Source organism: Daucus carota, chromosome 7, assembly GCF_001625215.2.
Source record: "Daucus carota subsp. sativus chromosome 7, DH1 v3.0, whole genome shotgun sequence".
In the NCBI taxonomy this organism is placed as follows: Eukaryota; Viridiplantae; Streptophyta; class Magnoliopsida; order Apiales; family Apiaceae; genus Daucus; species Daucus carota.
Genome location: NC_030387.2, coordinates 35290847 through 35409812, shown reverse-complemented (window position 1 = coordinate 35409812; position 118966 = coordinate 35290847). Strand labels below are relative to the sequence as shown.

Sequence of the window (118966 nt, the reverse complement as noted above, 5' to 3'; positions counted from 1 at the left end):
TAAGCCTCCTTTTATATTTCAGTAACAAACCTATGTGTTGATAAGCCTCTTTTTATATTTCAGGTAACAAACCTATATTTCACGGTGTAAGATCTGGACCGTCAATTATTAAAACTCAATATATATGCAGTAATATAATATCTTACTCTAAAACCCTGTTAACTGATTTAAGTAAAATTATGTTAATATCTGCCATGCATGTATACCTAAACAAAAACTTTAAAGAATTAAGGTGGGAAGACTATCAATTCAATAATGCATGTGTGTGCTTAACTTTGTAATATTTATCATTTTTCTTTGAAACAAATAACATACCCCTATTTCATTTTTGTAGGTGGTAGAGTTGACCATGATTTAGCACAATTAAATTATGTTAGGAACCAGCCATCTAAAATTTTAAGGGTGTTCATATCATATTGTGAAAATATTAGAGTGGCGGGGAATCGAACTTGAGACCTCCGTCAAACCTGAGCTCTAGTACTGTATTGAGAACTATTCTTTTTAAAATCTTAAGGTGTTGGAGGAAACTACCAAATGAACCTTATGCTATATTTCGACAAATTATTTCAGGAGTCATGTATCTGGAATTGATAGCTCATTTCATAATGCCTTTTATGTCACCTAATATACATACTTCTCGACCTACATGCTTTACCTTCCCAACCTGTAGTACAAATTTCTCTTGTAAATCCGTTTTAAATAATTCACTTCGATACCGAGTTATTGAAGTATAAGCCTTCTCATATGAATCATCTAAAAAGGATTTACAAAGGAAATGTGTGCTACGGGTTGAGAAGGTAAAGCATGTAGGTCGAGAAGTAAATATACTGGGTGACACAAAAGGCATTCTGAAATGAGCTACCAATTCCAGATACATGACACTTGAAATAATTTGTTAAAATATAACATAAGATTCATTTAGTACCTTCCTCCAATATCTTAAGATTTTAAAAAGACTAGTTCTCAGTACAGTATCAAAGCCCAGGTTTGGCGGCGGAGATCTCAAGTTCGACTCTTCGTCACCGTAATATTCTCACAATATAATATGAAGACCCTTAAAATTTTAGATGGATCAGTTCTCAACATGATTTAATTATACTCAATCATAATCAACTCTACCACCTACAAAAATAAAATAGAGGTTTGTTATTTGTTCCAAAGAAAAATGATAAATACATTACAAAGTTAAGCACACACCTGCATTCTTGAATCGATAGTCTTCCCACCTCAATTCTTCAAAGTTTTTGTATAGGTATACATGCATGACGGATATTGAAATAATTTTACTTAAATCAGTTACCAGGATTTTAGAGTAAGGCATTACATTGCTGCATATATATATTGGATTTTAATAATTGACGGTCCAGATCTAATTTTGTGAAATAGGGGTTTGTTACCTAAAATGTTTACAGGTTTTTTTTATTAACATTTCTCGTCAATAAAAAAACTGAACTTGACTTGTAAAACGCAAGCATATCATTATCTCCTAACTGTTTGTCATCCTATTTTAGCCCTTCATGACATTTATCTGCAAAAATAAGCATGACAGATATGAAAATAATTTTTATATAATGTTGTGAATCAGACTCCAGCTCAACAGTTTTAGTGTAAGGTGCCACTATACTCCCTCGAACACTGAAAATTATAATACATTATAATATTGGGAAACTATTAATGATGTTATAATTTAGTCTCTGACTTCTAAAACATTACACAACCATTCAACGTATCCCCATGAAAGTTCATCACAAGATTGTTTAATCATATCATCAAACATAAATAGCGTTGGATTGCAAATAACATACGATCTACAAAAAATGTTAAATAACCAAATACATATATATATATATATATATATATATATATATATATATATATATATATATATATATATATACACAATTAATCACACACCTGGAAATCTACAAGCAATCTCTTTGACGCTAAAAATAAATTCCTTGCCTCTTTCTTCTTCTGAATCCAAATTGCAGCATGGAAGCTACAAATTCTGATGTTCTAGCTTGCCATTTCTCTTATGAATCAATTGGCCTTCGCGTATGTCTGTGTCCATCTTTCACACGACGATTTTATATTAAAGGGGGTGTATTCGATTGAGATTTTAATAGATTTTTTAATTCATGAAATCTGAGGGTATTCATTTGGGATTGTTTAAAATCTATTAAAATCTTGGGGTATTCAATTGGAATATTAAATTATGCTACAAAATCCGGTTGTATTCAATCAGGATTTTAAATTATCCCTTAAAATCCGATGTCATTAAATTGGGATTGTTTAAATCCATTAAAAACTGATGTTATTCAAATGCTGATGGATTTTTTTGGAATTCATAAAATACTGGATTTTGGCGGAATTCTCAGTGTATTTTAAAGTTTTTCGAAACCCCGCCAAATTCATGAGATTTTGAAACATTGTGCTTAAATCCAAAAGAATCCATCAACTATGTGACATTTTATCAAGAATCCGTACAAAATCAAAATCACACCATCCATTAATAACCATAGATTAAAAACAATCCATTAAAATCTGAATCGAATACACCCCTTAATGCCATTTTTGTTATTTCAACAAATATAGGAACATTCTTGTATTTTACGGACATTTTTTTATATCATATTTTACTCCTAATTGGGCTTTCATATAATAGAAGCAGAAAACCAAACCAAACCAAACCAAACATACTCAGTACATCCCGCTTAGAGCAGGGTCTGAGGAGGGTAAGATGTACGCAGCCTTGCCCCTACCCTTAAAGTAGAGAGGCTGTTTCCGTGAAGACCCCCGGCTTAGTGCACAACAAATAAAATAGTGTGTGCTATAATAAGAATATAATACCTTAGCCCATGGCCTTCTTCACATGGGACTTACCCAAACATTTTTGATTGGCGCTAATGCATCTGGTAATGACTGAGCTGAACCCTCCCTTAAAACATACACCATAACCTTCATAATCTCTGTAAGCCACGAGACCTAGTCTCAACTACTCTAATACGCCGTCTCCAATCATTCTTATCTACTGTCATATCACCTGTGAGATTTAAGGCTCCCATGTCCAAACTTAATTGATCAGCCCATGTCCGCCGAGGCCGACCCCTCTTTCTCTTACCCCGAACTGATATGTGTTCTACTCTCCTAACCGGTGCTGAGTTACATTTACGCCGAACATGTCCATACCAACGTAAACGTCCCTCCCTTATCTTCTTAGAGATAGACTCAACACCTAAAAGACGTCGAAAAGTATCATTCGGTATATGATCTGTCATGGTGTTACCACAGGTCCAACGCAACATACGCATTTCCGCTGTCTCTAGCCTACGTTCCTGAGCCTTTCTCAATGGCTAGCACTCGGAACCATATAATAATGATGGTCTGATTGCTACACGATAGAATTTACCCTTCAACTTCAAAGGTACATTCTTATCACACAACACCCCTGTAGCAGCCCGCCAACGAAGCCATCCTGTAGAAATACGATGTGTAATATCACCATTACTCTGAATAATAGAACCCAAGTATTTAAAGGTATTAGTTTGTGGTACACGAGCCTCCGCAATACATACAGCAACATCCGCCTCATGAATCTCCTCACTGAAATTGGCCCAGAGATACTCGATTTTAGAACGGCTCAGACGCAATCCATAACCCTCCAACGATATACGCCACTGTTCCAATTTCACATTAACCTCACTTCGAGACTCGGCGATTAACACAATATCATCAGCAAAAAGCATACACCAAGGCACCGGAGCTTGAATGTCACGGGTAATCACATCCAAAACAATTATAAAAAGCAAAGGGCTTAATACCGAACCTTGATGAAGACCCACCACAACTGGAAAATAATAGAAGCAGAGGATAAGGTAAATAACGTAATCAAGGCCAGCCCGCTTGAATCTTAGTTCTGGAAAAAGCCCATATCCAATAACCCATTACCCATCGCACGAAAACCAAGTCCAACACAGATTCACATATCTAATGCACAGTCGACCGTTGGAGAAGTAGAAGTCCTAGGACCCCAAAAACTCTGCAAGATAAACACCAGTAGGGCATCGCATCTCACCATCTGTATCTTCTTGAACCAAGTAGAAACAAACAATGGTGACAATAAACAATGCGAGCACAGAATCCCCAGCAGCAGCACCTGAACAGAACGTTCTTCAGCAGAGCAATGAGAGGAAGATGAGTGAGTATGAAAGATGCAGAGAAGAGAGAATCAAAGAGAACTTGGAGAGGATGAAAAAGCTGGGAATTCTCGATCTCTCTCTCAAACTCAAAGCTTCTGCCAAGCCCAAGAGGAGATGCAACAATGGGTCGGGTCAGAAGACCCCTCAGCGTGAGTCTCCTGTCAGCCGCCATGTGGGTCCTGTTCGGCGCTCTTCAAGGTACGATTTTGAGTTTGACCCATTTTGATTTAAGTGATTTCTTTCATTGTTGCATGCGTTGACCGGGTTTTTGTCTTCTTTTTGTTGGGGGGTTTTGAGGTAAATTAGGGTTTTAGGTTTTTTTTTTTAATATATGAGTAGTTGATTGATGCTAAATGTGGATTCTTTTATATGGTAGATTTGGGTTTGGTATGGCTACTGTGTGTTTTGTGGAATCCTTTCTAATCTCTTTTAGTGTGTGTGTGTGTGTGTGTGTGTGTGTGTGTTCATACAAGCCAATTGAGCCTACCAAAGTACAATCCGCTGATTTTTATTACTGAGATGGCCAGATGGATGATTTTGATATGCAGTGTACCGGTGTGAGTTTGTGACTGATGATCTGTAGCAGCTTTGTAGAGTTTGTAGACTAAAATGCTTTGTATTCGAACATGACCCTTTGTGTGTCTGTGTGTGCCCAACAGTAATATATATTTTTTCTTCTTTCTATAGCTGTGTTTTTTGTTTAGTAAACAAATGGGTGGTTTTGGATTGTTTTATGATCAGTTGGTAGTGGTTTACCCAAAATGTTTTTTTCAGTTTGATGTGTTGGAAGATGCTTTAGACCCTTGAATCTTCCGTTTTTCATTTCTGTTGGGATTTCAGGTTGGGTAGTGTGACGCCAATTAGCTACTCAGAACTTCCACTGTCGAAGAAAGACTCATTTGAAACTGACGAGGGGCTACTAAGAAAGGGCCCTAGACCAGAGATTTACACAGAAGATCAGCTGAAGCTGTTAGGTTGCTCAAACACTAGTTGGACTCTCTTTGTGGATGGCTATGGCAAGGATGGAAAGCGGATTTATGATCAGATTCATGGAAAGACTTGTCATCAATGCAGGTTAGTTAGGGGTACTGTTATGCGTGGAACTGCTTTAAGTCTCACTTTGCTTTTATAATTCTAGAATTTGTGATGCCTGAGAAGTCGAATGCATAACTTTAAACCCTCTTTCTTTAAGTTAAATGTTATCTGTCAAGCATACCCACCTAATTTACTGGCAATTTGTCCGAGGGTTTTTAATTTAGTAGTTGGTATACAGCGGGTTGTCTTTTATTTGACCTCTATATAAGTATTTTCCTTATCATCATCTTTATCGGTACCTACTGATATGTTAATGTCCTCTTTGTTCTACAGGCAGAAAACACTTGGTTACCGCACACGATGTAGCCAATGTTGCAAGGTTCAAGGCCAATTTTGTGGAGATTGTTTATATATGAGGTATGTAACTGCTCGCTGACAAAATTAACATCCCTGCCACAAATTTTACAGTTTTTTTAAGTTGCTACGCAGACATATTTGTTTTCTTGTGCTATATAGTTATCAGGGTTCTCATACAATTTTTGGGGTTCTCATATACATGTTTATAATGTATTAATACATGTTTTGCACAAATCTTTTAATGGATACTCATATTCTCCCGTTAAGCTTCTGGATTCCCATCTAGTCCTTGTCAATACTCTTGAAAACCTAAAATCATTTTCAGAATATTGCCTGAAGTAGTATTCTGGTAGTTGCTACTTCTTGATTCTCTAAAACTAAAATGAATATAACCTGAGTTGAAGAAGAGCTTACATCAGTACTGTATTTGTGATTGACTTGGCATATTTGATAAACTATGCTTTTATTGTTACTGTCATGTCGTATAGACTTTATATATGATCAGACTTGGGAAAAATATAAACTTGTATACTTGCTTTAATTAGTTAACTAATTAAGATAATGATCTTATTAGAGGACCAATTAGTTTGAATTAAAAGCTGTCATGCATCTTGTGGAGTTACCTGTTTTCTTTTTCTGAATATTATAAACAATCATCACAATGAATAATAATGTCTTTAGCAGTATATTTCCTGCCAAAATTTAATATTATATATATATATATATATATATATATATATATCTTTGCGTATTAGGTACTTTATATATGAATGTATATATTTAATTAATATTGGGGACTTCTATTGTGTAAACGCTGTGTGTAAACGTCTCCTGGCTCATTTGTAGATTTTATTAGAAATTAGCAATTAATTGTTACATATTTGAAAAGTTTGTTTTAATTGATAAGTTCATAAGGTGAATTGTTGACGCCAATACTACCAGTGTCTTCTGTCTTTAATGTAATGTAACCCATTTCTAGATACGGAGAGAACGTATTTGAAGCATTGCAGAACCCAGACTGGATTTGCCCCGTTTGTCGTGGAATTTGCAACTGCAGTTTATGTAGAAACGCAAAGGGGTGGGCTCCCACTGGTATGATGTACAAGAAGGTAACTTATACTAATAATTTATGTGCTCACATTTTATTTTATTTCGAAACTCTAAACTCAGTTTCTCTATATTAGGTCACAAGACTGGGCTTCAAATCAGTTGCACATTATCTTCTTCACACGGCAACCGATTCAGAAAAGGAGGGTACTAAAGTTCCAGGTTCTGCAAAGAGATCACTGGCCTTTTCAAGTACAGAAGCAACTTCCATTAACATGGAATCAGTTGTTTCTAAGGATAACCTCAAAGAATCAGCGGAAAAGGAGTTTGAAAAGGATATGATTAATGAGAATCACAAAGGTGATACTAACGATCAAGGATCATTAATGCCTAAACCTAAAGACAATTGCCAACATGATGAAACCAATATGGATGGACATGTTGACACTGAAACTAGAGAAGGCACTGTGAAAATGAGTGCTAATGTAGAAAAAAACAAGGAAGACGGTGCTGATAAGATGAATGAGAATCACAAGGGTGATGCTATTGATCAAGGATCATCAACGCCTAAGCCTAAAGACAATTGCCAGCATGATGAAACCAATATGGATGGACATGTCGACACTGAAACTAGAGAAGGCACTGTGGAAATGAGTGCTGATGTAGAAAAAAACAAGGAAGACGGTGCTGATAAGATGAATGAGAATCACAAGGGTGATACTATTGATCAAGGATCATCAACGCCTAGGCCTAAAGACAATTGCCAGCATGATGAAACCAATATTGATGGACATGTTGACACTGAAACTAGAGAAGACTCTGTGAAAATGAGTGCTGACATAGAAAAAAACAAGGAGATCGAACATTGCCATAGCATCATTGCCAAGAAGAATGTTACTGCGTCTAAGAGAAAAACGCCAGTACGCTCTGAACCAATGCCTGACAGTATTGGTGCAAGATTAAGAGCTGCCAAAATAAGTGCTAATGCGGCTACAAACAAGGAAGAAAGTGTTCAGAACTTGGAGAACAAACACTGTGAGAGCAGTGTTGCCAAGAACACCACAGCTTCTAAGAGAAAGACGGCAAATAGCTCTGAACCGATGCCTGACAGTATCGGTGCAAGGTTAAGGGCAAGACGTCGACTCTGTTCGCCATAGTGGGAGGACTATTCACCTTTAGATGAAACATTTCTGGTATAACTTTCAAGGATTTTAAGCTTTTCTTGTTTGCTTTGTCCTACGGGGGCCGGGGCTGTAGTGAAGGCCAGTAGTAGCATGACTGATGTTAAAACATGATATTTTTTGGTACAAGGACGTGATTTGTCCATGCTATTTATATTCGGACTTAAATCTATCTGCAATTTTTTGTGTTGGTTTGGTTGGGGTGAATGGATGGAATCGACTGAAATGAGTGAAAATCAAAAGGAAATGACAGGAGGTAGAAGGGAACACGGAATGAGTGAATGCAATATTTTTATGATAAGAATTTACTAGAAAATGGGATAGGAAATGTAGTATTATTTCATAAAATTGGGATGGGGGAGGCATGTGTTCTAAACTAAGGGTTATAGAAATGGAAAGACAGAAGAACTGAAAATTAAAATAATCAGTAAAAACATTAAGAGCCTTTTTTTTCTTTTCTTTATTTTCATTTTATTTTAAGAGTCATGTCTCTTTAACTTATTTTTTTATAATAAAATATTTATTTTCTCCACTTCCGGTTTGAAGCTTGAACAAAAATAAAGTATAATGTAGATAGAGTATAAAGAGTATTGTTAGATTTTACGCTTCTCAATATTTGTCAAGAATTTAATATTTTATATTATATTTTAGGAGTCAACTAAAAGAATGTCAAAGATGTTTTAATAATTTAGTAAAAAAGAAAAAGAAAAGGGAAGATGAAATTAGCAGGGGTATCAAAAGCCCATAAGCAATGGCCCATGGCCCAAAAAACAACTTTTAAGTGCATGAGTCATGACTACTTGAAATCAAAATTTAAAAATTTGACCGTTAACACTCCATTGTAATGGCGCAAACCAATATATGCAATTAGGCGTCACTGTGTTGTATCAATCTCTCCCAGACAATGGTAACAATGAGAAACGTCAGCAAAGAAACACCAGCAGCAGATCAAAACCTAGATCATCAGAAGAATCAGAAGATGAGCGAGTACGAAAAATGCAGGGAAGCAAGAATTAAAGAGAATTTAGAAAGAATGAAACAGCTTGGAATTCTTGATCTCTCTCTTAAGCTCAAAACTGCTAGCAAGCCCGCCAGGAATGCTTCATTATTTGCTCAAAAAACCCCTCGCCGTGTATCCCCAATGCGCAGTGTGGGTCCTGTCCGTCGCTCTTCTAGGTACTCATTCTTTTGAGTTTTGACCATTTGAATTCTCCTAATTTTTATAAAGTTGTATGGGATTATTTGAATATTCTTGAGGTTTTGATTGGGTTTTTACCTACAAGATTTTAACTTTTGATTGGGGTTTTGTTATCAATGTGGATTGAGGTTTTACGGGTTTTTTTTTATGTTACTTGTATGAATGCTTGATTAATGTTGTAAGTTACATGTCTCTTTTAAAAATTTTAGGCATCTTAAGAAAATGTTAGTTGAGTATTTAATTTTCCAAAAGGGATATGTAAAATGGGAGGGGGGAGTACATTCTTTTTGTGCCTTTTGATTTCTCCGTAACACAAACTTTATGTTTTCATAATATCAAGATACTTCAATTCACCATTAAACTGCAATTCATAGTAGTGCAAATTAGTGATATGATACTACAAGTCACCGATCACCAATTAGTTACTTTGCACGCTGAATTAGTTTCCATCTGATCAAACACCTATGAATATATGAAATAACTGAATTATCGTTTTCCCCCCTAATTTCTAAAGTTGTGTCTACTATCAAAGAAAATCTGAAGTTTGCTGTTTGTATGATTTTTTTAGTTATAGTTTAGTGGTAGTAGTCATCAAGATGGGCTTCTGTAACTTGCTTTCTACTAGAGATGCTTTGCAACCTTAAATCATCCTTTTTCTTGTTTGGTGTAATGGTGGGATTTCAGGTTACGTAATGTGACCCCAGGCAGCTACTCTGAATTTGCTTTATCGAAGAAAGGTTCATTTGAGACAGAGGAGGAGCTACTGGGAGAGGGCCTTGCACCAGAGGCATACACAGAAGAACAGAAAAAACTGTTAGGTTGCACAAACATGAGTTGGACCCGTTGCGTGGATGGCTATGGCAAGGATGGAAAAAGGGTTTATGATCCAATTGAGGGAAGGAGTTGTCACCAATGCAGGTTAGTAAGGCTACATTGTAATGCGCAGAACTGGCATATATTAGCGTCTTTTTTTCTAAATTTGTTTGGTGGCAAGTTGGTTTACTGCACATCATCTTTCATTTGGCAAGTCCATATGTTGTTATAATGACATAACGAATGTGTCCACATTGTTCTGCAGGCAGAAAACTCTTGGGTACCGCACTGAATGTAGCCAGTGCTGTAGAGTTCAAGGACAGTTTTGTGGAGATTGTTTATACATGAGGTATTTTCTCTCGTTGAGCTCCTGGATTCTCTCTTATTGTCAATACTCTTGGAACCTAAGATAATTTTCAAATTGTTGCCTGAAGTAGTACTGAGTTACTTTGTTACGGTTTGAACTTAACAAACAACGATTAATAACTGGCAAAAAAAAAAAAAACAACGATTAATATAACCACATTTGAGAGATTTGGATCAGCCACTGTATTCTGATTGACCCGACATATCTGGTACAATGTTCTTTATTGTTTCTCATGACGTAAAGCCTTGAAATATGATCAGACTTTTGAAGATATAACTTCGAAAAATTTTCGTCTTAGTTCAAATCCTGATTTATACTGAGGACCAAATACTTTTAATTATGAGTTGCCACATATCATATTGGTTTGCCTCCCCCCCCCCCCCCCCCCCCCCTCTCTTCCCCCTTCTCTGAATCTATTTAAAATGTCGTCATGATAAAAAAAAAAAGGAAAAAAACATTGAGGGCCAAGTAGTTTGAATTGTTTGGTCTAGGAAAGATGGGATATTTAGCAGAGTAGATTGTTTATTGTGCAGCCTCATTTTGAGCCGGCTATGTTACAGTCCAGCTTTACTTTAATGTAGAGCAGAGGAACAAGGAAGAATTTGATTTACACATTAATAAAATTCGAAGGCCACGTGCATTATTATACTTTACTATCGAAACATAAAAGTTTTGTCTTTGCATTGTATGTATTTAGATAAGACAGTTAAAGCTTTACACATTTTATTGTGACTGCTTTAATGATTGTTATCTTGGTGTTAAGAACTTCAATATATTTATTTTCGACAATGGAAACTTTTCTAGTGAAAACTCTGTCCGTATCTGGTTGTTAAATGTCTGGAAAGTGTGGTTTGGTAAAGGATAAATTGTTCAACAATGATATTATCAATATTGAATATGCGTGAAGGTTCCAGACCTTACAATATCATGTACAGTACATATCTTCTGATTTATTGTGATTGGGTTTTAGATACGGAGAGAACGTACTTGAGGCATTGGAGAATCCAGAATGGGTTTGTCCCGTTTGTCGTGGAATTTGCAACTGCAGTTTATGCAGGAATGCAAAAGGGTTGCCTCCCACTGGGTTTTTGTACAGGAAGGTAGTTGCTGCATTATAATTTATGTGCTTGCACTTTTTCTTTTAAAACTCTAAATGCGTTCTCTTTCTTTTTAGATCTCAAAAATGGGCTTCAAGTCAGTTGCACATTATCTTCTTCAGACAGAAGGCCAAACAACCAATTTAGAGGAGGGTACCAAAGTTCCCCTTTCTGCAAAAAGATCACTGGCCTTTTTGAAACCGGAAGCATCATCCATGCTGATGGAATCGGTTGATTCCAATGATGGCCTCAAAGAATCTGTAGAAGTGAAGTGTGAAAAGGATAAGACTGATGAGGATCACAAAGATGAGGGACTTGATGGCAGAGTAAATATATTGAGGAAAAGAGGATTAAGGCTAAGTTGCCCTATCCTGTAATATTTATACTACGACTTTTAAAGACTTACAGGCCCATGGGCTATTCTTTTATTTAACACTCCTCCTCAAGATGGGCGATATATATCAATCATTCCCATCTTGTTACATATATTATTCCACTCTTTAGATCCTAATCCTTTTGTCAGAAAATCAGCTAGTTGTTCACCTGACTTTATGTAACTCAGCTCGAGACTCTTCATATCAATATGTTCTTTTATAAAGAATCGATCAATCTCTATGTGTTTGGTCCTATCATGTTGGACTGGATTGTTGGCAATATTGATCGCTGCCTTGCTGTCACACCAAAGCTTCATTGGTGCTCTTTTGAACAGATGTAGTTCAACCAGCAATCTCTTAATCCATATCATCTCACATAAACTTAGAGCCATTGCTCTATACTCGGCCTCCGCAGTAGAGCGAGCAACCACAGCTTGTTTTTTACTCCGCCAAGACACGAGGTTGCCTCCAACAAATACACAATAACCAGAGGTAGATCTCCTATCATCTAAACTGCTCGCCCAATCAGCATCACAATAGCCCTCTACTCCAGTACTACCATGAGCCTTAAACCATAAACCTTTCCCTGGACTTCCTTTCAGGTACCTCAATATTCTTAAAGTTGCTTCCCAATGCTCTGTTCTGGGGTCATGCATGTATCTACTAACAATGCTAACAGCATATGTGATATCTGGACGTGTATGACACAGGTATATAAGCCGTCCAACCAGTCTCTGGTAACGCCTTTTATCTACAGGTTTTCCAGACTCACTACACAACTTATGATTCTGCTCAATTGGCGTCGGTGCTACTCGACAACCCAACATTCCTGCTTCAGTAAGCAAGTCAAGTACGTACTTCCTTTGAGAAAGTACTATCCCTTTATCAGATCGAGCAACCTCAATACCAAGGAAATACTTCAAGAGACCTAAATCTTTTATCTCAAATTCCTTGCTGAGTCGTTCTTTTAATAGAGCTATTTCTTCAGTATCATCCCCGGTGATAATAATATCATCAACATAGACGGCTAAAATAGTGACTCGATCCTGTAAATGCCTGTAAAAGATAGTGTGATCACCATTACACTGCTTATATCCCATTCTAATGACAACATGCCGAAATTTATCGAACCATTCCCTCGGTGATTGTTTAAGCCCATATAAAGTTTTCTTCAACCTGCACACCATTCCATCTGATTTTACAGTACTAAAGCCAGGCGGAATCTCCAAATAGACTTCTTCTTGCAAATCCCCATGTAGAAAAGCATTCTTAACATCTAGTTGGTACAAGGGCCACCCAAAATTTGCAGCACATGAAATTAACAATCTCACAGAGCTCATCTTAGCCACCGGTGCAAATGTTTCGTCATAATCTATTCCATGCGTTTGACTATAACCTTTCGCCACCAACCTTGCCTTATACCTTTCTACTTTACCTTCGGGTGTTTGTTTCACAGAAAAAACCCACTTGCATCCGACTACCTTCTTGTCTTTTGGACGAGGAACAAGCTCCCATGTTTTATTCTTTTCTAATGCACTAAGCTCTTCGTGCATTGCTCCAAGCCACTTTGGATCCTGCTTAGCTTCCTGCCAGTTTCTTGGTGTAGACACCAATTGTAATGATGAAATAAATGTTTTATATGCAGGTGTAATGGATGCATATGAAACATAGTTAGATATATCATGCTCGAAACCATATCTAACTGGAGGTTTTCCAGCATTAGTTCTAGTCTCTCTACGAACAGCAATAGGAAGATCATTAGTAGAATGAGATTCATTACCATTTGTACGAGGAGAGGATGCAGTTGAAGAGGGACTATCAGTGACAATTGGGACAGGTTGTTGTATGGACTGTGATATTTCATTTGCTCTCGTCTCACCTTCGACATGTGGCGTGTCCTGCAATACATCTCTTGTTCCTATCTCCTCCTGTACAGCTATCTTTTGTCTTCTCCTGTACACTTTAAAATTAGTATCATCAGCCTTCTTTTTTCCTCCCTCTAGCACATCTCCTTCTTTCATAGGACATGGTATTATTCCCACAATAACTTCATTTAAACCTTGCATCATTCCATCACGAACAATTTCATCAGAATTCTCCTCCTTTCTACTGGTATTACTTATAACAGGAGAATCTTTTAGCCACATAAGAGGTTGTGTCTTCTCCCCATAAAATGGTTCATGCTCTCTAAAGCTGACATCCATACTTACAAACAATCGCTTCTCAGATGGGCACCAACAACGATAACCTTTCTGGGTACTAGCATAACCCACAAATATACACTTTAGAGCTCGAGGGTCAAGCTTGCTCACTAATGGCCTATAATCTCGCACAAAGCAAACACATCCGAATATCTTGGGGGGAACCACATACATATTTTTGCCCATTAACAACTCACAAGGAGATTTGAAGCCTAAAACTTGAGAAGGCATCCTGTTTATAAGATAAGCTGCGGTCAATACAGCCTCGCTCCAGTAATATTTTGGAACGTTTGTTGTGAACATGAGTGACCTGGCCACTTCCAGTAAATGACGATTTTTCCGCTCAGATACACCATTTTGTGCCGGTGTATCAGGACATGTAGTTTGATGCATAATCCCTTGAGTAGATAGGTATGATGCAAACTCCTTATTCATGTATTCAGTGCCATTGTCCGTCCTGAGAACACAAACTTCAGCCTTGAACTGTTTACGTGCATAAGCCAAAAAATCTTGGAAGCAAGCAAAAACTTCAGATTTGTTCTTCATTAAATACACCCATGTCATTCTAGTAAAACAATCAATAAAAGTAACAAACCACTTAAAACCACTAATTGAAGTAACTGGACAAGGTCCCCAAACATCAGAATGTATTAAATAAAAAGGTTTTATACTTCTCAATCCTGAACGACTATAAGTCGTTCGTGTATGCTTCCCAAACTCACAAGCATCACACATAACTTTATTGCTACCTATTTTATTCGATAATTCAGGTTTCAACTTTTTAAGAATTTCAAAAGACACGTGACCGAGACGACAATGTTCTAACATAACTTTAGCTTCAACTCCTTCATCAACTACACTGGTAAGAGCAACACCGCCACTTTCCTTAGTTAGATACCACAGTCCATCACGCCTGATGCCAGTCCCAAGCGTCCTCTTCGTGTCCCTCTCCTGGAAAGAACAAGAATTTCGATCAAATATTACTTGACAGTTTAACTGATCAATAATGGAACTCACTGAAAGTAAATTAACTGAGAATGAGGGAACATGTAAAACAGATTTAAGTGCAAGGGATGGTGTGCATTTGACAGAACCAGTCCCTTCAATAGGTTGAAAAGTCCCATCTGCTGTTTGTATGGTCTCTTTACGTGATGGTGGACACTTGAAATATGTATCAAAATCAGTAGATGATCTTGTAACATGTTTAGATGCACCTGAATCTATTATCCAGTCCTGAGAAGATGGATTAAATGAGGCGAATGCTTGTGATGAAGTACCTGAATCAGCATGAGCATAACCTGCTACATTACCGAGATGGTTATAAGTTGAACCTTGATTCTTGGAGCTTTCCATCTTTTGCTTATATGCTCGAAGTTCTTCTAATTCAGACATTTTTGTTGATTCTCCATTATCATTCTTTTCTGTAACAGCTAAATTGGCTCGACCACCAGAACGCCCCCGTCCACGACCACGTCCTCTGAAGTTCCCTCGGGTACCACGATTACTTTCACTTCTTCCATTATTCCGTGATAAAGTGCAATTCCAACTAATATGTCCTTTTCTCCCGCAATTATAGCATTCTCTGTCATCAATTACGGGTGCCACCATTGCAGAGCGGACCGTAGCCGATGAGTTTCCACCTGTGGTCATAACTTTCATCCTGGACTCCTCCTGACTTAAAGCCGCTATGACATCCTCCAAACGAGGAAGAGGGGACTGATGACAAATCATAGCTCTTCTAGTTTCAAACTCCGGATTCAAACCTTTCATGAGATGAATTACACGTCTCCTTTCAACCCACGTATTAGCTATAGTAGCACTCTCACTATGAGTGATTGTTAATGGGTCATAATAGTCTAGTTCAGACCAAAGTCTCTTTAGCTCAGTACTATATTCTGCAATATTCTTTTCTCCCTGCTTCATTGCATCAATTTTATCCTGAATATCCATCACAATCATCATATTCCCACTTCCTGAAAATTGTTTGGCTGATATATTCCATATCTCAGCAGCACTTCGTATACCTTCAACCATACCAGCAATTGGCGGACTAAGAGAACCAGTCATCCAAGCAACTACTAAAGAGTTACTGGTCTTCCACACTTTCCACGCAGCACTAGTTTTGTCTGTTGGTTCTTGACAAGATTCTTCAATGTAGTGTTCCAAATCTTTGGCCTCTAAAATCAGCTTAACCCTTCGAGACCAACTCAAATAATTCTTTACACCTTCAAGCTTTTGCTCTATAGGAAATAGTTCCAACCTCTGTGATTGCATACTTTCAGTTCTTGAAATCACCTCATGTGAAGATGTTTCCCTCTCCTTTAGAGGCAAACATCTTGGCCATGCCCTCCAAAATCTCCTTCAACTCCGCTGTAGTGATTGTTGTGCCCATCTTAATCACCACTTAATTACACTTAACAAAATTCCAGAGGTCAAAGACTACTTCCAATTATCTTTCACAATTGTATCACTGCTCAACAACTATTAACCTATTCATAATTCATGTACACAGCCCAACATCTTTCCCCAGAATTATTAAACTACAACTTTGGTTTAGTATATATAAAAAGGTAATAATAAGTATACGTAATAGGGGTTTTTATTAATATGTAATTATGAAAATAAGAGCAACACCGCTGGCCACCCAAAACAGCCACCCGAATCACCACTGAAACTCTGGCCGTCAGGAATACATGTTAGGGCTCTGATACCAAGTAAATATATTGAGGAAAAGAGGATTAAGGCTAAGTTGCCCTATCCTGTAATATTTATACTACGACTTTTAAAGACTTACAGGCCCATGGGCTATTCTTTTATTTAACAGGCAGCAATGCCACACCTGAAACTAATGATCAAGGACCATCAATGCCTAAGCCTGAGGACAATAGCCAACATGGAGAAAACAATGTAGATGGAAAGGATGACAACAGCAACAATGCCACACCTGAAACTAATGATCAAGGATCATTAATGCCTAAGCCTGAGGCCACTGGCCAACATGGCGTAAACAATGTAGATGGAAAGGATGATGCTGAAAGAACAGGCTCAGGGATAGTCAGTGCTGATGTGATTATAATCAAGGAAGACTGTGATACCGATGATTTCAAGAAGAACACTAAAGCTTCTAAAAGAAAAACACCAAACCGCTGTGAGCCAATGCCTGACAGTATCGGTGCAAGATTAAGAGCAAGACGTAGAATCTGCTCACAGTAGTGGAGGACATGCTGCATGTCAATGTAACATAGGCCTAGTATAACTTTCAAGGATCATAAACCTTTTTCTATGTGTTTGTTCTAGAGGGCGTCTGTTAAGGCTGGTAGTATGGCTGTTAAAACAAGATTCTGTTAGCTTTCAATTCTGACTTGTATGTTTTCTATTCTGGCTTCTTTTGTAATGCAAGTCTGCAGAATATCTAGCTTGCAGTATCTCCTGTGGCCCCTTCTGGGCCTTTTTGTGCTTTCCAGTGGACTACCCAAATCTCAATTCCCACCAAGCAGCCCATCTATCAAATATATAAGCAACTGCTGCCTAACTTCCATTGCTATTAAAAAACAAGAGTAAAAAAATATGAAATCTTGTAAGATTGTTGGTATTAATATTTAATACAAGCCTTATAAGGCCATATATTTGGGAATACGTGTAGCTACAAAACAAGTAGTGGTTGAAAAACAAGTGAAGATAGTAGTTGAATACTGATTCCTGCAGAAATAAGAAATAAGTAGGGTGAGATGTAAACATGTGATATATTGCACAATTAGTTTTTGCCAAACTGTAGATTCTTTTGAGCCTTGGACTTAGACTAGCCCTCTTCTCAGATTCGTTTACATACTTCTTTCTTTATTACTGCCTCAGAATGGTAAGCCAGCCTTTAATTTTGTCCATGCATGGTTAAAAAACATTGTCGTGCCTGGAGACCAGGGACCAAGCTACATAGGGCCAGATGGCCCCCCTAGGGTTTTCATAGTATTGTAATTTTTATTATATAATTTTGAAAAAAATTATATTTTATCTATATATTTATATAAATATAAAAATTTGGCCCCCCTCAAAAAATATTTTTTTGCTTCTAAGAAATATTTAACATTGTAAAGTAAAGTTTTAATTCTTAGATTTTTCTAATTTATTGTATTAGACCAAAGTTAAAAATAAAAATAAACAAAAATATGGATATATATACAATTATACTATTTAAAAAAAAGATCGTAAAATGTGATATGTGATAAATATAAATGTCAATATGGTTCTTTAAAAATAAGAATCTTTGGTGGAGGTCTTATCCAAGAAACTTATCCCTCACTTCACTTCTTCATTTTCATAGAATAGTTAGTCCTCGTGCATTATCAATTTATTATTTAATATTAATATTGATCTACTCATCTTCAATTCAAATTTCATCATCCAGGTAATATTTTTACCTATTTAAATTATAACTTGTCATCTTCTAAATAAGCATAATATTTTTTTTGTAAATATAAATAAACATTTTTTTTTTTGAAAAGGAGTAAGTATAATAAACATAATATTTAGTTTTTGAGATATCGTCAAAATACAATTTTATTTAACGTGTGTTACTTGCTAATTAAAGATTGTTGTATAAGTTAGAGTTATTATGATGAGTTTCCTGATCATTTTATACTTAAATATATTTAAAGAGAAATAGCTAAATATTTTTGTTGACACAATTATAAATTTGATTTTCTGATTTAAAAGAACGCAAAGCTCTATTATAATTTTTTTACTAGTATTTTTGTATTTATTTTATAATGAATATATTACAGTGCTGATGCAAAATTTTACTGCATCGAAGAAATTTTTTTTGGCCCCCCTTACAACTGTTTGCTGGCTTCGTCCTGCTGGAGACCATAGTGAAGAGATCGACATGATTAATTTAATTTCGTGTTCAGAGAAAACTAAATAAATACATTCAAGCGCGATGAAACAGTGTAGCAACAAGAGCAAAGTTTATCCTCCGTCGTCACAGAGTTACTCGGTGCCAAGCTGATTAACTTATGCTATAGTAGACAGGTGTATGTAAAATGTGTAGTGTCAATAATCTATACTAGATATTTTTGATTGTTGAACCATTAAAATTGACTTGACTTGGTCAAGACCATAGTATACTATAGTGGAAAAGGCCAATGTGTGGAAAGTAATCTCACTGGGCAATTTCAGTGGGGTTTCTACTTCTAGAACAGCTAAATTTTATTGTCTTTGTTTACACTTGCCAACACAATAGGATAAGGACAATATGGGCTAGAAAATTGAAGTCAACAATTATGATTAAAAATTAATTTATATGTCTGGTTTTGGGTATTGCGTCTAAGATTAAGATGAACACTGGTTTCTAGTATACACGCATCTCTAAGCCTGCCTGTACCTATTACTTGTGGGTGTGGCATTGACCAAAACCAGGTAAACTGCAGTTTTGTATGTTGAATTTTTGTTCAGTCGGAAATATTTGACTTATTGCGAGTTTTGGTATAACGGTTTTCATCTCGCAAAATTTGTTGATGATTGTCACCGAAGTTTTGTATACTCCCTCCATCCTAAATTAGATGATGTCATTGACTTTGAGCACACAATTTAAGATTCATTGACCGCATAGCTACATGACTTATTTTTAAAATTTTACTTTTTCAAATAAAAATTAAAATATGAAATTTTCATTTACAAAAGAAAAAATAAAAAAAATTCGGAAGTAGACGGTCAATGCACCTAAAGTTACGTGCCCAAAATCAACTAGCTCATCTAATTTAGGATGGAGGTAATAATTCGCAAACATTAATTTCTGTTGCTTCTTGCCTCAACAAGGTAGTAACGTCCACCCCATTTTGTCACTCATATAGACGACGATGTTTGATTTATGGTTAGTGATTAATGAGTTTGGTTAATAATAATCGAAATCTCAAATTTATGTGTTTGAAAAAAATCTCAAATTTTGTCACTATGCAAGGATGTTTGATAATTGGACATAAATTTATGTGTTTGAAAGAAATCTCAAATTTTGAAACTCATATATACAAGGATGTTTGATAATTGAACATAAACTTGGAAAAAAATACCATCATAACTCTTCTTTCATTCTTCTTCTCGATAAAAAAAATTTAGGATCATGTTGAGGAGAACTATTTCATATTCACTCTTATCATTTTATTCAAAAAAACTATTGAAAATACTTGGTGAATCAGGAATTCATTATAAGGATTACGTTCAAAAGAGAACCATCATTAAAATAGAATTACGAAATCACTAAGATTTTGCTGCAAAATTCTAAATTTTAAATAGATTTTTAGGATCTAAATCTAAATACATGTTTTTTGCATCGTTGTATATGTCAAAACTAATTTTGAAATATAATACACAAACACGACACTTTTTACAGTTCTACTGCTGAACTTTTATTAATACTAGGAGGTTTCAAGAATTCTCAGATTAAGAATTCTAAGAAGAACATGACTTTTATTACAATTTACAAATGCCTATGACCATTACAAATATTAAATTATACTATAAATTTAAAAGGACTTGACGGTCCTAAGTCACGTATAGATAATTATCTAAAATCAAAATGTATTTGAGGACTAAAAATTGTGATTTTAGACAACTTAACTGAGTTAACAGGAATTTACTATTATTCCCGACTCTCCGCCACCATCTTCCTTCTCTTCTTGGCCGCTTTTGCTTACTCTAGCCTCCTTCATTCTCTTCTCATTATCTTAGATGCTCTGTTCTAAAAGTCGGTGATTAATCATGATTAGTCACCGATTAATCTTTGTTCCGTAGCTCGCCGAACTGATTAAATCTCCGACTAATCACTGATTAATCCAATTAATCTCCGATCAATTCAATTAATCTCCGATCAATTCCTGTTCCGTGACTTCACCGATTAAGTCCTATTCCCGCTTTTTACAACATTGCTTGGATGTCTCGTTTTCAAAATGCCATGGCGTGCACTTTTCTTCAAGAATCTTGATTCTTGAAGTCAAATCACAAACACCAACACGACCAAAACAAGGAAAGAGGTTGTTGTGGTCAGAGGATCGATGACGCCGGCCAGGATTGTCGGGGTCGGGGTTGTAAGAGGGAGGGGAAACGACTGGGTCAAGACGGCGGTTGGGGTTTACGCACTCGAGGCTGCGCCTGCGTCGATCGTAACAAGGGAAGATTCTGTCTTTTTCTTCTTGTTTGTTTACATGCTCTACTTGTATTTTGTGGCTTATCAAAAGCACTAATATGATAAATTGAAGGTAATAGCCTAATGTACGTGTACAGACTACATAACCTTGTTACCTTGTGCGTGTATGAATCAGTGACATCGCGATCTCTTTCTCTCTCATATCATCATATGTTTGGCTGGAATCTCTATCCGATTCATAAATTTCATGAAAATTATATTTGTTTCGTAATTCCGGATAAAAGCGAGATCGGATGATAGGATCGTTGGCATGCTATACATTTTACTCAGTTTTGATTGAAGCGGTCGTGTGTGGGAGAGATAGCAGGGGTGGTGGCCGAGGGTAGCGGCGACGACGACGGTTCCGGGATCGGTAGGGGATCCGGTTTCAAAAAGGAAGGCGTTTATTGTGCCTCGTAATTGAGGGCGTTAATTGTGCCTCTTAATTGAGGGCTTAATTTGTGCCTCTTAATTGAGGGCGTTAATTGTGCCCTAATTGAGTGCCTTAATTGTGTCTTAATTAAGGATGTTAATATTTTATTAATTGTGCCTTAATTGAGAGCTTAATTGTCTCAATTATGAGTTATCATGATTGAGAATATTTTGATATAATCTGTTATATATATATCGACTTATATTCTTCTTGGTTTTTTTGTTTTATTTTCAGGATTCTTGGAAGAAGACCGGTTTTTTTTTCGGACATTAGAGCAACTCCAGCAGCTTCCCTATGTGGAGTCTTAAACCAAAATATGAGGAATATGGGAAAATAATTCACTCCAACAGTATCTTAGTGATTCCTTAAATCACTAAGATCCACTAGCCATGCCTTATCTTTAGATAACCTCTCCTCTCCTAAATCTTATTTTATAATAAATTTTGAATACAAACATGTTCACTCTCTTCACCTATTGCAATAATGGTAATTTTTAATAATAAAATAGTATATAAGGAATGAATATAAGGAATATTATTGGAGGTGAGAATAGCTATTATTATCTTAAGTCACTAGGATCCAATATTTTATATTATATTTAAGGAATGGGCTAAGATGCTGCTGGAGATGCTCTTAAAGTTTTATTATGTAAATTTCCCCGGTCATCTTGCATGTCCGACGGTTAGATGATAAGCTTTCTTGAATGAAAAAATTATCACGGTGAATTGCCGATTCATATTCGTTGTCATTCTCATTTTCAAAAAAAAAAACTTTTAGGGGCTGGTATTGTATCATGACTTTTAATAACAAATTTTGGGAGGATGACTTTAATGGATTTTATAGACTTTTAATGACTCTCGTTGACTTCTTAAGATTTCAAAAACAATTCATGACTCCCGAGACAATGACTTTTAAAAACTCTAACAGACTTTTTTTTTTACAAATTCATGACTTTGAAATACTTTAATAGACTTTTATTAAAATCATTAATAGCCTATCTGAAACCGTCTAGACCTTTTGTTATACCCTCTCGATCTTCTGCTATACCCAAGTTGGGTGTATGTTCACAAATCTGGCGACTACAAAATCGAGTACAAGGTATTATTGATGTATTATATATACTATAATACTGTTTACTGAATCATATTTATAAACATAATGTTAATTGTGACCTTGTATCAGATTTTTGTATTCATTTTTGATACTATTAATTGTGAACACAAATTTTTGTGTTCTGGACTTGGACGCGCAGTGGTCACGGGTAGTTTTATTAGTTCCTGCATGTTTGGTCGTTTTATTAGTTCCTGCATGTTTGGTCGAGTTCCTGTTTTTGTGATCACAAAAGCTTTAGTGGAGTTAAACTAGGCAATTTTGAACTCAAGTGAATGTGTGGAGATATCAATTTAATTATTAGCAACAGCAAGAAGTATAAATTATTAGCTATTCGTGTAAAATTATTGTGCACTTGTCTATGAAAAATTCTAAGATTGCGAAGACTAGAAAAATAAACTGAAATAGAATACTAGTTTGTGATGATTATATTTAAGCCAGAAGTGATTGTTACATAAAGTGATAATGTAGCTAAGTAGCTGATATCAGTCCTCATTCATTCTGTAACTGATAAAAGTTCTGATGAAAAAATGGTAAACTTTGCGTGCAATGCCATATCATTCTCCAACCTCTTCCTTGGCCACATTACACCAAAAAATACATGGTATCTCGTACTTGTATCTATCTGAACTTGAAGCTGCTGTCGATAAGCCATCAGCATTTCACAAACAGTTTCTGTGTCAAGGCATCAGGAGTTTTCGTAGCATGTTATTTATTTGGAATATTTTCACAAATCTATGTGGTCAAGGAAGAGGTTGAACCCTACGTTGGAGCGACTAGTTAATTGAGGGAAGATAAAGTCATGTCAAATCTTTTCAAGAATGGCCTGACAATTTTCTGAAAAAATATATGCAATTTTCCATAGAAAGTCATTAAAAGTCTATCAATTTTATTTTTCCACCGAAGTCATTGATATATTGAATAACAACTGACTTTTAATAACTCTTTAAAAGTTGTAATTCAATACCTCAAACTTTGAAAGACTTTTTAAAAATCCTGATACAATACCTCTTTACTTTTAAAGAGTATTTAAAAGTCTTAATTGAATACACCAAGATTTTAAAAGTCAATAAAAGTCATTAAAAATCATGATACAATACCAGCCCCTTAAATAACTCTCTATTCTCAATTTAGGAATCCATACAATTAAACCAAAGAGGGCCATCACATTTTTTGTTTTTTTCTTTTGAAATAAGCGTACTTGCAACACTTTTATTATTATTGTTAAATATATTTTTCTTAAAATTTTATTTCGATTACATATAATTTGAATTCAAAAATAGCCCGCATGCAACGGGGCACAATCAATGCTGTTAATTTATAAAGGAAACAGTATAATCTAATTTGTTTCGAATATTCATGGACCCAAGTCGATCTATATTATGTTGAACGGGATTTGAATTAAGTAGAATGAGCAACCAAAAGTAGGTAAATTACAAAAATTCTAGATACGTCATTTATGTTGCATAATAATTTCACTAGTTAAAAGTGGGCAATATTTGTCTAAAGTCCGAGTCCGATATCAATCAATTATTACACATTTCTTGATCAGAAAATAATTAGTAAAAGCAAGTAGTGGACCACTTTACTTTAATTAAAACTATCTTATAAATAACTTGTCGTAAAAAATAAAAATTCAATTTTTATGGACTAAAAAATAAAAACAATGGGGTCAATGGCAGAGAGGGTGAGTAAAAGAGAGTAAGTTCAGAATATATTCATAATATAATGATATATATCGAGAGAGAGAGAGAGAGAGAGGGGTGGTAATTGAAGGAGTTAATGCGCATTGGGTCTGGTCGGTTAGCCTTTAATGGTGTTGCAGCCAAGCTACAGTGACACACAACTACAGAGAAGAATCAAAACAAGCAAAGATTGAGGAGAATTTGGTAGAGAGCTTGCTTCAAGAGCTCTTTCCCTTCTTTTTGTAAGGTGGGGTTTTTATAATTGTGATTTCAAGGCTGCCCTTGTAGTTGTTTTTGCAAATTTCTGTGTGTGTGTTGTGTGTGTATCTTCTATGAGCAGTCGTAGTGCATTTTGGGATCTGGGTTTTTTGTGGGGGTCTTGATTTTGCTTCAGCTTTATTGGGTTTCTTGCAAGTTTGTCAACGTTTGGACTATCTAGAGGGGTTTATTTTCTTGGCATTATTTGGGTGTTTTCTTTTTATTATTTGGGGTTTTTTAGTTTTATTTTTTTATTTTATTGTGAATTGATGAAGTGGGGGATTGTTAATTACAGACGTTATTGTATGTAAACGCTTCTATCTGAATCTAAGAGGGGGTCAAACTCTAGGGCTTTCTCTTTTCTTTAAGTTGGATTAGAATTAGATCAGGCTAAAGCTGAAGCCTTTTGACTCAGTCTCTTCTTGCTGTGTAGGTGTTAAAGCAATTGGGTCAAGGGCTTTTTCTGAACCTAATCCGGGTCTTGATTTTTGAAAGCAAAGGTTGATTCTTTGATTTGCTTTCTTTTGCTTTCTCAGTCGAGATTTGAAATTTGGATCTACTTTCTTGGCATTGGGTGATGGGCTGAGGTTATAATCTCTTGTACTTTGGTGAAGCTTTTGCTGGTAATTCTTTCTTTCTGGGTTGTTTTTTGTTGAGGAGTTTGGGGGTTTGTATAGATTGCTGCTTCCATGCATCTTTCACTATGGAAGCCAATTTCTCGTTGCGCTTCTTTAATCTTGGACAAAAAAAGCAGAAGAAAAGATGGGTCTGAGGTCTCGAAACAGGAAATTAGGAGAAACCCATCTGTTCTTCGAAGATTGCAAGAGCACAAGATAAGGGAAGCTCTGGAGGAAGCATCTGAAGATGGGTCTCTGGTTAAATCTCAGGTCATGGATGCTGAAGCATTGGATAATCAAGATGAAGGGTTGGGTCGATCGAGGTCACTTGCTAGGCTGAATGCTCAGAAGGAATTTTTGCGAGCTACTGCACTTGCTGCAGAGAGGACATTCGAATCAGAAGACTCCATCCCTGAGCTCCTTGAATCGTTCTCGAAGTTTCTTACAATGTATCCGAAGTACCAGTCTTCGGAGAAGATTGATCAGCTGAGATCAGAGGAGTACTCGCACTTGTCTGAGAGTGTGCCAAAGGTGTGTCTTGATTATTGTGGTTTTGGGCTCTTTTCGTTTATGCAGACTGTACATTATTGGGAGTCTTCTACATTTAGTTTGTCTGAGATAACTGCAAATTTAGGCAATCACGCCCTTTATGGTGGTGCTGAAAAAGGAACTATTGAACATGATATAAAGAGCAGGATAATGGATTACTTGAACATCCCTGAGAATGAATATGGTCTTGTTTTTACTGTGAGTAGAGGATCTGCTTTTAAATTGTTGGCTGAATCCTACCCTTTTCAGACCAACAAAAAGTTATTGACCATGTTTGATCATGAGAGTCAGTCCGTTAACTGGATGGCTCAGTGTGCCAAACAGAAAGGTGCGAAAGCTTACAGTGCTTGGTTTAAATGGCCAACCCTCAAACCCTGTTCAACTGATTTGAGAAAACAGATTTCTAATAAAAAGAAGAGAAAGAAGGATTCAGCAACTGGTCTTTTTGTGTTTCCTGTCCAGTCTAGAGTTACAGGGGCCAAGTATTCGTATCAATGGATGGCCCTTGCTCAGCAGAACAATTGGCATGTATTGCTTGATGCAGGTGCTTTGGGTCCCAAGGACATGGATTCTCTCGGCTTGTCTTTATTCCGTCCAGACTTCATTGTCACCTCATTTTACAAGGTATTCGGATATGATCCAACTGGATTCGGTTGCCTTCTTATAAAGAAATCTGCAATGGGAAGCCTCCAAAATCAGTCTGGCCATGCCGGGTCTGGTATAGTAAAAATTACTCCAGTTTTTCCCTTGTACCTCAGTGATTCAGTTGACGGTCTACCCGGATTGACTGGACTAGAAGGTGATGAGCTTGATGGGGATATTGAAATTACTTCAGAAACTCGGGCGGGGGCTAACTTGCCTGCCTTTTCTGGTGCATACACTTCTGCTCAGGTGAGGGATGTTTTCGACACTGAGATGGATCATGATAACAACTCTGACAGAGATGGGGCGAGCACCATTTTTGAGGAAACTGAGAGTATTTCTGTGGGAGAGGTAATGAGGAGTCCAGTCTTTAGTGAAGACGAGTCATCTGACAACTCATTATGGATTGATTTGGGTCAGAGTCCACTGGGATCCGATTATAATGGGCAGCGGAGCAAACAAAAGGGAACATCTCCCTTGCCGCCTTTTTGGTTTAGTGGCAGGAATAAGAACAAACAGATTTCTCCAAGGCGGTCATCAAAGATATCCGACAGCCCAATATATGACAAAGAGCCACATGATGCTCACATGTTATCGTTTGACGCTGCTGTTCGATCAGTATCTCAAGAAGTGGATTACGTGAAAAGAATCCCCGAGGATGAACACTATGTGGAAACAAGCCACGAGCAAAGATTTGGTAATCATGCAGATCATCGGCATGTACACGAGATTGAAGAAGAACATGAATCTAGCAATCCTGCTCATCTCTTAAATTCATCCAACCTCTATGATGGATCCTCTGCATATAGACAAGGGATCATGAGCAATGGGACAGCCTCTGAAAATGGCCTTGAAGCAAAAGAGAGTGCCATTCGGAGAGAAACAGAAGGTGAGTTCAGATTACTAGGAAGGAGGGAAGGGAACAAGTTTTCCGGTAGTAGATTTTTTGGTGTAGAAGAAATCGAACAACCTGATAGTCGAGGAAGGCGAGTTTCCTTTAGTATGGAAGATGATCGTAAAGCACGACTAAACAATCATTCCGAACGTGGAGAATTCTCCGCAACAAGCCTCGATGATGAAGAATACATGAGTGATGAATATGCTGATGACCAGGACTCGGGCAGGAGAGAGCCTGAGATAAAATGCAGGCACCTTGATCATGTAAACATGTCAGGGCTCAACAAGACCACTCTTCGGCTCCGGTATCTGATAAATTGGCTGGTGACCTCATTACTGCAATTGAGAATATCTGGATCAAATGAGGATGATGGTGTGCCACTTGTTCAGATATATGGTCCTAAGATTAAATATGAAAGGGGTGCAGCTGTGGCGTTTAATGTTAGAGACAGAAATAGGGGTCTTATTAACCCAGAAGTTGTTCAGAAATTAGCTGAGGCAAATGGTATTTCTCTTGGCATCGGTATTCTCAGTCATATAAAGATAATTGATAGTTCGAGACAGCAGCGTGGTCTCAATCTCCAGGATACTACTCTATGCAAGCCTATGGAGAACGGTCAGCATGATAGTAAAAATGGTTTTGTTAGGTTGGAGGTTGTTACTGCCTCTCTTGGCTTTCTCACAAACTTTGATGATGTATACAAGCTGTGGGCCTTTGTGGCAAAGTTTCTTAATCCAGCCTTTATCAAAGATGGTGGACTAGCAACCGTTGTGGAAGAAGAAGAAGAATTGTGAGTCCCGGAAAAAGTCCCCTATTGTTTAGTGTCAATTTTGAAGAAAAGTGCATGTTTTTATCCCGGGACAAGAATATAGATGTGATTTGATAGAGTCCGAGGGGTTATTAACAAAAAAGCTGAGATGTTAATTTTTGTGTTCAGCTGGCTCGATATTGTCTTGGACTCCTATGATAAACCAGGTGATTTATTCTTTTATTTTGATTTTCTTATATAAAGTTTGCTCTAGAAAGTTGTATGACCTCAGAAAAGTCACGGTGAAAAGCTGAATGAGATAGGAAAGTGGCTTTCTCATTTTCCCATCTTTTGCTGCTGTAAACCAGATTGTTCTTACTTCTGCTGTATAAATTGAGTTTGTATTGCTAGCATTTCGGCTTTCCATTAATTTCTCTATAAGCAGCTTGTTCTTGATTAGTGTTGCGAGATGTACAATCTAGGATATAGGCAAATTGTATTCTTAGCAGCCAGGTTGGCTGGCTGTCTGTCAATACAACCTGGTTTTATATTAAAGAACAGTTGATTATGGTCACTTTGCCTTTCTGGTTTGTCCTTGCAAATTTTCTCAAGATGTTTAGTGGCTTTGCTACTAATGCTAATCACTGAGGAGGTTAAAGTGGAAGAGAGGTTGATCAAATAAATTATAAGCTGTTACTTGTTGACTCCAGATGGTCATTAATAGTCTAATTAGCAATCATGTAAGTACTGAAAATAATTGTAGTTTTTAATTCAAGGTCAGTCACATTATGATAATGTCAGTCCTCAATTATTGTTTATTTTAATTTCTTTTTGCATGTACATTGATTATGATCTAGCAGCCTTCTTCAGACCTTTATTTCCAGATCAGAGATATTGTTATTGAATGCTTCATTTGATTTACTCTTTATATTATAGTGGCACTACTAATAAGAAAAATCAAGTCACTGATGATGACTCTGTCCCTTGTCATCTTTGGTTGTTATTAAACTTTTTAAAGATTAGTCATGCTTCTGACTTTGTCTTTCACATGAAAGATTAAAAGTTGAAATACAGAGATTAGCAATGTGATTAGGAATTTCCTGAATATCAGTATTTGACTTTGAAGCAAATCTACTGCAACCTTTAGAAGTTTCTAATTTACTGAAACTTCAAACAGAGAATATTAGAAAATTTTGCTTCATTGCCTCGCCTCTGATTTCTCGCCTCCGACACGAGTCTTGACTCTTGGTCGGCCGAATACATTGTTGACTTTGCGCTGGGGCTTTTGACATTTTTTCTGAGATGCTTATGTTGATAGCTAGTGAAATAAGTAGCTTCGAATTTTGATAACCAACAGTTTGAAATGAAATTTTGAACTGACATCCCTCTCATTTCTTCACCGTCTTACAAGGAACTCAACAAACAAACATACAAACAAACATTCTTCCCATTTTTTTACTAATCTGTAAGAAGTAAAGTGAGTCCAAAGAGAGAGAGAGAGTTGGAAACTAATCTAGAACAACCAATTGCTTTCTGGTCAGTGTATGTGATAATTGCATGTCATAGTTCATTTGATTCCCTCAACTATTGTGTTTATAATCATATCTCTCTCTGTGGTTAGTGAAATTCAATCTACAGTCCACACATCTCAAACTGATCAGATTCGGTTCGGTTTCGGTTTCCGGTTCTGACCCGAAAAATTCGTTTCCGGTTCTGACCCGAAAAATTCTTAGGACTAATCTACACATCTAAAATTATGATGAGAACTAGTTTCATAATTATCTTTATCTGTCATATATATATATATATATATATATATATATATATGTATATATATGGTTGAATCCCCATCACTGCTGTACAGATCTGAGCCTAATTACTACTCCCTCCGTTTCAAAATAGATGTCCACTTTAAAAAAAACACACAGTTTAAGAAAAGTAGATATTGGCAAATTAGATGCATTAAATGAGTGTAATATGTGGTTTGAGATTGATCTAGGAAATATAAATAAGAGATATGTGGAGTAGAATTGACTTTGGAAATATAATTTTGTATTGAAAGTTGAAGTGGACAACTAATTTGAAATAAAAAAATTTCTTCAAAGTGGACATGTAAATCGAAACGGAGGGAGTATTTAATACGATGGAATATGAGATTACTTGTATAAAATGTGATCAAGTTAAGTAAACAGTGAATTAATTTGGCTAGACTCCAATTAATAATCAAGTATTCCCTTGAGCATTCGTAATTTGTTAGTGGTGGTGGATAATGTCACTTTCCCACTCAGCTAGCCTAAGTTGACATTAGTAGCTTGCTGTTACACAACCCATAGGTACACACGATACTTATATTATATTCCCTTTCATCACACAGCAATGTCAATTATAACGTGTTTGGAAATTAAGATATGATCAAATTCAATTTCTTGGGGAATTTTTCTTTGAGTTAACTAGTAATCATGATTAAAATTGGGCCATAGCCATTATGTTTTGTTGGCCATACAAAGGCTAGTGGTTTGAATGTGTGAAAAGTCTGAAACGTTCAGATTCTGAATTCTTCGTATTACACTGCCAGAAAAGCTTATGGGGACCCTGTTGAAACAGAGTTGGTACGACGAAAATGGCAGTGCCATTCTTTATCGAACATGTCAGCACATTGGCAATTATTATAGGAATCCGGTGACCAATATCCAACCGTCAATCAGCTCGGCTTCGCCGGGAAGGAGTTTCTAAAGTTCACTGTAGAAATACGACAATCAATTATGTGAGAGTTGTAATTTATAATTTTAAAACGAGGTTTGTGAATAACATGATTGTAGATATCGAAAATCAGAATTAATTGATTGACTTTTCTATTCAGAATCTATCAGTAATATATCAAAGATTTTTTTCCCGATAAATTCTGGATTTTTAGTCGTATTGGAGTAGAATTTTTCGATAAATCAGAAATTTTTAGAAAACTGAATCAACAATATGGATTCTTATTAATTGATATTTAGTTATAATTCTGATCGACTAATGTTCATATTTAATCCCCTGTTAGTCTTCTGTATATATAAATGAAATCTGAATTATGATATTGATACAAACATTTGTGAAATGGAGGAAAGATTAGTATAACAGTATAAAGCAGATTAAAAAAACATAGTTGTACTTGAAAAAAAATTATTATTTGGAAGGCTTTGAAGCAAGTGATGATCTGAATGAAGATGCAGATGCCAACTAAAAGTAATAGATTTTCACGATTTGCGTATCAGGAACATCAAATCACACCTCTTCACGTTTTAATAATCAGTTACAATTTTATAAGTTAGATAGCGTAGACTAAGGATCAATACAACATCCTGACCAACTGTTTTGCATAGTTTATTACAACCAGATGAGCAATGACATACAACTGATATAATACATGTAACAGATTTGCCATATTAAAGTAAACGATGAATTACTTGGTATCCGTCTCAGTATCCTTGTCTAACCAATTCTAAATATCAACACTACAGTGATATTATAACATACACCAGGGTAAACTGATTTGTCAATGCCGAAAGGGAGATTCCTAATGCAGAAGTGACTTGGCAGCTAACCGTTATAAGGACATACGGCTTCCTTCTTTCGGAGCATGAGTAAAACATGGTTATATCTGGAGGTCATGATAGCTTACTCTGGAAGGGTTGCATCTTTTTCCCATTTTACGTATTTTCCTTCAGATTGTAACAAATAGTGTTCTAGAGGTTGACAAATGCATAATCATGAATCAATCACCTTCAGAAGAAAAGCAGTCTCCAATGCTGACTCCTTGCATTGTAGATACTTGTTCTCTTCCACTATATCTGTGAATAGATTGAGAAGTATTGGACGTTTAGGATCATAGATGGTATCCTCTCGCACTCGAGCAACCCATTTTGCTGCTTCCCAAACACCAAACCTGCATAAGCAAAATCAACATTATGAGTTGCACAATAAATCAAAAACTAAGAAAAAAGAAAAAGAAGAGTACATGGTATTGTATGACATTCACACAGATAGGAAAGCCAGTGATTGCCAACAATGAACATGAAGAATACTGTTGAGAACCAATCCACCTAAAACCTTAAGATGTTAGAGGAAGGCCCCAATTGGATCTTATGCTATATTTCAACACTCCCTCTCACTCGAAATCCCATTTTTGGGTTAAAGAGTGGATCAAGGGCGCCCATCTTTGGGGAAATTAATGCCTTCGTGTCCATATTAAATTGTGAGAATATTGGGGGTGACGGGGAGTCGAACTTGAGACCTCATACCATGTTGAGAACCAATCCACCTAAAACCTTAAGGTGTTAGAGGAAGGCCCCAATTGGATCTTATGCTATATTTTAACAAATACAAAGATTATCTGTCAAAAAAAAAAAAACCAAAAAACAAAAAGATTAGCACAACAAGAGGAGAATGTGCAGGTGAAAATGGGAAAAAAATTGGAAATCGTGTCAATCACAAATGCAAACATCTTATTATTGTTAGATATAAAAGTCCCTTTTACTGCCTTTTAGAATTTACCGTGCAAATGCAAACATCTTAAATTGCAGTAATTTCCAATCTGAATTGTGTCAATCAAATTATTTGTTCACAAGGTTAACATATTGCACCTTAAAACCAAATTAACTTGGAAAATCGAGCTTTCCAACTTCAAAGCATAAGTAACAATCTTTAAGCCCAAATTTTAAATTTACTAATAGCAACCAATTTTAAGTTTAACAACTCTCAAGCATCCCTTATAATTTCAAGATTCTATAAATTGCTACATTAATTTAGAAGGCAGGATCTATGAAGAATGGAAAGTTCTTTAAGATGATCTCTGCACATTATCTTATAAACCTGGGGTAAAATTGATAAATGTAGTGCAAATGCTCACGCACTCCGATGTAAATAAAAAAAATTGGCTGCTGTTATAGATAAGGCAACTGTAAACCTTATCCCTCTCCGGAAAAATAGGATAAAAGATAATATGACTTAGATAAAAAGTAATATTAATAGACGGCTCCTTACCAGGAGGCTGACCATAGTACTAAAAATTTCCTCTCAACAATTCTCTGCGCCCCCCCAGGAGGCTGACCATAGTACTAAAAATTTCCTCTCAACAATTCTCTGCGCGCCACCCCCCCCCCCCCCCCCCCCCCAAAAAAAAAAAAAAAACCAACCACCACCCAATCATACACTTAATCAACACTACCAGCACAAAAGAAAGATCTCCATTCCAAGGGCTTTGGGCAAATATTAAGTTATAAGAATCTGCTACACTACTGTTTCATTTGTATTTAATCCTACTCTTAACTATATTACATTCAAATTGTGTGAGTTTACTAATAGCTTACAAACAGCTCTGTGCTTCAATCTACATGGTACCTCAATCTAAACCAGTTTTCTTCATTTGTAGGTTTATATCTGTGTGTGTACAAGTATAATAGAGAAGAGAAGAAGGATAACTTGAAACCATACATATTTTTATAATCATCTGCATTGGCTTTAAATATAATCCAGGAACATAACTGAAATAGCCTATCTTCCTAAAAGCACTTATACTATTCAAAACTAATTCAAATCTAATCTTAATCTAATTTAACTAAAAGATTTGGCCAACATCAACCAATTATTAAAACAAATCTTAATTTAAAATTCAAAGCATAATTTTAACATCATTCTTCAAAAATTTACTCTACCATGTTTATCTTTTGGTGACAGTGTCACGACTCATGAGATTATGAAAACTACTGTGCACGGACACTAACAATTTTTGGACAGCAACATATATAATAGACAATACGAACACAAGCTTTATTATTAAGATCACAGAATATGTTGACATTATTTTGAGTTTTAAATATTGATCTTTTTTCATTCAGAAAAAAAAAAAAAAGATATATATTGAAGTCAATGACTATGGTTCTTCACAACCTTCAAAGTTGTGAAATTATATAGTACTTAGTACCTACAACCTACTACAATTTTGCATGCATTTAAAATGAAAGATCAGTTACACGATAATGATGGCTGAGCCGCTGAGTAGCCAATTCACCTACCTATCCCATTTAAATTATTGGTAACTGATTGCACTTTCTACTCAAGGTTAAACTTGCACTATAAACACGTTCTTACAAAACTTGCATTGACCTAAAGACAATAGCTGCACCTCTTCCGCTTCACATTAATTTGCTAATGATATCACTAGACAAATAAATTACTTTCTAGTTGCCTCACTAGATAATCTCTACAGGGGCAACTACTTATCCCCCTTTATTTGCATCAAATGTAAAAAACCACAGAGATGAAGAAAATTAAAATGATATTTGGCCAACTAATTCTATTCAGTATTTCAAGAAGATTTCGTTTTTTTAACTCTAAAATAAAGTAGATATCTCAAGAAGTTAAAAATTACCTGGTGTTGAACGACGAGGTGACTAGAACAGCTGGATAAAGAACTCCCTTTGGAATATTGTCATATGGAGAATATCTCCGTATAGCATCAAAATCCTCAACATCATCGGGGTAACCAAATTCCTCAAAATCAGCTGCTGTAAGTGGTAATACAGGCTTGAAAAGTGTGTTTCTTGGATCCAGAAAGGGAACCTAAAACCAAAAGAACAGACATAACACTTGAACAATTATTAGAAAGGTGCTCTGAGAAAGACAAAAGAACTGATGTGTCCCGGTAGATGATACTATCAAATAATATAAATAAATAAAAGTCACTACTGATCCAATTATGTGCAAAATTATAGAGACATATATAAATGTGTCTAGAAAGCATATTATTATGGAAGATCTCGGTCAATAAGTCAAAAGAAATTAAAAATGAAATCATGAATGAGCCTTAATATAAACCAGGTAGGCCTGACAGCCAGACAGGTACCTTTAGAATTGCAGCACGAAATAAATGTGGACTGCAATTGATGGCTGAAGCAACCAAAAATCCGCCTGCACTGTATCCCCAACCAGCAAGCTTGTCTTCTTGTACGATCTCCCTCTCAATTAAGAATTTAGCACATGATATATAATCACTAATGGAATTGTATTTTTTTGTGCATTTACCATCTTGATGCCACTTTTTACCCCCGCCACCTCCACCTCTGGAATTAAAACATAGAAGAGCTGAAAGAGCGAATACACAAGGAAAGGCCACTTATGTTTTAAAACATGATACATAATCACCTAATGGAAATCTAAAAAAATGGTTGGTTTGTAAAGATTGCCAATAATTTAAACACAGGATGTTGCAAATTAAAAAACACCACAAATGACCTCTACTTTGTTAACCAAAACTAACCTAACATCCGCATATGCTATAACCCAACCCCGATCAAGAAGGCTTTTTAGTTCACTGCGCCACCTTTTGTCAAGTAACTCCCCGTAAGCTCCATGCCCATGAAGTAATCCAGGGTTTTGACCCTGCTTCATTCTATTGTGCGAGTATACAACAGTTAAAGAAACCAGAACTTTATCATGTGAAGGGACCTCATATTGTTCACAAGCATAATATTCAGATAGGCTGTTCCACAAGTTATTCTGATCAGAATCAAGATCATCTGGGGAGAAGGATGGAATCTCAGGGCTTCCGACAGAAGAAGCGGACCCATATAAAACACGCTTTCGTTCATGAAGAAGATCCTGTTGCTGAATGATATTCCATGTACCACTTGACAATTCATAATCCACAACAGCATCGGGCATCTGTAAAGAAAAGAAAACAACCAACTACAGTGAAGTTACCATCAACCAAAATTAGAGTAGAACTAATTATACTAAGAGTTCTTAATGCAATCTAAACAGTACTTATGACAAATTGATAACACATAATCCAGTGGAATTTAATTCCCATTGGGATGGAACCTTCAAAGGCGAGTATGATAAAATGTATGTAACAACCATTTCATTACAGTTTCAGATGCATGACATAATTCCTAAAGTTCCTATGCCATCATCAGTACATGTTTCATGTTTGTAATCCATATATTGTTCCTATATTACTTAAAAAGTCAAGAGCAATACATATCAGGAAATCAGCAAGTTTCTTTCATAGATACTGTTAATATACTCGTTTATTCACATGTGCTAATTACAGATACTACTATGATTAATTATAACATAGCCCTTTTAGCCCATATTCAGGTTCAAAGCCAACAGCAAACAGCTCGAGCCTCATCAAAAAACGATATTGTGCCCCACATGCACACATACACACTATATGTATAACATACTTATTATGGCCAACAGCTATAACTAGGCTATCTTTTTGGATTCATTCTTTTCTCTATGTATGTATAACCAGCTTGAATGCCTAAACTTCTGGGGCTTATAGGCCTTTCGATTCTTTTATAGACGGATAAAGAAGCAGCAATAAATGCAGCTGCGGAAGGTTTGAAGTACCAACTAATGGTTCAAAAAAGAACATGATAAGCAAACTAAAATTCAAATTTAAAGTCAATATATGCTTTAGATACCACAGGTGAAGATATGGTAAATCGCATAGTTAAGGAGTAGTAGTCATAATTTGGTCCAGGTGAGATTTGGCACACATGATTTGGAAGTGATAGATAGCGTGGATTGAGCTCTTTGAAATGAACTGCACCCTGTCAGAATAAGAGTGAAAGATTAGGAGAGTGAAAATTTATAAAAATATTCCTCTACAAGAAAAAGACTCGAAAGCATTTAGCAACAAAAATGACTGGGAATCCAAGCCTTTCTAATCGATAAAGCCTAGAAATTTACCAGTATATCATGTTAAAATACAACTCAACCAATACAGTTCAAAAATCACAAAGGATAGTGGGTTAATCAACTCCGAGTCCGGAAGTAATATACACATTACCCCTATTAAATGATGCAGAACAAGCGCCAAAAACAATAAAAGGATCGATTTATGCCCTCTCTGTTCATTAATAGAATGATAAGGAAGCAAGGACTTGTGAATAGAGATGATTTTCACATATAATGCAGTCTTTTTTTAATGATATAACAGGGACGTAACATAAATTCAGAAGCCAGATTTCAAAGCAATTTCACGACTCTAAGATTGTGCCTATTTGAAGTTTTTAAATACAAAAAATTGTAGTTCTCAGCCAGAAGCGGATGCAGATGCAGTGTATGCCAAGTTACATAGCTTGCTGGTCAAGAAGTGAGAACACTATACTTATGACCTTTCTATTTCCTCAAATTTGGTCATTTTAGTGGATATAATTGAAATCATTAAATATTAAAAGTACATTTCTGATTTATTAAAGTTTACATATAAGTAATAACAAGGTCTACAACTATACATACAATAGACAATTTGTTTTCTCAAACAATTTTAAATAATATGTTTAAATAAAAAAAATACAATATTTTAAATGAAAATTTTTATTCATTAAAAAAAATATTAAATGTATATGATATATATAAAGTACATATTATTTTAGTTACCGTATCCCACCGAACCCGTATCCCATATATTCAAATTTCACGAATTTATGTATCCCGCACCGCGTATCCCCGCACCTGGACCCATGCTTCATAGTCTGTGCCCAACCCAAATTTAAACATTTGGGTGGGACGGACGGAGTAATTTTTCATAGTACAAATAAAGGTAAGGTCTAAATAAACCCAAATCCTATTATAAGCGGAATATACCGCATATATTTGGGTGGTTAGTATTTATATTCTGCTAGTATGGTACTCCCTCCGTCCCCCTCAATTTTTTACATTGGGGGACGGGGATCGGCACGCATTTTAAGACTCTCATAAAATATAATTTGATAAGCTATTTCAAACTTTTTTTTCTTTTGCATAGAAGTTTAATGTTTGGATTTTTGTACGGAGCAAGAATTTTATTTAAAAATGTTGTGAACCTATACTTTATATGCACCTTAAAATGCGTGCCAAGCAGTTAAAAAAATTGTAAAGAAATGAGAGGGATAGAGGGAGTATTAATAAAATAAAACAAATATCTTACCACATTTTGAATTGAAATTCATATCATGTAACTATGGATAGAACCATTTATGTTATTGTTATCGCCAAATTTGCAATTACCATATGCACTAGCGTTTTTCAGGCTTCTAGACAGACCATCATAATTTTGACAAATTGGGATTGGACAACATCAGAACGAAAAACAATGTGTAATGAAATATAATAAGTTACCTTACCACATGGCAGAGGCAGATCAACCGAACAGAGTTTGAGATTTCGACCTTCCCTTACAACAAGTACCAAGTGTGAGTCGCTGAAATCAACATCTTCGATGGTAAGCTCTGGGTCATCAAGTAACACATTCTGCCATGAATATAAAAAATGAATGAAAGTGGCTCACCTTTTTAGATATTTATTACAAATTTAGTTAAATTAAAGAAGAAAACATTACTTAAAAATGACTTAAAGTATAAACATTACTTGCGCAAGTTATAGGAGTATACTAATATACAGTTTAGCTTTATTACTGTCATTGGTCACCGACCTCCCACGTTTTTGGACCTGAAGATGAGTCAATGGAAGTGCGCAGAAGGTAATGGTGATCAGCAAGATGACCCTCTCTGGTAGAATCTGTGAAAAGGTAAAGATATCCTTGGTGATGCTCTACAATGCAGTGGGCTTGTGTTGCACACTCCCAAACAAGGTTCAATCCAGACAAAGGATCAGCTGCATTTATCAAAAATACCTAAAGGATCGTCACAAGGAGTGAGTTGGCAAAAGAACTTTTTTTTTTTTTTGTAAGGAACACAAGAACTATATTTAGAAATTAGAATGATGCAGAATCTATAGGATGTCTACAGGTGTGTTCTTTAGTTATACCTTTGAATATGCCGCTGAAAAGGTATTTACAGATATGAAACGAAAATCTTTGGTGTGCCTTATGTTGATATGTACATTTCCTTCGGTCTCTTTGTAAATTAATACATCCTCATTTGTTCCAAGTATGTTACAATATACCCTAACAAAAAACAAATAATGACATTATGAAACTAAAAGCAATCAAAAATCAAGTACATACCATACAGTCACCAGCATATTCTTACTTATATGGCCTCAGTTCGTCATCAGTTACAACATAAAGCAATGCTTTCCCGTCCATAGCCCAAGCCAAACCCGACACACGATCAGCTTGGGGATTATTACAATTAGACCCGAAATTCATATCCCTGACTGATAACTTAAAATAATCATTATCCTTATCATACATAGTGTACGCAAGATAACGATGATCTGGCGAGACTTCAGATAGCTCCTCATAAGCATAACCTACAAAAGACACTCCAAATCATTCACCACAATCAAACATTTAATCAAACACAACGTGGGCACCGAAGAGAAAAATGTAAAAGACATACCCCCAAATCTCTCAGCCTCCTTATTATAATCAAGTAGCTTCTCTTCAATCCTCCTCCCTGACGTAAAATCAAATCCGGCAGAAGGGCTTTTATTCGAAATAAACTCCTCATTCTTACTAACTAACCTCCTGCAAAGAACCGGGTACTGTTTCCCTTCTTCAACTCGGCGATAATACAACCTGCATTTCATCAAACACAATCAACACATATATCAAAACGCATGATCACACACTCGGTTGAATAAATTTCAGCACGACAATAAGAATAGTCGTTGTACACAATTCAACAATAAAGTACTAAACACGTGGGCAACAATCAGCTATCCGCCTATCCCGTGTTCTCACGCTAAAACTGTTCTCGCGGAACTTAAAATATTTGTAAAGAGATATTATATTTGATTGATGATACCAAGGGCCCCAGCGAACAGGGAGAGTGGAGAGATGAAACTCCATACGAGAAGCCATTTCAGATTGTAATTTGGACTGGAGACGTAGAGTATCAGACATGACAGCTTCAGTGTACTTCTCTTCTTGTTCCATGTAAACATCCATATGTCGCATGGCTACTTTGTCGTTAAGATTAGACATCCAGCTGTACTGGTCTTCCCATGTTTGATCGTGTAATGTGAATGTTTCCGGTTTTTTAGGGGGTTTTGGTGGGGTAGGAGGTGATGGGGCCGGTTGGGGCTTGTGGGGTTTGAAATGGGCGGAGCGTAGGTGGAGATAGAGGAGAGATAGGGGATGGACACGGCGGTGTGGGGTTAGGAGAGGAAGTAGAAGGTGGCGCATGACGACGGAGTTGAGAAGGTGCCGGCAAAATGCAGGGCAGTTTGTATGTTTAAATTTGTTGGCGTTGTTCTAAAAAAACTTTATAAATGAACCTGCGAAGGTGGATGACAAAATTATCCATTTTTACCTCTGTTTTGGGAGAAATGCCGTTATGGATTATACATTTCAGAAAATGGGTTATACAAATTATATTTTTAAGATGAATATATCTAAATTTATAAAACAAATATGATACATAAATTATTCTTTTAATTTTCTTTATTTTTAAAATAAATATCTCACTATATGCATTTTTCAAAATAAGATTCAAAAGGTGGATATATTCGCAATATTTTATTTTATTATAATCACAAAACTTAAATGGTAGCATATACAACATTATATATATTTCTTATATTGTGATCGTTGTCTCTGTTACATCTCGTTTGAAATGTGAGTTGTCCGATCCTTTGAACTTTTAGTTAAAAGACATATCAAAAAAATTTAAAAAAATTATTTTTTCAAGATCTTATATTTGAATTATACATTCCTTTTATATATAGTTTTAGTTAAACCTTTGTAAATGCCGATATTTTAGATTTGTAATGATTTGAAATAATATTGACATCATAATTACTGAGATCTCATATTTAAATTACGCCTAAAATCAAGCCAAATATAAAGACATGAAGTTCTTTTTTTTTCCCAAGCGATGAATTGTTAATACATAGATAATAAATTTCAGCTCGTACATACATATGCGTCCCAAATTAAAATTTGTAACGTTTTATGTCATATTATCTATATTATCTGATGGGTAATGCTACGCACTCAAAAAAACTCCCAAATTTCTTTCTCATATGATGTGGTAGACAAATGAAATTTTCCCAATTTTTTTTTACCATATGGCAGACAAATGAAAAATTGTGAGTGACTTATTGATGTATATACATGGAGATTTCACTATTATTGGAGTGAATACAGATAATCAGACTTCGACACACTATTTAGAAAAAAAATAAGATAATTTTTTAGGGTACCTAACATTTTCCTTCGATAAATTTATTTGGTTAACCAGCAACCTCAAATCAAATATTTAGTTGCCAAGTAATTTAAAAAAATACATAACCAAAAGGAAAATATTAGATATCTCAAAAAATGTTCCAATTTTTTGTCCAAATCTAAATGACAATAATTACCCCATGTATAAACATTAATCACTTAATTAGGGGGTTAAATTTTGAGAATAAATATTAGGATATGTAGCATTATCCTAACAAGAGAAAAATAACGCTCACTTAAAAGCTAAAAACCGTTTCTGTACTCTACATAAATGTTCATTACACTCCCACATAAACATAACTAAATGCTAATGCCATAACATATCAAGAAATCAGATAAGAATCTTGTGCTTACCCAGTTCGAACCAAAGCAAAAATGAAGCTCACTTCAAGATCCGCTCATCCGGCAAAGAAGCGAGGTTTTTTCAAGATTATTGTTTCCGAAATCAGTCCCGAAAGTAAGCTTGTAAGTATCTCGCAAACCCTTCAAATTTCGTTATGCATCACCGAAACTCTATATATGTAATGTTGTGCAATATATAAATACATGTCTTTGTGCACGTATTTTGTGGATGCAAGATGATTCCGAAAGAATTTGTGAAAAATCACAAAGAGAAGCTACGAGGACGCGTGCACTTGAAGGCCACCGGCAGTGCACCTTGGCCAGTGGATGTGGTGAGAACAAAAGGCGAGGTCTGGTTGCAAAATGGTTGGCCTGAGTTCGCAACATTTTACTCGCTCTCTTTTGGTTCGGTGTTAGTTTTTGAGTCCTTCAAAAAATCTAAATTTCGAGTACGTGTGTTCGACCAAAGTGCAACTGAGATAAACTATCCTTTGAACCGTGATCTAAGTCTTGATGATGGAGAATCAGTACCCCAGGTGAGAAAAAGAGAGGCTGAAATTGGTGGTTCAAGTAAGAAGACAAGATCAAGTACTGAAGAAGCCTTCCATGATGAATTAAATTTGAAGCAAGAAGAAGGTCATTTCTTTGATAGATATTTGTTAATTAGTCCACTGATTTCCTATATATAAACACGGCACACTGTCTTATATGAAAACTAGATCTTCGATACATATTTTTTAGTTAATCTGTTGATTTCCTATATAAACATGGCACATTGTCTGATATGAAAACTAAACCTCTGATATATTTTTGTTAATTAGTATGCTGATTTCCTATATATAAACACGGCACACTGTTTGATGTGAAAACTAAATCTCCTAAACATATTTTTTTTAATTATCCTGTTGATTTATTATGTAGTAACACAGTGCACTTTCTGATATGAGCACTAAACCTCTGATACATATTTGTTAATTAGTCCGCTGAGTTCCTATATATAAACACGCCGCACTGTCTGATATGAAAACTAAGCACATGTTTGGCATTTTGCAGCAAATGGAGATGGAGGTTCGGCAAGTAAAGAAGAGATAGAGAGAGTAGTGAACTTGGCTGCGGCTTTTGAATCTGAGAATCCCTTTTTTGTTATTAATATCAGACCGTCATATGTAATTCGAAGTGGCGTGGTAAGTAATCACTAGGCACACTTAAACATTTCCCAATCAAAAAACTTTTTAAGTCTTGCTATGTGCTTTTGGTTGATCAGGATGTAAGGAGAAGCTTCCTGGAGACTTACACAAAGTGGGAGAAAAGGGGCCAAGTCATCTTTCGAGTTGGAAATGAAACCTGGCCAATTGGTTATACTTTGTGTGGGGAGCGTTGTACTCTAAACACTAATTGGAAGAAATTTCTAAAAGACAATTCACTCGAGGTAGATGATGTTTGTGTGTTTGAGCTGATCGACCCTGCTAGAAAATTGTTCAATGTCATCGTATATCAACCAAAGCGTGAGGCTGCCTGATCTTAATTTCTTGATGATCATTGTTTGATTTTGCTATGCTATTTGTGATTTTGGTTTTGTTGTTCTGCTTTGCCAAATTTATGAATGAATCTTAATATGAAAATTTAGCAAAAAAATTTATCATGTAGTCGTGCTTAAACCGGGTTGTCAGATAGAGATTAGAGACTACTGGTGAAGTTTTAATTTAATCAAAGATTTCTAAACGTTACATCATAATTTTTGTTTATGCATTCATATAGAACTGTAAGATCAAATGAGAAAAATAAAAATTGAATATTAAAAAATTCAGTCGTGTTCATTATGCCGCTTTGAGCATACTCATGCACCATATGGCCATATCTAGTTATCTACTATCCAACCGCTTACTACAAGGATGCTTTCATATTTTGACATGTTCATCCGGTACTGGTAGTACTCGAGATTTCATGTCGTTGTGTAATTACCCTCTCGCCGTCTTTCACAATCTTTACTGACACCGAAAACTCTCCTTTCTCAGAGTGTCTGCAAGTGAAAAAGATAGAGCTGCTAATGCTTTCAAATCTGGCAAACCCTTCCTCCTTACTATGAAACGGTCTTATGCAGTAGGACTTCACGTAAGGATTATTTGGGTAAATTTAAAAAAAATATTTTCTACTTAAAATAAGCAAGTGAATTAGAAGTGAGAAGTAAATCGATATTTATAAGTCATTAACTTGTTTGGGAAAAAAGTAGAAGTCCCAAAATAAAAGTTAGCATTCTCAACTTTTTGTAAATGCTTCTGATTTTTTACACAAACAGATTAAGAAAAGTAGAAGCCCGTTTCTTATAAAAAAAAGCTGAAAGTTGTGTTGGCCAAATAGCCACTCAATTTTTTATAAGTGCTTTTGATTTTTTATACAAACAGTAAAAACCGGCTTCTTATTAAAAAAAACCCGGAGGTCATCACCCCCAAACATGCATATAGTGTGATACAATGCACATAGTGTGATACACTTGTGAATATTCAACTTTTGAAACTCTATGATGGCCCGTTTGAAAATCTAGATTTCATTTTGAAATTTTGAATTTGATCAATAATATATTTGAGAATTTGAATTTGAATTTCAATTAAAATTCAAACATTCAATTATTAATATAAATATGAAAATTTAAAATTCATCATTTGAAATGAATGAACGTTTTCAAACATCTCCTAATGTTTTTCCGTTTAGGTAAAACATACCAAAAAACCTTCAAGGAGACGTTTAGAGAGTGGAAGAACAGGAACCAATTTACACGGGATAGCTCACTGAAGAAAATTGTTTTGTTTGTGGTCTCCGTATTTTGAGCAAAACTGAAATATACAAGATCTTAATTTCTTGGAGTTGTTTAATAATGCAGCACTGAAATTTGTGATTTCTTTTTTGCTTTGGCGTTATGCTTGCTAATCAAACGGCTCCAAAACAGCCGTATCTTAATTAAAATCTTTTGCACAGAGTGACAGAGGGGTGGTGTGGCCTAGCTATGAAAACTTTATTTCACATCATATATTGAAGTACAACATATCGGACAAGTGAAGTGTCCGGAGAACAGCGGCGGAAGTAGCCCTGCGGCTGGGGTCCGCTGACCGCTTAACTCAGATATAATTTTTTGATTTTTTTTCTGTGGTGTGTCTATGGGCACACACTAAATCAAAATTTATGAATTTGGATAGTTTCTATCGACTAACCTTCTTTAATAATGATGGACCTTTTGCAGTTACAATAACCACACCAATCATAACCCTCCATTTTTATAAATGTTAGTGCTTAACATGTGATGGGCACAGACAAACCTTAATTTTTTTTTATAAGTCTAATCTTGTGGATTAGTGTTGTTTGCTGCCCTTGCTTTAAAAAAATAAAACTGACCCGGACCCTCTATTTTATTCTCATAAAACAAAAGTAATACATAGAATAGAAAAAGTAATACACTCAGTGAAAAATGAACAATATACTGAAATATAAAGAGGTCGATTAATTACTAATATAAATTTTCATGTGATGAAAGTTAGACCATTAAAATATTATGTTTCCTCCGTCCCATCAGATAGTTTACGTTCACTATTTACACGTATTTTGAACCTCCTATAAAGTATAGTTTCATAACGTTTTTCTTATTTATTTATTTTTTTTTGAATAAAATTTTAAACATCAAACTTTTATTCAGAAAAAAAATTAAAATATAATATCATAGAACTAACTTTATAAGAGCCTCAAAAAGTATTCCAAAAAATAACATAAAGAACGTGTCGGCATAAATGGAGTATTTACATCACGCCCCTCCTTACATGAATTTCTAATTCCGCCACTACCGGAGAGAAAGGTGATCCCGGTGCCTTATTATTAGAGAAAGTAGAGTGTTATTTGACGTTTCGCTTGATTCTTGTATGAAGCTTTATTTTTAGTATTATTTGATATTTCGCTCGATTATTGTCCTCTTCTGCTCGATTATTGTGCCTCTTTCTTTAATGCAGGGGACGTGGTTAAGCCGCGTGATAATACTCGCGAAAAACAAACCACACCTACTCTCTGTCTGCGTTATTTAGGGGTGAGCAAAAAACCAAATAAAACCGAAACCGAATCCGAAACTGCTAAAAACCGTCAAAAACCGAACCGTATAAAACCGAACCGAAACCGAAACCAAAAAATTAAAAATCGAAACCAACTGTGCGGTTCCGGTTATAGCTAGGAACCGATCCGAAAAAACCCGAACCGATCCGATTTTTAAATAAATAATATTTATATATATTATTTATAATTTATATAAAATTTTAAAATTATAAATTACATATATTTCAGATATTAAAAGTTATAAATCTGAACTAACTCTATCAAAAGGTAATTACAGGGAACAACATGCATGAGATAATAACATGAGGCAGTTCAGAAAGCAAGCAGAAACAAGAGAAATTGAAATAACAAGAGCTGATTATAGTTTACCAATTTGTATGATTAGTTATCAGCAGGAACCTGTTGTTGAGTCTATGTTAGATTGTAAACTTTGGAGTATTCATGTTTTAATGACAATATGTTCTGTGTTTGTTGATTAATGAGCCAGACCTGCAATCTTTTTGCCTTAGAATCATTAGCAGGCTAGCAGCTTATGCTTTCTGTAATTTCTTGCAGGAGTCTATTACATTTTATATTCCTACTATATTAGAAATCTTGTATTTTTTATAATTGGTTCCTCGTATTTTGAATGAAGGAATACTTTCATTTCTAATTCTTGTATATGCGGTTTTGTAATCGAAACCGAAGTAATTGTAATCGAACCGAGATATTTAAAACCGAAACCGATCCGAAACCGAACCGGCGGTTTCGATTTTGATTTCTAAAAACCGAGGGTATGCGGTTCCGGTTGCGGTTTTACCTAGAAACCGCACCTGCTCTCCCATAATGTTATTACAAGTACGAGGAGGATGGGATTTAAGAACGGACCGGCATAGAAGTAGGTAAAAGGAGCAGTGAGATTAAAGATGAGGATGATTTAACATGTTTTTTTTTTTGAAAGAAACGCACTTGCATTAACATTTTTCAGAATCAATCATACACTGAATAAAACTTGGAGCAGTATAAGACCACTCCATCGAGTCTGACATAGAATATGCAACATGTGCTAATTCATGGGCTATCATATTCGCAGACCTAAAGACAAAAGAAACTAACACTTCATCGAAATGTTTCAGAATATCAACACAATCTTCAACCATTGCGTGGAAGTAAGTATTCCCCTGGCCACCATTAACAGCATCAACCAGAATCTTGGCGTCGCATTCAAACAGACATTTACTACTCCTCCATTCTTTCGTCCAGGATAATATACGACAAGTTGACGAATATATTCTTAAAAAACGTTGAGATACATATGAAATCTAAAAAATGAAAAACTCAGGCTCTTAATTAAAATTTTATTAAAATGTTAACAGATGGTTATTATGATTGTAAAACAGATAAAGATTTGATTTATATGAATTACAGATTAAAATCGAAAATTGTGAGTTATGACTTTGGTTTCGGAGTTTAGACCATCTGCAACCCATAACATCAAAATAGTGTAATTTTAACATCATTTTGGTGTGAAAATTACACCATTTCAAAATTTCACTCCAACCCATCAACACCATATCCTATACCAAAAGCAATCTTTTTACACATAAAATGGAATATTCTTCACTTTTTAAGTTATTTATATCAATATTTATCAATATCATTGCTTAACATAGAATTTTAGTAAGTTAACTAAACAAGGATCTCAAATAATTATATATTTATCAACTAATTCAAGAGAACAACTTAATTATTAAATTTTTTATACAAGAATATAAATCTATTGAAATTTTGGAATAAATAAAAAATGCGAATTAAATAGTAAAGGAAGAAAATTTATAATGATTATGATTGAAAAATAAAAAACATAAAATAAAATAAGTGTAATGGGACATAAAAGGAATAAATTTGTTTTGTTTCATAAGAGTGAGGGTATAGTAGGCATCTTTAAAAACTTCAAATTTGGTGTAAAAATTACACCAAATGAACACTTGACACCAAATTTGGTGTCAACCAATTCATTTGGTGTAATTTTAATACCATTTTGGTGTTGCATTGGAGTAACTTTTACATCAAAAGTGACACCATTTTGATGTTTTGGTGTTGGGTTGGAGATGCGCAGCGTTGCTTTAAACAATTCCCCATATTCAATCTCTATTCCCCATAAAACTATAAGATAACACATGAAATTAGTAAAATAATAATGAAATGATAATGAAATGGAAGGTGAATAGTGTATGGGGGATGAATAGTGTAACCCCAAATATGAGGATTTATATCTAATCCCCAAAACCAAATCTTATTTTGGGGTTCCGGATGTAGAGTACATTTTTGCAAAAATTAGTATATTTCTTTAAATTATAGGATTGGGGTTGAGTTTGGAGAATGGGATGGGAATGCTCTTAGTACCTCATCTACTGTACTCATTAGCAGAATCTCTCTTTTGCATACTGCACTTTACTTGTTTTGCTGTTCGGAACTCTGCTTGTGTCACTTTGAGTCTTTGACCAACACGATTTCTTGTATGTACATAGAGAATGGCCTGTCAATGGACTGAATAGAGAATGGAACGAGTTACTTCCTCCGGTTCATCTGGTGTTTTATGTTAATTTTTGACACAAACTTTTTATAAAATATGATTTTGTAATATTTCTATTTTTTTTCATATTAAAGTTTGATGTTTAAATTTTTATTCAAAAAAAATAAATTAAAAAACATTATTAAAAATATATATTTTATAGAAATCTCAAAATACATGATGAGCGTCGAGAGTATATATAAGTATAAACCATGAGATGTGCAGGCAGGGGTGGACCCATAGCTTTGGCTATGGGTTTCGGGGCACCCACTCAACTTTCCGCCGAAGTGTAATTATAAAGTAAATTTCGTTAAAAATTAATTTAAAATTTAGTAGGAACCCACTAAAATATTTATCAAACTCATAATTTATCTCAATAATTCAGAAATCTTATTAACTATTGGGCGATTGGTGTTTGAAATAATTTAAAAACTTGTATTTATTAAAATATTTGTCTAAATATATACTTTTTAGTTTCCAGTGTTCTTTAAATTAACATTTAATATTAATATCAAAATTTAAATATTAACATTTTAAATAAATGTTTATTATTTATATTAATTAAATAAAACAAGGAACCCACTGATAAATTTTCTGGGTCCGCCACTGTACAAGAAATTGCTAGTTCTAGCCCAACTGGATCATATGTCAGACCCCGACTCAAAAAATTAGTACCATCTGCTTGCAGGCTAAGCACTGGAAAGTACAGTGTTTTATGTGTGCATTCCAACAATTACTCTAGTTTATTGTATTTTTTCAGATTTATGTGCAGTCAGGACATCAGGTAAGAGCAGGAAAAGCAAATAAATGGTGAATACTACTTGTACAGTTGTACATTAATCTGCAATATACGTTTTACTGTTTCACATTCACTATCAAGGCATGGCCATTTACTCAAACGACCCTTAATTTTATAGAGTACTGTATAACTATCGGACAAAGACCACATTCTCTTGTGAGTTGTGACTCAAATGTCTTTTTATATTATGGGCCTGTTTGGGAAGGAGAAGAAGACTGGTTTCTACTTTTCTTGATCCGTTTGTGTAAAAAAGTAGAAGTATTTTTAAAAAGCTGAGAATGCTAATTTGTCTCTCACAGCTTCTGTTTTTTTTTCAAACACTTTATTAACTTATTTACTTCTCACTTCTACTCCATCAATATACTTATATAAAGGAGAAGCGAGGGGCGTGTAGGTGGCGCCTCTCACATCGCTCCGTTCTATTTTTCAAATTTTTTGGAATTTTTGGATGAAAAATATCAAATTATTAGAATCTGATTTGTTTCAAATTATTTATGGAATATAGTTGCTTGAAAGTTTTAATCTGATTTTGTTTCAGATTATTTAATTATGGGAAAGAGTAGCACACAAGTCTCTCTCCACCTATAAATACCCATATAGATTGTAGGTTTTGGATCATCTAAACACTATATCTTCTCTCACAATACCACAACCCTACCTCTCTCTCGTGATAATTCTCGATCTCAATTTCTAACTCCGTGGCGCCGTTCTTCTGCAACGATAAGTGAATGCTGTTTATACAGTATTCAAAAAAGGGAAAATAGATTTTTTTGCCACTCAACTTATAGCGTTTTTAGAAACTTACCACTCAACTAATTTATTTTTTCTTTTAGTCATTAATCTTAGGTTTGGTTTTATTTTTAGCCACCAAGTTAGGTTCGGATTTGATTACTAGCATTATGATAATTTTTTGTAGCATCATTTATACATAATGATAGTATGACCTGACCAAAAAAAATGATAGTATGTAATATTTTGATGATGTGTCGCATATTTATATCTTTATATATAGCAATAATAATATAAAATGAGCCGATGAAAATTAAAATCAGGAAAAATCGTAATTAGATTCTAAAAATTCAATAAATCATGAATATGAAATTAATGACTTCAAACAATTCACCTCCTCTCCTAAGATAAATTGTAATTGAGTGATATGACACATCATCTTTAGCTATTAAAGTTTCAATCGACTAGCTCAGTCTAAGATCTCTTTTAAATTTATCTTCAAAAATTTTAATAACTTTATCTTATTTCAATTTTCAAGATAAATACATAGAGAAGAAAACTTAATTTTCGATGATTGTCCTCTATATATAATGCATCATTTTATATTATTTTTACTCCCTCCGTCCCTCTCATTAGTTTACAGTTTTTTTTACTGCTTAGCACGTATTTAAGACTCTTATAAAACATAGTTCCATAACTTATTTTTGTGATTTTTTTTGTGTGTAAAAATTCAAACGCTGAATTGTCATTCGGAAGAAAAAAATAAAGTTATATTTGAAATTGCATCTTTTAAAGGCCATAAAATGCGTGTAAAATTCTTATCATCCAAGGTGAACGACCTTGGAGACATAAAAAGTACTATATATAAAAATACAAACATATATCAAATCATCAAAATATTACACATAATATGTAATGCTAATAATTAAATCCGAATGTTAACTTCAGTGACAAAAAAAAGCTGAATCTAACACTAGTGAGTAAAATAAAAAAAAAATTATAGTTGAGTGGTTAGTTTCTAAAGACGCAATAAGTTTAGTGACAAAAAATTTTATCATAATACTAGTAATCAAATCCGAACCTAAATTGGTGGCGAAAAATAAAACCAAACCTAACATTAGTGACTAAAAGAAAAAATAAATTAGTTGGGTGGTAATTTTCGAAAAACGCTATAAGTTGAGTGGCAAAAAAATCTATTTTCCCTTCAAAAAAATAAAAGTTGTTGAAAGCAAAGGTAGTTATAGACCACTATGTTGGAGTCGACAAATTTAAACATAGGAAGCAAAGGTAGTTATAAACCGCTATGTTGGAGTCGACAAATCCAAACATGGGAAAAGAATATAGTATTGACATGGTATTGATGGATTATATCAATAAATTAACAATTAATGATGTATCTTTGTTGGTTATTCTTTTATAATATATGTTTTGTTCATCGGACATGTTTGTTGTTGTTAATTTTTATATGATTTACTTTGTATACAGGAAAAAATAATTCATGCATTATATGTTTGCTTCATTCAAGCAACTTTTAAGTGGGGTTGTTTATACAGTATTAAAAAATAAAGGTTGTTACAATCAAGGGTAGTTATAGACGGTTATCTCACAGATTTAAGTTAGATGTTTTTGTGCACAATCAATCCAAAAAAACTTGAGGAAGGTGACAATGTAAGAACATGATTAGTTTTAAAAAAACACAAATAAAATTAAGATTCATCATGCTTTAAATTGTTAATTACCTGTATAAATTTATTTTCATTTTTTCACCATGAATTATAGTTCAATTTTGTAATTTTATATATTAGTATTGGTAAGATTTTTATAATATAAAATTTATATTATCCTACAAATATTAATTTTGAAATATTAATATACTTTTTATAGACAGCCACAAAATTATTTTTTCTACAAATATTAATATTTAATCATTAATATAATTTTTATAGGCCGCCGCAACGCGCGGCTTCTCAACTAGTTTCTTTAATATAAGCAAAAAGTCACTTCTTTTAAAATAACCTAAACGCCCCTAAATGGATTCAGAATGACATATTTTTATTTATTATAACTTATATAAGAACAACGGATCTTCTACATGCATTAATCCCCAATCGAATCATTTCAAACTACTCTCGATATCGTATTATTTTGTAACAAATTCGATACTTATAATATATTTCATCCGTCCCTTTTTACATGTCTGCTTTGACTTTTGACTGGTCAAACTTATTATGTTTTGACTAGAATTTATATGTATCAAATAATTGAGGAAATTAATAAAAATTATATCATTAAAAAGTATTTTTAGTTTATCTTAATATGCAACTTTTAGATTTTAAAAATAATAGATAGATAATTTGTAATACTTAGTCAAAAAATGGTCAATTTAACTACTCGAAATCAAAATGGACATATAAAAAGGGATGGAGGGAATATAATTTTTTCCAAACGGTCCCCATTGATTTAATATATAAATTTATCCGAAATTTCATATATAAATGTTGGCCAAATATAAAGCAGTCAAACATGTTGACTAATATTGTGGCATTCCGAAACGATCACAAATTTACCATGTTTCTCGTTTTGCAATAACTTCTGATCAACTAACAGTAATCTTCATACGAGAAGTGGTTGAAGTGCATAAATGTCAAGAAACCAAAATATGCAGAACTGAGACGAGAATCTTCTGTATTCACAGTTCGAATCAAGTAATATTAACATGAAGCTCGCTTCAGGATCCATTCATCCTGCAAAGGCGCAAAGGTTTTTCAAAATCATCGTCTCCGAAATTAGTCCCCAAAGCAAGCTCGTAAGCATCTCGCATCCCCTTCAAAATTCGTCATTTATGAAATAATCCTATGGACACAATATGAATAACTAATGTCTTCGTGCATGTGTAATAAACGTAAATTGTGGATGCAAGATGATTCCGAAAGAATTTGTGAAAAATCACGAAGAGGAGCTACGAGGACGCGTGCACTTGAAGGCACCCGGCAGTGCAGCTTGGCCAGTGGATGTGGTGAGAACACAAGGCGAGGTCTGGTTGCAAAATGGCTGGCCTGAATTCGCCAAATTTTACTCGCTTTCTTTTGGTTCTCTGTTGGTTTTTGAGTACTTGGAGCATTTTAATATTCGAGTGCGTGTGTTCGACACGAGTGCAACTGAGATAGACTATTCTTTAACATGTGATCCGAATCTTGATGATGGAGAATCAGTACCCCGGGTGAGAAAGAGAGATAGTTCAAGGAGATGTGAACTAGTCAGGGCTTGTAAGAAGACCAGGGCAAGTACTGAGGAAACCTTCCATAATGGATTCAAATTGAAGCAAGAAAAAGGTCATTTCTCTTATACATATTTGCTAATTTCCTGTATATACCAGTGTCGTAAAAAACGGAAATCGGACTTGATCGGTGGAGACACGGAATAAAGACTAATCAGAGATTAATGGGACTGATCCGAGATTAATAAGATGATTAATTGAATAATGAAATATTTAATCATTTAGTCGAACATGAATTAATAACTAAACACCATTGTCTGGCATTTTGCAGCAAATGGAGATCGAGGTTCGGCTAAAGAAGAGATAGAGAGAGCAGTTAACTTGGCTGCTTCTTTTAAATCTGAGAAGCCCTTCTTTATTATTCATATGAGACCAACATATGTAAGTGGAGTTAGCGTGGTAAGTAATCAATAGGCAATACTTAAACATTTCCTGATCAAAAATTTTATAGAATCTTGATAAGTACTTTTGGTTGTGCAGGAGGTAAGGAAAAGCTTCCTAGAGACTTTCAGAAAGTGGAAGAACAAGGGGAAGGGGCAAGTCATCTTTCAAATTGGAAGAAGAAGCTGGCTGGTTGGATATACATTCAGTGCTGGGGATCGTTGTACTCTAACCGCTGGCTGGAAAACGTTTAGAACAGACAATTCACTTAAGGTAGATGATGTTTGCGTGTTTGAGCTGATCAACCCCTCTACAAAATTGTTTAAGGTCATCATATTTCAAGCAAAATGTGAGGCTGCCTGATCTAAATTTCTCGGAGAACTTCAATTATATCGCTATAAATTATGATAATTGAGATCCTTGTTGCTTTCTTGCTCTGCTTTGCTTCTAAATATTGTTATTATTAGTTGTGGCAAACAGAACTTAAGTTTTGTAATTCATGTTGATAGGTTTGCCAATATTAATCTTTTAGATGCTGAATTACAATATTTAGCCAGTACTTATCTTTCATCCTGCAAATATGTCCAGTTTTTTCAGAATTGCTTATGTCTGAGATTACTTCAGAGAGCAAGCTTGTGATACGTTAACCTTGCCCAGCAAGACGCCCATTCTCATCTCGAAGAGTGGTGATGATTAAGATTCAATACTTTTGCCTAAACAATTTATTTGTTAAACATACTAAAATTATATGCTTAAATTAGATGGGAGAAAAGTGGAAAAAGAAGGAAGCACATTGCCTTTTCTTTTTATTCGAGACGTGTATGAAGCTGTTGCTTTATTTTCTCGTAATGACTTTAGACCTTGATACAAATTAGTGATCTAGATCTTTATTGTCTCAACATTCAAACTGAGTTATTCAACAATGGAGCACTTTAGCCATCCCAAGCATCTGCTGATACTGAGAGAGGACGATGATTTCAGAGAGAATGATATCTGTTGTGTTTGCAACAAACCAGTTTTAGCCTCTCCCACATATATTTGCACTAGTTCTGATCATAGTGATTGTCAAAGTTTCTACTTGCACAAAAGCTGTGCAGAATTACCCACAATTATTGATCATCATAAGCACAACCAACACCCGCTTACTCTCCTAGCACGTCCTGATGAATACATATGTGATGTCTGTTCTCGTCTTGTGAAGTTTGCTTATGCATGTGAGGAATGTACAGTTGATGTTTGTGTGTTTTGCGGTCTGGAGCAAAGGGTGCTTTGTCATGAAGGTCACCAGCAGCACAAATTAACATTGATGAATAGGGAAGCCTTGTTTAAGTGTGATGCTTGTGGAGAGGAAGATAAAGACTCTTCCTACGTTTGCACCACCTGTGAATTCTGGATCCACAAGACATGTGCTTTATCGCCCTACATTATTCCAACTCAAGCTTATCACCATCATCCCCTCTTTCTCATCTACTCCATTCCTCAGATGCACCGCCAATTTGAACGAGAGTGCAACATCTGCCACGAAGTAGTTTACAATATCAACTGGATGTACTATTGTCACAAATGCACTTACTTTGTGCACATGAGGTGTGCTATGTCCTCGGATACAGTACCTATTGTGTGAGTACCCTTAATTAAAGCTGTTTAGTCTGCTATCTAGACCATCTGTTTTCTAATTTTACTGGAACTTATGTCTTGGCTATAACCATCACCTAACTAATCTCAATATGTTGTTTTCAGAACTGACACTGAAGCGGCTGACATTGATGATGAAACTGTTCTGCTACAATTTCCTCTGCCTCACGAGGAGTCACTATTCGATCTTATTATCACCCAGTGTGGCAAATTCCAAGTTGATCTTCAGGGTGAAGGGGAAAGCAGTACCCCTATACCTGATAATCCACACATAATTGAAGGGCACTGGAGTCACGAGAACCATCAATTAGAACAACTTCAATTCGCTACCAGTAATGATGATAATGATGACAACGATGATGATAGGAGAGTGATGATATGCAACGGCTGCATTCAGCCCATAACTGATACTCATCCGTCATATTATGCTTGTGTCCAGTGTGGTTTTTTTCTCCACTCCTTCTGTGCCACTAAGCTGCCACCTGAGTTGCCTAGAGGAGCATCCTCATTCCACCCCTCACACTCACTCGTGCTTTATATGAGTGATCAGTTTTACGGTTATGTGGACTGTGAAGTTTGCGGTTACTGCACAAATGGATTCTACTACAAATGTGAGGACTGTGATATCAAAATTGATATCCGCTGTGCATTTTTGCCTAAAAGGATAAAACATAGATCTCATAAACGCCACTCCCTTGTTCAGCGTCCATTCTCCAATTCCATTTGTAGTGTCAGTAACTTAAAGATTACTAATGGTGTGGAATATGCATGCGAGACTTGCAGCAGCTTCCAGATTCATATAGATTGTGTAATTTATCCAAGTAGGATGAATCACAGGTATGATCTTCACGCGGTGACCTTGAGAGAGCCTCCATTCTTCTACGAGGGAGTTTTCTACTGTGAAATATGTGAAGAACAAGTTAACAATCAGCGGTTGCTCTATCATTGTGACGAATGTGATCATTCATTTCACCATTATTGCTTACGTTGGTACGAGAGCTTCAAGTTTGGAGGGATCATAAACCGGATAATTCAAGAACAACCACACGCACTTGCATTGGTTCTGAAAAGGACTGCAAGAGACAAATCTCCCCTTTACATTTGCGGAATTTGTGAGGAGGGTTACAATTTCCTTTTCTTTTTCGAATGTGGTGGCTGTGGATTTCTTGTCTGCTGCAACTGCTTCGGAGAAATCACTGACTCCACAAACTCAACCTCGGGTTCAGGCTCAGTTTCATGTTAAATCTCTACTGTCAACTCAGCTCAAGCTGAAGCTCAAGTTTTTCTAATGTTTTAATGCTCTTGAATGAGTGTGCTTTGTAATGGTACTTAAGATCAAATTGCAATCTCTGTGTAAATTCTTGTCAGTATAATTTCATAATAACAATCAAATTGAGAGAACGAGTGGTTGAGCAAGTTTTGCAAGCCTTTTATACTAGATCAAATTTGTAACAATTTTAAAGATGACATAACAAAGTAGTTTAGTATTAAACTATAGTTCGTATACCTCGAAAACTATTACATTTATAATATATTCGAGCTAATTTGATCGAAAATATGCTCATGGTATATAAGTACGAAATAATCATCCCCCCTTCCATCTAAAAAATTATTTAATATTTTCAATAATCATCATTCCTTACATATAGTTAATTTTATTATACTGATAGATGAGATTATCTATTTCAGCTTGTACATGCCTCTACTAATCTCGGAAGGTGATCAACCAATCTGTCATGTCCACTCCATCAAATTCGTAAAATCGAAAATAAAGATTGTTCACTCGTCTATGCAATCAAATATTCATGTTGTAAATTAATATCGAATATAATTGTTAAAAAAAATTGCATGCTATATATATAGTGAAAGATATAATTACATTTTAGCAAAAAGGAAAAAATATTTTCTAGAGATGATTGCATTGTGTACAAATGCATACGCACACGCATCGTATCGCAAAAGTGCACATAATCCCAAATGGTTTCATCTCCATGTCATGTCTTAAGTTAGTCTTTAGCTTAAATATCTAAAACAAGGATCTCAAACACACCATGGAGGCCTCTTTTACATCTCATCATCATGCAAAGGCTCGCTGTTTTTTCAAAATTATCCTCTGTGAAATCAGTTCCAAGAGTAAGCTTGTAAGTACCTTACATGCAACATTCGATCCACTACATTATTCATTATGCAATCTCTATAATTTTATAGTGCATTTCTGTGTCTAACACGTGTGTATTTTTGGATGAAAGACGATACCCGAAAAGTTTGTAAGAAAGTATGGAGGGGAGCTGCAGGGAGGTGTTCTACTGAAGGCTCCAGGTGCACCACCTTGGTCAGTGGATGTGCAAAGGGAGGAAGGGAAGGTTTGGCTGCGAAATGGTTGGCCTCAATTCGCGAAATTCTACTCTCTATGTTTTGGACATTTTATCTTTTTTGAGTATCAGGGGAATTGCAATTTCAAGGTTGTGATTTTTGATACAAGTACTACTGAGATAGACTATCCTGTACAATTTGAAGAAAGGAGTGGAAGTGATCAACTTCAGGTATTTAAGAAGAAACAAGTTCACTCTGGTTGTGATGCAGCCTGTTATCTTGGTGAGAGTTTGAAGGGGAGGTTACTGAAAGAAAAAATTGCAGAAGCTTTATCTGAAACCTCGATCAGTGATGAGAATGAACACGGAGGTATTGAAAAACCGAGTCATGCAAATGGCACTCCACATGATATTCCAATGCGGCAGCATATTGTCAAAGGCAAGTTCACTAGCCGTAGAAATCTTTAAAACATGTTTTCTCAGCTGCCCTTATGGTCCTCTGTTCTGAATTTTTATTACTAATATCTACATGTTTCGTTGCATGCAGCTGGAGGAGTGAGTAGTCCGGCAGAAGAGAAAGACAGAGCCCATGCACGCGCTAAAGCACTTAAATCTATCCACCCATCTTTCAAGGTTGTCATGCAACCGTCATACGTTGGTAAAACATACGGCTTGGTAAGCAACAAAAATCCTTGAGATTTTTAATTGATCTGGTCTCAGCTCTGTATCGGTGCATGTTACCAAAATTTAACATTGATGTTAATATTTTTCTGAGTTTTACAAACTTGTCTTACAGACATTTGGTTTTGTATATTTTGTTCTGTTAGTATTTAAGGAAGTCCTGTCTGAAAAGCTATATCAGGAAGGGCGTTGATGTGCTTATCTTACGAATTGCAAGGAGAAGTTGGGTGGTTAAGTGCAGGGTCGTTCGCTCAAACAGATTAAAACTGGGTTGTGGTTGGCAGCAATTTGCAGAGGACAATGCACTGGCAGTAGGGGACGTATGTGTTTTCGAGCTGGTCAGCCCTTCAAAGAAATTGATCGACGTTGTGATACACAGAGCAGTAAAAGAAGAAGAAGAAGAAGATATTAACTAAACTAGTTACATTAGGCATCTGATCAGTGTTATAACATTTTTGAGTAGTGGTATTCCAAGATTTGCATGTCCTGATCAATGATATAAGCCCCTAAGTTATCAGATCATAGTCTTCTAAACTTGTATCTGAACTTAATATTGTTTTGGATTAGATGGAGCTGCAAAATGTGGACAGTTTTAGTTGGATTATATTTTGGCTTCCCTTAAATTTTGCTTCTTTTATTATCGAAAATCATATACTCCTATATATTGTGATTCGGTGTGTGAGCCGTGCCCAATTCGCAGTTCAACTCACGCATGCAGGGTACATGTCTGCAGGATCCATCTTTTGGTTCACCGCAGGAGCCTAGAGGACTCGTTGCAATAATTTCCGGCTATATATTGCTCTGCACTTGATAAATTTGAGTAATTAAGATGTTTATATTTCTCAAACCAAATGTTAAAATAGGATTAAAACAAAACATAATATATACTCCCGAGAAATAGGTCTATGATTAATACAGAGTACTCAAGTACCTAGAGATTTTTGAGATACGCGCAACTACAGCCTTAGTTAGCATGCTTGTTACAATGTCTTGCTATATATACTGGCCAATCTCTAAGACGTACGATACATATCTTCCATAGTTTCATGCAGAAGAGGAAGAGTCTGCATCAGCAAAAACAATGAAAAACAGAAGAATTGTGCGAGGAGCCCCGATGGATCCACTCCGGTCAAGCTCTGCAGTGAAGCCCCGCTGCTTTTTCAAGATCATAATCTCTCATATTACTCCTCATAGCACGCTCGTAAGTTTTTTGTAGTTATATTCCTTGTTCTTTGTAGGCTATAGATGTTTAGATTGGTATACGTGCTCGAGCAGTTGCCTAAAAAATGAACTTGTTTTCAGACGATTCCCAGAAGGTTTATTGCACAAGGATATGATCTCGCAGACAAGGTTTTCCTCAAGGCCCCAGAAAGTTCAGTTTGGGTCGTGGATCTAGAAAGAACTACTGGCGAGGCTGTTCTTCGGAATGGTTGGCCTGAGTTTGCAGCATATTACTCCATAAGTATCGGTCATGTTATACTGTTTAAATATGAAGGGAACTCTCAGTTTCATGTAACTATATTGGACAACAGTTGCACTGAGATAGAATATCCCATGAGTGCCTCCCACAATGAGCAAGCTAACCGTAGTGGGGGTTTCCGAAAGAGAAAAGAACAAGCTTTGATTACATCGAAGGAAGGAAGGAAAATCAAAGGCACTGGTAATTCTCACAGCACTTGTAATCTCAAAAGAAGAGGAGGCACAGGAAGGGACTCTTCTTTTTGAAATTTTTCAAAATTTACAAATTTATCATTATTTTTTTTCAAAAACCTCGGATACTAACGAGGCCGGAACTGCAGGTATTGTGAAGCCAGATACTGTCATCCCAAGTCAAGGTAATGGCATTCGACATAAGAGGATAAAGCCGGTAAAAGTAGAGGCTGACCTTGATGATCCCATACCGCATGTTATCACAGGCAAGCGAGCTACAACACCTCTTCATTTCTTCTGCTCACATGCCTAGTAATCTTCTCCTTACTTTCAAATTTGTCCTTGATTTTATCTTGGCTTTTATTCCAGCTAAGGGAGCTAGTGAGTCAGCAATTGAAGAAGGGAAAGCCAGAGCACTTGCCTTAGCTAAAGCTTTCAAATCTAACAAACCTTTTTTCTTCCGTAGAGTGTATCCATCACATGTAGATGGAACACAACACGGCATGGTAACAATAAACATCTGTTTCTATCTTTAACATCTGAACTATTAATAGGGATAGTCTGGGAAGTTTTGCAAAGAATTGGCTTTCATGATTTTATATTGTTTTGGCAGCATGTAACGACGGCCTTTAAAGAGGCTTATGAAAACTGGAAGGATAATGAACAGCTGACTCTTCAGATTGCAGAAAGAACTTGGCAGGCTGAGTGTCGTTGGACGTCGATAGGGTATAAAATTGGCAAAGGGTGGTGCAAGTTTGCACGAGACACTTCACTGGCAACAGGTGATGTTTGTGTTTTCGAGCTGGTGAACTCTTCCCAAAAATTGTTTGAAGTCATCATATATCGAGCAACAGTCAAAAACGAAAACTGGTAACACTGTAGTTCTAGGCTCAACACCTTTGTGGCAATTGTTGATTGAGCCCTCGGCTCTTGGAACATGAAGTACTTGAACTTTGATTTTTTCTAGTATTTTCAGCGGTGTGCACTGTGTGATAGATCATAGATGTAAGGATCGTACGACCAAGTCCATTTATCTGAACTGCTGGAGACAATTAATTGATGCTCTTATTATTGTTTCATGCTAAATTTATAGTATTCTCATCATCTCAGTTTATTTTCATGAAATTATAAAAAACTTCTGCTAGAAAAGTATATATTTTTTTTAAAAAAATGCTAGAAAAGTATATTAATTCAGGGGAAAAAAGGTATGAGAAGAAAAAATGTAGTTGGTCAAAAATTATAATCAACAGTTTTATCAGATTTCTCTCTCTCTCTCCAAACTTTACTAAAGAGACACCTTTCATCCGCAAACCAAAAGAAGACGGTATTTACAAAACAGAAAAGAGCATGCACTATATTCCAAAATACACACATACATATTTTAGCTTTAAAAACCTTCGCATAATCGCACATGATCTTTAATCCAAGCATTTGACCAGACGACGCATCATATCTTCAAAAATCATATTGCTTCTTCATATCATATGTTACATTTGAAATAGATCGAAGTCTTTACGTGGCACAGTATTAAAGATCTATGTAAAATTCATAATTCACTAGTACAAACACCATAGCGAGACCCTGAGGCTGCAATCACACGAGAACCCCACTACGCGTTCTCAAATGACAAGTTCTCACATGAATCAGCTCCTGCCTAAACTTCTCTTTTCATTTACAAGCCCTTCTTATGTACAATATCCGGCCATTGATAATAATTTGAAATGTTGACATTTACAAACCATCTCTGCTGCTATTGACTGACTTCACTGAGAAAATGAACTTGCCTCAGTACTATACATTGTATTCTCGCTCAAGCTGAAGTTGGCTCTCTCTTCATCCCACTTCAGAATCTCCCTTGCATATTTAAGGGATTCGTCAACACTTTCTGGTTCCATCGCATTGACTAATGAAACGTATAACTTTCGGTCTGTGAGAGATGAGAAGAGCCTCTTGAACTTAACTGCAACATAGTGGGAAGCCAGCTGACCAAGGGAAGGATTATAGTTAATGTTGCTCGAGCTGTTGTTTGAGCGATGATGACTACTAATCAACGGATGGAAATCATCAAACCATTCACATTGAGTCAAAGGGCTATGTTCTATCTTTTCCTCAAATAAATCACATTTGTTGAGTATGAGAAGAAAATCCATCTGATCAAATGTTGGGTGGGTAACAATGCTTTCAAATAACTTCCTGCTCAACATCATCTTGTTCACTAAAGCTCCATCACCATCAGTACCAAACTGGTCATAGTCACTCAAAGCGACACAGAAAATGACAACTCGGACATCTTCAAACATTTCTAGCCACTTACAATTTTCTGCAACACCTCTGGCTTGCACTCTAATTAGTTGAAACCTACACACCAGGAAAAATGAAATGTTATTAATCACAAGTCAACCACTACTTCAGCACCGTGTATACCTTTCTTCAATCAGTACCAGATAAACGGAGAAAGTTAATATTCAGTTGTACTTCTGATGATTCTTAATTAATTATCAAGCATTTATGAGCCTGTTTTAGCAAGCTTTTTTTTCAAAATTTAAGAGCTTATTTTTTTATTAAAAAAATGCAAAAATTTTTAAAATTTTTAGATATAAATGTTAAGGGTATATTCGTTATTTAGGAAAAAAATAAGGGCTTATTCCAGAAAAAAAGTAGAGTTCTATGTACTTTTCTCCAAAAATAAGCCCTTATTTCTGAAAAATAAGGTTAGCCAAATGGCCAATATATAAGATTCGGGTTGGGTCTCCGTTGTCCGTAAGCACTTCTAGTAAACTTGGGTCCTACTGATATAAATTATTCTAGATAACATATATATGGTGATAGTGGTGCACTGGTGCTTAAAGGCTAATGTCTCTGAAAAGTAACTGCTTCATCTTGTATCTTGTTTTGGGTGACTGGGGTCAATAAGCATGTCTACTATCGTTACTAAAACTTTAATGCTGATTTCTACATAAGTTCCAGCTTCCAATTATTGACTTCGTGACATACACCCTTCAATTATACAAAATCCTTCATGTTTGAATGCTTTAGTGTTATTATGTGCTGATGTAACATCATGGGACTAACTTGGTACCTGAAAGCACCTCCAGCAGAATGTAATTACGAATTCAACACAGATAAGAAGTAATCCATACTGTAGCTTTCAAGGATATGTTAAAAGGTTGCTTCTGAAGCAACCTTTTTTTCTCCAACATTGGAGAGTATCAAAAGGCTTCCCTCCTATTTATTTTTTTTCAAGATAAGTCGGCAAAATATGTTACTGTTCTTGTTTCAAGTAATTTAAACTTATATCTGAATGCAGATATGTAATCTATATAAAATGTTATTGACTGATTTAGACCATTTTCTTTCAGGTTCAGGGGCTAATTGCATGGTGTAAATATCATTATTTCTTATAGACGATTCCACTTAGAACTTGATGAATAGTTGAATACAACCTTCAGTCGAAAGATGAAGATGATACTGATGACATTATAATTACTGATGAATCAGCTAAGAGCATGATGAGCATAGCATAGGATGATTTTGAAAATTAAGCCTTTCTCACTTCATACTTTATAATTCAAGGATCTTGATCATGTAATTAATGTGTATTTGTCATATATAACATGATATAAATATAATATTTCAAGACAGCTTCTAAATATGTCTATAAGTATAACCACTTCTAAATATGTCTAAATATAGAGAATTTGAATATAAATATAATATTTCAAGACAGCTTCTAAATATGTCTATAAGTATAACCACTTCTAAATATGTCTAAATATAGAGAATTTGAAAACGTCTTGGCTGGGTGCTAAGTAGAATGTCTAGTGATCTACAAAAATCCTCATTGATGTTACATAGCTGATTTCTGAATTGTGTAGTCTTGTGTCAACTCATTTAACACCCACTACACATACATGTGCTCTAATTTGCACTAATATGCATAAGATGTAATTATTTATGCATCAAAAGAAAGGAATACTAATAATATAAAGTAGCAGATATCAAAAACTACAAAAAAAAAAAAATGATTACTAATGTTAATGATGAGGATGACTGAAATTTTGAAGAGCCTATTTTTGAAACTAAGCACTTTACATGCATCCATAAGTAATACCAGTGTTCTAAAAATCGGTCTAGGCGGCACCGAAACGTCCCGATTCGGTCCTAGGCAGTGATTTAGGCGTTTTTTACAAAAATCGGTCCTAGGCGGTCGACATCCCGCCTAGGCAGTCCAGGTGGACAATAACAAAAAAAAAATTAATAAATAAATTTAAAATTATAATTATATTATAAGAAATTAAGTATTCACTTGTACGTAACTTAATATTTTTATAGTAAAATGACTAATTTTATTTAATATTTCTTGCGTGATGTATAAGAGACTGATTAGTATATATTTATTGAATGAGTGATCTTGTATTATATGTATCAAGTATTTATTTAATATGTAATATTATATTCTTTATCAGTTTGACTCTACTAGTAGTGTTAAAGTAAATAAAATTTATCAGTTTGACTCTACTAGTAGTGTTAAAGTAAATAAAATTATTAAATTATATATAATTATAATAATTTAAAATTAATATATGTCCGGTTAATCTTTCCAATTAATCCCCGATTTCTCGATTAATCGCTAGAAGGTACCCAGACCGCCCTGGGACGCCTCGCGATTTCTAGAACATCGAGTAATACACACCTGAGCAGGGAATCATGTTGATCCACTGTGTCAAAACTATCATCAGATGCTGGAAGGGGGAATGCAAAGTCCGCACAAGCAAGCCCATTTGATGAAGTCACACCCTCGGCGTACAAAATATCCACATCAGAAGGTATATAATCTATTCGCAATATATCAACAGCCTGTGAAAATGATAATTAGGCATTAATAACAGCACACTTGAAGTAATCACCGGATGTGCAGATATTCAAGTGAATATTGCAACCACAGCAAGTATGCATGCTCCCATATAAGGAGAATATCCTAACTTTAGCTACTATAGTCATACCCTTTCCAGAAAATAGCTAGCTATGCTCGGGAGCATTTCTAGTTCACTTCTCCGGCTGTATGTAGCTTTCAAGGCTTCACTTTTCAGCAATTCTTCAATTATTGGTGCATATTCCCGAGTGGCAGCTGGAAAAATGGCTTCCAAATTTCCAGATGCCATTATCTTGAGAAGCCAGTCGGAGAATGCTTTCAGCCTTGGGCATATCGAGTAGATAGATTCATTCTTGTTTTCTTTATCTCCTGTTGTCAATCAGAAGTTATCTTCTTCATTACACACAGAATTGCCTAATTTTAAGTACTCAATAATATGATGTAACTTCTACAGCGCAAACTTTAACTATTAAGGCCTATAAAGCTAAAAAGATGCAATGCTGCTATTTGTTCAACAACAGCGGCAATCATACTCAGGCAAAACAGGAACAACAGCAACAAAAGTGAACAAGCTAAAGCTCTACCTTCGTTGCCACAAATCTCAAAAGGCTTATCTTTCCTCATATCATTCAAACTTTCATCTTCAAAACGTTCACGGCCTTCAAGGATTATGCAAAGATACCCATAGACATTAGTTTGAATCAATAATTTGATATTTTCACGTTCATCCTCCCCAAAAGGAATGTCTCTATATAGGATTTTGGCCTGATAAAAAGAGAAACAGTACTTTACAGAGCTTATACATAAAACGACAAAAAAAAACATATTTGTACACGATTCACTTCAGAAACATAATTATGCATAACTTTTATTTATGTAAATATGGTTGTATCTAAAAAATACTTTCTAAGATTCATATTTTCCTATAACACTCACTCACTCCTACTAACCTCCTGTACTATGGAAGAGACTTGTTCAAAGAATTGTTTTTTAACTAGAATCTAGTATCCGTATGTAGATGCAATCACAGATATGACAAGTATCCTAAGAAATCAGACAATTTGTTTATAATTATCTAATCAGCTAAAACACAATACAATTTATACATTTTGTTATTAAAAAAAAAGAAAGAAAGAAAGTTTTGACATGTAATTCCTACTAACCTCCAAACTTTTATCATAAAAAAAAACAATTTGATAGAAGTCTGGTTGTAGATAATTAATTTACAGCCTGTAAAATTGAATTTAAAAAATATATACAGAAAATATATAAAGTTTCTTGTAATGACATAGACAAAGAGGACATGGGAAACAAAAGGTAAATGTAATCCACATTAGCCTGTACATCAGAATCACATCGAATTAAATCACTGTATCCTTTCTTAACAATTTCCTTTTGGGATGTCCCAACCATGTCTGAACATTTCCTACAATGATATACTAATCTTCCCTCATAATAGTAGGTCCCACAATTTTTTGTATTTTCTTCACTGTTCTTAATCTTCGTGCCCAACCCAAGATTCTAATGGTTGGGTGGAACGGAGGGAGTAACAAATTCAAATGCACTATAGTTACATTACATGAAATTATGGAGCATACATAACGATAAGAGACAAACCCACACACACATATATGTGTATTATTTTTCCATTTTTTGTGTGGCCTTACTCATAACAGGATTAAGATTTATAATAAATTAATATGCAAAGTAGAAACTATGAAATCTAATGAATTTGTACAGGTTCCTTGACAAAAATTATACATCACTCTTTGCTATAAAAAGCAACACACATATTTGTTCATGTACCTTCATTTGCGACCTACAGTAAGTACAAAAAATTACTACGTGCCTATATAATCAGCTATTACTATAGTCATAGATAAACAGTGAGTATATCAACAAGCAGCGCTGTGTACAAGAATCAACAAAATAAATCAGAAGTTATATGGATTATGCAAAAATAAATGTTTGGGCCACAAGTGATTTGAACAGGAAAATACCTGTTTAAAAATGGTACTGGTCCCAGATCCACTGTATCCAATCAAAAGTAGCTTCTGCACTGTTACTTTCTCCAGGTAGTCGGGCACTATTTGACTTGTTACATTACTCACTTGCTCTCCCGAAGAATGAATGGATTTAGAAGGAACAGGCAGCGATAGTACAGCAGACAAAAGTTTTGTTCTAGCCTGCAATTTTGCTTAGACTTTCAAAATCTCATACTAGTTGTGAACAGATGCATATCTGTGTCCATGAGTATAACAAGGTATCACATACCTTTCCCCAAATATAACCTTTCGTATTTTTTTGCCCCTCTTCTTGGTATGAACCATCATCATTCACCCAAAAGTGTGGGTTTCCAGCACATTGGACTCCTGCAAGCTGCAACTCACGACATCAATTTTTTCCTACCATAAGATATTGCAATAAAAATATAAAATTAAATAAGTTTATTCCTGAATATTAACCTGCAACATTCGCAACTCTATTTTTGTTATCTCGCGGCCATTGATATAAACTCCTGTGTTTCCATTGCTAGCATCAACATTAATTGGACCGCCTACGTTCAAATGAGGGCTGATAATTTTTGAAGGCTTCTCTCCTTCCTGTTAAAATCTAAGATAGTCAGTCAAGTTCTATGGCGAGAAAACAGACAGTACTATATAAAATCTTAAATGTTTTTTACCTTTCCCCAAAGACCAGATACTTTATCATACCAATAATTTCCAGGCTTTAGTTTTTTTGGGGGACTGGGGCAGTTTTGTAGTATAACCAGCTCTTCACTGCAGAGAGGCTTCCCATTAACACAGACATATTCAGATGGCAATTGATTCGCAGAGCATAATTTCTCTGACTTCATTACTTGATGAACCTCTAGGTCATTAAGCAATCGCTTCATCATCCGAGAGCATTTACCCAATTTACTACGCTTTGACTCGTCAATAGGGCATCCAATGCAAGTAACACATTTCCTTCCTTCAGGCATAGACCCCATTGCTCGAAGTACACAATTGATACAATATTTTGCATCACAAACAATGCAGACCTCCTTCTCTGTAAATCTATATCCTTTAAAGCACCGGTAACATGCTCCTTTCTTGACTTTGACCTCGGATCCACTCCTTAGTCGAACGATATCAGGTTTAATCTGTCTATATTCCTCAGAAATATCTCCTTCTACTGATTCAACATCACGAAAAGTTACAACGGGGGTGTGTCTTTCATCACATGTAGTTTCGTCGACGTAATTACCAGTTTTATGAGAAGAAACCCGAGAAGATGGATATGCTGAGCTGAGCTCTGATTCTGTAGAGATCCAACCTGATTGATTTAAATCGTTAAAATCTAAGGTCTCCTTGCAACCATTTGAATCCCTGAGTGCCGCTGAGCTCCCTGATAGCTCTCTTGACTGGTCAAAGCTGTCTGAAAATCCCAATGTCCCCGAGCTTCCACCTCCAGCTAATAAATCAATTGAGTGACTAATAGAGGGTGTCTCAAGCTCAGTCGAACTATTTATCACATCAGAAAACTCACTAGATCCATACTGCCCATCACCCAACTCCAAAGTACCTGAACTACTTAATTCGCCCGACACAGCAAAATCACCCAAACCTACCCGTGCTTCCTCCAACACTTTTACTGCATTCGTAGAAACACTAATTCCAGATATTAAACCATCTTTCTCTTTAGCTACACAATCATCATCACTCCCATCTTTCTGCTCAAACTCCATCACCGATACAGGCGAAATCACAACTTTAGCCCCCAACTTAAACTCCTTCGAATACTTCATAGCAAAATCCGAAGCCGATATAGGCTGCACAACCGGCAGTGACAACTTATCAGGAAAACCAACCTGACTAACAACCGAAGCCACCGGAATCCTATCAACCTTAATCGGAACCGCACGTGGAAGATCCCTACCAGCAATAGGCGGGCCATGGTACTCCATAGCAAACGAATACGGAACTCCATCCACATCAGATACACCACTCCCCCTTCCCGGCGGCATCTCTACCACTATAACAACCAATTCAAACCTAGTTAACTCCACAACAAACCCTCACACACATAAATACACATACACATAACCAAATCAACTCTAAATAACTTCAAAACACAACACAAAGCCCTAATTTAAAGCTTTCAACAAATCCTTACACACAAACACAAATTACAAGTATCTAACCCTAATTTATAACAATTTAACAACAAATAAGCATAATAATAAGAAATTACAGTGAAATAAAATGTGAAGTGAAGTGTACATACCAGATTGAGAGTGAGGAATCCAAAGGTGTGGTTGCGTAGATGTGTAGAAATTGGGGACGGCAAGAGAGGAAAGTGAAAACACAGAGCGGTAAAGATGTGTACACTTTAGATTTTATCTTTAACTTTATGTGTATATCTGTTTGGTGTAGTTGTGTGTATATGTTACTGTTACAGTATTTTGTTTCTAGTGGGTGTATGAGACCCAGGAGCCAGTAGAAAGTGATGCATGTGGGATGGTGGGGACCGGTTAAGCTTTTGCTGGCTAGTTTCTCACGCCACCCAACTATTGAAATTTTTTATTGTATGTATATAGATGCTTTTCTTTAAATCTGGATATGCCAATAGTAAAGATGAATGTGAATTGTAGTTTATCCTAAAGAAAAGAAGGCAGTTAATAACCGGTGGTGTTTTTGTTATTTTTTTGGTGATCGGCATTTTCTTCATTGTTGGTTTGGTTAGTTGGGTTGGAGATGGAAGAAAGTCCCTGCAATAATAACCAACTCGACTTGGCGTCACAAGAATCAGATCTATATACACTAGGCCTGGCAATTTGACACGTAACACGCTAACACGAAACGAAACGACACGAAAAAAATGGATACGGGTTTTGATTTTCGATACACGAAACACGAAAGTACACGAACACGAAATTACACGATAGATTTCGTGTCGGATATGGGTTTTCATTTGGGGTACACGAAATACACGAAAGTACACGAAATATTTGTAGATTATATTTATTATATATATGTAATGATATATTAAATATATAATTGAGTATAAAGTATATATTTATATGTATGTGTGGATATATATTGTAGATACATTAACAAATTTATAAAGAATTGTATACAAGTATAATATATATTATTCACATTTAATAAATTTATAAAGAAAAATATATATTAAATCCATTTTTTGATTAAAAAATATATTAATATTTTTATATATAATATACACGAAAAGTACACGAAATATACACGAAACGATTCGAAACGGATACGGGTTTCAAATTAGGTACACGAAATTAATAACGGGCGGATACGGGTTTCACCTTCGAGTACACGAAACACGAAAATACACGAAACGAAAGTATACGAAACGAAACGATTGCCACCCCTGATATACACACGCAGCGTTGATTTGAGAAATTGAATTACAGTTTGTCTCGTGCAGTACATGCTATAAGCTAAATTTTATATAGAGTAGTTGGTATTAAATGCATGCGGATTGTTCAGGATGTGTCTAAGGACATATAGTAAAAAAAAAGATTTAATGATACGGTGTGTAGTGTGTAAAGTGTTTCGCGATAGAACACTCAACAGTCTCACCAACATTTGATCCGATTTAAATTGGGAAAATAGATTTTTTTGTCACTCAACTTATAGTGTTTTTAGAAACTTACTCCCCAATTATTTTTTTTCTTCTTTTAGTCACTAATGTTAGGTTTGGTTTTATTTTTAGCCACCAACTTAGGTTCGGATTTGATTACTAGCATTATGATAATTTTTTGTAGCATCATTTATACATAGTGATAGTATGTAATATTTTGATGATGTGTCGTATGTTTATATCTTTATATATAGCAATAATAATATAAAATGAGCCGATGAAAAATTAAAATCAGGAAAAATCGTAATTAGATTCTAAAAATTCAATAAATCATGAATATGAAATCAATGACTTCAAACAATTCACTCTCTCTCATATGATAAAGTGTAATTGAGTGATATGACGTATCATCTTATGCTATTAACGTTTCAATCGACTAGCTCAGTCTAAAATCTCTCTTAAATTTATCTTCAAAAATTTTAATAACTTTATCTGATTACAATTTTCAAGATAAATAAATAGAAAGGAAAACTTAATTTTCAATGATTGTCCTTTATATATAATGCATCATTTTATATTATTTTTACTCCCTCTATCCCTCTCATTAGTTTACAGTTTTTTCTACTGCTTATCGCGTATTTAAAACTCTTATAAAACATAGTTTCATAACTTATTTTTGTGAATTTTTTTGTGTGTAAAAATTCAAACGCTGGATTTTCATTCGGAAGAAAAAAATAAAATTATTTATGAAACTACATCTTTTAAAGGCCATAAGATGCGTGTAAAATTCTTATCATTTAAGGTAAACGACCTTGGAGACATAAAAAATACTATATATAAAGATACAAACATATATCAAATCATCAAAATATTACAGACTACCACTATATTTTAATAATGCTACACATAAAATGTAATGCTAATAATCAAATCCGAACCTAACTCCAGTGACAAAAAAATAGATGAATCTAACACTAGTGAGTAAACTAAAAAAATTATAGTTGAGTGGTTAGCTTCTAAAGACGCAATAAGTTTAGTGGCAAACAAAATTATCATAATACTAGATTACTAGTAATCAAATCGAACCTAAGTTGGTGGCTTAAAAAAAAAACCAAACCTAACATTAGTGAATAAAAGAGGAAAAAAATTAGTTGGGTGATTTCTAAAAGCACAATAAGTTGAGTGGTAAAAAAATCTATTTTTTCATTTAGATTCGATTGTTTGTGAATTATGATCCAACTAGCTTCTTAACCCGTGCAAAGCACGGGCTGTTTTAAATTATTTTTTTGATATAGGTTTATCTCTTTTAAATTGAGTGATAATAATAATAATTAAGCCTGAAATACGACTAACCGCTCTAACCGCTCACTTATTCTTCTCTCCCAATCTTCAAGATTTCGTTCATCCTTTCTTTCGACTTTGTGCGGCACATGTAATCACATGTTTTGGAAATTTGTGGAGTTTAGTCGCATTCACTATGTCATATACATTGCACACTTTTTTCTTGGTGAATGAGTCACTTGTTTTAAATCTTGCAAATTGATGTTGTTTTATGAGGGAGTTTCGAATGTTTAAACAATTCCTAATTGATTTGCTCTCCCGCTCGAGGGCGCTTTCACGACATTGTCATTTGAGAATTGTTGTGATGTGTCTGCTATTAAATGGTTACGGTGTAGCGGTTGTCAAAGCGACGCAATCGCCAAGATTGTCTGAGGGAGTTTCAATGAAGTCATTCCGGTGGAATGCAGTGCAATCAAAGTAGTGAGAGTCCATGGAGTTGTTCTTGGTATATTAGGGAAAATGGGTTTAGAGAGGTCTTCATCGGTGTTAATGTGCAAATCATTGTAAGATTTCAAGATTTTGGGTTCCGATTTGGTTGGCACCCGATCTCTTCTCCCAAGCTTTCAACTTTGCAATCCGTGTAAGTAATGGTTCTTGATTTCTCCGTTTGTTTTCTTCAATGGACTTCACCACTTAAACCGAGAAATTTTTAAGTAAGTCTCATGTGAAAAAGGCCATGGGCTAAGGTATTATAGTTATATTGTATCACACACAATTTTATTTATTATGCACTAAGCCAGGGGTCTCACGGAAACAACCTCTCTACTTTAAGGTAGAGGCATGGTCTGCGTATATTTTACCCTCTTCAGACCCTGCTCTAAGCGGGATATACTGAGCACGTTTGGTTTGGTTCTTTTAAATTGAGATTATTTATATTATAAAAGTAATTTATATTGTATATTTATTTATATTTTAAGTCATATTATATTGATATCCATATGTACACATATCCTCACTATGATATTTATTAATATATAAATACAAAAAATATACATAGTTTAAAATTTTATTATATAATTAAATTACCACCCACCTAAAATTATTGAAAATTTGATAAAAGAAATGAGATTTTTGCTGAATCAGAGCCCTTGTCATATAGTTATATATTATATTTATACTTATTCTAATATACATATAAATATAATTTTTTTTAATCATAATAATTAAATATTCTAAAAACCGGTTGGTTGACTGATTAATCGATAATCAGAAGGATTTTTAATCCGATTTAGTAAAATTCGGTTAAATCAATGATTATTTGGTCAAAACTTGATCAATTCGATGAAAATCCGGTTGAATATTAAATTTTACAAAATTTGTGGGGTAAATTTAAAATTTAAAAATGATTATATATATATATATATTATTATATATATAATATTAAATTATTTTCAAATAATGATCATGTTAATAGTTATACAGAGTAAGGGTAGATTAGTCTCTTTGAATTAAATTACTCATTATTGTTGTGTTAGATATATAATAGAATTTGACAAAATTCGGTTAAAATCGATGGCTAATTGGACAAAAATTGGATTAATTGGTTGAAAATCAGGCCGAATATTAGAATTTACAAAATTATTTATTTATTATTAAAACATAAATATAAATATATAATACATATATATATTGGAGTTTTAAATATGAAGTAATTATTATTAAAACATAAATACAAATATATAATACATACGCCCCGTCCCACCAGGACTGTTTGCACGCATTTTGAGACTCTTATAAAGTATAGTTCAATAATGTTTTTTTTAATTTTTTTTTGAATAAAAGTTTAAACGTCAAAACTTTTTTCAGGATTTTAAAAATATATATATATATATATATGATGTAAGTATACTTTATAAGAGCCTTAAAATGCGTGCCAAAAACTAACGTAAAGAACCTGTTGGGACGGAAGGAGTATATATATTGGAGTTTTAAATATGAAGTAATTTAATGTATATTAATGGTTAGACATTAATGTCTAATAAATACATTAGTGTTAAAAGTCAATAATGACCTTTATATAAAAAAACATATATATTTTGAACAAGGGGTAGTATAGTCACTTTGAATAAAATTACTCAAGGTTGTTGTATTATATATATAATAGATTTTCCGTCAAAAAAAAAAAAAAATAAAAAATATATATAATAGATTTAAATTTGGTGCTTTGTGCATAATTGCTTAACGAGAGAGAAGAAGTTTGAAACTAGAATGAATATATTGCTAACGTTGCCAATTTAAAATGAAAGCCGTTGTGATAATATCTTATCGATTCATATGCCGTCCAGTTGGATTATAGTAATATTTATTATTCATTTATTACTAAAACGGAAAACGAACAAGAAAAAAGAGGAGGGAAAGTCTGGTGATTGCTGAGATTCATTATCCTGCCACAGAATTTACTGAAAACATAAACTACTTGAGCTATTGAGTACTGAACTCTCTGATGTAAGTTAATATATCGAATATCGTGACAACTCTAAATCTATTCTTTATACATGTTTTTTATTTATTTTATTATTATTTGAAGATAAAGTTGGTGAGAGAATTAGAAAGAAAGTGAATAGTTTCGGAGGAAAATAAATATTATGTTCGATGATAATATGTTAAAATCACCCGAATATTTTTTCAAAAAGAAGAGAGGGAGGATGTTCTTGATTTTTTAAAGACACGATAGGAATCCATTGGAGACTAGAGTACGAATTTATTACATCTTCAAAAACTTATTCAATAATTTCACTGGAGATGATCTTATAATCTTATAGTCGGAATAATGTTTGATTAACGTTTCAAAAGCCTTATGATATTTTTCAATGATAAAATATATAATGGCGCAACTTGTAAGTCAAGTAAAAATCGAGTAGTAATGTCATTCATAAAAGTCATATTAATAACATTAATATTTTATGTTTTTTCAGGGATAAGTTCTATGGAGACCACGTTTTCATTGGAGACTTGGAGACCACTTATGTACTGCAACTAAAATACTTCATAAAAACATTGCAAAATGTATTATTTTTCGAATCATGTTCTACAAAGATCATCATTTTATTAACAATCTTGCAAATTTTATACATTTGGCAAATAAAACACTAAAAAACATATTATTTTACAAAACCATGTTTAGTGTGCAGAACATTTGTTCATCTTGCAGAACATACATGTTCTGCTTGTTTAGCATAGATAATTTTCAACATTTTCGATGAAATAGTGATATTTATCGAATGTGCTTCGCAAAACAATAAATTTGATAGTGTTTTAATTACAGAATATAAGTGGTCTCCAAGGTCTCCGATGAAAACGTGGTCTCCATAGAACCTTTCTCTGTTTTTTCATTTATAATCCAAATAAATTGGTTGTTACTCCCATCATCACAATCCCAGCGTTAATGTTCAGAATATCGTCATCCGAAAAATTGATCTTGAATATTATTTATTAACGTTATATCATGTAATATTTTAGATATTTATTAAAAATGTTATATCTTTTGGCGTATGTTAAGGTAAAAAGAACAAAAAAACTATTTTATATAGCGGTTTGTTAGGGTTGAACTAACATAACGGTACATGATATAACGTTTTATTTAGATTAAAAAACGAAACTCTACGAATGTATAGCATTTTGCTAGGTCAAAAAACAAAGCACTACAATCTAGCACTTTCTTTCAAGATTGAAGATACTAAATTATCAAGCGTTAATAAATGATATTTTGGGGAAAATCGATATTTTGGTTTATTTTCCCCAACTGTATTATTTTGAGCATTACTTATATATTTTTTGATATGCGAGACTTTTTCTCGACAAAATTACATGACATTGAAAGGATTGTAGGTTGTGGTTTTTAAAATGAAAAACTTAAAATAACATTTTAATATTCTTTTTAATATTAATTATATATATACACATACATATATATAATAAATTTTAAAATATATGACATTAATAATTATCAATTAAACTAAATTAAAAAGATATGAAAGCCAAAGAACATATTCATACAATATAACAACAATACATATATATATCATTTCAAACAATTAAGAGATAAATCTAAAAATTCGTGTTTGACCCCAATCCAAGACTCAACCTTCGTCACCGTCAGCGTTTGGGTACTCTCTCGATAGCTTCAATAGTTCACTGAAAGCCTTTGGTGTAATGAACCGCAATCCCTCCGGAAAGAAAGTCATAGAAATCGATCCTGATCCAATTTGAGTACCTCTACAGGATAGACCTCAACAAAAAACTGAAGAGTAACGACAACAAGTGATTGAGTTAAATAGTTCCTTGTATAAAATTATTGACTCGGTTTTGTAATATGGAGAAGACAAAATTGTTTCAAGCACCGGTTCTAATAAATAAAATAGAGTAAAGTGCATTGTGTGTACCTGCACTTTAAGCAGGACACCACTTATAATACTGAATTTTAAAAAACACCACATTCAATATCGTAGTTAAGAACCTGTCACAAATCGTGTATTTCCGTTAAATCAGTGTAACGTCGTTAACAAAACTAGGGGTTATTTTGTAATTTAACCTCAGTAACCACTCTTTTGGCTACTTGTATCTCTCTCTTTTTCATGTTGTTGCTCACCAGTCACCGCCATGCCTCCTCTCATCATTTCCAGTCCACTCCTCCTTCGATTTCTCCTCGCTCCCTGTTCTCGGCCGCCACCATCGTCGACGGTGGGTCTTCAACTCCCCCTCTTCAATCTCTCTGTCAACTCCATCTGTCCTTCTCTCCTGACCTCACCCTCGGCCACCGCAGTCGCGATGGTCCGACTCGATGCCGCCCTCTCACACCTAATTTTATACTATCATTCTATTCCCCAGTGTTTAAGCAACTTATTAATACTTTCAATTTGATTGTTACTCCACCAGGCACAAAAACCCTAAATAGGCGTGTGAACCCTAGTTACAAATTTAGAAACTCCAAATATGTGTATGTATATCTGTGTGGCTGTGGATTAATGAATAAGGCTGACGGGTGTTGGCGGGGTGTCACATCGGAGAGGGCAGCGAGCTTAGCGTTGCCTGTGGTTGTTTAGATGGGGAAATTATAAGAGAGATTGGGGAGGAGATGGATCAGTAGTGGTGGGTGGTGGGAGATGACTTTTGTTGAACTGTTTTGTTTATGTACTCAACAGATGGATAAGTATTTTAGAATTTGTGTCCTGTTGCAGTTCTCAATCTACAAATTGAGTCGGTGAAACCAGCAGGCTCTGCGGTTTTGGATTACAGTCAAGGTGATTACAACACTTAGTAGCAAAAGAAACATGGTAATGGCGGTCGTCTTAGATTGCAACAATTCTCAAAAGCGGTTGGTTTAAGTTTGAGTTCAGTTCATCCGATGAGAACATTAGATGATGATACTGGTTATGATAGTAATGCAAGTTCATCTAGCTTTGATTTTTAAAGGGAAAGAACAGTGAACAATCCTATTGAGAGGTCACACTTGATGCCAAAATCTTCTAAGTGGAAAGATGCAGAGAAGTGGATAATGAATAGACAAGCTAATCATTCAAAAAGTAGCAATGTACAAAGGTAAACGATGAGAATGCAAGTTAAAAATTGTGTTAAATTTGCTTCAGAGTCTCCCATTTTGACCGACCATGGTGTTCCCAACTAAGCTTCTGTGCAGAGAAATAGGTGCTTCAACTGACTGTAGCTAGTGGAACTAGGAATTGACGAAACAACCCTTAAAAAAAATAACGGTGTTAGTCTAAATTGACGGAGAGACACATTTTGTAAAAAATTCGAAACTTGAGTATTGCAAGTAATCTATACTATACTATAATAAGCCAACATAGGGATAATTTGTAGTTCTACTTTTTGTTCACGTTTTTTCGTTTCGTCCTTTTTATTTCGTCTCATGCTATACTAATGTTTAAACCCGTGTCCTATTAGGACACTCTCTCTCCCAACAGTGATTGACTTTGCAGACAAAACTAAATACTACGCATAACAGCCTGTACAAGAGCCTATCACCATAGCCCGCTGTCTCAAGAACACCGCCATGGAAACAGACTCTCCTATCGAGAACAGAAGCGTGAAGAAGGAGAAGAAGAGCAAGAAGAGCGATTCTGATTCCGAGGAGTTTGTGTTCGATGAAAGAAGGAGAAAAAGGAGAAGAAGCGGAAGGTGATTGAGGAAGAGAAAGGAGTGATGTGATCTCTGGGGAGGTGAAGAGTAGGAAGAAGGTGAAGAAGATGAAGGTGAAGGAGGAGAATCCGAATGTCGCGGCGAATTTTAAGATTTCGGAGCCGTTGAGGAATAAGTTGAGGGAGAATGGGATTGAGGCGTTGTTTCTGATTCAGGCGATGACGTTTGATACAATTCTTGATGGGACTGATTTAGTTGGGAGAGCTCGGACTGGTCAGGTAATTATACTTTTAATGATTGATACTATTTGATAGCATTTATTTCTTGTATTTGTAGTTTAGAATGAATTTGTGTGCAAATTTGCCCGAAATTGGAGGTTTGGTTTGTGAGTTATTGGGTACAAAGTTAAATTGTTTTGTGGTGGTTGAAACTTGGAGGATGATAGTAGAAACTTTGTGAATTTGTATGAAATGGGAGCCACATAAATTTGGGGGGCAAGTTGAACTTTAATTGTCTTCTCTCACCAAGATTATTCCATTCGAGCTTTGTAGTTTTGCCCGATTAGTTTCTTCATTGGCTCAGCTTTAGTCCCACTATAATTATTGACAAACATATTACATACTTGATGATTTTGTGGTTCTTTTTTGGTACTTGTATTTCTCTTCACTCTTGTAGTCATGTTTGATCAGTTTAAGGTGACCCTCTCATGATATCTGATCATGTATATTTCAAGTTAAGATCATCTTCTTTGGTCTTGCCTCCCAAATTCTAATACAATAACTGGTAGAAGATAAAGGCCTCATTCACCGGAAAAGGTGAATCTGGTCTGTTGGTTTCTGACTTTGATTTATAGTAATATGTTGAATAAAACAATAGGAGCAGACAAAGCCTTTTTATTGAAGAGAAAAAGAAGCTTTCCTGCTTTATGATAGTTAAAAGTAGTAGCTGATGTACCAACTTCTCTTGTACCTTGGTAATATCAATATGTCATTGTAACTTTATACTTTTCCTGTTTTAAATTTCTTTTACTCCAATAATTGGGGTCTTTAATTTGGCCCAAAAATATAAGGTAGGTAAAAATTTTAATTGACTGCTTGTGCATCTTAGATCCGGATCCATGGAGATATGCATGTTTTTCAACAATCAATCAACTGCTCTGACCATGGCCCATGGAGATATTCATGGAGTAATGGTGTTATTGCTTATTGTATTTTAGGAAATGTAGCTAAATATGGCATTAGTCCATGACCATGGCCCATGGGAATATAATTCCCATGTCACTGCTTCATTTTTCAACATTTGTTTAGTGGTGTTGGGAGTGATATGTGGTATTTTTATATCAAAAAAAATTCTGATTCTTACACATAGAATTGTTTATGAAAACCTTAGTAATAGTCTCTTGCTGATATAAAAATGTCGGGCAACCTGAAGTTGGTAAGTTGTATAGTTAAATAGCAAAACATAGAAGAAAATGCTGCAGCACTTCTTCACATCAAAATTTTGTGGCGAGAAACACATTTTGTACCCCTCTGATGATCATTTTGGTACACTTTGCAGAAGTATGGAGAATGGACTGAACGAGAGGCTTATAGTGCCAAAAGTTCAAGAAGAAGAAACTGATTTGAAATCAAAGATTTTACAAGAATCTAAAAATATATGGAGGGTTGCACTACCTGGAGTCATATCAAGAGTGGGTTCATTTGGTACCATAGTGGCCACGCAATCATTTATTGGTCATATAAGTCCACTGGACCTTGCTGGCTATGCTCTTGTGCAAACCATCACAGTTAGATTTGTAAATGGAATACTGGTGAGTTAATATCGATAAACTCTTTCAGTTACCTTTGCACTTGGAACTGAGATTTTTAAACTTCTTTGTTGGTTGTAAATATTACATCATACTTATTATTTCCTTTTGCAGTTAGGAATGTCAAGTGCAACTGAAACCCTTTGTGGGCAAGCATTTGGAGCAGGACAATACCATATGATGGGTATCTACTTGCAACGGTCATGGATTGTTGATTTGATTACTTTGACTATCTTGCTCCCAGTATTTATATTTGGAAGCCAATTATTCATGCTACTCGGCCAGGAAGAGTCTATAGCAAAAAGGGGAGGATATATATCACTGTGGTTCATTCCATTTGTGTACAATTTTGATTTTAGCCTCACTATTCATATGTACCTTCAAGCACAGTTAAAGAACAAGCTTATTGCCTGGATCTCAGTTTTCCAGTTCATTCTCCATGTACCTTTGTCGTGGCTCTTTGTTACTTACTTCAGTTGGGGGTTCCTGGTGCGATGAGTGCATTATCTATATCATCTTGGTTTCTAGTGATTGGGGAATTTATATACATCTTTGGTGGTTGGTGTCCTCATTCATGGAAAGGATTTTCCAAAGCTGCCTTCTTGGATATTCTCCCTGTAGTCAAGCTCTCATTGTCATCTAGCTTGATGGTTTGGTAAGTGTTTGGTTTCTCAGTTTTTTTTAAACTTTAGTTATGTTCGCTCGTGCTTTGACATCATCTTTATCCAATATTCTAGTGATAAATTTGTCTACAAGGCAGAGTATACTCACATATAAGCACACATGCACACACGCAGAAAAAGATTGATGATATAATTTATGTTTTGTGCATTGTGGTTGTGATTTAAAGTGTAAGAAATTTCCGAGTACAGAGTTTCCTGCATTTACTGATAACGGTTTATACTTCTTTATACTAAATAGTTTTCTCTTTTTTTTCTCTATAGCCTAGAGTTGTGGTACAATGCTGTTCTAGTCTTGATTGCAGGGTATATGGATAATGCAGAGGTTGCTATATCTGCCTTCTCCATTTGGTGAGAGCTCTCTTAAATCATTTATTCTTTATGTTTTCTACACCAAAGTTCGATTGAGTGAAGAATTTGCGAGGCTGCATTTTGCTATCTTCGCATGGATATATAAATTTCAATTTTGTGGGATTAAATTGACTTTGTGAGAAGTCTGATGTTCTCAAAAACATTTTATAGAACTCTGAATATAGTGGTTTGTTAAGAAAAGAATGTATAGGAAAGACTAAGGTGTAGAAAAAACCATTTTTAAAGTACACTTAACAGCTTCTGGATGTTGTTATGAAGTGAGACAGAGCATTAATATATATTCAATATAACTTGAGTAATTTTTAAGTTTAATTCTTTGGGGTTTATTCTGGTTGATCTTTTTTTTACTTATGCCAAAGTGGCTGTCTGGCTTCATTTTCTTTCCATTTCTTAGGGTAAAACCTTGGCGTTTGTGTTACCCATATTGGAGTCCTTAACAAACGGAGCCTTAAAAACATATCGAAAGACTGGTTATGGGAGATCTCTAAGTGTACTCGTGCTATTACCCACAAAGGAGTTGTCAACACAGGTATTATGTGTGGATACTGTTCCATTGAACTTCTAATTTTACTGGGCCATTTTTTAACTCATATTTTGTGGGTTCAATTTGTATTTACCCTTTTCTCTTATGGTAGGTAGCTTCAGATTTCAAAGTCTATGGTGGGTCTTTGGGTCTAATTCGGTCTGTTTGTATGGATATAGTTGTGGGAACACCTGGTCGTATAAAGGTACTTTGTTTTTAATTTGTGCAACCCTAGTAATACATGGCAATTTCGCTTGTGAAGTAGGTATTTATCACTACTTTGCTCTTGAAACTTTTTTTCTTTTTGTCATTTTTGTTGTATAGGATCACATTGAAAGGGGAAATGTTGATTTTAGTTCAATAAAGTTTCGTGTCCTTGACGAAGCTGATGAAATGCTGAGGATGGGTTTTGTTGAAGATGTTGAATATATTCTAGGTAATGAGAGAAGCTTATGCATTATTATTATTTTTAATTTTTTACTATTGCTTATGCTATCAGGTAATCATAGTATCACATACATGTGACATAATATTTGTTAATAACATATTTTTGATTTTCTGCCTTATGGTAGATGGGCTATGTGACCTTATAATGAAGTATTATAAGGTGTTATTAACTCTTTCTTTGAAACTATATAGGTAAAGTAGAAGACACAAAGAAAGTTCAAACACTACTATTTAGCGCGACATTGCCAATTTGGGTGAAGCAGGTTCGGATTTTAATTAGTCACTGTACCTATATATATTGTTGCCATGTCCAACAGTTCCATCAGGATCTACTTAAACTTGGTTCTGACATTCTCCTTTTAATTTTAGATTGCTACAAGGTTTTTGAAACCAGATAAGAAAACTGCAGATCTTGTTGGTACTATATATATATACTATAATAAGCCAACATGGGGATAATTTGTAGTCCTACTTTTTGTTCACGTTTTTTGGTTTCGTCTCAATGCTATACTATTTTTTAAAAACCGTCCCCTATTAGGACTCTCTCTCTCTCACCAAAGATTGACTTTGCAGACAAAACCAAATACTACGCATAACAGCCCGCTAATTACAGCACCGTACAAGAGCCTATCACCATAGCCCGCTGTCTCTCTCTTCATCTCGGCGAGCTCCTGTGCTACTTTTCATTCCATCCCGCAAGAACACTACTTAATTCATCTCCTCTGAAGGTATGTTCTGCATACATATATATATATATGAATATGAGTTCTCTATGTTCTATTTCCTCCTTATTTTATCCAGTTTTGTTTAGAGGACAAAATTAAATATTGATTTTTTTCCGCTCTATTTTCCTGTGCAGAAATCTTAGTCGCAATCAACTACAGGGCCATCTAAATGACATGTTTGGATCGCTTTCAGCTGTCTCTACTTTGTAAGATTGGTCCTGTCCAGTTTCATACATGTTAATGTTCTTTCGTTATGATTTTTTTGGATGAATTTACTTTTTGTTAAATTTGAGTTTTGTTTATTCATTCATACTGGGAACCGAAAGTGCAGCATACTGGCCACCTTTCTCTCATGAAATTTGCTTTATGTTGATCTACATTGCAAGGACATTTCAATTTTTCACTTGCCAGGAATTAAGTTTTTGCTTTGCTTTGCTTGACACAATGACATATGTAATCTTCCTTGAACCAGGGATATCTCTTTTAATTCCATGATAGGTGATCTTCCTGAAAGTTTTACCGCTCTTTCAAGTATGGCCAGTATGCAAGTATATTGTCATAGTTTTAGTATCTAAATTTACAAGATTTTTTTGTGTTCAAAGATATTTGTTGTGCAGGTATTTGCAAAACAACCAGTTTACAGGCTCTATTGATGTCCTTGCTAACCTTCCCCTGCATAATATGTGAGTGATACAAGTCTATTACTTAAAAAGTGTTTTCAATTGTTGTACTAATAAGTTGATTGTATCTAAAATCTCAGGAATATTGGAAATAACCATTTCAGCGGTTGGATTCCTGAAAGATTAAAAAACATAAATATTCAATAAGACATTCTCACATCAATCGTCTTACAATGGTCTTAATCACTCACTGTTTGTAGCTTAAACCCAATCTTTTTAATGAGATTTTGGAAGATTAGATGATGAGTTTGTGTGTACACTTACTGCTTTTAAGTAATGTTCTCTCTTCTGCGTGTCGTCAAGAACCCTGTAACCCAATATTTGCATGTAAACTCTCGCAGAATAGGTAAACAATCTCTTTTGCTTTTTTTTTTTTTAATACTGTCTTTCATCCTTGATATATCTCATCATTGATTTCCTGTGAATCCCTTGTCTTTGTGGTATGCTGAACTCTATTTTTTTTGTTGCCGGAAGCTAAACTCTAACATTTGTTTATATATGATATACTATATTTCAAGATAGGATTGTAATATTGATAAATTGTGTAATTTTGTTTATATTTAGTGTAAAATATGCTGAAGTAGAATTTAAATAAATTTATGGATTACAAAGAGTATAAATTGGCTTTCAGGGGTCAAAGGGTTGTTGATTTTCTTATGGGGGATATTCTGTATGACTATCATCTCTAATGATCCTATGTAAACAGGTGGGTGCAATGGCCCATAGGAAAATTGAAAAGGAGTTTGTAGACGATTTTATATCAAGTAAGTTGTTTTGAACTTGTATATTATTGCATCCTCTGTGATTGGATTTTAATAAACTCATATGTCCTGTTTTTTTTCCTTATTGATTATATCTACCTTGATTGCTCAGTTTCTGGCTAGCCATCGAGTGCGGCATATTGTATATCAAAGATCACAAATGCTTTGGAACGGAAATGGAAAATTTTGTAACTCATTGATTCAAGAGTCTTACAGTTTGGCCAAGTTATAAGCAGTGGCATACACTTTCTGTATATATCCATTAAATTTTTGTTTATTGTGTTTTTTGGTATCTGGATATTCGGCTGTTGTTTGCAATGAGTAATATACCCTTTCCATTCCATAATTTATACCCTTTCCAATGTCGTTTTTCACTAATTTTCTTCAGAACTTAGCTACTAAAAAAATTATATTAAGCTTACAAATAAACATTCACATATGGAATCGACTAATATAATTTAATACCATTTTATTCAATTAATGAAAAAACACAAATAAATTGATATAAAGCTTATAAATAATCACATTAAAATTATATAGTCGCCCGTGCTTCGCACGGGTTATAGGCTAGTACTTATTAAAAAGTGATATTGCAGGTGGTGTCTTGCTTAAAGTGCAGGTACACAGAATGCACTTTACTCAATAAAATACTCCCTCTTTTTTATTTTAGTTGTTACATTTCTATTTTTGTTAGTCAAATTGACTAAATTTTGACCAAAGATTATTAGTCAATCACTCATTATTTTAAAAAACTGAAATTTACATCTTAAAGTAGAACAAAAGTTATTTTCGTTGATATTTTTTTTCATTTTATCAATTGATAAAATATTAATAAATTTTATTAAGTTTTAGTTAATTTAACCGGCACAAAAAAAACTAAAAAATGACGGAGAGAGTATAAAAAAGCCTCCTAAAATCTTAACCCCGAAAAGGCCAAAAATTGTAGTCGACTGTCACTCACAAGCCACAAACGCATAAACGATCAACCTTCACCGACGTCGTATTGCCTTGCTTCCCAAGAATTGAATCCAGGTCCTACTTCCCATCCATCCATCCCAGAGACCCGCGAACATGTATATCTCGTTTTCATAAACCCCACTCCACCTCTAATGATCTAATCTCCAAACCCAACGCAATTTCAATGTCGATATAAACACAAACAATTTGTTCTCTCTCGCTAATTAACTGTTAAAATTTTTACAAGCAATTTTCAATGTTCTTCAACGACTGGCTTCAGCGGAAGCTAGCTTCGGTGCTACGTCCGTGGCTAAGACAAGAAACGGAGCTTGAACTGAAGCTAGGGTTTCTTCGTTCTCACGGCATCGCTAAAGACATCTGTTTCGACACTGCTGTTCTCACTCAGCAACTCGATGACTCGTCTCGCTTCGAGTTCACTGATTTTAGAATTGACGAGTTGAAACTCGGAGTGTCCAATTGGTCCTTCCCTGCTTTTCGAATTGATGTTAATGGACTCCATGTTACTCTCACACTACGGTATGCCACCCCTCTCTCTCCCCCTCCCCTCTCTCCCCCTCCTCTCTCTCTCTCTCCCTCTCTCTCCCTCTCTCTCTCTCTCCCCCTCCCTCCATCCCTCTCGCTCTTCCTCTCCCTTTCTCCACCCCCCCTCTCTCTCTCTCTCCCCCTCCCAGTTTGAACGCTATTTTTATCAACAATTTTTATAAAGCGAATTATTCTCAAGTTAAAAAATGCTTTACTCTCAAGTTAAAAAAGGCTCTACAGGAGTGTGATTATGTATCTATCTATATATTAATATATTATACTGGTAGTATCTATATATGAATATATTATATATGTGGGTATTTTGTTTGTTTTGGAACTATGAATTGATATGTTTGGTTTGCTTTCATTGAAGGGATATAAGGGATGATGCTAGGGTGAATGAGAAGCAGCGAACAGCTGACAGGTCTGCAGACAATAGGAAGAAGGTCCTATCTGAGATTGATCCAGAGGTACAGCAATATTGTGCATTTAAACTCATTTTTCAAAAGAATTGAAGGACCTATAAGCTATAAATGCACATACAACAAACTAAACATGTAAAAAAAATATTTTAAAGTAAAAAGTCCATTGAAGAAAAAGTAATTCGTAAAACTGAGATTATCAACATAAATGACTAGGCCTGCGACTAGAATATATGCCAAACCCCTGATAGAAATATAAATGAAGTAGCGATTTTATATGTGTTCATTGTACAAAAATAAATGAATTCGTGATGATAACTGCCTAAGTTCTTACTTCACTATGCATAAAGGCTATATATACATGGAGTGAATGCTATGTAATCTTAAGTAGAAGTCAAATAGGAAAGCGTCAGCTGTTTGTTCATTTGCATAGCACACTGAATTAAGTTTTCGAGTAGAAAATTAGAAGGCTAGGGAGAGGGAGAATCAAGAATAGTTGATAGCAATGTGATGGCAAAAAAACTATATCAAGAGCAAGAGACAATCTCTCGAGCACAATTTATATTTAAGTAATGGTAGACAATCTGAAATGCATACAATACGTAATAGTCTTTCGGGGATAATATGATTCTTATATTAATAGTTTTGACTTCATTATATTTTTTCCATGATGTGTATCTTTAGATTAATAATAATTAGAACTTGGAAGCCTATAAGATGGTATATTTCTTTGAGCAGAATTATAAAGGAAATACAGTATTTAGCCAAAAAATAAATAAATGGAACTGCAGTAGGGATATGCTCAAAAAATATTAGCAAACAGGGAGAGGGAGGAGTAAATTACATCAGGCTTCCAAGTAGTACTGGATGTGAGTTAAAACTTGTTAATACTATTGTGTTTTATCTATAGTAACATTTAAGGTTGACATCTCAACAGTGATTTCTGTCTTCATGAACTATAGGGTATTGCTTTAAATGATGCTATGGAGAGTCTCTCGGCCATTATTTGCTCTAACAGTCGAAGAACTTCCCTCCTTTGTACCATACTTGGACATGGTCATCTGCGGATACGCCATGTTCATCTGTCAGTGCAGTGTCTGACCTCAAATAATTCCTACAAATGTATGTTGGAGATGACAGATTTTGATATCAAATCAGGATTCATTGGTCATAGATGTTTTCTTCGAGCAGTCATTAGTTCACTCTTATTCCCTTCTTCAGAAAATTCTTTCAAACTTGGTGTTAGAGGTCTTACAGTTGGATTAAAGGATAAAGATAGCATTAGCAACATTTTTTCTTCGAGATATCTGCAAACTTTCATAACATTGAGAGATCTACACCTTGTTAACTTCAACTTGTCTAATCCAGAATTAGAATTTACAGTTTCTCCAGCACAAATTTTTATAATAGCAGCAATGAGTAAATTGTCAACCACAGATTCCAAGTGTCCTCGGAATGGTAAGCAACTATGGAGTATAGCTGCAAGCAGATATAATTCATTGCTTCCTGCCCGTAAATGGTCCTTTCAGAAACTAGTTGATGTTGTTTGTCTATGGCTGCGTTATGTACATGCTTACGAGCATTTACTTTCATCAGTAGGCTATCCTGTTGATAAGATGATGAGAAGATCTGTTATAATGATGTCTCGTGACAAACAATTTTCAATATTAGTTAAACAGAAGTGGAACGAAATATCGGCAATTGAGAAAGATCTGCCCGTGGAAGCTGCTGTGCTGGCCAGACGGTTAGTGCGATGCAGAGTAGCATCATCTGTTAATCAGTTCAAGGATATCTCTGTCGAGTCACTAGATAATAATAGCCACACCAGTTTTTTCTGGAAGATACTAAACTTGCTAGTTACTGTTTGGAGTTACATATGCAGCACCTGTTACTCAATCATACTACTTGCCCTTCCGCGAAGTCACTATATAGACCATTTGAATGATAATGGTCAAAGCATTGCATCTGACAATGATTACCTACAACATTGTTTTATTGTGAACATTGGGATCATTTCAGCCACAATATATCCTGAAAAAGCAGTTGAACACTCTGTTTCTAGAAGAAAGTCAGACATTGGGATCTCAAGAAGAAAGTCAGACATTGGGATCTCAAATTCTAATTTGCTGTCGTTCTGTTTCACCCTTGACACATTTTACTTTCTTTATAAGGAGAATATTTTTGATCAATTTCTGTCCTTTTCCTGCGGAAACTTGGAAGCTACATCGTCGCATGTCATGACAGATAGCTTAGACAATTATGATAGTTATCTCAAAGGGCTGAAAAAGAAATCTAATGATCCATTGCTTGCTTTGTGGGGTCAGCCAGCACAGGTTTTTGATAATTCCGAAGCAAATTCTTTTGCCTTTGTGGGAGGTCAAGTAGAAGAAATGTGGTCAACATGGAGAACTTCCTGTGCAGAACTCAAAGATGGTACAGTCCTGTCTCCAGAGCACCCATTCATTCTCTGTGAGATTAAAAACTTCTTAACAGATCAAGGCTTCAGTGATAAGTGTTCTGGATTTAAGAAATGTTGTCTGGTGATTGGTGAACTGAACCTTATCTTGGAATATGCATCAATAGTATCAATAGTCCTTATTCTTAAGCAGATACAGAGTGCTCTTTACCCGAGTGACTGCAGTTTGGCGGCCAATGTTCCTCCAGATACTCCAGTGACATGTGAGGATCCACTACGGAGGAGTTGGGATAATAAATATAATACATGTGCCAGTGAAATGGAGTTTGAACTGTATAAATTGCTTCCACATCAACATATTCAAGCTGCAGTATTCATTGCTGGGCCTCAAATAAAAATATCACTAAACAAAGAGGAATTTTTGGTTAATGAAGCACATGGGAAAAATATGCATGATGATATTCGTCTTGTATTTAATATCCGCAATGTTGAGCTTGGTGTTAAGCCAACTTTGGTTTCTGATCTTGAATCATCATTTTGGGGCCAGGATGAGCCACCTTCGTGCCCCAAGTTGAAAGAACCAGAACTAGCTTACAGTTCTCTGCCAGCTGAAGAAACTTGCAAATGTCAAACGAGAGGCACACTAGATGCGCACCTTAAAGTAAATGGGTTAATAGCTCATATCGACACTAAAAATCAGCAGGACCAAGTTATTGTATTAAATCCAACAACAATACGTCTGTCATCCGTAAGGTAGCGATTCAAAATTCAAATTGTTGTTTCTCTCTAATTTTCTGTTATTTTTACCACTCTATCTGGCATTGCTTGACATGAACTACTGTTTATATATTGGCAAGTCATTTTCAAGTAAGTTTAGTCCATAATTATTGGTCTAAAAGTCATTATTGATCAAAAATGTCATTCAAGTTTCTCATCCTTATGGTTCTTGGAAAGGGACGGGGAATCCTTTTGTCTAAGATCAATGGAAATGTTCCTAAACTCTCTTTCCTTCAAATGTCTGATCCTGGTAAAGTGTTTTCTGAAAAAGATAGTGGTAATGAAAAGAAATTTTTAACCCCCCTTTTGGTTTGAAATGAAAACTTATAGTTATTTTGCAAAATTAATTATAGTTTTTATTCCTTTTTCCATTGCATTTCCTTCCAATTTGACCTAAAGGTCATACCCACTAATTTGGGAAAGAATGGTTGATTCTTTTTACTACTGATCTCCTGCAAAATCTTTATCATAAATTTTTTTTGCATTTTTTTAATCTTCCCTCTTCCACCTTTTGACTCGCAACTTTTTATTCTATTCCTTTCCTCCCAATAAATATGTGCATCAATGTTAAAACCCATCTAAAATATATATATAATTATATCAGTATCATCTCTTTTCTGGAGAAGCATTTATATAATAGTTTTGATGTATCAACTGTTTGACCTGCCCTGATTCTAGCCAAAACAGGCAATCTTAAGTTTCTACTTATAGTTATAGCTCGGTAAGAAAAAGAATCTTTATTTTCATTCCAGTGTCTTACTCTTCCTCGTTCATGCATATCAGTTGATTAATTATTTCATTCTGAATGCCACAGGCACAATTATTATTATTTTTAAGTAAAAACATATGACTTATACTTTCCTATATGAAATTTCTTGTCCGGCTAGTGTTACTGGGTAGGCACTGGTTTAGATTGATATTAAGTTATAGTAGATTGGTAGATCTAAAATCTGATTTAATAACACACAGAAAACATATTGTAACTCCCAACTTGAGATTGCTAGTACTGCCTCGAATAATATAAGAGTTATAAGTTCTGTGGTTGTAATAACATGAAATTTGTGTTTGGCCTCATTTACTCGGGGTGGTCCTGCTGTACAATGATATTGGTTTTTGTAAGGTGATATTGGTTTGTCTACAGCCAAAATGAGGATGTCAGTACTACCTGTTTTGACACTTTGGTGGTTTCAAAAATTTTAAACAAATCTGTTGTGTTTTATTAATCTTTTCTGCTGTTTCTTTTCTTTTGTGGCTTGCCCATGTGTTTGGATACATGCAACAGGGCATCTAATGCTGCTCCGTTTTTTTATTTCTTCTGGTTAAAGGTTATTACATATCTGACAGGAAGGAGCTTCATTCGTTTGGTGCTACAATTGTTGCATTCTCAGCAGGACTGCATTGTATTACTACTGAACTTGCTGTTTTGATATTTATGGATGAATTTTCTATTTTAGTTAAGGTAAAATAAATCTTAAACTTGTTACCTTGAAGAAATTATACGAGGCACACATACCTACATGTCTAATAACTTCTCTTTCTGGCAGGTAGTTGATGGTTTAACTTCAATTTTTACGAGTACAATTACTATGTTTGATTCAAATGGTTATATGAATCCGGATGATTCAGGTAGAGACGAGATTGTGCAAGGTGATTCTGGAAATACAGGAACATTGGTTAGTGGAGTGAATTGGGAGAATATGATTGAATCAAGTACTGGATTTGTAATTAATTGTACATATGAGATAAAGGCCATCGATATCGTCCTTCATAAATCCAGGGATAGCAATTATAAGGATCATACATCTGATACTTTAGGTAACAAAAAGCTGACCATGCATGAAGTGCTTGACTGCGGAGTTAGTTTTTCTATTAAGGAATCACGTATTAGGATTTCATATGTGGCGAGGGATGCAGACATTCTCGCTGGTTTTTCTGTGTTAAGGGCTGGCATTTTCAACTTCGTGAGTGATGTTGCTGGAAACTATGATCAATTTTATGAGAGCAACTTGTTGCTACAATCAATGAAATGTGAAAAAGAATTGTCTCTTTCTGGTTGTACGTTTGCTTTGTGGTTGAGATGCCTTGTGGGGGATTTTGCATTTGAACATGTACAAAGTTCAAATGATGCTTTTGATTGTGACGGTGAAATTTTGAATTTAGTAGAAGGATCCCCACTGGCAATTGATAATGAAGAATCATTAACTCTGTCGCCTAATATTAGTCAGAAATTCAATAGTACTGGACAGAACATTGGTGCAACATCAAGTCATAGGATGCTTATAAATATAAGCCTCAGTGAAATCTATTTTGCCGGAAGCATGGAAAAAGATCTCTTATTTGGAGAACATAATTTGAATAAGCTGAAGTTATCACTTTCTCTTGGAGCAAATGGTCGGAGAATATCTTGCCATACGCAGGTCAGTGCTTCCCAAAACCAAACTTATGCTAGTCACTAGTCAGTTGTAGACTCGTAGTTGCAAAAATTTCAAATATACAGGCAGTATAACCCACTCTGGCTTTTTTAGTTGCTTTTGTGTTGATGATGACTTACAATTTGGTTGTTTTTCCTTTAATAAGTATAGTCTCATATGTTTATTACCGTATTGATTCTGCTGAATTTAGGAGGCGTGAAGGCTCTTGGTCTTAGTTTTCAACTGCTTTTGTCTTGATGACTGCGACAATATTGTTAGTTATTGTTACGTTCTTGATTACATAGTAGTCTCAGGACAAACCGTTTACCTTGATATTGAATTAGGCTTTAAATAAAGATAGCCTATATAATTGCTAAATGATGCTATTGGTGATATACTCTTTTGTAACAAAAAACTATTAGCTGAGGATTTTTCATATTATGTTGTGAGCAGATTGACTATTTGATTAACAAATGGTACTGCTGTACAGGGTGGTTCTATTTTTCTTGAAGCAGAAGCGGTAGCAATGTTCTTTCAGTGCTTGACATCATATGAACAGGGCCTTAGACAAGTTTTTCCTGCTGCACCAGTACCCAAGGAAAACCTTAGAGCTGGAACAGTTAAGGATGTGGTTGTACATAATAATCATCACAGCCAAGGGTTGGAGACTACACATCAGACTGTAAATCAGGAAAAGGTGGACAAGTTGGTTATCAGTCTCTCTGAAATTTCACTTGTGCTCGTGGCAAGAGATGAATCGGGTAGAGGATTTTTAGTCTTATTACATTTTGTCTATAATTTATGTTTAAGAAATTAACATGCTCAATTGTCTCTTTATTCATATACATATATGTAACAATGTTTTGACAAGTCTAAATAGTCTATGTATACTGTTCATGCAGGTATACTTCAGGAAATTCTTTTTGAGTTGGATGCTCATTTGGATGTTAAAATGGCTGAGAGGAGAATTTTTTTGCTTCGTCTTTCAAGATTTTCAATTATTTCACGCATCCTTCACGAGAGTATTGAACAACAAAGTTCCGAGATTCAAATTTCTCAACCTTCTTATGAGATGTCAAATCATCCATCTTCCATAGCCGAAGATCCCACCATACCTATAAGTGGAGGTCCAACCACAGCATTTCAGCAAATGCGAGGAAATCATTCAGCTTTGGATGAAGCAGGCAGCTCAGGCCATTCTATAGCCCCTGTAGAATCGTATATAGATACCACCAGACCAAAAGTTTTTGGTTTAAGTCCTCAAAACTGCATACTAAAGCATACAAGCGCTTACCTTACACTCGAGAAGTTTATGCCCAGGGATATCTATAGTCAACAATATTGGTTTGGGGGTGGTTCTATTTCTGGGATTGAAATTACAATATCTCTTCAAGAGATACAGGTTAGTGTTTAATATCACTTTAAGATATAAAATTCATGATATACCTTAAGTACCTATTTATTTTTGATAAGGTGGCTAAAAAACATCATATTATGATCATGACTTGGTTGAAGAGTTCGCTGGTATCAGATGGCCTTACTGATTATTAATATATTACTCCCTCCGTTTTAATTCACATGTCCACTTTTAACAAAAAATTTTGTTTCAAATTAGTTGTCAACTTCACCTTTCAATGCAAAATCCTATTTCCGAAGTCAATTTTACTTCACATATCTCTTATTTATTTTTTCTAGATCAATCGCATTCCACATATTATGTTCATTTAATGCAATTGATTTGTGAATACTCACTTTTCTTAAACTATGTGATTTTTTGAATGTGGACATCTAATTTGAAACGGAGGGAGTACGCTCTTTTGATACACCTCACTCATTTTTATTCGCTTCTATTGCATCAGATAATTCTTTCCACCTTGGAAACAATGTCTGGATTTCTCAGTAAAAAGGCGACTAACAATGTAGAGCAAAAGTACTTGATTAAAAATCAGGAACCTGAAAGAAAATTTGAAGATGTAGTTCCCGATGGTATTTACTTTCTGGCAGCACTTGTCTGTCTATCTTCAGTAACTTACTAAATTGCCTTTCTTCTTTACTTATGCTTATATTAGTAAGGAGCTGACAAGATGCACTACTTGTCCAGGGACTGTTGTTGCTCTACAAGACGTGCACCATCACACATATATTACAATTCAAGGTGGCCAAAACAATTACAATGTAGTTGGTTCGATACATTATTCCTTTGTGGAAGACAGGGCCCTTTTCAGAGTAAATCCTTCCATACACGTCAGAAATTAAGTGTTTGAATTTTTTACATCGATATATTGCAAATGACAGCTTTTACATATATTATATGTTTGTTCTTTTTGTTCATGCCACACTTTGTAGCATTGAAGGCTTTCTATAGGATCATTATTGTCAAGCTAATTCTTTACATAATATTTTTCTTAAGGAGCTGACATACTCTGCACGACTTGCAATTTCTAAGTATGGAATACAGTTCAGTCAAAATATTTAATATAGTAATGGTAATTGTTAAGTACAGGTTGTCACTAAATTAGTCCTTAGAAAAGGATAAAAGCAATTAAAATGGCTTTCTGCTTGTTTTATTGCTAATTTTTACATGTTCACAGTACTCCGGGCACTTTCAGTATAAACTCGGCATTGAACCCAATTCCTCTGATGGGCAAACCCCCCCTGGCACTCCATATTATCTTTGCACCTTGCACAATTTCTTAATCCTTCTGCTGAAGGGTTGATAAGTGATATAAACAGATTCAATAACTTTGAAGAGGCATGCCATAAAACATTACATTTTCTCATCATCATCATCATCATATAAAGGTCTCCTTATGGACAAACAGCAAGTAGTATGAGTCGAGGGCATGTGCGCGCTCGTGCACACACACACACACACACACGGAGTTCTATTGCTCTGTATTACTGTACAAACAAATACTGCATTTGTTCTCTGTAAAGGTTTTCTTGTACTTGTAAGGTGACCTTAAAATCCTTACAATACTCCTCTACAACATGAATATTAACATGCATAATGCCATTTTATCCCAAAATGGACCTTTAGAGTTTCCCATCTTACCTCAGTAGCAACTTGCAACCTTACATACATGCTAGCTGATGAAGTGATTGTAGCATTGCCCTTTTCTTGAGACAAGTCATCATACTAATGACAAATGCTCATAAAAATATTTGATTAATTATTAACTGAATGATCCAGGTGAAATATCACTATCAGAGGAAATGGGGTTCACAAGTATTGTGGATATCATTGACCTCTTTGTACGCTGAAAGTGATTCTGGGGAGCCATTACGACTGAATTGTCGTGCAGGATCAAGTTTTGTTGACATCTCTAGCTCTTCTGATAGTGCATGGGCACTCTGGAAAGTAAATCCTTTTGACGCTGTCAATTATTATGGTGATACTGAAGTAGACTCGTATTGTCCGTTGGCAACCAATATGTTTCACCTCATTAATAGGAAGAATGATTGTGGCATTGCTTTTGTTGATGACTCTTTTGAGTGCGTGAGCAAGCCTGGGAATCCATTCAAGCTGAAAGTATTTCAGGACCATGCACTAGCTCGTGATATTTATATGTTAGATACCCATCCAGTGGAGGCTTTGGAGACTGGCATCAAAGAAGGCTCGGAGAGTACAGGAAATCAAACGTGCATCTGTATCGAAATCGACAAATGTATCGTGACAATAGTTCATGAAATTTCAACTACAAAGGAGAAGATCCCACTGCTGCAGCTATCTATCGTTTGTCAGGAACTCCTAATGCAGATTCTACAGATTAAAGCTAGGATTATGAGCAGATTGAATGTTGTGTTTTATTATTTTGATGGGCAGAGAAATTTGTGGTAAGTATTCCACTAATAATTATTACCCTGTTACTCACGTTGTCATGCTTGCAACTTCTATAAGTAGCATGTGTTGTTCTCGTTTTCAGGAGTGAACTGCTCTACCCTGCTGAATTAAGCATATTTTATCGCTGTCGATTCCAAATTGCGGGTACGGAGACAGTTGTGCCTTCAGTGCCAGTTCATTTCTATGCTAAGATCAAGCAGGTCAGGTTGTATCAGTTTTTGTCACATATGTACTGCGCTTTGTCATTTATCAGTTTAGACTTGATGGTGAATTTTCGATAGATGCAATTCGGTAGTATTACAAACCAAAACTTAAAGAGCCCTCTGGCAATAACGATGCCTTTTGCTTCACTTTCTGCCTTTTTTTTTTAATGCTTTTTAGCTTAGCTGTATAATAGTAAGTTATTTATGATATAAACTTTATGTGATTAAAATGGTTAGTTTTATGGGTCCTAGTCCCCAGCAATCACGTGATGGAGACGTTTTAAGTAGCATACAAGTTTTTTGGTCGGATAAATATCCAACGGCCAGGATTATAACATTTTTTTAAATATGTTCAGGGTTTTTTAACCGTTGGATGAGTAAAATGATTATTTGTCCGTTCAGCGGTTCTTTTTAGCTAGACGACTGAAATGAGTTTTTTACACGTCCAGCGTGTCCATTCAGCTGTTCTTTTTAGCTAGACGACTGAAATGAGTTTTTTACACGTCCAACGCTTTTAAGCGCTAGACGTGTTAAAAAAATGTTATAATCCTGGCTGCTGGATATTTTCATCCAACGGGAGGAAAACAATATGCTGTTTAAAACGTCCCCAGCACGTGATTGGTGGGGACCAGGACCCTAGTTTTATATCTAGTGTAAATCTGCTATGTTAATATACATCGAAAAAGGAACCAATTTAACTCAAAATGGGATAGAGGGAATGATGTTTGTTTCATAGTATATTGTGGCGTAACTCAATAATCTCCTTGCGATAATATATGCCATATCATTTTTGTGCTGACATGACATGGCAGCTTGACATATCAATGACGGAGCTTTCACTGGATATACTTCTCTTTGTCATTGGAGAATTGAATTTGGCTGGTCCCTTTGCTGTAAAAAGTTCTGTGATATTGGCCAACTGCTGCAAGGTTATTATGCATACACAATTCATCCTTTGCATCTGATTCACAATTTCTTGCAAGTAAAGCTTTGTTTCTTTTCCGGAGTTCATGTCCATACCTAGTTCTCTTTCTTACTTTGTTATTTACTTCCTCTCTAGACCTGACTTAACAGATCTTAACAAAATTGTATTACCTACGTGCTTGACTTGGAGTCATTTCTGAAGTGAAATAAGTTTTTGGCAATCTATCTGTTCATTTAATCTTGTATTATGCAATATATTCGATGTAAATATAACACCAATATCTCCTTGACCAATCAGAGCATCGAAGCAAATTAGGGAATCAACCCAGAGGCAGGTGATGAGGCCCAGTAGACAATTACAATTTAAGTGATATGGGGAACGATGCTTTCATATTTGCTTGATAGAATTTTGAGGATCTACTCGCGTGACTGCGAATTGCTGACTCATGTAATGACTTTATTGAATGTTGTGCACCTAATGAACATAGTAATGCCAGTTCCTGTTGTTGAACTCTAACATCCTCATGATGGATTAAGTACAGCATTACAACTTGTAACAACAAAAAAGTGAAACTATTGTTATCAAACTTATTACGGCGCCAAGTCGAACCTCGGCGCCCGGATACCTTGGAATCGACTAGTCGACAAGTCGCCCGACTAGTCGTAAAAAGTTGACAAGTCATTCTTATACATATTTTTACTAGATTTAATATATAAAATATAGTTGAACGCACATCAGTTTATAGTTTGAATCAAAAGTAAAAGATAATGAGCAACAATGAGATGTATACGACGTAGCAGATTGTTAGTTCACATATAAATTGAAGCCAAAAAGTAGTGATAGGAAAGAAATAATAATGTGAAGTTGAAATGATACGAAGATTAGGGATATACTTATATGTTGAAAATGATACAAAGATTACGTAGCCTGAAGCCAAAAAGTAGTGACAGGAAGGAAATAATAATGTGAAGTTGAAATGATACAAAGATTAGGGAGACACTGATATGTTGAAAATAAGTCGCCAGACTAAATAAGTCGTTGCTCGACTTTTTTCTATAAAACGACTTGTCGACTAGTCGTCGACTTGATAACAATGATTGTTATATCATAACAAGTTATTTTTCTAATCGTAACTTCCTTTCTTGGTGTAATCAATGTAAGTTATCTTCTGATATGTGTGTGTGAGGTCTTATTCTACTACAAACTCTCTTATTCTACAAACTACAACCCAACAGGAATATCACTAATTTCTCCACCTCGACCTCTGCCACCCCCACCTCCTTCATCTCAACCCCCACCTCTGCCAGGGTTGGTTTGTATTTGATCACTAGCCTATATATATATATATATGTATGTGTGTGTGTGTGTGTGTATATATGGTCAGGTTCCAGAGAGAACCATTAGGGAGACTGGGAGAGAACCCTTAGAACCATTACCTTATTTCTAGTATTAGTTAGGGTTCTGCAGCAGAACTGCACATGAATAAAATTCTTATTTATGTATTTTATTTTGAAATTACTTTTGAACACACACAACGGTGCAAAAAAACATGTATTTAGATTTATATCTTGAAAATCTATGAAAAATATAGGGTTCTGCAGCAGAATCTTAGTGGGTTCTATGGTTCTATTTTAAACATTGGTTCTCTTTTGAGCGCGACCCTATATATATATAAATTTATGATTTGATGACGTAAATAATTTTTTTTAGGAAATGGCTAATTATATGTATTGAGACTTGTTCAAGTAATTCTAAGTGGTGGACTGGTGGTAACTATATAAATATTGTAATTTGAGAACTAGCCAACTTTTTGTGCATAATTTATTTTATATAATTAAAGCAAAGTGAGTTGCAGTGATAAATTATCCCAACTGCCACCCCCATATGCTTCTATAGTGATAGTTTTTTCAATGAACAGGTGGAGAACCAATCAGGCTTGACTCTACTTTGTCACTTTCATCAGAACCAATATGCTTCAATAGCGAGAAATCAAAGCAGTATGGTTTTCTTAAGGTGCGTCCATCTTATATTGTCTGACATAAGTTCTATTTTATATTCTGGTAAGCAATAAGGTAAACAAATTCACTTGATGCCAAAGGAACCCACTCCTCACCCAAGAAGCATATAGATATTAAAAACATACCTCTGTCAAAACCTCAGTGTATCAATTCAATACTTCTAAACAGGTATCTTTGCACCAGGCTCCTTAAATCATGCTTTGTTGATGCCGCTTTGGTTAGAAAGCCATGCTAATACGAAGACTAAATATGCAAACAAAAGTGACTCTTCGCCATAATCCCAAAGTGCTTGATGTGTTGTAATAAAAACTAGTAAAAGAATGATTTATTAAATAAATAAAATACGAAGATAAACTTGAGTGGATGAACTGCAGAATACCCACAACCCCAAGATTTCCAGCTCATGGAAGAAAAATTGTGGATCGCAAACCATAAAAGAGGGTTAATTTAATATTCAATAAATATCTCTAAATCAAGTATAGTCAATATATATGTTATTCCTGAAGTAACCCACCCACCCAAGTTACCTACTATGCCATTTAGTTAAGCCAAACCTTAGTTAATGTCAATTGTACTTAAGGTCATTAATGTCTTTTACCCATTTATTTTTCGGGTTAATAGGCTAAAACATGATCGATCTTGACCAAAACTTGCAATTGGGTTACCGAACTCAAAAAACATGCATTTACATAATTGAAAAAATTAAAACTTGCATTTAGGTAACTATCGTTAACATCACTAACAGAATAAAAACTAAACTTGCAACTAATAAAACTGAACTCAACCCCAACTTGCATTTTACATTACTAGGTTAATAAACATTTGTAACTATGGGCACCGAATAAAAATAAACCTGCAACTAGGGTACTGAACAAAAATAAACTTGCAATATCTCTAAGTCTCTCTCATCTCTCAATCTCTCTTAATCTCTCTCATCTCTCAATCTCTCTCATCTCTTAGTCTCTCTCCCCTCTCCCAATATCTCTCGATATCCCTCCTCCATCAGTCTCTCCTCTCACAATCTCTCACAATATCTCTCATCTCTTAATTTCTCCCAATCTCTCTTCTCTTTCAGTCTCTCTATCTCCATCCTCTCTCAATCTCTCTCTCCTCTCACAATATCCTCTCAATCTAATCTCGAATACAATAATATAATTTCAATATAATTATCTTTTACGTTATTTCAATTATTAATTTTTATATAAAAAATTAAATTAAAAGTATTAAATTTAATTGAGTAAATTAGGTATATAAATGAAAATATGTGATATTTTATAATTTTTTGACTTTGATTACTTAATTGCAAGTTAGGGATAAGTTCAGTTATTCTATTGCAACTTTTTATTAATTCAGTTAGTTAATTCCAAGTTTATATTAGTTTGGTTAGTCGAGTGAAAGTTTTTTGAGTTTAGTAACCCAATGTGTAAGTTTTGGGTTAGTTCAGTAATGTTTTAGCCTATTAACCCTTTATTTTTCTCTCTCCACTCCTCTCACTTCCCCATTTCCTAATTATCCATCCACTTATTCTCTCTTTCCCCTTTCCTAATTACCCATCTATTTACACTCTCTCTTCACCATTTCCTAACTACCTATCCATTTATTCTATTTCTTCCCTATTTTTTAATTATCCATTTATTCCATCCACATATACTGTCCCCCAAATCTTATCATTTCACACTTTTTTTTTTATATTTTTTTCTTAGAAATTATTAATTAATATCAATATCAATATTCAATCAAAAGATATGTACTCACCTTTCTCGATTACTAACCAAGCTTATGTTAATTACTATTATAGCAAATGATGGTTCATTTTTTTTTTTTATCAATAATGTGTTTTGTATTTCTATTGTATTCACCTACTTATCTTCGCCATTTATATCCATTTGAAATGCGACTATATTTGTCTTCCTCATCAAATTTTCTACAATAACTTTGTTTTTTTTCAATTTGTATAATTTTACACGAAATTAACCTAAAATTAAATGCAATAAATTTTACATCTATTAATACATTATATTTTATATCTGTCATCTTTAAATTTGGGTCAAATCTAGTATCCATGAATCTTTAATTAAAATCTTATTGTAATATTTAAAATTTGTATTCTATAAAAATAATCAAAATTTACATCAATTATTAAAAATCTAATTAAACTACATTCGACAAAATAAATAAGTATTACAATTAACTAACTATACCCTAAATTTAATTGTTATAAATTTTACATCTATTAGTATATTATATCTTATATCTGTCATCTTTAAATAAGTAGTACCATTGTCTGTTTAAATAGTAAAATTTCTGTCAAGTGATATCAGAAGTCACTTCCACTTGCTTAATCTAAAATCTTTTAGTAAGGAAGTGGATACTTGAATATTATGGTGTATATCAAGGTGAGGTGATGAACTGAATATGGCATTTCGTCGGTCAAATTAAATTGCAAAAATTAAACTTTTTATTAATTGAAAATGACTGATTGCAAATAATTCAGCACTATTAAGTTACAAACTCTCATGAAACCTCAAGGTCTTAGGATGTGGGTTTAATAAAATCACATATTATTTCAAAACTCTTCACTCAAAATTCCATTTTTTGGGTCGAAGCCTGGATCACTTGGTGCTCATCTTTGAGGTGATTATTTACTATTGTGTTTGAAATATGTATTTGAGAATTTTCGGGGGATGGGAGGGTTCAAGTTTGAAGCACACTGGGCTATGATACCATGTTAAGTTACCAAATCTATTGAAACCTTAAGGTGTTAGGAGGAGTGCTCAATGTGATTATATTTTTTTAACAAGCATTTCTGTGTCATGTATTAAGCATGAGTAGTTGATGATAGACGGAAATTAAGCAAGATCTCCATGGCTCTAAACCTATATAGTTGCACCAGATAGAAGATGAAATATTGGAGTGGTGTGCTCGTTTGTACAACACTGAAGAGGAAATCTTTGTGTAATTGAATTTTAAATTGATATGCTATATCTGTTCTGACCCGCTAATGTTTTTATTTATCCATTAAATAAGATACTAATCCTTGTTGTGCACTTTGATACTATAACTTGAAGAAATGTTATTTTTGCTGTTTAAGTTTGTCACTTTTAAGTATTGTTTGATATTGGCCGTCACATCGGTTGATAGAGAACCTAACTGACTATAGAGTGTAGAGTAGATAGTATGTTGCTGATAATGATTTTAGATTTTTACATATTTTCAAGGCATTTGGCTTCGGTAAGTCAAACTTCCGATGCGTCTATCATCACAGTACAACTTACAGACCAGGGATCGTTCATGACTTCTCCGGTTCACATTTCACTTTCGGAAGCTAAAACGTTTGCTTGGCGGACACGCATAGTTTCATCACAAGGTGCAGTGAGTCTTCGTGCTCTCAATAAAATGTCGTAATATCATTTGATCATAATTTTTTTTGTGAATGCCTTTATTATAGTGTATAAGCCTATACGGACATCCAGCAATTCACTTGCATTAATGTTGCAGTTATTGATCGATTTAATTATTATTTACTCTGATGCAGTCTAAAATTTTGATTTTGTTCTTTACGCCTTAAGGAGCTGGTGGGGATATATAATGTCCTTTTCTAGAGAAAGTATTCCTAATGGTTGCCTTGTATTTTCTATATTTTTATTATATTAAATTAAAAATTCACCTAAAAAACTTGCTCATTTAGGGAAGTGATGAATATCTTAAATAAATTTATCAGTTATTCATTTCTTGTTAGTGTTGTGTTAAAGGCTTTACTAAAGTTCTCATTCATTTTATAGTAATTGGTTTCTCTAATCAGCAGGGATCATGAGATGGATTTTAAGTCTCTGACTAATTTACATACTTCCACAGGGTCTAAAACTTACCCGGGGCCATTTATTGTGGCTGAAGTTTCACAAAGAGGGGTGAGCTCACAATTGTTTTGTGAAAGAATAAATTGGAACGCTGATAAGATATAATTGTCATCATTGTAGTCTTCATTGAATTTTAACATTATGCAGGATGAGCTGTCTCTTGCGGTTTCTCCTCTATTAAGAATACACAATGAAACCGACTTCTCTATGGAGTTGCGATTTCAACGACCTGAACATAAGGAATCTGAATCTGCTTCTATAATACTCAAGGCTGGGGATGCAATTGATGATACTTTGGCAGCTTTCGGTGCCATCAATTTGTCTGGTGGAACCAAGAAAGCATTGGTGTCTCTAAGTGTTGGTATGTGTTTAATTCACACTTCATTAAGAATATTGTATGACATTTTTTAATTATGTTAAGATTTTAATTACTGGAAAATAGTAAAAAAAAAATGGCTTGGTTGCATCATATGACGCATCATGAATACTAGATTTGTCTTCACAAATGTGAATTCTTTGACTTGCAAAACTCTAAATGTAACTAGCCGAACATATTTGCACCTCTACCTGGAAGTGGACAAATAGTTAAAAGTTATGTACGTCATTGGTGGATCTCAAAATATTATGTGAAGTTTAATTTCATGACATTTTGATGAAAGTTTTACTGAATACTTCATATATATATGTAGTGCATTATTTACAAGATTGTAATGTGTATAGTGAAGAAAATAAAGTAAAATTATTGTATTTTTCAATTTTACCAGAAATGAGTGCGTCCACAGAAAACTCTTAACAGTTTAACAACTAAAATCAACAAGTTAATGCTCTATCGCATCACTGTACTTGAACAGAAGTTTCAGTTGGCCTACTGAGTGAAAAAAAATCAATTAAATAATTAAGCATCTAAAAAACTTACAATGACGAGATTAAGCTTAAGACAATTTTCAGCGTCGTTAATAGTCATTGACTTTAATGGGTTAACGTTAACTTTTAGATTGTGTCTCCCACATTGCCCCGGACTCGGTTGGTTTTCTAACCGCCCCAATATTAATCCAACCTATTCACATATAACCCTTCCCTAACATACCCTAATTGCCACAAGACATGAACCCCCAAAGAATCGGTTTTGCAAGTGCGTGAGTTTAATTTGTGTTGGTGAAATATGCTAACTGGGAGGTCGTGATTGGGGTTGTCGAAGGAGGATGATTGGGGTGGCGGGTCAGGTGAATGGAGAAAAAAGGAGGGAAATGGACAGTGATAGGTGGCTGATGGGGGTCAAAGCGATGACGGCAGGGAGATGGTTAAGAAGTGGTGCTTAAAAGGGAAGGTGACACCATTAACCAGAACTGGGAGGCAGGGAAGAGATTAAGTTGAGGAAGACAGGGGCGAGTTTTGTTGAGGGTTGGTGTTGTTGCAGCTAGTCGGAACTTTGACCAGTCGGGGCTGTTGTTGTTCAACGGCTCACTCGTGGGAGAGGAAAAGAAAAGAAAGGACTGAAGAGGGGGAGGGAGATGGAGAGAGAGATGTTGTTCAGTTGGTGGCTGGTGGCGGTGGAACCGCCACCGTGGTCGAGATGGTGGAGCGGATTTTCGGAGATTAAAGTATTTAGTCCACATAGGATGTCTCTGTTTAACTTTTAACAGAGACTAACGGAATGACCTTTCTGCAAGTTTTAAATGGTACAATTAGTTGACTGAAAGTTTTTTTCACTTGGTAGGCCAACTGAAAGTTTTGGTCGAGTACAGTGATGATATAGAGCATTAACCCTAAAATCAACATAGGAGACTAGGAGGATTTGAATACCCTTGTTTGTAGCTATTTTTTGTTAAAAGCAAAGCTATTGAAATGCACATAAAAGATAATAATGAACTGTTTTTTCTTTAGGAAGGTAACGTAAAGCTGAGAATAGTGCCCTGTTTGTTTCTCTGATTCCTAGCCACATACTTTTGTTGGATGTGAAACTGATTCCTGGTATTGACAACTTTTAAAGCCAGATTGCCAACTCATGTTTAATCCATGTATTAGAAAGTATCATAAGAAATTATTTTATGTATGAATTTGTAAAAACATGATCTATATAGAGTTAATTGCAAAACGCCACCCGCTGGATTTTCGAAAAAGCACTTTATGGCCAATACTTTGTATAATTGCACTGTGCACCCTGTTGGTACGTTAGGCTCGTCACTTTGCACCATTTCCTTTAATTTTGACCGTTAACGTTAAAAGTCTCAGGGGTAGTGTGGTAATTTAAAAAAGTAATTATAAATAGACCTTTATTTAATTTTTTTGACTCTTTAAACGATATTTTTTGAAAAATCTTAAAGAACGAAAGTTGTAGAGAATGAAAAGATCCTTTTAAATGATAAAATTCAAAATCTTTAAAATCTTTTTTGTAATTTTTTAATAAATTACAAAAATTAGAGATCTTGCAAAAATTTAATTAATTTCAGATTTCGTTGATTTTTGATGATTCGGAAAACACTTTCAATTGCCTACAACTTTCGTTCATGTTGTTTCCTCATATTATGTTTTGGAATATTTTCAAAATAATAAAATGTATTTACAACTCATTTTTTAGTTTAATATTCAATTAAAGTAGGTTTTAATTAATTCCAGCCTTCGTTATAACTATTATAATTTTGAACCTTATTATTTCAAAAAGATCATTTCATTCTCTACAACTTTCGTTCTTTAAAATTTTTCAAAAAATATCGTTTAGAGGGTCAAAAAAAATTAAATAAAGGTCCTTTTATAATTAATCTTTTAAAATTGCCCAAACTACCCCAGAGACTTTTAACTTTAACGGTCAAAATTAACGAAAAGGGTGCAAAGTGACGCGTCTAACGAACCAACTGGGTGCACAATGCAATTATATAAAGTATTGGCCATAAAGTGCTGTTTCGGAAATCCAACGGGTGGCGTTTTGCATTAACTCATTTATATATGTAACTAAATGATCTACTTTGGCTTTTATTTAGCGCTATTAGGCACATGTTTCCTGAACAGTCTTTTGCATTGTTGCTTATGTGCATAGCTTTCGCTATTCGTATATTTAGTTTTTCATCTCAACACCATATTAGTTGGATCTTTTTCATTTGAAGTTTGTGAGACTGTTCCTACCTTAAAAAAACATCCATCTCTTGCTAATTGACTTGCAGGTAATTACTTGTTTTCTTTTAGACCTGAAATTGCCAAGGACTTGAGTAGCCTCAGTAAATTACATTCAGTTGAGTGGTCAAATGACCTTAAAGGAGGAAAGGCCGTTTATCTCTCTGGGTTATTCGATAAATTAGGCTACAAAGTGAGGAAGGCATTATCTGCTGAGTCAGTAAAATGTTCCTTTAGTATTGCACATTGTTCTGTGAATTTTGAAGAGGGACATATGGGTGACGTAGACTTCCTAATTCAGAGCATTGGAAGGGATATTCCAGTTATACAACCTGATAGCACAGGATACACCTCCGGAAATAAGAATTCACATGTTGCATTACAAGAGCAGAAGGAAATTTTTATTCTTCCTACTATTCAGATATCAAACTTATTGCAATCGGAGGTTGAAGTGTTTTTGAGTGATAAAGGTACGGTAAAACAAATATACCTGACAATAAAAAAAATGAGATGCAAAATGCTATATATGTATCATGTAATCTCATACTATTTGTTGTGCTCAGCTCTATTATTTTGTTGCAGATTCCCAAAACATTATTAGCTGTGACAAGATTGGCAAGTTCGCTATTGTTCCATGCGGATCTACTTCTAATTTATATGCTAACCCTGCCACAATCTATTTCACTTTTACTTTGACTGCTTATAAATCAAGTTGCAAACCAGTAAATTGTGCTGACTGGGTTAAAAAGTTACAGAAGCAGAAATCTGATGTTAATAATCTGGACGTTGAGTTAGACTTTGGCAGTGGTAAATATTTTGCTCTCTTACGACTGGGTTTCAAGGATAACGGCATTCTGGAGGTACTTTTGGTGAATTTATTTTAATAAACATGTTGGATTTTTTGTTTTAGCAAGAAGATATTATATATTTGATATGTGTTTGATGTGTTCTGATACATCTTATTCTCTAAGGATCATGTCCTTTATATAGCCTTACAAAATAAAAACTGAAAAATGGAAATAAATGCAAACATGCCTGTCCTAACATAATTAGCAACATAACAATTGCCAACATATATCCTTGGACCGATTGTTGCCACCAAATCAGCCTCTAATAAATATTGAAGCATAATTTAACAAAGCAGCAATCTTGTGCTGGAAATCTAATGTTGTGCCCTTTTGCAGGCTGCTATCTTTACTCCGTACACCTTGAAGAATGATACTGAATTTCATTTGTTTTGTTGTGGACCAAATTCGAAGCCCTTGCCAAGGTAGTTATCTTATGTTTTATTACAGATAGTATATAAAAAGGAATGGTAGTTTCTCTTTTGTCAACTCAGTACTAATTAGCTCTGTTTTACCCTGTTTTCTCTAGAAATGTCTATATCTATCCACATAATAATGACGACTAACCTTCATATACACAGGTATGAAGCTGGAAATCTTAATTCTGAAATCCCTCCGGAGCTTGGAGCTTTACTACCTGCAAAGTCAACAAGCTCATGGTTCATTAAGTAATAAGATCTTCAATATCTCAAGCTTAAATGTCATTGCAACTGGATGCCAAAAATAGTTGGTTTTACTTGGCAGAGTTTTGCTTTCTGTATTATAATTTGTTTAATGGCTGGTGTTTGACTGTTTCCATTTGCCAACAATAGATGCAACAAGGTGTGCCTATTCTTGTTGGACGGAAACGATTCTCACACAGTATTGGACCTAGACGCTCTATCCGGCCTCACAGAGATTGACCTGGAAGTAGAAGGTTCAGGTTGCAGATTTGTTACAAAATTGGGCGTGGCTTTGAAGCCGTCTGTGGGAAACGTTATTGTCCCATCAAGAACAGTATCTATTAATCCTCGATATATTGTGTCCAATGAATCAGAAGAAATTATAATTGTCCAACAATGTTACTTGGAGGTCTGCTCACAAATAAGTTTAGTGTTAACTTATATATTTATATCTCAGTTGTATTTCACAATGTCTAAATAATTAAGTTTTGAACAGGATGAAATGCAAGGGGTTATTACTGTTAATGGCAAACAGAGAACAGCAGTACATTTGCGGAATGTAACAGGCAGCAAGAAGGAGATTGGTGTTTTTGACAAATTTCTCAGACATCATAAAAGTGCTCGGGATGACACATTACTCTATGTTCAATTTAAGCCAAAAGGTGCTGGGTTTGATTGGTCGGGGCCAGTATGTGTTACTTCATTGGGACGATTTTTTCTTAAATTTAAAAGAATTAAAGATTATCCAGCACAAGACATCAAGAATAATGCAACAACCCTTGATCATGAATATTCTTCAGTCCATGTAATGGAAGAAGATTCCACACTTGTTTTGCACTTTTACAGGCCTCCAAATACTAGTCTACCTTACCGGATTGAGAACTGCTTGGAAGATGCACCTATAACTTACTATCAGAAGGTTGTACGGGTTACCCTCAAATGACTATACTTGTTGGGATTTTATAAAATAAGTAGTGAAAGCGTTAAACATTTCTCTGTTGTTGAATTTCAGGGTACATCGGAACCTGAGGTAATTAGAGCCGGAGGTACTGTTAATTATGTCTGGGACGATTCGAATCTTCCTCATAAACTAGTCGTCCAGATAACTGGTACTTATTTCTCTCATTTTGTATGTTTGTTGACTTTTATCTCTAAGTTCCATCTGTAATATCATGTCAAGTTACTATCTCTCCTAAACCCATAAGGTATTAGGAGAAGGCTTGACTGGATCATGTCTCTTAGCGCTCTCCAATAATTGGAATCCAATTTTTTGGGATTGAAGAGTGGATCACAAAGGACCAATTTTAGAAGAAAAATCGAATTGGAGAAATAAAAAAAAACAAATTTCATGGATTCGAGAGGTCATTTTTAGTATTTAAGTTATATCTTTAGTTCTGCAAGTCAGATTTATAAGATTTCACGGCCCACACAAACTCACAAAATAATATATAATTCGGTGATGATTTAATAATTATATTTTAATAAGAACTGAAAATAACTAGAGAAAAATAATAATAATTTTATAATAAGAATCCTTTTTTTTTTGGCTAAATATAGTAAGAATCCTATTTAATTCACAAACCTACGTATATTTGATTTAGAACATAAAAAGTGTAAAATAAATTTATATTTAAATACTATATATATAGATATAATATATATTATTATATAATCTCAACCGTTTTTCAAACAATAAGATCTAATGGTTCTTAATTATTCTGCACTACTATACCAAACAACCAAATTTTCCTCCTTACACTTATTATATATAAGGATATAATGCTCGTAGTTTTATTTTTTATTACATATAACAGTGAAATGCTTGCAGTTTTATTTTTTATTACATTGTACAGTGAAAATGCTCATACTTTTATTTTTATTAGAAGAAGATAGAACATGCCAGGCGAAATTAGTTTGCATGTGTACTTTTCCATTTTTTATGTGATGAGTCCTTGATATGTTGTCTTATGCAAGAACATTTAGACATGCTTGACAGTGCTTTCCTTATAATAATGGAATCATGTTGACACCACAAGATTATCAAATGCTTGATAGTGCTTTTCTTTGTTGCTTTCTATTGTTTGGTGGTATCTCAATGAGTTTATAACCTGTTCTATCATTTATCTTCTGAATTTCATGTGTAGAAGTCCAGTTACTGCGTGAAATCAATTTGGATAAGCTAAGAGCATGGAAACCATTCTATAGAGCTGGGAAACAGAGAGGTTTGGGGTTGCAATTACCACTGCATAGAAATCCAGGACACAAGAGAAGTAGTTTTGGGCAATTAAATGGTATAGAGATCATAACTTCAGGGTTCGAAGTGTATGCAGATGGACCTACGCGAGTCTTGCGTATTTGCGAGTTTCCTGATAGTCATAAAGCAAATAGATCACTTTATTCTGGTGCAAAGATGCAACTAAGGGTTTTTAATGCTGCAATCAGCATCCTAGAACCATCTAAAAAGGTTTTTAAATGTTATATTTTGTTGGTACATGCAAGACCTTTATTAACTTTAAATTTATTTTAGTTGTAGTAATACCTTTTGTTTAATTCTGCCAACATGTCACCTTCTTAAATTATACTCGTAAGGTAATATAGGTATGATTATCTTATGGAATTAAATTTTATTAGTAGTGAATGTTCTTTGTTGGGAGTTATTTACATAAATGCCAATCTAGGATTTTTACCTATTCAGACTTTATGACTTGTTGAATATTTTAATGGTTCTCACCCTTGTACAACCAATACTTAAATCTATCCTTGACATATGGAGATATTGGCAACATCTTATAGGTGTAGAACTGATGTCAAAAAAGTTTGGGAAACATTGAGTTTTCACTTTCCACATTCGACATTGTAATGGGTTCTAGCAGTATAAGGAAATATTTATGCTGATGGTTAGCTGAACGGCTTTGTTTGTTAAGGTCCTTGAGCTGTTAGTTTTCAAGTTTCAGAAATAAGGTCTTTAATTAATTAAGGTTTGATGAAGGGAAAAAGCATTTTGTGGCACTGTATGCCTGAAATTGTTAGATTTGCCTGTCTGAAATGTATTATATTACATATGGGTTGGTATCCTTTCAAATGCCAACAAAGATCAGAGGTCTCACTTGCAAACAAAATAATGTGAAACTGGTCGCATTTTATACTGTCTATTCTGTTTGCGTGTCTACAAAAATTAGAGATATTGATTTACTTTTGTATTTTCTGTGCTTTTTTTTTTTGTATGAAAGGAGAGAGACACAGATGAGCTGCCCACCTATACACCAATTATTGTTATAAGGCTTGGAAATATGGATATGGATTCATTACTCACTAATCACCGTAAATGTAACAGTATCAGGGTGCAGGTAATTCTCTTACCCCCTCTGTAGTAATTACAAGTTCTTCCTTGATTCCTTACCATTAAAGTATTCCTATGTAACAGTATCAGGGTGCAGGTAATTCTTTTACCCTCTCTGTAGTAATTACAAGTTCTTCCGTGATTCCTTACCATTAAAGTATTCCTTGATATTTTGATATTCAGTCTTTGAGTGTGGACGAAAAATGGATAGGAGCTCCCTTTGCATCAATGATCCGCAGGCATCATTCACAATACTCCGACGCAGATAGCAGCATGCTTCATATTGTGTTCAATCTACTTTCAACTAGTTCTGAAGTTAAACATGTGGAGTACTCGTCTATTGTTCTTCAGGTACCAGCTGTGATATGCACTTGTAGCCTTTCATCTCCATCTGCCAACTATTTCTTTTATATCAATCAGTAAGAATCTTTGTTATGTTGACTTCTATTCTGTATATCATGACATATATTCCTAACGAATTGTCTTACAATCATTTGAGCAAGTCGATGCTGTACATATGCTCTTGTCTTATCTGAGTAAGCTGCAGATAATTGTCTTATGTTCTTGTTGCTAAACCTAAGATAAGCAAACCTTTTTTAGAGAAGGTTTTTGTCGGAAGCTGTTTATGCAGGGTTGTCATCTGTAGATTTTTGACAATTACAGTCAAAAATTAGCAGAAGCTGCTAAGGCGAACTTTATTCTGCAGAGCGTAAAAATCTGAGCTAAAATTACTAAAACCTTACAACTGAACTATAATCAGCAGAGATTGCTTAATTTCGTGAAAATAGCAGAGATGAGATATTTTCGTTTTGTAGAAGTCAAACGACTTCTTATGTTGTGTTTGGTTTGGTTGAAGAATTTGGAAGGAATGGAATAAGATTTGAACTGCATTATGTATAAATTTTCAAAGAATTTCCTTCCACATTCCATTCCTAACAATCTAGACTTGAGGTCAAACTCCCCAATTTGGGAAGGAATGATGCATTCTCCCTCATACCTATTTTCATGTAAAAACTCATAATTAAAAAAATTTCCCTCCCTCGTTGCTTTCCAAAACTTACCTCCTACCTCCATTGTTTCCCTTTATTAAAACTCATTTCATTCTATCCAACCAAACACAACATTAAAGCATGAAAGATGCATTATACATTGTTTAGTATTAGAAGTCTTGGTTCGCTTTGGTTAATTTTTGCTGAGTACTGTGAATTTCAATGCTCTGTCGGCAAGCGATTGCATCGAAAAGTTTTGCTGAAATAATGATTCTGTTGCTTCAATATTAACAGCCATTTGATTTAAACCTTGATGAGGAGACGCTTATGAGAATCGTTCCATTTTTGAGGACATCTCTCAGCGACCCACATACAAAGAGTCAACAATATTACTTTGATCATTTCGAGATCCACCCAATAAAGGTTTCAATCTATATTGTGTGCATGACAGTAAATATATATGTGAATTAAAGTCTTTTAGCAATGCATTCTAACGTAGTGTGCATATTTTTGAAGATCATTGCTAGCTTTCTTCCAGGGGAGTTCTATTCCAGTTATAGCTCAACCCAAGAGACTTTGAGGTCTTTACTGCATAGTGTAATAAAGGTTTGTCGCTAAAGATAAACTTGATAGTTTTTATTTTAAGAAACAATAGGACAAGGGAATTTATCAGTTTAATTTGCGCATAACATATATTCATGACTACAAGTGAAATGTACTGCTGCCCAACTTTGCTTCTTTTTCTGGGTCTTCACTAATGTCTTTTTGTACTTAATCAGATCCCTGCCATAAAACAAAAGAGTGTAGAACTTAATGGGGTCCTGGTAACTCATGCTATGATAACCATACGAGAATTGTCTATCAAGTGTGCACAACATTATTCATGGTAAGTATGTGATGTTACTTTTGTTGGATTTGCTATTTAATAATTTTATTAATGTTATGTTGTCTTAATAACTGGTTTTCTAGGTATGCTATGAGGGCGATCTACATCGCAAAAGGAAGCCCATTGCTTCCGCCAGCCTTTGCTTCCATTTTTGATGACTCTGCTTCATCTTCTCTTGATGTTTTTTTTGATCCATCTAGTGGTTTGATTAATCTCCCTGGCCTTACCATAGGTCTGGTCTCGATTTGTGTCTATTTTGTTTTGCTACTATAGATGTATGATTGTATATATATTACTTACCTAATTTAGTTTAATTTAAAATGAAATTGATATATGTTTGAGTTGGTAAAAGAATAATGTTTATTCAAGCTTCTATTGGGCACATGAACAATACACTAGAGGACTCCTTTCTCTTTTTTTTTTTCAAATATCATTAGGTTGGTTGTTTGCCTCCTAATACTTCCAAAACAATATAAAAGTTCCCTGATTATTTTTATTTGATCCAATGTTTCTTGGGTTGCTAATTACTACAGAGTATAACATGCCTGAATATAAAACGGTTCGTGGTGGATGAACTGGATAAAATTCTAGCCAATTGAGAGTATTTCCCTGTTAATTAAAATATCCTTAAGATTCTACTAGTATTGATGATTCACAATTTTCGTAATGGGTGGCAGTTCATCATCTATTCTTATTTCTGAGATGTAGTTGCAGCAGTTGGACCTTGACCCAAAATAATATGAATTTTATTAATTTTTGTGATGACACTATAAATTTAGTTAATCAGTATATGCTAAAATGGTTCTGGAAGAAGAAAGAAAGGGGGAGTGGATCTTTTTCCTTTAACAATTTCCCACTTTTTGTGTTAATACTTATTAGGTAAATTTTCAATGTCATGCCGAACTAGAATTGATCTGTGCTATTGTCTAGTAAATTATAATAATATATTAAATATCAACCTTGTGATGTGCGTCTGATGCTTGGGTGGTTGGCAACAGGAACATTCAAGCTCATCAGCAAAAGTATCGATAGTAAAGGTTTTTCAGGAACAAAACGTTATTTTGGTGATCTGGGGAAAACTGTAAGTTCATTTGTTATTTTGTTTTAATTTACTAAGGAAAGTGCTGATGTTAAAACATAATGAATTTTAAATGTGCAGTTGAAAGCAGCAGGGTCAAATATACTCTTTGCTGCTACCACTGAAATATCTGACTCTATTCTGAAGGGAGCAGAAACAAGTGGTTTCAATGGAATGGTAATAACCATCATCTTGGTTTTAATATAAAGTGTATTTTTGAAGTTGTAAACTTCTTGATTTTCATCCCTGTATTATCTTTAGGTGAGTGGATTTCACCAAGGAGTACTCAAATTAGCCATGGAGCCAACTTTACTAGGGACTGCTTTTATAGAAGGTGGACCAGATCGAAAGATTAAGCTCGACAGAAATCCAGGGGTTGATGAGGTAATTTAATGTAAACTACACGTGTATATGTTGTCTAGAAAAACTGCACAAGTGTATTGACTCATAGTTATCAAGTTGTATATACTATACTTGTAACACTTAGAATCTAACGCCTATGTTGTGAATAGAGGTTAGACATTATGACTTTTAGATATCTAGCATTCACGAAGATGGCATCGTAAAGGATGACTTGGCCTTAAAAATATCTCTATTCTATCTCTACATTGCACTAAAATTTTATCTGATGATGCTCCACTCATCCAAAAGTATCAGATGAAAAATTAGTTACTGTTTTGGTGTTAGCAGTGCAGTGCAAACTATAAAAGGTAGGCTCTTTTCCAGTCCTCATCTTTAATTGCTATCAGATGAAGGGTGTGAGTGTTTTTTATGGAAATAGTGAATGTATTTAGTGCTAGCTTTGGATCTTGTACCATATAGTAGACTGACGCATATGTTTTACTTACACAAAACTACAAGGCAATTGCTTTGACAAACAATTGTTATTATTATCTTTGAGCCAACCTAATGCAGAAAATCAAGTGTGAATGATTAGAATAGAATTATGGTAAAAGAAACAGTTGGAGAGTGGGTTTGTAGAAACCAAAGATACCTAACTCAGCTGTATAAGATACCAAAGATACCATTTTAAAATATAGTCAATCAATATAATCAGTACCATTGAAGCACAATGTCTTACAGGTTTGACAAATTTTACGTAATGTCTTACAGATCCAATTTAGCCAATCCTTTATAGTCAACACTGTTGGAGATGCTCTTAGGGTCTATTGTTCGATTCTCACCTCCCCCTCTCCCCTCCCTCCTACACTAAAAAACACGTTGACTGTAAAAATAATGGTTATTACAATTTAACCAAATAATGGTTTTGTTCTTAGTTGTTACCAACTAGGAGGGCAACCACAACCATTTTGACCAGTTGACCCCTTAAGCCATTGAGGTCTTTAGCATCCAGCAACAACTGGAAAACCTACCAACAAAATAACTAGCTTATTCCCTTAACTGAGACTAAAACATTGGTGGCCTATACTATTTCAAAGTGCAGCGAATCAATTGGATCATTTCTAGTTCAGATGGCCAGATGTAACATCGCGATGACTTTAGCAGTCATTCAATATTTAACCAAAAGAAGAGGTTTAAAATATATTCAAGGAGCTTCCCTATTATAGTACTGTATGCATGTCTGTATTGTTCTTTGCTGGTCGTTTGAGAGATCAAATATCACTTAGCCTGATGCTGTAGTTTGAATCGTGCAGTTATATATTGAAGGGTACCTGCAAGCTATGTTGGATGCTATGTACAAACAAGAATATCTTCGAGTTAGAGTAATTGACGACCAGGTCTGCCTATATTTGTATATATATATTATCTTGTTATTATGTCTTTTCACTTTAGCATGTGAGTATGTGACTAGCATTGACAATATGTTGCTTAGTCGCTGGTCTATTATGGTGGTAATCTTATCAAAATGGATAGCTGAAGAAACATCAGTAAGAGTTGATTTAAGTTATATTATTCACGTAAATATACAAATAAATACAAATGGCTAAGTTAAGTTATAATATCTTCTGAAAGCAGGACTTATATATTCAATATGATGCGCCAATCTTATCAAAATAAATACAAATGGCTAATTTAAGTTATGATATCTTCTGAAAACAGGGCCTATATATTCAATATTATGCGCCAGTAAATAATTTCACAAGGAATAGACATTATATTATGTTATCCCATTAGACATTTAACCTTGTGGTTTAAAAGTTTTTTATTCACCTGCATTGAAGAAAATGAATTTTTCAACATCTAATCTATTTACGTCGTGAGTGGTAAACAATGCAATTTTACTCATACCACATCATTATTTAAAGGAATTTTGTACACACTGGTATTACTCCTAGTGAGAAGTAGGTTATCACAGTAACCATGTGCAATACCGTTCAAGAGTCCCTGCAATAAAGCTTTACTTGGGTCTTAACTAATGAATAAACCACTATTTAGACACTTGTGCTCCTAATTTATGACCTGTGTGAATAAAGTAATAAAGTTTTAGCTGAAGCCTCTATACGGCACAGTAAATCAGCTGACTTGAGTAGATAGTTGATGCTTGATGTGTGAATAGTTTTCCTTTAGAATAGAGGCAGGACAGGCAGATTATAATTCCGCATTTTAACTGTCAGGAATGATACCATAGTCTAGAAATGATGCATTGACTAAAATTTTAGAGCTGGAATAATGAATAATATGAACTTTGTCTTATTTTGGTTAAGCCTACATCCCCAGCTAACTTGGCAACTGCAGCAACCAAGAAACAAAATGGTAATGAATAGGAATTAAGTGATTTGATAATAATTTTAAAGGATCTATCTGATCTTGCTAGGAGTCCTTGCATTATATGACAAATCATTAATTTTCTCACTAGTGGTTGCAGGTGATGCACTATAATAATGATGATTTAAATTTACCAACAAACTAGATAATTCTGAATATTCTGGATATCAAAAGCATATGTTTAAAAAAGAGTTTTCCTCCCAACAGAAGTAGGAAACAAAAGATCCCTAGTCTCTTGGTCCCTGTTATAGCTGTTCTAGCATCGCAGAATATATTTGACAAGATGCATATATATGCCATATGATACATAAATTGAGGGATATTATTATGAGATACATTCTGTACTTCAGGACTTGGATAAACAAGTCTAAACTACCATACTTATTTCTGATCTTTGTCCAGTTCAAGATGCTATATGTTTCTTGTCTTGTATTTCAGGTAGGCTTAAGCCCTTAACTAATTCGAGTAAAAGTTTTCAGTGCGAGTAATGATGTATTTGGCTTATATTTTTTATAAAATATGCTCACCCTTATGTTACATTATGATTATAAATGATAATATTATCACTGCATGATAAATAAACAGGTTATCTTGAAAAACCTACCCCCAAGCAGCTCTCTTATAGAGGAGATCATGGATCGTGTAAAAGGCTTCTTAGTGAGCAAGACACTACTGAAAGGAGATTCTTCATCCTATCGTCCTTTGCGTCATGTTCGAGGAGAAAGCGTAAGTAGAAATTTATTTGACGAACAAAGTTCTCTTTAAAACATCAAAATTATACTATACTGTCTATGGATAAATTACCCGGGGTCCAATATTTTGCTTTATAATGAATTAATGTTCATACCTCATTGAAGTCAATGTAAGTCCTTAAATTTTTAGACCCGAGTGTATTTATGTAGAAGATGAAATTTTATTAAAGTTACTGCATATAATATCTGTAATTTTTACTGGTCTATATTCTTTTACTGGGAATAGCTTGAGTCGTAATATGTAGTGCCCATTTAATTGTTGCCAAATATGAACTTGTACTTTATTTTTGCTTCCGGCCCTCCTTATAATATAGAAAAAAAAGGTTTTTATCCAAATTGTGCAAGGGATCATGGGGCCCATAAAGCCCATCATGTTTACATGCTATCATTATGTAAAGATTTAACATAAAAGCTTTTGAATTTGCAGGACTGGAAAATCGGACCGACAATTTTGACCCTGTGTGAGCACCTTTTTGTGAGTTTTATGATCCGTGCTCTGCGAAAGCAAGCTGGCAAGGTTACAACCAAAATCAAGTTGAAGGAGAAATTGGAAGTTACTGATGGAAAACCAATTGCCGACGCATCTGTTGGACAAGAACATAAAGGAAAGGGTAAGGTTATGTGGAGATTTGGTATAGGCAGGTTTGTCTTGTCTGGTATAATTGCATACCTGGATGGACGTTTGTGTCGTCGTATTCCTAATCCTATAGCAAGAAGAATAGTCAGTGGCTTTTTGTTAACTTTGCTTGACCAGAATGACCAATAATAATATACAGTACTTATAATTTTTGTCAGTCTCCTTTTCTCCTGCTCTATTTTCTGACACATGACATTACTCCTAAACTCTTTTTCCCTACATTTGCCCGACTCTGTTCATGGTGCACCTACTATGGAGTCTGTACCTCTGAGAGCCTGAGTTAATTACCATGGTTCAATACATAATGACTGGAGCTAATTTCGGTTGGTTAATCCGATCACTTCATCGATGGTCGGCAAGTATGATGGTTCTAATGATGATCTTGCATGCTTATCATGAAGTCTCCTTGACTACTTATTAATGGAAAGAATAGAAAATGGTTGGTCCATGTTTTCTTGTAGTGGAGTCTAGTTAATTTTCTTTAGTTATTTTTCACAAGAATTCGAGTGTTGGTGGCTACTAGCCACTACTTTCTGTCCTGTAGAATTAATGCCGTGATAAATTATTGACCATTATTAATCAAGTAATACTAGCTTATTGTTTTCAGAATTTGTTATCATATTATATGAATTTAATATTTTGATATATATTTACTTAGAACAAAGTTCCATGTAGTCCACATATTTACTGTAGTACCGTAGACCACGTATGTTCTGCAACTATAAAATGACATAAAAACATTGCAAAATGTGTTATTTTGCAAATCATGTTCTATAAACATCATTATTTTGTTAAAAATTTTGACAATCCTAAACATTCTACAAATTAGTTAGTTAAAAACACATAATTCTGCAAAACATGTTAAGTTTGCAGAACATATTTACATATTACAAAACATATGTGTTCTACTTATCGAACATAAATGATTTTCAAAATTTTTCATGAAATAATTATATTTATAGAATGTATTTCACAAAATAACAAGTTTCATACATTTTACAATGTTTTTATGTCATTTTATAGTTGCAGAACATACGTGGTCTACGGTACTATAATAAATATGTGGCCTGCATGGAACTTAACTCTATTTACATATGTTTATTTTAGAGATGTGTTAATATTGGAATGGTATGTGTGTTTGTATTAGAATATGTTCTTAAAATAATTAGAGATAAGTTTTGAATCAAAAGTAGAACTATATATATGTTTAAATTTTAATTTAAAATAGGATTAATCATTTGATTTTTTATAATTAGACCAGTTGAAATAGGTTTCGAAAATGAGGAGACCTTATACATGTTTTTTAAAAAATGTGGGGAAAAAAATGGTCTTTCTTTTCTGAGAAGCATTTTTTTTCTTTTTCTTCTTGTGCATCTATTTTCATAGCCAGTTCAAGTTCTACTTTGTCAAATGTAGAAGATGAATATGCTAGCATTACTTTAGATGATGAGGAAGCAGATGGTTTAGAATCAGTGCCTTAAAGATGGAATAGGCAGTTCTATAAATCTGCAATGGATTATTGTTGGTCGATTTTTGACTGCAAAACAATCAATGCTTCCCTTGTAAAGAATATTATAACTTCAATTTGGCGTCGTGTAAATGGTGTAAAAGTTATGCATGTTCAAGTTCTTAATCCTAAACTCTTTGTGTTTCAATATTTTTTCAAAAGGAATGTGTCAAAGGTTCTTGATAACTGCCCAGGTCCTTTGAAAATTAACCGCTTTTGTGTTAACGGTTGGAGACTGAAGAACCACCCAAAAGGTCTGTTGTCTGAAATTAATTTCTGGGTTTAATTGCATGAAATACCTAGTAGGTTTATGTTGGAAAGGGTTGCAAAGTCTATTGGGGATTTTATTGGTAGATTTATATGTTTGGACCCAGATAATATTGTGGTTCATGGAAGAGTTATATGAGAGTCAGAGATGTTCGAAAACCACTGAAGCGAAAGATGAAGATATAGAAGCCAACGGAGAATGGTTCTGGATTTACCTTTGTTTTTGTTGTGAGATCCTTGGTCACTATGAATATTTCTGTGAGAATTGTATGAGAATGGTAAAGTCCTA

General features: G+C 34.7%; 9 protein-coding genes across 17 annotated transcripts; 7 read left to right on the top strand and 2 right to left on the bottom strand.

The window, feature by feature from the left end:
• Positions 1-3980: 3980 nt before the first annotated feature.
• Positions 3981-7973, top strand: LOC108193665 (uncharacterized). Of its 2 annotated transcripts, none has more exons than XM_017360419.2 (5): positions 3981-4397; positions 5040-5273; positions 5568-5651; positions 6571-6700; positions 6776-7973. In XM_017360419.2, exons 1-5 carry the CDS (start codon positions 4111-4113, stop codon positions 7793-7795), a joined length of 1755 nt encoding a protein of 584 aa, XP_017215908.1. In that variant the 5' UTR covers positions 3981-4110; the 3' UTR covers positions 7796-7973. The 2 variants fall into 2 exon arrangements, with proteins under 2 accessions (XP_017215908.1, XP_063937572.1); XM_064081502.1 differs by lacking the exon at positions 3981-4397 and adding an exon at positions 4621-4756.
• A 670-nt stretch (positions 7974-8643) lies between these two features.
• LOC108195436 (uncharacterized) lies at positions 8644-11805 on the top strand. Its single transcript, XM_017362401.2, has 5 exons — positions 8644-8995; positions 9702-9935; positions 10096-10179; positions 11168-11297; positions 11372-11805. The coding sequence occupies exons 1-5, from the start codon at positions 8724-8726 to the stop codon at positions 11669-11671; spliced, it is 1020 nt and encodes a 339-aa protein (XP_017217890.1). The 5' UTR covers positions 8644-8723; the 3' UTR covers positions 11672-11805.
• A 12466-nt stretch (positions 11806-24271) lies between these two features.
• On the top strand, positions 24272-28557 carry LOC108196032 (uncharacterized). 2 transcript variants are annotated; one of them, XM_017363097.2, is made up of 2 exons: positions 24272-24518; positions 24963-28557. In XM_017363097.2, exon 2 carries the CDS (start codon positions 25219-25221, stop codon positions 28027-28029), a length of 2811 nt encoding a protein of 936 aa, XP_017218586.1. In that variant the 5' UTR covers positions 24272-24518; positions 24963-25218; the 3' UTR covers positions 28030-28557. The 2 variants fall into 2 exon arrangements, with proteins under 2 accessions (XP_017218586.1, XP_063938236.1); XM_064082166.1 differs by having other exon boundaries at positions 24295-24518; positions 25066-28557.
• A 2759-nt stretch (positions 28558-31316) lies between these two features.
• On the bottom strand, positions 31317-40200 carry LOC108193151 (uncharacterized). Of its 2 annotated transcripts, XR_001801101.2 has the most exons (12): positions 39731-40200; positions 39323-39501; positions 39011-39233; positions 38787-38925; positions 38452-38652; positions 38139-38270; positions 36458-36586; positions 35284-35687; positions 34870-35086; positions 34396-34586; positions 31984-32358; positions 31771-31911 (listed from the first exon to the last, which is right to left on the bottom strand). XR_001801101.2 is itself a non-coding variant. In XM_017359680.2 (11 exons), exons 1-11 carry the CDS (start codon positions 40108-40110, stop codon positions 31734-31736), a joined length of 2373 nt encoding a protein of 790 aa, XP_017215169.1. In that variant the 5' UTR covers positions 40111-40200; the 3' UTR covers positions 31317-31733. The 2 variants fall into 2 exon arrangements, 1 of the variants encoding a protein (XP_017215169.1); XM_017359680.2 differs by lacking the exon at positions 31984-32358 and having other exon boundaries at positions 31317-31911.
• Positions 40201-41386: 1186 nt separating this feature from the next.
• LOC108193152 (B3 domain-containing transcription factor VRN1) lies at positions 41387-43220 on the top strand. The gene is made up of 4 exons (XM_017359682.2): positions 41387-41616; positions 41730-42129; positions 42547-42677; positions 42758-43220. Exons 1-4 carry the CDS (start codon positions 41527-41529, stop codon positions 43010-43012), a joined length of 876 nt encoding a protein of 291 aa, XP_017215171.1. The 5' UTR covers positions 41387-41526; the 3' UTR covers positions 43013-43220.
• A 9339-nt stretch (positions 43221-52559) lies between these two features.
• Positions 52560-56419, top strand: LOC108194965 (B3 domain-containing transcription factor VRN1-like). Of its 4 annotated transcripts, none has more exons than XM_064080974.1 (4): positions 52560-52996; positions 53213-53322; positions 53422-54942; positions 55063-56419. In XM_064080974.1, exons 3-4 carry the CDS (start codon positions 54245-54247, stop codon positions 56198-56200), a joined length of 1836 nt encoding a protein of 611 aa, XP_063937044.1. In that variant the 5' UTR covers positions 52560-52996; positions 53213-53322; positions 53422-54244; the 3' UTR covers positions 56201-56419. The 4 variants fall into 4 exon arrangements, with proteins under 4 accessions (XP_063937044.1, XP_063937043.1, XP_063937046.1 ...); XM_064080973.1 differs by having other exon boundaries at positions 53213-53340; XM_064080976.1 differs by lacking the exon at positions 55063-56419 and having other exon boundaries at positions 53422-53862.
• A 589-nt stretch (positions 56420-57008) lies between these two features.
• LOC108194963 (B3 domain-containing transcription factor VRN1) lies at positions 57009-60474 on the top strand. The gene is made up of 9 exons (XM_064082103.1): positions 57009-57098; positions 57207-57320; positions 57402-57708; positions 57817-57944; positions 58993-59151; positions 59253-59610; positions 59750-59866; positions 59970-60106; positions 60214-60474. The coding sequence occupies exons 1-9, from the start codon at positions 57009-57011 to the stop codon at positions 60472-60474; spliced, it is 1671 nt and encodes a 556-aa protein (XP_063938173.1).
• A 578-nt stretch (positions 60475-61052) lies between these two features.
• On the bottom strand, positions 61053-68926 carry LOC108195816 (extra-large guanine nucleotide-binding protein 1). Its single transcript, XM_017362779.2, has 9 exons — positions 68743-68926; positions 67157-68490; positions 66939-67076; positions 66748-66852; positions 66474-66659; positions 65058-65238; positions 64604-64842; positions 64294-64457; positions 61053-61958 (listed from the first exon to the last, which is right to left on the bottom strand). Exons 2-9 carry the CDS (start codon positions 68480-68482, stop codon positions 61364-61366), a joined length of 2934 nt encoding a protein of 977 aa, XP_017218268.2. The 5' UTR covers positions 68483-68490; positions 68743-68926; the 3' UTR covers positions 61053-61363.
• A 15525-nt stretch (positions 68927-84451) lies between these two features.
• On the top strand, positions 84452-117060 carry LOC108194962 (uncharacterized). 3 transcript variants are annotated; one of them, XM_064081112.1, is made up of 36 exons: positions 84456-85000; positions 85380-85476; positions 86391-88597; positions 89966-90080; positions 90166-91038; positions 91523-91793; positions 91935-92434; positions 92892-93018; positions 93134-93258; positions 94226-94869; positions 94959-95076; positions 95892-96008; positions 97923-98017; positions 101241-101389; positions 101878-101930; positions 102027-102240; positions 105038-105457; positions 105570-105847; positions 106172-106257; positions 106414-106500; positions 106645-106903; positions 106991-107413; positions 107507-107603; positions 108642-108958; positions 109725-109841; positions 110018-110185; positions 111118-111246; positions 111340-111429; positions 111603-111709; positions 111793-111941; positions 112708-112790; positions 112869-112964; positions 113049-113171; positions 114443-114526; positions 116100-116240; positions 116694-117060. In XM_064081112.1, exons 1-36 carry the CDS (start codon positions 84720-84722, stop codon positions 117030-117032), a joined length of 9579 nt encoding a protein of 3192 aa, XP_063937182.1. In that variant the 5' UTR covers positions 84456-84719; the 3' UTR covers positions 117033-117060. The 3 variants fall into 3 exon arrangements, 2 of the variants coding, with proteins under 2 accessions (XP_063937182.1, XP_063937181.1); XM_064081111.1 differs by having other exon boundaries at positions 108639-108958; XR_010285545.1 differs by lacking the exons at positions 111118-111246; positions 111340-111429; positions 111603-111709; ... (5 more) ...; positions 116100-116240; positions 116694-117060 and having other exon boundaries at positions 84452-85000; positions 108639-108958; positions 109725-109931; positions 110018-110157.
• Positions 117061-118966: the final 1906 nt, after the last annotated feature.

Bases quoted from the DNA above. Each gene is read 5' to 3' on its own strand.
- LOC108193152 (XM_017359682.2), top strand. From the start codon at position 41,527: ATGAAGCTCACTTCAAGATCCGCTCATCCGGCAAAGAAGCGAGGTTTT. The intron at 41,617-41,729 runs GTAAGTATCTCG...TGTGGATGCAAG, and splicing joins TCAGTCCCGAAAGTAAGCTT to ATGATTCCGAAAGAATTTGT. The intron at 42,130-42,546 runs GTCATTTCTTTG...GGCATTTTGCAG, and splicing joins AAATTTGAAGCAAGAAGAAG to CAAATGGAGATGGAGGTTCG.
- LOC108195816 (XM_017362779.2), bottom strand. From the start codon at position 68,482: ATGCCGCCGGGAAGGGGGAGTGGTGTATCTGATGTGGATGGAGTTCCG. The intron at 66,660-66,747 runs GTATGTGATACC...GCAAAATTGCAG, and splicing joins AAGGTTATATTTGGGGAAAG to GCTAGAACAAAACTTTTGTC. The intron at 65,239-66,473 runs GTATTTTCCTGT...TCTTTTTATCAG, and splicing joins CCAGTACCATTTTTAAACAG to GCCAAAATCCTATATAGAGA.
- LOC108193665 (XM_017360419.2), top strand. From the start codon at position 4,111: ATGGTGACAATAAACAATGCGAGCACAGAATCCCCAGCAGCAGCACCT. The intron at 4,398-5,039 runs GTACGATTTTGA...TTGGGATTTCAG, and splicing joins CCTGTTCGGCGCTCTTCAAG to GTTGGGTAGTGTGACGCCAA. The intron at 5,652-6,570 runs GTATGTAACTGC...ACCCATTTCTAG, and splicing joins GGAGATTGTTTATATATGAG to ATACGGAGAGAACGTATTTG.
- LOC108193151 (XM_017359680.2), bottom strand. From the start codon at position 40,110: ATGCGCCACCTTCTACTTCCTCTCCTAACCCCACACCGCCGTGTCCAT. The intron at 39,502-39,730 runs GTATCATCAATC...GATGAAATGCAG, and splicing joins CCTGTTCGCTGGGGCCCTTG to GTTGTATTATCGCCGAGTTG. The intron at 38,271-38,451 runs GTCGGTGACCAA...TATTCATGGCAG, and splicing joins CAGGTCCAAAAACGTGGGAG to AATGTGTTACTTGATGACCC.
- LOC108194962 (XM_064081111.1), top strand. From the start codon at position 84,720: ATGTTCTTCAACGACTGGCTTCAGCGGAAGCTAGCTTCGGTGCTACGT. The intron at 91,039-91,522 runs GTCAGTGCTTCC...ACTGCTGTACAG, and splicing joins GAATATCTTGCCATACGCAG to GGTGGTTCTATTTTTCTTGA. The intron at 111,430-111,602 runs GTTTGTCGCTAA...GTACTTAATCAG, and splicing joins TACTGCATAGTGTAATAAAG to ATCCCTGCCATAAAACAAAA.
- LOC108194963 (XM_064082103.1), top strand. From the start codon at position 57,009: ATGGAGGCCTCTTTTACATCTCATCATCATGCAAAGGCTCGCTGTTTT. The intron at 57,099-57,206 runs GTAAGTACCTTA...TTTGGATGAAAG, and splicing joins TCAGTTCCAAGAGTAAGCTT to ACGATACCCGAAAAGTTTGT. The intron at 59,611-59,749 runs GTAATTCTCACA...CCGGAACTGCAG, and splicing joins AAGGAAAATCAAAGGCACTG to GTATTGTGAAGCCAGATACT.
- LOC108194965 (XM_064080974.1), top strand. From the start codon at position 54,245: ATGGAGCACTTTAGCCATCCCAAGCATCTGCTGATACTGAGAGAGGAC. The intron at 54,943-55,062 runs GTGAGTACCCTT...TGTTGTTTTCAG, and splicing joins TCGGATACAGTACCTATTGT to AACTGACACTGAAGCGGCTG.
- LOC108196032 (XM_017363097.2), top strand. From the start codon at position 25,219: ATGCATCTTTCACTATGGAAGCCAATTTCTCGTTGCGCTTCTTTAATC.
- LOC108195436 (XM_017362401.2), top strand. From the start codon at position 8,724: ATGGTAACAATGAGAAACGTCAGCAAAGAAACACCAGCAGCAGATCAA. The intron at 9,936-10,095 runs GTTAGTAAGGCT...ATTGTTCTGCAG, and splicing joins AGGAGTTGTCACCAATGCAG to GCAGAAAACTCTTGGGTACC. The intron at 11,298-11,371 runs GTAGTTGCTGCA...CTTTCTTTTTAG, and splicing joins CTGGGTTTTTGTACAGGAAG to ATCTCAAAAATGGGCTTCAA.